At 33.4% G+C, this 144,179-nt stretch overlaps 1 pseudogene; it reads right to left on the bottom strand.

Moving 5' to 3' along the window:
* Nucleotides 1–31,082: 31,082 nt before the first annotated feature.
* On the bottom strand, nucleotides 31,083–141,814 carry LOC105073247 (ubiquitin-conjugating enzyme E2 J2-like; annotated as a pseudogene).
* Nucleotides 141,815–144,179: the final 2,365 nt, after the last annotated feature.

Below are 144,179 nucleotides of genomic sequence, written 5' to 3'. Positions count from 1 at the left end.
CATCTCCAGTACCCAGTGTCTTCTAATGATCTCTATATACCAGACTAGCCCTTATATACAAGCTACATTTGATTCAAAGTCTGCAGCTCTGAAAGATGCAGAAAATTCAATGCAGATGACAATATTCTAGAGTATAGAAAAGAATAAATATTTAAAAAAATATATTATAAATCATGTATGACTAATACCAAAATTACTTAAAAGTAAAAAACTTTGCAAATCAATCACATTAATAAATGTTAACACAAAATTCTAAACAAAACATTAGAAATCTGAAGGTAGCAAAGTAAATATTTATTTTCCATGTCATAATCATTATGATACAAATATAAGAATTAATTTAAAAAATCTATAATTTAATCAAACTAATAAGCTAAATAAAATCATATTGCAAAACTAAAAAATTAAATATATATGTGTTAAATTATTTTACATAAAATCATACAAATATATTCTATAAAGTATCTATTTTATTTATGGCAAGATATTCACAATGAAATGTTAGGATGAAATGCAGTTCAAAAGCATGGATAAGATTAATGAATAATACTCTGGAAATTTGAGCCAGTGGCAAAAGACAAGCAACACAAATACACATAATTGAATGGAAGTGTCAGGGTTTTGTTTGTATAAATTCTATGACTATCTATTTACAAAATATAAGAAATGCAACTGTAGGCAATTAGTTCTAGAAATTATGTTCAATAAGGTGATCAGGCAAGTTATATATACATATATGTACACACACACACAATCTTTTACATATATGCAGAAAACTTTACCTTATGAGTAGTTATAGTAAATGTGCAGGAGTCATTTGAAGAGTATTATAAAAATTTACTTATGGAAAAAAAAATTAGATAAGCGGATACAGTGGTATACAATGAGTGGTATTGCCAAACAATCTATCGTAATTCAGACAATTTCAACCGAAATACCAATGTGACCGTTCATTTGTAGTAACCTAACAAAATTACTGTAACAATCATCTGAAGTAACAAAACCAAGAGAATAGCCAAAAAAGGTTTTCAAGAATAAAAACACTGATTGAGGTTGATCATAACCAAACATAAAAAATACTAAAAATCTACAGAATGTAAAATCACATGGTGCAGGAGTGAAATATCTTTATTTCATTATCTATTTTATTTCTTACCACTATCTTTATCTTTGTTTTATGTTTTTTAACATTTTCAAATCTGTTAATTATGGTTCTGTATCTATAAAAGGCCACAGTGCTTTGTCTTTATTTGTTGTAAATTTGAAGCCAATGTACTCCTCTAATATTAATTATGTAAATATTCTTTATGGAAGGATCAAATTATTAAGTCCATTTTCTTTATTATTGATAAAATAGCATGAATTCTGGGACTCTGACAGAATGTTCACAGTTTAAAGGTTACCTTGATATTTTTCCTTCTTCTTTTTTTATCTAACACACTTCACTCTGAAAATCCTGCCATATTTTTGTTTGCTTTGAATATGGATTAACATTTTCTTTTATGCCATTCTGTCTGTATGTGTCGGTGCATCTGTGTGGGCGTAGGTGATGTTTCTAAATTAACTTTGTTGTTTAAAAAAAAATGATTTGCCCTATTTTCACACTTACACGGATTTACAGGTAATGTAGCATATGTTTAGCAGTATCCTGATTTCCTTCCTATAGACATCTCTCCTAGTGTCCTCTGTCTTCTGCCTCTAAACTGAACTATTTACTCGCCAGGGCTGAATTGAAGCTACTGCTCTGGAATCACCCTCTTCACTGTTTTTGACATGGAAGCCACTATCTCCTGTTTCTCAGATAATTTCCCTTGATGTCTTTGACTTATTTATTTCATTTTCATAGATTTTAATAAATCTACATGGAGACCATTTCTGTCTCAAAGTCTGAAGGGTCGTTCCACTGCTTTCTAGCAAAAGGACTTGCGGATACAAGATTGATGCCAAAATGACAGGTATTTCCTTGCAAGTGATATGAATCACTTGGGCTCTCTTCATTTTTCTAGATGTGAGATTCCATAGCATGTTTCCAGGGTCAGATTATCTGACAGAGTACTCAGTGGACCCTTTGTCTCAGAAAGAAAGCTATTCTTCAAGTGTTCTTTGAGATGTTATTTTATTATTTGGTTGACAATTTCTGTTCTTAAAAGTTCTTAGATTCTTATTTTCAGGTACTGTACTTTCAGAGCAATCTCTATCTCTTATCATTTCTCACATATTTCCTTATTTTAATCTTTGCTTCTAATTTTATGAGAGTTTACCTGAATATAGTTTTCTGTCCTTTTGAATCTTTGGTTTTCTTGTCAATCATAGTTTTTATTTTAATTAACTCTACATTCATCTAATTTTTTTTGTAATATCCTTTTATCCTATATTTCTCTATTTCTTATATTATTATATATCTATATACTAAAGAGTATACAGCATATCCCTTATATATAGTTTAATCTCTCTCTTAGGAAGCTTTTCTCATGTATTTTTATCTATAAATTATATTTTTCCATATCTATAACCAGTCTTTATTTTAATTTGTTCTTTGTTTAGCTGCTTACCTATCCTTCTATCTTCCTGTCTTCAATTTTGTCTGGTTGGTTGTCCTTTCATATTTAGGAATGGAGTACTAGATTATTTACTTTAAAATAGTAAAGTGTCTTTCTTCTGCTTTAGTCTATAAAAGTCTGTTTCCTTAAGGGCATCTTAAAAAAAAAAATCTAACTGGTGCCACCTCCCCCATACACTGTATTTCATAAATGTTTACCATGAATGACCCACAGATATCATAAAAACCTTTGCTCTCCTTTGAAGCTTGTATAATTTCTCTAGAGAATTGCCTTATACCTTTTTGATTCCCCTGGAGTTAAATTCCTCACTTGATGTTTTAATCTTTACATTTATAGACCACCCATCAACCTTACCTGCCAAATTACTGCGAGTCGCCTCTGGTATTTCAACCTGGACAGTGATATCACATTTCCTTTTAGTGTTATCTAAGCTGTAGCTGCTTCTGTTCTGCTTATATTTAAACAATATTTATCAATATTTTATATTCATGAATATAATTAAACTCATTTATCAATGTTGAAGGGTCATTCTCTCCCAAACCCTTATAACCTCTTTACTGTTACGCTATTCTTACTTAAGTCATTTGGCATTGTTATTTAAATCGGGGTATTGGGAAAAACGGGCATTCATATGATCTTTTTTAAATTTATTTTATTTTTTACTTTTATTATTTAATTTTTGGAGAAGAGGGAGGTAATTAGGTTTATTTATTTTTGGAGGAGGTACTGGGGATTGAACCCAGGACCTTGTGTATGCTAAGTATGCTCTCTACCACTTGAACCTATCTTCCCTGCCAATATGATCTTTAACTCATTGGTTGAATTGTCTTAGATTTCAGTGTGTCTAACATATAAAATTAATTTCATGTGAGCTGTATATATACATTCCAAACTTATGGTTTACTTATATAGCTGTGGAGTTCAATCTTAATTAATTATATTAATATAAATATTTTGCTTACCAACAATATATAAAATATATTTTGTACTTTAAAGGATTTTGTGAAGATTAAATGTTCTCAATAAACATTAGTCCTAAACATTGGTAACTATTTTATTGCTATTCAATTGATCTGAATTCAACATAAACAAACTATTGCTAATTATATTTTAATCTGACTCTTGGGGTTAAAAAGCGTTCACTTTTCTGAAAATCTAATCTAAGAAACTATAATCAAGTCTTTAATAATGTATGGTGATATATCTGATATGAGCTATTTACATAGTTGAACAGTAAAAACAACAACAACAACAACAAAAACACCATCAAACTAAGCAGTAAGAACAAAACTTCGGTAGGTTAGTTAGTAAAAAGACATGTCCTAAAGAAGTAACCCATTTTAGCACGTATTTGTGTAACTGTTATACACTAGACATATATAGATTTTTTCTTCTTCAAAGTCACTAACAGTTTATTTGTAATAAATTAGACCAGTTATACCAAGTTACACTTAGACTAAGTAACAAATGTTTCCATTATTCTCTTTTCTATATATTTTATATTTAAAATGTTTATTTTTACTGTTAAATACATATTTATATCCATTTTTGATATTTTGACCCATTTGGTTGACCCACTGTGACTTCTGGTTAAGTAAATTTCTGTTTTATTTTGTAATAAATGGCAGCATTTTTGAATAAACAAAATTAGTCAAACTTTGAATTTCTTAATACTTTGCTTGGCTTTTATATTTTTTTCCATCCTATGACAATGTTCTCACATAATAAGAAAAAGAAAAGTTGTTTTTTCCTATTTACCACAGAAAGAGGTTGACCACAACTGGATTGAATCTAGAAATTCTAATATATTCTCAACTCTTAGAAATAAATTTTGTTTCAAGCATTTTATTTCAAAATAAAATTCACTTTGAAATCATGAAGATTAAAGATATTTTAAAATAATATATTTCATGAATCTCTCCTATTCAGTGATTGATTTTTAATATATTTTTGGAAATATATTTAGTTTTTTTAATAAATATTGTCAATTATGATCAACATTATACACTGGACAAGAACGCATGTAAAATTAACATTACGTTATGTAGCAGAAAGCTTCAAATGAATTAAATAAACAATATCTTACATCTCATATGTCTTTAAGCTCATTGTTATATTAAACTCACTGTACCTTTGGAGGGGCATATAAAGAAGTGATAGAAGATCCATGTGTTCATTTATAAAACACAGTGCAAGTAACTTTTGCTTTTATAAACTAGGTTAATTAGCCTTGGACACAACATATTGCTATCCATAAGAAATAAATAAAAAGTTACACAGTTAATAACTCTATTTCTAATAATCTATTTTCTGGTTGTATAACTCCCATTATAATTTATGTTTATCACAGCAATGTAAACTTTGATACTTACAAAACAGTTCTCCCAAATGCAGGTCTGAACCATAAACCTCTCAGAAGAAAACATAGGCAGAAAACTCTTAAACATAAATCAGAGCAATATTTTTTTGGATCTGTTTCCTCAGGCAAAGGAAATAAAAGCCAAAATAAACAAATGGGACCTAATTAAACTTAAAAGCTTTTACACAGCAAAGGAAACAATCAACAAAATAAAAAAACAGCCTACTGAATGGAGAAAATATTTGCAAATGATATGCCTGATAATGGGTTAATACCTAAAGCACATAAATAGCCCATATAACTCAACACCAAAAATAAACCCAATTAAAAAAATGGCAAGAAGACCTAAATAGACATTGTTCCAAAGAAGACATACAGATGGATAACAGGCACATGAAAAGATGCTCAACATCTTTAATAGTCAGAGAAATCCAAATCAAAACCACAATATCACCTTACACCAGTAAGAAAGGCAATCATCAAAAGGATCACAAATAACCAATGCAGGTAAGGATATGGAGAAAAGGGAACCCTAGTACACTTCTGATGGGAATGTAAATTTGTGTAGCCAATGTGGAAAACAGTATGGAGGTTCCTTATGCAGTAAAAACTGAACTACCATATGATCCAGCAATTCTGCTCCTGGGCATATGCCTGAAGAAAACAAAAATACGAGACAGAAAAGATACATGCACCCCACTATTCACAGTGGCCTTATCTATAATAGCCAAGATATGGAAGCAGCCTAATGCCCATCAAAAGATGAATGGATAAATAAAATGTGGTATATATACGACAGAGTACTACTCAGCCATAAAAAAATAATGAAATTTTGCAATCTGCAACAACACGGAAGGACTTGAAGGGTATTGCACTTAGTAAAACAAGTCAGAGAGAGAAATACAGATACTGTATGGTATCACATATATGTGGAATCTAAAAAATAAAACAAACGTGAATATAACAAAAAAGAAGCATTTACAGTAACAGAGAACAAACTAGTGGTTACCAGTGGGGAGAGGGAAATAGAGAGGGGCAAGAGGTGGGTAGGGGATTAAAAGGTACAAACTACTGTGTAAAAAATAAATAAGCTATAAGGATATATTGTCCAGCACATAGAATATAGCCAACATTTTATAATAACAATAAATGGAGTATAAAGTTTAAAAATTCTTAATCACTATGTTCCACACCTGAAACTTATATAATACTGTATATCTAATATATCTCAATTAAAAAAATTAAAATAAAATAAACTTTCATTTTTGACAAATGCAATGGTTACAGACTGGATCCATATAGTAAATATAAACTGAAGCCTGGGGCTATGCAAATTTCTCCCTAAATTAAAGAACGCTAAAATCTTTTTCTCTGTCACTCATTTTTTTTTTCCTTCAGCTTCCTTAGTTTCTTTATTTACTGTATTTCTCAAGTTGTCCAATTTATGTTTATGGTGAAAATCTAAAAAAAAAAAATCAACTACTGTGACTGATGTCACCACTCACACATTTTAAATGACATATACTGAAAGGACGACAAGCTGAAGAGTATCATCTGTGCAGCAACATGATTTTTGTTGGTGCGTAAACATCTCTCTCCCAACTGTAACAGACACTACACTTACCCAAATTCCAGCTGGCACCTCCGAAAGGGCATAAAGACATATTTACAGAGTGATATAGAATCACACTTAACACTGCTGGTAGAAAGGTTCTGTTAGTATAAAGGTTCTGCTGGTAGAAAGACTCTGTTATTTGTATTTCCTACAAATTATATTTTATTTAAGGGCTTCAAGGTACTCTATGCTGTGGAATCTAGAGGAATCTTTGAAAGGATGCTTAAGTAATTTTTCAATATTTACCTTATTTCATCTTTGGCATTTTACAGTCAAAATAATTGCATTAGAAAACCTCATTTTTCTTATCTTTTTTTTTTTTTTACACTATCCTAGTCACTTGATCATTTTTTAATCTAAAGATTCAGGATACATTTTAGCTCTTAGAGTTGGTATTTTATATATATATATACACACACACATATAATATAATATAATATAATATATATTGCTCTCTACTCTCTAGTTTTCTTCTGCGGAATTCTACTTATATACGTGCCTTTATGTATTTCTTCCACAAGTTTTTTTTTCGGTCACATGTTCTGTTCTCACCCCCTTCATTTAGAAACATCTCAGGATATTTACACACCAGTTGTTCTATATAATGTTTATTTTCACCAGTCATATATACATATACATATGCATACATAGAATCCTTTTTTCTTTAATTTTCATTGCTCAGAATATCCTATTTGTTATTTGAATGTATTAAACTCTCAGTACTTTTTTTACTAATATTAATCAACAGTATGATGGTGATTTGAGAGTTTTTTTTTAATTGCTGTTGTTTTGTTTTTGCTTCCTGAATTCTATGTCCTTCTGCTGTTTTTTATCAGATATTTGAAGGTCCCACCACATTCATGCTTCTACTGTCTTTTCTTGTATCCTTCCAATTCTATTTCGCTTCTCTCCTCCAAAATTTTAAGTCACCTCTGTTTTATGCCTCACTTCCTCCTAAATTCTGCACTTTTCTAAAAATACCTTTTATTGTTTGCACTTCTGCACAGTGCTAGTTTCTTATGAAAGATACAGGGAATACATGTGAGCCTTGACTGTCATCTTAATTTAAATGTTCTACGTCTAGAAAACAGATAAAGGGCAATACAATCCTCGTCTATCTATCAAATTAAAGCTAATAATTTATGGAAGATGAATATGCAGTTACCCTAGTATAAATTTTATATGGTTTATGTAAGTATACTTACCTAGTTACTTAGTCTATAAAGAAATGTCAACATTTTAGAAGACCCCAAATATGGGGGAATATAAGTTGTAAGATACTGTTAAAAAGTAAATAGTAAAATAAATAAAATATACATTAACAAACAAAAAGAAAAAATTTTGTTTGATACCAATGATCAATTCTACGCCATTAAAAGATGCCTCTTTTGTGGGCTGAATTGTGTACACCCACAAATTCATATACTCCAGTTATCTTAAAATGTGATTTTAATTAGAAATGAGGTCCTTGGAGACATAATTAGTTAAGATGAGGCTGTTAGAGAGGGCCTTAATCCAGTATGACTGGTGTCCTTATAAAAGGGGAAAATTAGAACACACACACACACACAGGGAAAATACCATGTGAAGACTAGAGCTCTCCTGTCACAAGCCAAGGAATTATGAACTTCGGAGACAGGTCTGGAACAGATCCTGCCCTAGAACTTTCCAAGGGAGCAAAGCCCTGCCAACACTCTAATTTCAGACTTTTGGCTTCCAAACTGTGAGATAATACATTTCTGTTGTTCTAAGAACAGTTTGTGGTGCTTTATTGTAGCAGCCCTAGGAAACTAATACATCTTCCTTGTCTTCATGGAATATTGCCCTTGTGTTTGTTAATTCATATTTGCTAGTTTTTATCTCATTGCTGTTAAGATAAAAATATTATTGATAAATGCGAAGTGGTACATGTTCTGGCATCGGCCACCACCTCCAGCTTTATCTTATAATCTTCTAGGACTTAACGCTACCCTCTGCTCGCTCCAGCCACACTGGCTGCTGGTGCTATTAGTGATTCTGCATCTTCCTGTCATGGTCACCATCATCGTCTGCTCCTTGAATGGGCCTTTCTTTTTCCTGTTAGAGAGTCTTTTCATATTTTTTTTTAATTGCAGTATAGTCAGTTTACAATGTTGTTTTTCTCTGCTTAGAAAAATGTCTTCTCTTCCCACTCGTTTCACATAGTTAACTACTACTTATTAATTTATTGGCTGAATTCTTGGTCAACATCTACAAACTTTTCAAGAGCAGAGAGCTGTGTCTGTTTTCACTCATCACTGCATTCTCACCTATCAAATGCGTTCTCACTATCAAATGCGTTCACATAAATAAATGAATCAAAGAGAAACATTAACTGTGGTAGCTGAGATCATAGGAGTAGATGCAATCAAATTACTTCATTTTGGTTACATGGACTTTGAATTCTTTATGTGTGAACATAAACATACTCTAGCTCAAAGGAATAATACCTGATAAATTCACATCATACTTTTTATGACCCTCACTATTTCAATACATGCTCTTTAAATCTTAAGAATAAGCTGTGAGATATGTATAACATCCCTCCCCACAAATACATTTTTTTTCTGATGAAGAAACTGAGCATCATTAAAATAAACTGCTATGATCTTACTGACAGCTATCCTATTATAATATTGTGTCATGGGCTACAATTTTAGTAAATATACGATAAGGCTTTGTATTCACAGTAGTAGGAGAAAGTTTCATATTTGAACAATGTTTGAGGAAAGAAATTATTTTTCAGGAAGTGATTTAAGAGTAGTTGGAGATAATCCTAAAAACAAGAGTGGAGTTAGTATTCAAAATTGGCACTTCCTTTTGAATCATCCTCACCAGCGAGCTTCCAAGAGTGAACATTTCTCATTTCAGTGATTGCCAGATATATTCCATGTTTATGTCAATGAAGTCAACACATGAAAAGTACTTTAATCAACAGCCTACATTATTGAATTAAAAAGAGCGTCTCTTATGAGGACCTTCTAGTCTCTTAAATTCACTTCTACCTGAAATTTTACTTACTTTGTATTTCTAAATCAATCACTCAGAAACTGCAAGTGCACATCATCTTTCATGTTCCTTTCTGGTCTAGCCATTTTTCTAGATGGTGATTTCATGCTTCCATATTTTGCTGTCACATATGCTTTTAGGGGTAAAAATAATATCAGCAGCAGATCTGGGGTCATGTAAGATCAAGACAGAATAAAGATAGCACATATTTTTGAGGATATGGATGGGAGGTATCAGAAATTCCTAACTTATTTGATTCCTCTAAATATTTATGCTTCAATATCCAGGCTTCTTGTGTTTATAACCAGAGGAGCCTAAGGCAGAAGAGAATTCAAGTTGGGCAGCAGTTAAGCAACATATGAGAGCACTATTTGGACCAAGTTATCAGCAGACTCAGAGCTCTGGCTACACCAGGAAATATTTCAGCAGCAACAACAGTATTTGCCAATTTTGTGTGCTTATTATACATCAGGCCATGTTTAAAATTTTCACATGTATAAATTGTTTAATTTAAATCATATTTTCTTATCTACTTATAGATACAATATAAAACTAAACAGGCTTGACTCCTGCTGCAAATTATTTAGTGAAATTTAAAACTCTTATTCTTATTTTTTCCATAAAGTGCTCTAAATCTTCAGCCAAAAAGGAGTTTGGTTATCTCGATCCCAACTGATGAACAGCAAAAACTTTATTAAGTGCATTATCAACACAAACTATGGACCACCAGCCTGTCCTGGCTCTGGGAGTCCCTACAGTCTGCTGCTCAGGGCTATGCCTCAACCACCTCAATATGCCCTGTTTGTAGCCTTGTTCTGGAATCCCTTTTTGGGTAACTTTTGCTTTTCTGACTCTGAGGAACAAAGAGAAACAGAGATCATTTTACAGAAAGTGAAAAGCCATTGTTACCTTAAGTTTGGGTGTTAACTGGAGTCAGAAAACTACAAGGGATCGAGTTATTAGGACCAGCTTTGTTATCTATTCACCTTTATCAATTGGAAATGTGCTTCATTCTGCACGTTTCCTAACACTTTACTTGTTAGCCCCTTCATAATTCTTGGTAAAAATCCCAGAAATACTAAGTGCAAACTTCTGAACCTTGATTAGGCTATTATAACCTGGGTGATTTCAGTTAGGTGGGAAGCTGGGAATAGTTACAGCAGTGATGTACTTGTCCATAAAATTAACATATGATTTGCATGATTCTATTAGTGTCATTGCTCTTCTTTAAGAGATAAAATCCAACTTTAAGATGTCATCCTTACTGTGAAATTAGCGATAATTATTCTCTATTTCCAAAATTACATTTCAAAAGTAGTGAAACTGTTAACATTTAAATGAATTTTACACATATCACCAAGTATCAACTAAGGGTGAATACTGTGCTAGCCATATAGGATACCAAAATAATTAAAATACAGATATTATCCACGTGATACATGTGATAAGTGTTTGTAGTCTAGAAACATTTATAATGCTATCTGAGGTTATTCACCATTATAAGCTTTTGTCCCCCTTGTGTTACTGCCACCTACAGAAGAATAATGAGACAGAGTACTGCACAATAAGTGATGGAAAAGAGATGTGGTTCATAAAGCAGTAGCTGGAAGATGCAGAGAGGGAGAGAGAGAGAGGGAGGGAGAGACAGGGAGAGAGACAGGGAGAGACGGGGGGGGAGAGAGAGAGAGAGAGAGAGAGAGAGAGAGGGAGAGAGGGAGAGAGGGAGAGAGGGAGAGAGGGAGAGAGGGAGAGAGGGAGAGAGAGAGAGAGGCTTTTGTTTTGGTAATGTTCACAAATGATCTGAGTTAAAAGTAAAGAAAACAAAACTAATCAGAATGGAAATGGGGAATTAGAAACAGATCCATGTGACAAAATGCCTTTGTTCATTCAAGCTGCTATAACAAAAATAACACAGACTGAGTGACTTAAAAAACAAACAAATATTTCTGACATCTGAGAGGTCCAAGATGAAGGAAGCTTCAGATTTGATGTCTGGTAAGAACCTGCTTCCTGGTTCTTAGGCTGCTGCCTCCTTGCTGTCCCCTCACTTGGGAGGGAAGGTCTGTGGGGTCTCTTTTGTAAGGACCTTAATCCCATTCATGAGGGTTGTATTCTCATAATCTAATCACTTCCAAAAGTTCTACCTTCAAAACCATTACGCTGAGAATTAAGTTTTAATATATGAATTTGGGGGACGTAAACATTCAGCCTAAAATGCACAAGATACAAAGATAAGCAAAGATCAGTATGAACACACACGAATATTTGTGAGTTGAGGAGAACAGCAGGTTAGTAAATATTGTGGGAGGTAAGGATTTTATATCCAACTCAGTTACCCTTCTAACACCAAGAACACTAGAGGACAGCAACAAGTTGTAAAATGCTACACTCAGGGAATACACACTGGGCCACAATTCTTTCTTGAGACTCTACAAAAGGATGCCCTTCATCAAAAAAAGAGATAATGGAGGAATCAGTGGCAAAAGGAATGATGGCTAACATTTCGTATAGTTAAAAGTAGTTCTAAGTGTTTTAAAGTGTATACATATATGGAAGAAAAGTACATAATATTATATGTTCTGAAAAATAAAAATTAATGTAACAAAGGGAGATGAGAGAAAGAAAAACTAAAGTAGTTTAAGCACACTATCTGATCCATAGGAAATAGGTGGGAGTCAAAAATACTCAACAATGCAGTGTTACCAACTATAATTACCATGGTATGCATTAGATCTTCAGACCTTACTTTATAATTGAAATTTGTACCTTTTTACCAAACTCTCCCTATTTCTTCCAACCACTAGCCCCTGGCAACCACTTTTCTACTTTTTGTTTTAATATTTCAACATTGTTTTTCACCTATAATTGGTATAATACAGTTTTTATCTTCCTCTGTCTGGCATTAAACTTGACTAACCAGACATTCAAAGGCTAAACAAGATAACAGGAGCCTAAAGACAATTTTAAAAGGTATAAGAACAGTGGTAACTACTAGAGCAAAAATAGGAATTTTCTTAAATATCAAAAGTATTTAAAAAAACATGTAAGAAGTCACACTGTATAGAGAAAGAAAAAAAAAATTATTGTATAATAAGCATAGTAAGTATAACACAAAGTAATGTAAAACTTGAGACCCAATATACTACCTTACCCTTGAGTGTTAATGGGCTCAACCCACCTACTGAAAGAAAAATAAATCTAACTGTAAAACAGATAGATAGATATATGTAAATTTAAAAGGACATGAAGCATTCAAATCATGGATAAATTCCTTTCTAATCTGAGTTATGGGAAAGAATCTCTAAATTTGACTCAAAACCTAGTTGCAATAGAAAATTCATTTATCTGATGTGAAAATTAAAAAAAAAAAACTTGCATGTCTTGAGTAGCATGAACACAGAAAACAAGTAACAAAAAGAAGAAATTTGCAACATATATCAGAGATAAAGGGTTAATGTATGTTTTAAGTGTATAAAACATTCTTATAATTGAAGGAATCAAGACTAACAACCATGCAGGAAATGTGCAAAACATATCAAAAGAGATTCACAAAATGATATAATGACCTTTAATCATATGAGATGTTCTCAATCACTCATTATAAACACATGCAAATCAAGCCTATACTCAGATACCATTTCTCATCTATCAGATTATGAAAAATGAAAATCTTGATATTGGTGAGGCTGTGAGAAATGAGCATTCTCACAGGTTCATACAGCATGAAAGGAAATTTGATTATGTTGATTAAACCATGTATACATTTACATTTTGACCCAGAAACATCACTGAAGGTAGCCTAATAATATGAAAATATGTATTACAGCATTTTTTATAATTACAACATTTTGGAAACAAAGTAGATGTCCATATATAGGAAGATTAAGTAAACTGTGGTAACTCCTCAGATGGGAGTCATATGCAGCTGCAAAAAGGAATATACAGCATTTCCGTTAACTAAGTGAGTGCTTTCTAGGATATATTGTTACATAAGAAAAGCAAACTGCAAAAGAGGGTATATATTTTCCTTTTTCTTCCAGAAGAAAGGGAAAATTAAATATTCATGTATCTGCTTAGTCTTGCAAAAAGAAATCCAATAAAAACAAGCCAGACAAAATTGTAATTATTTATAGTGAGTAGGTGAAAATAACTTGGAAGTGCTGGATCTCATGGTTTAAAACTTCTCTAAATATATCTTTTGTATAGTTTTACTTTTGGAACTCACTGTAAAAAATTAAACAAAATCAATAAGGATGGAAAAAAGGTGAAAAGAATTACAAACAGAAAAAAAAGAACAACCTTATTTTGAATGACTAACATTTAAGAGGAGAAAAGAACTAACCAAAGTAACTTTAAAATGCAGAATTTTCATGATAATGTATACAATCTAGAAATAAAAATCTCTAGACAAAATCTAAGTCATAATTAACATGTGTGAGTCTGGGTCAGTATGAAAAATAATAAAACTAATTTTTTTTTTTATTTTTAGTTTGAGCAAAATAATTTTATTGAGGATAAATGGAGCCAGCTTTCTCATTGTTGAATACTACATACAAATAGAGAGAGAATAAAATAACACCTGTGATGTTCTATTGTAATTGGAGGTATCAGTGTGAAAACTTGATCTAAGGCTCTCTGAGTAACTGGCTCATTACAGAACTACACAAGTAAAGTATAAAATAAGCCTGGAACTTTTTTTTTCCCCCAGAAAGTAACAATTAAGAAATTTAAGAAAAGAAAATTACGGTATGTGAAAAAAAAAAAAAAAAAGGACACTGGATCCAGTTTGAAGGTGCTCCCACTGGAGAAATCTGGGACAACTTGACTATCAAAATAAATAATAATATCTATACATTATAACCAATAAATAAAATGAGAAACCATGTGTTTATATTTAAATAATTTAATAAACAATTATGTAAAGAGGGAGAAAGTAAACTTATTCATTTAGTGTTGAATTCCACCTAATAAATGTAAAGGAATGATAGAATGATGGAGATTCTCAAAAAATGTCATTTAGTGATCATGATATTTATAATTGTTTCAGGTAAGATTCAGGAGTGGATGCCAAGTCTCATTAGAAAAAGACTGATGAGAACCAGGGTATAAAATAAGTATATATACCTATATACTATTCTCTTTCTCTTTTTTTATATATGTATACACATAATATATTTTATATATTATATATAACCCTTGGGCCACTTAAGTATGTATATTATATATACACCCCAATGAGTATATTATATAGATAGAGAGAGAGAGAGGAACCAAGTATGACAAAATTTTAAAATTGGGAAACCTGGGTGAAGAGTATAAATTTTTAAGTACTCTTGCAACTTCAATATAAGTATTAAAACATATGAAAATAAAAGCTGCAAAAATGGAAAATTCTTTAACACTTGTGACCACAATTTTTTCATTACAAAATGGGAAACAGAGTATAGGTTTAATAATAAAAACAATATACGTAAGTAATGTAGTACATAAGTGAACCATTAGAGTGTAGATTCTAAGCATATAACAGTTTCCCCTCTTCTTCAAAGATGTCAATATGGCTAAAAGGTGTCAGCTCATGAACAACACATCATTTTACGTCTACAGTGGATGCTATTACAACACTAACTTCAAATATAACAAAGTTTATCTGTTTAAAAGTGGGAGTTGTCTGAAATACTTTTCTACAATGACAGAAGGTATATGGCATGAAAAGAACTAGGTTCTGGAAGCAGATAACCATTGGTTCAGATTCCAGCTCAGCTACTTTGAGCTCCCTGATATTGTAAAAGCTATGTAGGACCTCTAAGGTTTTGTTTCCTCATCAACAGCAAGAGGATAATTAGTAATAGTCACTTCATGGAAATGTCATGGGGCCCAAGGAGAATATATAAAACACGTAGCAGAATGCCTGCACCACAGTTAGTTTTTTACACATGTTAGCTAATATAATTAGTAAGGATTACACATAATAAATAGAGGTAGTTAAGAATTGCTTCTCCTCAGCTCACGACAGGGGAAACATTTCCATGGATAGAAACACAGACTTCTTTTTCAGTACTCTCGTTGCGGAAGTAAAAGAAAAAAGAAAAAACTATATCCAAACTAAGTTTCTCCACGTGACACTCCAGAGATTTCCCTTGCTATCTGTTCCTATTTTCATTAGACATGGTCAGACAAAATTTCACTGCGTCAACAACCAACCTCTTGAGAATTTTATGAGCATTTGTTTTCTATTTTTTGCAGGACAGAGACATATTGTGCAATGGGAAATTTCAAGTGCATCTTACATTTCTTTAACTTGCCACTTTGCAATTTATCAAATGTCCATTTTAAAACATTTTTATTATTATGTATTGGACTTTAATCTGAAGGTTCAAATGCTTTATTTTATTATTGTTGCACTTTGCTAAATAAAGCCAGTAATGCAAGAGGAGCAGAGAAAATCAGTTTTCTTCAAAATTTTTCAGGTTTACACGATTGGACTGCTTCTCCGCCTCTGGACACTGCACACTTTGATGAATACTGACTTCAAGAGTTTTAGGACAAAAATAAGTTTAGTCAAAAATAAGTCTGGGAAAGAAACACCATTTTAGAAATGTCGAAATTACACAAAATGAAGAGATAACAGAGGTTTTATTAAGTTAGCAGCTATGAAAGTAACAAACTGCTATGGCGCTTACTGAATCTTGCTGATTTAATTATTTAAGACCCAATTATAGAGGACAATGCTATTTCAAGCAGTTTAAAAAATGAAGGTACCATCTAATATATTATCATTTTTAATAAAGATAATGAATATCTTTATTGTTTTAATTACTTTATGATCACTATTTACTAGTGACACACATTTGAAAATATACAAATCCAGCTTTAAATGAAGTTACAAGTTACATTACAAAAGCTAAGCTTCTTTAAAAAATAAAATGTCTATTTCTTTGAAAGATAAAGGAATCATAGACTCTAAGGATCTACCTTTTTCTTAAGTACAGCTGTAAGCACAGATTTATCAATATCAAGATAATTTATATTAATTTATAAATACAACAAAATACCACAGGTATTTAAAGAAGCTTCCAGCATGCAGCCCCCTTTATTTACCTATGAAGCATTGTCCGAATTTGAACAACTGGTGACAGTTTTAAGTCTGCAATGTTCCACTTCTTTGATTTTTATAGATAGGTATAGAAATCTTTATCCTAGAAAATTAGCCATTGACTTCATCTGGGGCAGCATGTGCCCCGAGAAATGCATCATCAGGCCTGTGCTTAACAATAATTTAAAACAAAAGGGTGAAGGAGTATCAACAGTTAAGCTCTTAAAACGTGGCTTTTAATTAGAAAAGGATGTTAAAATAGGGCAACACTTTGGAGAACTAAAACGAAACCCATTTGTAACATATTGGCAATTAAACTTATTCCTTTTTTATTATTCCTTAGAAACTCGACGTTGCACTTATAGGGTAATCCTAATTCTTTAACACTGGTTTTGAATCACAAGTTTAAGCTGACAGTTACTAGGGTTCTTATTTCAGGTTTTTAAGTTCCTACGTGCTGCTTTTAAAAAAAGCTTTTCACCATTTCTTTCTTTAGGTCGTACGCATTTCTTGGAAAAAAAGTTTTTCTGGATTATAACAATCCATTTTCTAGACTGAATAGTAAAATAAAGTGTTAAGTAAACTTAGTGTTCAGGAGTCTGGTGCTCTTAATGAGGGTTTGAGGATTTTTATACATTTAATACATTTAAATGAACAAGGGATTTTTCTAGAGGCAGAATGTGTAATCTAAACATTGTTGACAAAATGATGATTTTAACCACTTCACTGAGGTTTATTTTCATATATTTAATGAGTGCCTACTATTTGGCAGCTTTGAGAACTGAGGTAAGATCACATTATTCTTTTGAATCAAAAAATACTCTGCAGGGGAAAACTATTTTGCTTATATTGTATTTTTAGAAAACACATCAACACTTCCATTTTAAAAAGGTAAATGGGATTTGTAATTTAAACCAACTGTGCTACTAATAAAGTGATCTGACCATAATTATAGTCTTAAAGTAGTACTGGACTTTTATCCAGAATGTCTGCTATATAACAAAATATATTCTGTGTTTAGCAGAAGAATGATTTTGATCTAATGAAGCCCACTGCCCCCAAGAGTAGCAGAAGTGAATATTCTGTAGAAGGCATAGTAGTCTTTCTCCAACTCATAAGCTAATATGGATTAGAGTTCTACCCTAAATAACTCAGTCTTCATCTATATTCTGATATCTTTCATAATTTATCAAAGCCATCCTTAAGGCTATTCATATACAGGGGTGATTACTATGGGATTAACAAATGTCAAGGATTTATAATTCTATCATTTCTTTATTTGACTAATATTTAATGGGATCAATTATGCCCCCAGCATTTAGCTACATTTGCATGTACCCTCCTCATGTTTCAGATTTACTTTCATACCTCTGGGCCTTCACATGTGCCACTCCTCTTATCTGTAATGACCTTTTCCTTATTCTTTACTTGGATTATTAATTTGCCTTCAGGTTTTAGGCAAAGTTTGACCTCATGGAAGCCTTCTAAATTCTCCATCCAGTACAGTACAATTCAAAATGCTCCTCTTCTCTGCTCATACAAGATTCTTTGCTTTATCTATGAATGTACACATTACAATACATTATGATCATCATTTTACTTATCTTTTCTATAGTCAGATTCTCTACAATAGTTAAAATTTTTACTTGCTATTCATTTAAAAGAATTCACTCCATATTTCGGGTAGTTCTCAAAAGTACTCATAGATTGAGAATTTTGCCTGGTTCTCATTTACATGTAGTTTTAAGGGGTTATGTTACTAAAGTGGCTTGTACAATGCTTAATTAAATTAATATTTATTGAAGAGGTATGTGTGTCAACACTGTGTTGGGTACTAGAAGGAAAGTTAGGATGGCATATAAAGAGATGATCACAAAATTCTGTTTCTGGACAAGATGGAGAAGCAGCAGATACTAACTAAATCTTCTCATTGAGAGAAAAATCAGTAAAAAATTATCCCAAATATCCCCACTCAAAAAAATTACTCTCTTGATTGTAGAGAGCAATTAAATCAGCCAAGAGTCTGTAGGGAGAAGAGTAATATAAAAGAGAACAGAGGCCAAGTGGGAAGCAGCAGCCAGGGGACTCCATTTGTAACTGAATTGGAGAGACCCCTGTTTAAGTTTAGACTTTCAAAACTGCTATGAGTTGAGTGGCCCAAGATCCCAGAGAGAGAATTATAAATAACTGAGTTTGAACTGAGCATGTACTTTCCCTGGAGATATCTGCCTACCCCTAAGTGAGATACATACACACACACACACACACATTTAAAAAGTGTGAGCAGAGACACTGTCAATCTGACTGGTGATGTTGAGGCTCCTGAAGCTGCAGTTCTGGGCCTGTGGAAACGCAGGTCCTAGTAACCATTCACTACTTTTTTGTCAAGACCCCTTAGAAGAAGGGGTAAACAGGAAATCTGTCAAGGCCTACAAACAAATCAAAGACCCAAATGGGTCAGAATCATCTATATACAAAGACGTTTGCCCCCAAAAAAAAAGAAAAAAAAAAAGGTGTCAGTTAAAGCCAAAAGACAACAGACGACACCTTTAAATACTGAAAGAAAAAAAAAAAGTTCAACAAGAATTCTACTCCCAGAAAATGTATCTTTGCTCACTTAAGAGAAATAAAGGTATCTTCTTAATTAAAACACACATTCACACACATACACACATGCATACATACACACACACACACAACATGGAGAGAAATTAGTCAGACTATAGCCCTAAAATAATGCCTAAAAACATTCTTCATGCCAAAGTGTACAGATTCTATGTGTAATGATGTGGAAACCTGGTCATGCAGAAAGAAATTAACATTTCAATAGAATAAGTAGGTTGGTAAATGAAAGTAAATATTTACTATCAAAACTATAAAAAAAAGTCTTTCTGCATTTAAAACATATATGAATTAAAATATTCACCAGCAGAATATGCAAATAGAAGGGAGCAAATGGAATTTCAGAATTGTTTGCCTTAAAAACTTCTTAGGTCTTTTTTTAGCCTTAAAAATATAAAAGTATTAATTTTGGATGCACTATAATGATTCAAAGATACATAATGTAATCATTACAATGACCACCAAAATGATTAAATTATAATTACAATACTAAAAAGTGAAAAATAGAAGAATAATAAGCATTTGATTAATCCAAAAGAAGGTAGACAGAAAAAGAAAAAAGAACACATGGAAAAATAGCAGAGTATGGTGTTAGACCTAATCTCAAAATATAAGTATACCTTTAAGTATATATAAAAGAAATATTCCAATTAGAAATGTTATAAAATAAATTGTCAGCCATCTATATACTATAAATATACTACAAGTATACTACATCATTAATTATATGCTGCTTATAAACTATTCATTTTAACTATAAACATACACAACATTCAAAGTAAAAAATGATAAAAAAAATATATATACCATGCTGGCACAAACCAAAAAAAAAAAAAAATGTGAGTATACAAACAAAATTAATAAGCCTTGAGCCAAGCTCATTAAGAAAAAAAGACAGAGGACACAAATAAAATATGAAATGAAAGAGGAGAAATTACAAGTGGTATAACAGAAAGACAAGAGAATACTATGAACAGTTAAGTGCCAACAAGTTGGACAACCCAGAAGAAATGGATAAAATTCTAGAAACATACAACCTTCCAAGACTAAATCAGAAAGAAATAGATAATCTTAATAGACCAATTACTAGTATTGAAATTGAATCAGTTATCAAAAAATACCATCAGACAAAAGTTCTGGACCTGATAGCTTCACAGGGGAACTACAAACGTATAATGAAGTGTTAACAGTTATCCTTCTCAAAATATTCTAAAAAATTGAAGAGGAGGGAATACTCCTAAATTCATTCTATGAGGCCATCATTACTCTGACACCAAAACCAGACAGACACTTCAGAAAAAAAAAAAAAGTTACAGGCCAATATCTGTGATGAATATATATGCAAAAATCTCAACAAAATATTATGAAACCAAAGTAAACAATATACAATAAGGATCATATACCCCGATCAAGTGGGATTTATTCCAGGAATGGAAGAATGGTTCAATTTCTGCAAATCAGTCAATCAACATTACATTAACAAAACGAAGGATAAAAATCAATAGATGCAGGAAAAGCATTTGGCAAAATTCAACACCTATTCATGATAAAGATGCTCAACAAACTTGGTAAAAAGGGAACATATCTCAATAATAAAGGCCATTTGTGACAAATCCACACTAACGTTATACTTAATGGTGAAAAACAGAAAGCTTTTCCTCTAAAATCAGGAACAAAACAGGGATGCCAATGATTACCATTTCTATGCCAAATAGTATTGGAAGTCTTAGGCACAGCAATTAGACTAGAAAAATAAATTTAAAAAAATCAAAATTGTGAGGAAACAAGTAAAACTGTCTCTATTTGCAGATGACATGATACTTTATATAGAAAACCCTTAAGTCTCTATCAAAAACTATTATAACCAATAAATAAATTCAGTAAGTTCACAGGCTGTAAGATTAATACACAGTAACACATTGCTTTTCTATACACTAATAATAAACTATCAGAGAGAGAAAAGAAGAGAACAATCTCACTTTTTTGCATCAAAAAGAATAAAATACTTACGGATCAACATAACCAAGGAGGTGATACTCTGAAAACTACAGAGCACTGATGAAGGAAATTGAGGATAACACAAACAAATGGAAAGATATCTAGTGTTCATGGATTGAAAGAATTAGTTATCATTAAAATGCCCATACTACCCAAAACAATCTACAGTTTTAATGCAATCCCTATCAAAATACCCATGACATTTTTCACAGAACTAAAACAAATAATTCTAAAATTTGCATGGAACCACAGAAGACCCCAAATAGCCAAACAAAGCTTGAGAAAAAAGAACAAGGCTGGAAGCATCACTCTCCTTGAGTTCAGATATAATAAAAAGCTACAGTAATCAAAATGGTACGATACTGTCACAGAAACAGACACACAGATCAGTGGAATAGAATAAAAAGCCGAGGAATAAACCCACATACTTATGGTCATTTACTCTATGACAAAAGAGGCAAAAAAATACAATAGGTAAAAGACAGTATCTTCAATCAGCTGTTCTGGGAAAACTGTCCAGCTACATGTGAAAGAATGAAATTAGAACATTTTCTCACATCATAACAACAATAAACAAAAATGGACTAAAGACCTAAATGTAAGACCAGAAACCATAAAACTCCCAGAAGAAAAGATAGGCAATACACCGTTTGACATGTCTTAGCAATATTTTTGGATCTGTCTTCTCCGGCAAGGGAAACAAAAGCAAAAATTAACAAATGAGACCTATCTAAATTTAAAAAGTTTTACACAGCAAAGGAAACCATCAACAAAACAAAAAGACAACCTACTGGATTGGAGAAGATATTTTTAAATGATATGTCTGATAATGGGTTAATACCCAAAATATATAAAGAGCTCCTACAACTCAATATATATTTAAAAAAAAAAAACAAAAAACAATTAAAACACAGGAAAAAGATCTGAATTAGATACTTTTCCAAAAAAGATATACCAATGGCCAACAGACATATGAAAAGATGCTCAGCATCACTAAGCATATATGAAACAAAATCACAATGACATATCACCTCACACCTGTCAGAATGGCTATCATCAAAAAGACAATGAATAACAGATTTTGGGAAGGACGTGGAGCAAGGGGACCCCTACTTTACTGTCAGTGGGAAAGTAAACTGGTGCTATCACTATGGAAAACAGTATGGAGTTTCTGCTAAAAATAAAAATAAAACTACTATATGATCGTGCAATTCCACTCCTGAGCATATACCCGAAGAAAACAAAAATACTAATTCAAAAAGATAAATGCACCCAAATATTCACAGCTGCATTATTTACCACAGTCAAGATATGGAAGCAATCTAAGTGTCATCAACAGACAAATGAATAAAGAAGGTGTGGGGTATATAGATACACTATTACCCAGCCATAAAAAAGAGTAAAATTTTACCACTGACAACAATATGGATGGACCTAGAGGGTATTATGCTTAGTGAAATAAATGAGACAAAGACAAATCCTGTATATTATGACTTATATGTGGAATCTAAAAAACAAAAGAAAGGAATGAATGTAACAAAACAGAAACGGACCCACAGATACAGAGAAAAAATTAGTGTTTATCAGTAGGGAGACAAGTGATGGAGGGGCAAAATAGGAGGAGGGGATTAAGAGATACAAATTACTATGTATAAAATAAAAATAATAATAGTAATAATAAAATAAATAAGATACAAGGATATAATGTGCTGCACAGAGACTTTAAACAGTATTTTATAATTTTAAATGGAGTATGATTTATAAAATATTGAATCACTATTGATTGCACACCTGAAGCTCATATAACAATTTCAATTAAAAATACACTTCAATTAAAAATAAAGAATGTGATTATGGACATACCAGCCTTGCATAAAATAAGATGTTAGGCCAGATGTGCTACTAGAGATAAAAAATGATATTTATACTGATAAGGGCTAAATTCCAGGAAGAAAAAACACTATATTTTTATTTATTCTATATAAAACAGTGACTACTGTAATAGAAAGACAAATCCTTAATCATACTGCAGATTTTAAATACACCTCTATCAGTAAATTACAAAGAAATCAGATGATAGTATCAGTAAGTAAATTAGAAATGTCATAATATAATTGACAAGCTGAATCTTATTTTCATTTATAAAGCATTATACGAACAGAACAGTTTATTTTCAAGTTCATATGGCGCATTCACCAAAATAGAACACACACAGCCCAAATTTAGACCACAATAGTCCATAAATCAAGTGTTAAAATTTTGAATAATTAAAGTATTTAGAATGTTTTATATCAGCACAGCAGAATCAAAGTAGAACTTAGTAATAATAACATAACCTAAACATTCACATATTTAGAAAGTAAGAAATAGACATTCACAAATAAGTAACATAACTTGTAAGTTAAAGAGTAAATCTACAAATAAATTTGCATATAGTTTGACGTATATATGATGAAAATATGACATAAAATTTGTGGATGCAGCAAAACCAATTGTTACAGGGAAGTTTACAGTTAAAATTCATTTAATAGAAATAGAGGCTGCAAAATCAGTATTTTAAGTATCCATCACAAGAAGTAGGTAAATAGCTCCTCTGTCCCCACAACACATAGGAAAAAGCAGAAAGGACATGATAAACATGAGAACAAAACATAGTTATTTAGAAATCATTCATATGAAAGAGGACTCTCACAAAGCCAAAGCAGATTTTTGGAAAACATTAATAAAATGTCCATATCTGCAGGAAGACTGCCTAAAAATTAAATCAAAGCTATAATTTATACTTAGGTGGAAAGATAAAAAATGAATTCTTTCTATCTAAAAGTTACTAGAGAATAGCAATTTAATATCAGTAATTTCTTAAATTAAATGAAGTAGAGAAATTTCTTGAAAAAAAGATTTTCTAATTGAAGAAAAATTATCAATATAAATAGTTCTATAGTTATGACATACTTGAATCAATTTTTTACAGCATTGCCAAAATTTCATTAGTGAACTCTTACAGTATTGTGAAGAAGTATTAATGTTAACTTCATAGAAATTCTTTTAGAAAATAGAAAAAAGGGGAATATTTCCAAGATATTATATGTGGCTAGCATATCATTAATATTTAAACTTTGTAACAATCATACAAAAAGAGAAACTTTCAGCTTGCATATTAACACTAAAACCTTACAGACTGTACAAGAAAGAAAACTTACATCAAATCTCTGGTACAAATAAAAATCCAAATATTTTAAGCCAAATTAACAAACTGAGTTGAACAGTACATAAGAAGATAATATATAATAACCAAGTTTATATTAGTGCAAGATTGAATAAATGTTAAAAAAAGAAATCACACTCACATGTTTACAGCAGTTTTCTTCATAACTGCCAAAAGTCAGAAGCAACAGAGGTGTAAGTGAATGGAAAAATAAAGCACAGTACATCCAGACGATGGAATACCATTGAGCAATTAAAAGAAATTCATGGAGGAATCTTACATGTGTTTCACTAAGTGAAAGAAGCTAACTGAAAAGGCCACATACGATATGTTTCCAACTACATGACATTCTGGAAAAGGCAAAACTATGGAGACATGAAAAGGATCACTGGTAGCCAGGGGTTGGGGAAAGGAAGGAATGAATAGGTGGAGCAGAGGACTTCAAGGGCAGCAAAACTACTCTGCATGATACTACAGTGAGATGGCATGGAGACGTGCCATCTTACATTTGTCAAAACCTACAGAACAGTTCTGATGTACACTTTGAACTTTGGGTGTTAATTTTGTATCATGTAGGTTCATCAGTTGTATCAAAAGTAACACTACAGTGTGGGATATTGACAGTGGGATGCTGTGCATGTGTGGGAGCAGTGGGTACAAGGGAATTCTTTATGCTTTCAGCTTAATTTTGTGTGAACCTCAAAAATCACATGCCTATCACTAGATACAACAAAATAGATGTAATAGCTCCACACAGAAAAATATGCAATAGTACTTAGAGAAAAATATAAAATATAAACAAATGAAAGGACAGATCATGCACACAGGAATAGGGAACTCAATACTTTAAATATGCTGGTTTTCCCCCAAATTGATCTATACATTCAAAATGAAACTGATTTAAATTAATTGCTGCAGAGTGTGTGTGTTAACCAACTGATTATAAATTGTAAACAAAAATGTTAAAGCCAGAAATAGAAACAATATCCTTAAAGAAGAACAAAGCTGGTGACTCGCATTCTCAGATATAAAGACTGACTCTAAGGATATATTTCTCACTATTATTTGCAAAATATTTCTTTAGAACTATGGTGATATGAATGGTTGAAGCAGGATACTTTTTTTTCTTTTTTAGTTTTGGAGCATTTGCATAGATCAAAGGGATGATTCATTAAAAAGTAGAAGGTATGCTTGTCATAAACTTCTACAATAAAAAGAAAATATGTCCTTTCATTTGTCTCTTAAAAATTCTACTCCTAAAGGTTTTTTTTTTTAAATTTCAGGTTTTTATTCATATTAGAAGACTTCTCTAAGTGTAACACTTTCCACTGTTCTCAATCATCTCTGTCTCTCCTCCTGTCATGCACAGAGTAAAATTCAGAGGAGGCTATGTTAAGGTTGATGCCAAGATTCCTTTAACCTAAACTCTGATTTTATGATATATCCTAAATGTATGTGAGGCACAGTTTCATAAAGGTAGTGGGGAGCACTGCATAATGATGGCTTTATCTGTCCGCATTTACAGACTTCCAGGAAAATGGGGCTCTGTGTGGTAGATGTTTCTGTTTTCCTGCATTCCAACTCTAGGCCAACCTCTGTCTACAGCAGGCTAACTCCAGTGCACAGTATACAGTTGTGTCCTTTCTGCCACAGGCTGTTTACCAAAACTACAGACAAGCGCAGTTGGGAAGTATGCTAAGTGCCTCTCCTCTCTCCCAAGATCCGCTGGAAGAGAGGAGCCCAACGATAATTGTCCCAGACAACCTTTCTTTAAACAGACAATTCTGGGAGGCAACTATGATTCTCAGAAGTCCTGGATGAATGGAGTCCTTACAACCTGCAGGAGAAAAGTCCCTTGCTGACCTCTTTTCCTCTTCTGTCTCTCTGACTTTTCCTTCCCTCACTCCTATTCACCCATCACTTACATGCTACCTATGCCCTAGTCCTGTTTCATGCTGTGCTTTTAAGGTAACATAAAATAAAAACTACGCTATGGAACAAAGCAAGAAGTGGCCTTTGATTTAATATGTAAAAGGCAGAGGAAAGCTGAAAGTCACTCCGAGGTTTATGTTTTAGGACAGCATAGAAATAACTGGCACTACCACAAGGAATGGAAGCACGCCCATCCTCTTTCCTTCAAAACATTAATGAAAATATAGGGCATATCCTTTGCCATTTTGCAGATAATGAAATGCAAGTTGGAGAGTAGAATTCTTTCAGAGATGTATGTAGAATTTAGAAATTCTTAATCCTTGCCTGGTCTGACAGAAATACTTCTTTTCTGTGAACCACATTGTTCAAACCTCTGATAAATGCCATCATTTAATTGTAAGATAAAACAATAATTTTACAACAGAATTCAAAGTTGTAGTTCCCTTTACAATAAATGTCACAATCTTAAACTCACTCTGATTTGTAGGCAGTCCTCAAGTTTGATTTTTAAATAAGTTCCTTCCATTTATTCATCTCTCCTAGTCCCCTATAATATTGCTATGCAATTTACATGCACAGACCCATGACTTTAAAAATAAAATCTTCTTAGTGAAAACATGAAAATTTCCCACAAAATACTTTTCAATGTATTACTACCCCAAGTGCTTATTTATGTGATACTTTTGTTTTATTCCTGCTGCATAAAGCAGAAAATATTACACAGAAATCAATGGACCATCATTTATATTTTCCTCCAAATTACAATATTTAGAGACCCTTACAAACTTTTATTGTTCTGCCTACCTAATGTGCTCATAGTAATCATTTTATTACAGTGTTACTTAAGCTACTGCTGCTTTAGGTGTTAACAGCCATATTGTTTAATCAATGACATCAAACTGTGGTGTTGAGAGTATAACTATACTTCTTCATAAACTGGTAGGTTGCAGTGCTGTGTTAAGTAAAACAAAATACAATTTATGCCTGTTGTTACCACGTATTTTTACTGCTAATTTTCTCTTGAAATCTTTTCTGTTAAATCAATGGCAAGAGAGTATTTTATACTAATTTTTGTTTTCAGTTTTTAAGTTACATTAATGACATCTCCTGGTTTCCCTACTGAGTCTCCTGAAATGGAAATCTGACAGCTAAGTGTAATATATAGCTCATTTAGTTTAAAAATAAAGTGAATATCTGTATATTTATAGTAGTACAATAATGGATTTATTCTGATAATTGCTAAGGTGTTTTGAGCCAAAGCATTTAAAATATTGAGAAAAGTTGAAAATATACTGGCATAAATATTTGGGTTTTTTTAGCATGGTGGAAATTCTTAACCAAAATGAGCCTTTGATATGAGAGCAAAGTGAGTCAGATGAGTAAAGGTCTCTGGAGATGAGCAATTTCCTCCTGTAAGGTAAATGTAAACATTTCAGGAGATCAGGGTACTGTGTACAAAGGAAGAAAAGATGATTAACTAAACTACTTGCTGTCCTAGAGAAATCAATTTGCTTCATTGGGAAAGCCATTTATTCTCAGAGTATTTTACTTATTCAGATTCATGACTGGGTCACATGCTTACTTCCTGCTCATGAGTCAACCTTTATTTATGAAAGATAAAAATAAATTCATTATCATTTGTTTTTCTTGTTCTTTTGAAGGTAGCAAATATGTTAAACTGAGAACATGGAAGGGTTTAGGCATCAGACAGAAAATGTTATATGCTTGTTAATATCTAAATGTGTAATTTTAATCAAAACCTTTATTCAATTTAATGACATTTCCAATTTTAGGTATTTTAATGGCTGGCATCAAAAATAAGCATGTAATATTTCTGTCTTCCTAGCACAAATACTGAAGCTTATAGTTCTATTATCGTTTTTAATGTTCTAATATACCATGTACTGAGTTATGCAGTGCAGTATTTAATTAAAAATGAGAAATAAACACACAGACAGGTCTAGTGGGGGCAAAGTGTCCACATGGACTACAGTCACCATTCAGTCTGACACTGATATGTGGATGGAAACAGAAAAGAACCAGAGTAGCCAGTGGGCTAACCTCAGAACGGTTTGGCTAGTGACAACGCAGGAGCCCATGTCATAATTCTAAAAGGATTAACCCCATGGCTTGGACAATGGGAAGCAAGGGGTGGATGATGATGAGTAATGAGTGACTTACTTCACACTCCTTGGTGAGAGGGAACTACTTAATCCCCTCTGAGATTCCACTGTCCTGCTGCAAGCTGGACCTGTTTAAACATACACCATGGAGAAAGGGGACCAGGTCGAGGTCCTGGTCTGGCATCAGGTTCCATCCCCTGTCTATTTCATTTCCTTACAGTGTTGCCTCTCCAGGTCAACACGCATGGTATGTACAACCAGGTCTATTTCCTAAAGCAGCAACCACATTAATATCTAAGGATCAAGCCACAGTGTAGTTCTTACAGAAAGGGAAGACCTTCCCATCAAAGTTCCTACTAAATATATGCATTTTTAACCTTAAGTCTTCTACTGTGGTTTCCAGTCACAGAAGGGGCATCTGATGGAAACAACTTTCACCAGTGGGCCCATTCATATGACCAGCAAGGGAATCTATCCAACTGTTGGGTATGTGCGCTGCCTGTATCAGCTTGTCAGGATTTCCATGGTGCTATCACCACTCCAGGGAAAGGCCTGGAGGAGCTTAAAGCAGTACATTAAGGAAGAACAAGCCAGGACTAGTACTCCTAATTCATCTTACACTACCAATACTAATCCAGACACCTGGTCTGCAGCACACCCTACCAATAACACTGGGCATGGGTACTCTTTTTCTTTTTTTTTTGGTCAATCAAACTACTCAGGCAGCGTGCCAAACAGCTGACCAGAAGGGTCCTAAAATTGCCAGCATCAGAGCCACTTGTGGTTACACTCAGACTGGGGATGGATTCCTGTGACCTACCCCAGGTTACAGACATTTGAGCACTTGTGCACCCTTAAGTTGGGAACAGAAAAATCACTCTAAACAGAACCAACCGAACTGTACCAGGAATATGGGGTGGGTGTCACCAGAACCAGGTGGTCGTTCTGCTACATCGAAGGAAAGCAACTGGCCTGGCACTGACTCATTAAGCAGCCCAGGTAGTTACTGGGTAGCACCGAATGGGACACAGTGGTTGTGCGGCACAAATCTTTGGCCATGGCTTCCACCTGGGTGGTTGGGCTGCTACACCCTAGGTTTTCTCCGGACAGAGGGGAGAATCTGCCCCACGTTAATGAAATTTGCCAACCTCCCCTCTCCTCAAAGCCAGATAGACACTTTCTGTTTTCCACTGGTACAATCATTTGGCCATTGTTTTTGGTCCCTCCATTGGCCTAGAGAATGTTATAGCACATATAGAAGCCCTTACTCACTTACCCAGCAGCAAGCCTAAAACGCTAAAGCTTTTCCTTCAGGAATACTGAAAGACTCTAATGAGAAAAGGCACCTGCCAAAATAGGATAGACTTGGACATTACTCCTGTCTCACCATGAGACACCTGTGCCAATATCCAAATAGAATGTTGTGTTCCTACCTGAAGAGTCTGCTAATGCACCCTCTTTATTAAGACGCCTGAGGACACACGTGAACTCGGTAAATGATCTGCCCCAACCCAGGAGATTTAAATCAGTGTTTCAGCTCATGAGGCTCCAGGTGGAAAAAATGGCTACCTATTTTGGGAATCATTATCTTAACAGTTCTTTCTCTTACATGCGCCTATATTGTTGCTGTGGCATCTGCCACCAATGCAGCCAGCATCTCTGTGCTAATAAAAAGCCTTGCTGACGGCTCAGGGCAGAAGAGGGTGGACTGTAATACTGTAAGAGCCGGTCAGGACAGGTGGAGTGTTGAAGGACGTCATGGAGAGCATTTGAAGGCAAATGAGCTCAATTCAGGCAATTAGAGGCTCCTTACCCCTCCTCTGTCCTTGGAATGTATGCCCTGCCCACTTTTCCTGCACCAGGAGTCCCTTCCAGGACTGAACCATAAGAAAGTAATGTGTTGTCGAGGCCACTTTGACTATGCATGTGGCTTAACTCCGTTAAGGCCTCATATAAACTCCTTAGATTCTGGCAGGTGGGGAGGGACAACTACTCATTTCGAACCACCCCAGACAAGCCTCGTAAGCAAGGCCTTTACTTATCAAAACCGCCACTTACCAATCTGGAGTGGAGTGTCTCTTTCTTCAGTCTCTCCTTGCCCTTCGAGCTCGGATGCCAGGTTCAGACTTCACCCCAGGAAACTGACGATGTTTCAGACCAATATCCAGGGAGAAGACCGGCTGGGCGGCGCTGAGCAACGGCGGCAGCGCAGAGAATTGCTGAAACAGGCCGAGACGCCAGAGAGTCCGCCAACCTCCCAGAAGAAGCGGGATCTCGCGGGATCTCGCGGGATCTCCGGGATCCTACGGTGGCCTGCAGGGCAGAGCGGGGATGGGAAACACCTGTGGTCTGGGCGCCAGAGGCTGCTCGCGCCAGGTTTGTTAGTAAGAGGTGTGGCTCCTGTCGTCTACCGGGAATACCCCAGTTCTTGTGGACACCTCTGAGCTGCCCCCAACGCAGTCACAGCGCGGTGGAGCCTGCGTGAGACCTGCCAGGTACTGGGGGGCGGGCGCCGGCACGGGCTGTGTGGGGGTGGGAGTGAAGTGCTCATGGTGGGGCTGCAAACCTGAGAACCTTCCAGGAGCCCACAGGGCCTGAGGCAGCGAAGCAGGTTTCCAGTACAGAAGCCTGGGGCTCTCTCTGATGTCTGCCAAGGTCCAGGGCCTCATTGACCCAGACATGAGTTCCGTTGCACATTCTTGGGGCGAGTTGTTTCTCCCGGCGGCTTAGGGGTGTCTAAAATTCACCCCAAGAGACCACTGCTACCCGTTCATGGCGCCTTTTCCGTGGAGAGCAATCTTAGAGCATTATTTTCTTTTTCTGACGTATCGCAGCCATCTGTATTTATATTTATCAATAGATCTATCCTTATTTATAGGTAGAGACAGGTATATTGATACAGACACACGAGAAAGGAGAGATTTATTTTAAAGAATTGACTCATTTGATTGAAGAGGTTGGCAAGGCTAAAATCAGCAGGGTCAGCCAGCAGGTTGGAGATTTAAAGAGGTGATGTTGCAGCTAGAATCTGAAGACAGTATGGTGGTAGAATTCCTGCCCCTCTCGCTCTGAACCTGTCTCTTTTCTTAAGGTCTTCAACTGATTAGGTGGGACCCAACCACTTAATGGACGATAATCTACTTTATTCTAAGTCTACTGAATGAAATGTTAATCTAATCTCATCTGAAAAATACCTTCATAGACACATTCAGACTGATACTTAATCAAGTATGGGTTCTGTTGCCTAGCTAAGTTAACACATAATATCAACCATCACAGTTACCTACTATCTGACAGAAAATGCATGTCTGTACGTGTGTGTTTTCAGTATTGCTGTCCACATTGCTTCACTTTATCGGTTTCATTTGTCTACCTCGAACTATGTCTGGTCATATTTTCACAAATTGTAAAGTAATTCTCTGTCGTCTAATGTAATCTTAGTGTATCTCTTCTGTATCTGCCAGTTTTTACTGAAATTGGCTTCCCTTTATGATAGTTCTCTTTGACTTTCAGAACTTTGCCTTTTTTCTTTTCTGTACATTTTCTTACTTGCCTGTACCTGTGAGAGGTCCTTTATGGTTCAACTGGCTTTTGGATGAAGAAAGCCTGTCAGTGCTACTTGATAAAAATCTCCCTCATTCTGCAGATTACAGGGTTTTATTTGGTGAAGTATCAACATTTATATATTCCTCAAATCCAACATTAATTTTTAATCCTTTTTCTAGTTTTTATATACTTCAGTATGGCCAGTGCCAATTTTGTATTGATGCCAACAAAATATAAGTTAAAAATCTAAAATAAAGCCAACTTAACATGCATTTTTCACTAAGCATAGAATTTAATAGGCACAGAATTTTTCAAGTACAGGAATACCTCAGAGATATTGCAGGTTTAGTTCCAGACCACTGCAAAAAAGTGAGTCATGCTTTTTTTTTTTTTTTTTTTTTGGTTTTTCAGTGCACATGAAATTAATGTTTCCACTTGACTGTAGTCTATTACGTATGCAATAGCATTATGTTTAAAAAACAATGTACATAACTTAAAAATAATGCTTTTGGAAAAATGGGGCTGATAGACTTGCTAGACACAGGGTTGACACAAACTTTCAATTTATTAAAAAAACACAATATTTGTGAAGTGCAATAAAGCAAAGTGTAATAAAATTAGAATCACCTGAATGGTCCCATACATCACCAAATTAATAAGCTGCTACTTGCTGTTAGGAACCTGAATAGAGCTTCATGAGCCAAATGTATTGAATACTCAATACAGTATCTGGTGCTTAGTAGGTAGGCAATGAATAACATTAAAATAAATATTATTAAATGAGGTTGCTATATTGACTTGCCAAAATGCTTTTCATTATGGGAAGTACCATGTGGTTTAAATGAAATACGAAATATGGCTCATGCCCACAAGCAATTTTTAAATTACACTGATAACTTCAATCTTTAATACATAAAACACTAATAAGCATCATGAATAGTATAGCTTAAAGACACTGTAAGTCCCTATATTATATTATACTATTCAAATTAAGGTGATACGTAATGGTGTGACTTTGTAAAACAAAAAGGCATCGTTTTCAAAAGGTATGTGGAATAATTGACAAATTTTCTAAGGCTACGTGTAGGGTCCTCTAAGAGTTGGAATTAGTGATGCCATGTTGGGCAGACTTCAAAGAATTTGTTGTAGTAATGAACAGTTTGAAATTTGGCAATCTCTATGCAAAATAGAATGATGGGGGATTATGGAAAAGGCAATATGATAGCTTTATAAATATCAGATATTACAGAAAACCTTACAAAACATTTGGCCACAGCAATATATTTACAAGAAATTTCTTTCACCTGTAAAGCAAAACTAAACCAGTGAGCAAGAAAATAAGAGCGAGAGAGAGAGCTTGGAAATGTTTTTCAGGAATGTACAACTTTGTGTCTACTAAAATAAGGAGAAACACCTGACACAAACTCTTTTCTAAGAATAGCACACCCAATAAACCAGCTATAAAATTAATATTAAAAGCCAATTCTCAGTATTAAAAAAAAATCACTGTCTTTGCAGAGTATACGACTTAAGCTAATTTGCTTCTCTGACTAATACCTATAACAAAATCTCACTGGTATAGTCATCAGTGACTTATTGGCAATATAAAATAATTGAAATTATCAACAGATAAAATTAAAGGAGAAGGTTTAAATGATAGAATTATAGTACATGCCAGCAATTTCTCAAAGTGAATTACCCAAATATAATTGCAGATCTCTGCTGTGTTTTAAAGTTCAACAGCCTGAAATGTTATTGAATTATGCATGCATTAATAAGACACTGCATACCAAAAGGGGGAAAATAACAGAAATGGTTTAAAATCTATATGAGCTCGAAATCTATTAATGGTGTCTACGAATTATGTGCTCCATTTTCTGTTACATTCACTTCAGATGCAGCAACCAAGAAGTATGAGGCTAATAGAAATGATCCATTTATGTATTATCATATTAATCTTTTCACTAAAATCTTAAGACCTAGAACTCATGCTTTTTATATTATTTTGCTTCAAAAAGTTGACTTTTTATGTATCTGCCTTCATAGAGGTTTTGTATTTTAACATAAATTTCAACTTCTTAACATGGTCTTTCATATAGACACTCAGATGACATGGTTTATTAACCTATTCCCTTTTTGAAGGGTTAAGTTCCTATAAAGAAGATAGAGCATAGATGGTATAAAATGATGTTTATGGTCCCTCTTTTTGCATTTCTAATGAAACCAGTATTACTTAATTGAGGGTCATTTCCATTGGCAAACTTACAAATATTATGTTTACTGATTAGAAACATATAGTGATGTCTTACATAATACTGATTAAGGCATTTAATAGTGGGAGTTAAAGTCTAGCATAATTTAAAGGAGAACATTTTATCTGCAATGTATTCATAGGATTTGGGCATAATTGAAGAGATACTCTAAAATGCTAAGAAACGTGAAGGAAGAATAACAACTGAAATTGAAAAACAGTCCAATTCTAAGCGATTAGAGATACAGTTTTCTGATGGGTATAGGTTTTTCTCTCAAATTCTTAGACATGAGAGATTCATTCCAAACTACTTGAGAATACACATACGCACCTAGAACTGTCTGCAAACTGAATAGCTAAGACATATGCATTCTTACAGACGTGCTTATCTTTAAACATTCTCAAATCTTTATGAAATAAAATGCACATCTGACCAATATTCTGTTGGATTTATGATGCTTTTATCTCAATTGATATATACAGAGAATGTAGCTGCTAGTTAAAGAAAGATGTGAAAAATAGGAGAGTATTTTGAAAGAAGAGAGTTGGACAAATCTTTTGTATGTGATTTGTAGGGAGGGGGATACACATTATAGAATGTAACTCTTGATTTATAAAGTAAAGTTCATATTTGAAAATAGAGCTGCTTGCTTAAGACATATATTTTAATTAATCAGAAAAATACATTACACAATAGAAAATTAAACTTAAAAATTTTTTTTCATTAGTGCAGTATATCCTTATTGTTTTAAAAATATGCCTATGAGTCTTACAATGAAAACCTTTACTCACTTTCTCTATCTCTTTTCTATGTTCATACACTTTCAAAGCAGCCATTCTCAATTCATGCACTACCTTTTCACAGAACTTATCTCTCTCTTTCTAGATTCCCCGATTGAAAGGCTGTTTCATGATTTATGTATTTTATGCATAATCTCATGAGTGCTACAAGGAAGATGAAATATTCCCACCAATATTTTCATTATCATCGTCCCTCATAGTTAAACCAAAGTATTTGATTAAATAATCTTTACAGTGTATGTAAACACTAATCAATACTGAGTTTAAGTAATATAATACAATATTTTTTCTTTTACATCTCTTTATTTTTCTTTGTTTAACTATTGTCTCATTATTTTCCCTCATGTGATTTTCTACTTAGTTATTTTTAATTGTACACGGTAAACAATTCTGCCACTTACTTTTCAACAATGTAATTAAATGTTCAAACACCAGTTCTGTTTGCTTTTCTTCTAAAGACCTCTACCTGGAATCCGCAGCCCTCTGACTGCTATTTGGGATGTGTGTTTTTTAGGTCTGCAATGTGGAAATCCAACTGTAGGATTTTTATATAATCATTTTAGGACTTCCAATCACATATCTCCTGCATAGATCCACTGTCACAAGAATTCCTTCTTTTTTATATTTGATTCATAGTCTACTTTTCTGGAGCACATCTTTCCTTCGTTTCATTAGCTTCTTAATATACACAGTAAGTTAATCACTACATATTGTTAAATTTAGCAAAAATGCTTCTCACATAGTTTTTGAAGTTTTGGGGGAAATACATTTAATATCTATAGACATTATACATTTAATATTATCTAGAAATAATACATGGTTGCCACTTTAAAGATAACTTGAAATATCTTACTAACAAAACCTAAACATTTTATTAGGTTTTCTGTCATCACATTTTATACATTATCTATTGTATATTATTAGCTCTATCCTAGTTCATATCATTATTATTCAATTCAATAAAATATTTGCTAACTCTTTGCTAAAGAAGTGATAAGTGACTTATGAAGGACACTGTGAGGCTTGTTTCCCTCATCTGTAATATAATGAAAGGAATGCATATTTTCGAGGGTTGTATACATCTTGAAAAAGTACACATGCAAATATAAACAGAGTTTACTGAGTGTTTCCTCAGTGGCAGACACCATTCTATGTAGTTAATCTCAATTAAATAATCTAACCTTGCAATAACCCTGATACATTGATACTAAAAAATACAAATTGTAGATGAGGAACAAGCTTAGGCACAGAGAAATTTAGTGGTTTGATCAGGGTCACAAATTCACAACCATGCCCATATACTTAATAGTTATTAGATAAATGATCATTTGTTAGTGTGGTACCAAAACAACTACTTAGCTGTAACATACATATAAATTTGGTGTATGTGCCATAATTTCTCACCATGGTCATATTTATTAAAATATGCATTGCTTTCAAAAAGTAAAATCTACATTATTCTTACCTACAGATTGTGGTTTTTTCTAGAGTGATGCAGACAATAATATGTTTTATTTAAATTTGTATTACCTTAGTGTGAATATAAATTTTGTTAAGAGAATCATTCTGTCATTCTTTGGATCAAACATTCTGACCAATGGAACAATTATTTGGTAATATAAACTAGAGTTTAGTCTTGATTTGAATATGCTATTAAATAAATACCAAATTTAATCTAACTTGTAAGGTAACTGTATCTTGTGTTTTCTTAAAAGCTGGCATAGTTTCTCATAGTTACTTTCAGTCTCTTATAAGGGGAAAGAAATAGAAATTGTATTATTGATAATATAGAGAACTTTTAAGGAAATAAGAAAAATAATATTTATATCCTATTTGTATAAAGATATGATATGTTTAATAATTAAATTACTGAAAATACATGTGTATTTGTGGAAACGAACATTATTCAGATAAACGAGATGGCAGTCTGTTCTTTGGCTTGCAACACTATATTGTGAAACCAAGTTTATATTAAGAGAGGGATTAAAACATTTTAATAAAGGGATAACTGGATTTTTGCCAGAGATTTGCAGTTTTCTCGCTCAACCCATTTATTCATCTTCCTGGATGTATACTTAGGCCACACTTAGCAGATTCCCTTGTATTTAGTGTAGCCATGTGATTGAGTTCTGGTTAACTGGATGAATAAGCTAATGACATTTCCAGACTAGTCACAAAAAAAATTTCCCCATATATAATTCTATTTTTTGTTTCTTCTTTATTCACCTCAGTGGTTAAGACCTCAAGATCATAAGGAAGGATAGAACCAAACATGGATGGAATCTTGGTCTCTAAGTGGATTAAATATGAATAAAAATGACAAATAATCATGATATTAAGCCAATGAGATTTTTTTGTTGTTGATTGTAACCACATATATTTTACTCTGACTAAAGAAGTTCAAAGAAATCAAGCCTTCCTCACTAAAATACTCTCATGAATTCTTAAAACATCAATTAAGTCTATGCTTAAACTTTTCAGTATGTCCGCTAGACATTGACTATTCTAATTTAACAAAGAGAATTTTGAAGTGTTAAGTTTTATTGAAATTTTCCAATTCTAGATATTTATTTCATTAAATAAATAATAATATGTTGAAGTGTTTTACATTAAGTTGAAATTGATGAAATCAAATCAGATCAATCTTCTATACAAAATACATCACCTATTTTTAAACTATGAAATATAGTTTATCAGAAAGGGATTTTTTTTGTTTTTGAAAAAAATGAAGCCTGCATATGAGATATGTATTGACTATATCAAATAGATACTCTCAAGAAAGTTATAATTTCTATATTTCTCCTGTTTGATTTACTTATCTCCAAATAAACTTGTTTGTTTTTTTTTTAATGGGAAGTAGTGTTCTGATAATCACAAAACTCCAGCTAGAAAATAAGTATCTCTTATATCGTCTATCATTCTAGTGGGGAGAACAAGATAATGTGTTTTAGTAGAATTCCATTCTGTGTTCACTTGTTCCTTTCATTTACTTCCCTTTATATGTAAAGTTTAAATGATGCAAAATTGTTGATATTTGAAGATGTTGTCTTGTTTTTCCTCCTCAATTTGCATTATATAATAGCTTTGTTTCAGCAGAAAAAAAATAACTAATAGATTTATCTATCACTTCTACTTATCTGGCTTGATAATTTTCGATTATGTTTATCTAGGTGAATCAAGTGCACTTTTTAATAACAGAGCAAATTTTGTTTAAAAACATAATTCATCGTAGATACATCATGAATGTGAAAGGACAGGTTTGTGTGCATCCTTGTCTTTATGGTCAGAAAATCCTGACTCATCTTGATTTTTGTGTAACAATCTTGAATTGTATATGCTTTCTGTGTAGTTACTATTCACCTGGCTGCTCTTAATGGTTAGTTGTAGAAACAATAACAAACCTTGCAAGAAAAACAGTTTAAAAGCCTCAGGGTACTTCCTTGGCTGGGCTGGAAATAAGCTTCAAAAGGAATTTGCTACTGAATCATAGTATTTAAGCAGGTTAAAATAAATTAGCAAATGACATTAAATTCTGGTGGCTTTTACTGAGAGACAAGAAATATATTTTAAAGTTATAGTAACAATTTAAACAATATGCTATTTAGTTTTTTAAACTATGCATACTGATAGGAGCCCAATGATCATACTTCAGTTCAATGGATAGGTAGTAAAAGAAGTGTGTGTGTGTGTGTGTGTGTGTGTGTGTGTCTGTTATGTGTATATGAAAATCAAAAAATTGGAAGGTTAGTTTTTGACATCAAATAATACATCAGGGCCATGTGTATAGCATCATGGGCATATAGTATTGAACAAAATAGAGCCCCTTTCAGATAAGACAGAGTTGAAATGAATATTATTTAAATTCATTTAAGTAACATAAATATATAAAAATGCTTAGAAATGAAAATCAAGGCTCTTATAACAAGAAGGCCCAAACTAATCATGTGGACTATTTAAGGGATATAAAACATAATTAAGGTTTAAAGGTACAAAATGTTAAAGGATTTAAAGCAATTAAAGAATCAAGGAGCTAAGAAAAGTTCATGGATCAGCAGAATTATAAACACAATATGCTGAGAGTCAGGAGATGTGGCTAGAGAGAAATATAGGGGCCAGATTATACTAACCTTGGTGTCTATTTGAAGGATGACAGAATTTTTTCCAAGAGCAATAGATTACATTTATTTAATGAGTGGAGAAAAATATATTTGTTAGATGTGCAATGTCAAGTCTATTCTATCATATTTCTGTCTTGTTTCACTAATATTTTTGACTGATACTTTGTCATCTTTGTTGATGGTGCATTATTTCCTGATCCCAATGAAGTGTTTTGTATGTTTTATTTAACATTGAAATTGTATTAGTTGGTTGCCAGAATGAGAATACAGAACCAGAAAATTTCTCAGTCCATTCATACTACTACAGCCATATATTTACTGAAATATGAATTCAGCTGAAAATGAGAGTAAAATACAACAGAAGTAAATTTATAAACCTCTTAAAATAATTAGTCCCAACTGCCACAAATTTTGGAATTCTAAAGTAAAATTACTTTTGATTAAGTGTTTTATACCTGACAACATTAGTCAATCATTATGGTAAATAAGGCATTTTTATATATTCAAGGGCACAGCAACTTTAGCTTTCAAGAACTATTTTTGAGAAAGCTGTAAGAAAATAATCTTCACCAGAAAGGTGGGAAAACAAAGAGAAAGAAATTTGTAGGATCTGTTGGCAAATAATGACACCAATTTAAAATAAAGAGATGCAAGAGAATTGTCATTAAGGAAAAAACATAGAACTAGTAAATCCTTTAGTGTGTTTTTTCTTGAAGGAGAGAAGTGTTTAAATTTTATAATTTTCAAATTAATGAATGTTTATATGCAAGGAAAACAATCTAATAGAACATATAAATCATTAATTCTGAGTAAAAGAGAATACAAGTTACAAAATATAAATAATGTCATTATTATTATTTGCCTAATAAAAATAAAAACACTGAACATTGTTTCAAATAGAGTATTTAGGTTAAGGATATTGGAAGGATAGAAAAAGACAGTATCTATCACAGGGAGGTGATATTATAAGACACCTAAGTCTCCTTCTTTTATAAGATTTAGGCAGTAGATAGCATTAAAAAGTTAAGAATTAAGAGATAACATGATAGTTACATTAAATAGACAAAAGCAAGTAAATAGCACAAGAGAAATTTGAATTAAAATTTGTTAGAGCTATGATTCATGTACATGCAGAAGAAACTCTGAATAAACCTTATGGTATCTTTTGACTAAACAGTGTACACTTAACCATTTGATTTTCATATTTAAATTAAAAAAAATTTTATGAATTCTTCGTTTGTTGAAGAGGTGAAGTAAACTACTACCTCTACCTATGCACAAAATAGGAAATAGAGACAATTTACATGACTGTTTTCCAGGTTAAATTAATCTTGGTTGATAGAAAAATAAAATGAGAACAAAGAAAAAGAAAATTCCCAGGCCTTGAGTGTCTTATTTCATTTATTCTCTGATTTTTTACAGAAGTATTAATTGTTAAAACTGGATTAAAACGAAGGTTGCTGGATTTTTTTCCCCTTAAGATAGCATAGAATTATGGATTGTTAATGTAATAACATTTAGGCACATACATGCATATGCATACTCATACACATACATATGTATCTTCTATTCCTATTGACTTTGAATTGTATACTTTTTTTTGAGGCAGGAGGTAATTAGGTTTTTATTTATTTATTTATTTAATGGCGGTACTGAGGATTGAACCCAGGACCTCGTGCATGCTAAGCATTCAGTCTACACCTGAGCTATATACCCTTCTCCTGTTCTGTTGATTTTGAATACATCGTAATAGAAAATAGCTGCTAAAACGCTTATTGAAAATTTGTTTTTCTATTGCTTTGCACCAATTACCTTCATAACATTATGTGGGAATTAGTTTCATTAGTTTGATGAAATGTTCTGATTGAGACACCTCAGGTATAAATCAAAATTGACTTAATTTAATTTCCATTTGTGATTTGATTAGAATCATATTGCAGCTAAACATATGCAGATGGCCTAGAATTGACACTTTTTTTTTTACTGCTTGAATTTCATTTTTGGAAAACCTAATCACTGAAAAGTATTAAGTGACATTTAAAGAGCATCATTTTCATAAACCTACTGATTTAACTCCTTGATTTATTTGGAGAATATTTTCTAATGCTCTTATTTTTTAGATTTAGTTTTTAGTGTTACAGCTGTACAATATTGTAAGAATTTGTAATTTTTTTGTTTCATAGTTTTCTAAGTCTTTGGCTTCCAATGTCGAATACTAAAATATTTAACTCCAAGAACTTTAAATGGAGATGTGATCACTAAAATAAATTACTCATATAAGTATTAGGTTCGTGAGGAAACTTTCCCTAAACTGTGAGGGTAATATGTAATTAGATGTTTCTGACAAATCCTCCTATATTAGTTTTCCGTGTTACTATAGCTAATAACCAGAAGCCTGGTGGCTTAAAACAGTACAGCTTTTTCTCACAGGTCTGGAGGACACAGTCTGAAATCAGTATCCCCGGGATGGTATCAGTATGTCAGCAAGGCCTTGCTCTCTTTGGAGCCTTTATGGGAGACTCCTTCTTTGTGTCTTCCTGCTCCTGGTGTCTCTTGGAATTCCTTGGCTTGCTACTGTATCACTCTAACCATCAAGGTCAATATCTTTATACCTCTTCCTGCTCCATCTTTACATAGAATTCTCCTATGTGTATGTAAAGTCTCCCTCAGCCTTTCTCTTATGAAGATACATATGATTTAGGTCTGATCAGGATAATCCAGGACAACCTTTCCATCTCAAAATCCTTAACTTCATCGTATCTCCAAAGACTCCCTTTATGATATATAAAGTAACAGTTACAGTTTGCAGGGTTTATATGTGAAGTTTTTTGGGGGGCATTTTTCAGCCTCTTCTACTCACTTGGCTCCTCAGGATTATGGTGTCTCTAAATTGTCTAGAACAAGTAGAGAGTCATGCAGAGTTACAAATGATTTGAAGTTGGATGTTCCCTCTTTCTGACCAAAAGCTATTCTGCCCTGGTAACATCTTGAATCTTGCTATTCAACATGTTATCTCTAGATTAGACTAGTAACATCAACATCATGGGAGACAAGGTTGGAAATCCAGAATTGAGTGGCCCCATCACAGACCTGCTGCATCAGAGTCTGCCTGTGAACAGGATGGTTCATATGTACAGAATATTCACGTGCACTTTGGAGTTTGAGAAACACTGTATGTGTATGAAATTGTGTGTCTATCTAGATATGATCTAAGAAAAAAAATCACAAACTTTTCAAAAAGTTAGAAGTGATATGACTTACGGAAAGACAGACAGGAATGACTCAAGGTTATATTTCCTGTCTCAACAATTTTTAGAAAAAATGGAGTCATAGATCATAATACAAATAACTGGTAAAGTTATTTTAAATAAAAATAGTTTTAACTGCCATTTCAGAATAAGTAATTTTCTAAAACATAAGTGTAAAATGGATTTTACTTGTATTTCAGATAATCTGTTGTCCTTCATATTATTTCTGTTGTGAAATTTTTACCATAATTAGTTTTTGTTCAGAATATGATGTGTTAGTTTCTATCAGCGTATCAAAAACTAAGGTCACTATCTATTGAAAGCATTGAGCAAAAAACCTGGCACACAATGGGTACCAAATAAGAGTATGTTGATTTGAACTATGTGAGTAATCTCTATTGTGTCCATATGTTTGCCTTTACAATTAAGTAGAAGGACATATATTCTAAATTAAGATATACATTTCAAATTGCATTTATTCATTACTGTTTAGCATATGCAGTTGTTCAAAAGCATAAAGCAGTTTAATTGTTCATCATATTTATTCTAGTGTTCTGAAACAAGATTTAATAGAATTTTATCATGCAGTGTCTTATATATTATGATTAGAATGTGGTTAGAGCATGTGGTGTGAAAAAAAATTCTGAGTATCGTATGTGTTCCTTTTAAGATATGATTATTGTCTCTTTGGGATTATGGGAAAGGAAGTATTATGTCATTCTTCTTACTTGGGTTTTTGTTTTCCTCAGAACTTCATAAGAGTTAACAGATTGTTAGGCCAAGAGAAATAAAACACAAGTAATTTGTGTTTAAACGTGTTTTCTGTTTTTCTGCCTCCACTGCAGAGCGTTTCACAAAGTCTTAAGACGAACAGTTGCTTGCCTGTGTTTGCACTTGTAATAGGTCTCTCCACTAAGCACATTTCCACATGTCATATGTCTTATCCTGCCCAGGTCGACAGATAACAGAACCACCAAAAATTAGTTATTTGTTGTATTTCAAATGAGAATTTCTGAAACCTAGATATTTACTGAGGTGGTTTCAGCTTTTTTATTTTATATGAAATTTCAGTATTTTTTGTCTTTAACACTTTGAATATTCATTTGCACACTTTTCCTTGCTGTTTTCTTATTTTTTGATAAATCTGACATACTAGAATGTATGTGACCAAGATTTTTCAGATCAAGGTATGTGCAAACTGCATCAGGATGTGAATGTGTTTTGAATTGATTTTTGAAACAATTTTGAGATGTTGAACAACTGTTCTTTACAACATTATGGAACTTATTCTGAACTTTTCATTTGATGTCATAGATGGATCCCATATTTTATCCATTTATATTTTCCTTAAAGTGTATATGGATTATTGAAGGATATTCTCTAGTATATAATCAGTTTTCTTGGCATTAACTTCTTGATTTTCCCATGAAATAAAGACTTCTGCTTTATCAAGAACATCAGTAAAGTAATAGAATAAAATAATTACCTTGTGTTTATTCCAAACAGAAAATAATGAATTGGCCCTTTGAGAATTTCATGCTCATTAAAACCTATCTCCATATAAATCCAGAATGCTCTCAGTAGCATACCGTAGTCATCAACAAAACTCTATCCATTCTTTGCATGGCTCTTTCAACGCTTTCATAAATACCGTATTAACTTTCTACATGTTTTCACAGCTAACATAAATGTTCTTGTATTTTGATTCAATTTTATATAAACAATTCAATTTGTTTAATTTATAATTATATTTGTAACTTTTATCTCTTTATTAAAGTAATTTTGTGTTAAAAAATATCCTTGTAACATTTCTTCACACATGATATCATGTATAACACTATTAATAACATGGATGATTATTTTGTGACTCTGCTCTAATAATTATCCTCAATCCTTCATGGGGACTGTAGAAAAATTAGGAAAAGGTGATTTTGTTTTTGGTGAGGCTTAGAAAAATAAAAGTGATTTTTAGTATACTGATGCATCTAAGTTTGGCTCAGAGGCTATCAATTTTCCCGGAATTTTCAATGTACCAAAAAAGATAGAATGGTGTTTTGTATAATAGCACAGAGGAGTTTTGCTAAAAGATGAATGATAATAATTATAATCTGTATATACTGTAAATACTACCTGTTGTATACTGTGTATTCTTGTCTCCCCCAAATTTGCATATTGAAACCCTAATCCCCAATATGATGGTATTAGGAGGTTGAAGATTTGTGGGAAGTAATTAGTTCATGAGGGTGGAGCCTTCATGATGGAACTGGTATACTCACAAGAAGAAACAGGAGAGGGTTGTTTCTTTCTGTTCTCTGCCATAAGAGCATATAAGGCAGCCATCTGCAAGCCAGAAAGAGGGTCTTCCCCAAATATCAGATCTGCCTGCACACTGCATTTGAACTTCTCAGCCTCCAGAACTATGAGAAATAACTGTTTGTTGTTTAAGCCACCCAGAATATGGCACTTTATTGTAGTGGCCCAAGCAGACTAAGATACCACCAGAGACTCAGAACTGAGTACTTTTTAGGAGCTACAGACTAAAAAGCTATAAAAAAAGGGTTTGAATGGTGGAAGAGCAACATTTTTCTTATTATATCCTTGAGTGTTATGGGAGAGTTATTGATTCTCTACAATAGATTATATCATCTGTATTAAATATTAGTGAGTGATGAGTAATAGAGTTGAATTTTATTTACCATAAGACTCACCAATAAGCTGGGAATGCAGTATCTATTGGTGGATGTGAGCATTCCAAGGGAGGGGCATGACTGATAGCTCAGAAGTCATGATTTACAGAACCATCTCCACTTGGGAATGGAGAATCACATCAGAGCTCAGGAAAAAAAAAAAAAAGATTTGGAACTATAGAGATTTGTAGAAAGGAACATGTGGTACTTCTAGTAAGAAAAGGTGGTTTCTCCACAGGTATGACTGCTTTGCTGTATATAGAGAAGTGAGGGTTCATTAATGGGGTCTTGTTCAGAGAAACACACTGCTTCATAACCGTGCTGTGTAAGCAGTTGATCCTGTTGAGGGTGATTTGTGAAACTTGGGACTTTTGGTAACGGTCTTAAGCTATTTAGTGAACAGGTAACCTAGTACCCAAATTAGTACACTTTGGGAGTAAAATGGGGAATTGCTACTATTAATGAATATGCTAGGATAACCAGCTAAAACTAGAACTATCCTTAGCAAGGTGTAATCTATATGCATTCTAAATTTAGAATATGGTTTCTTTGCTCCAAGATGACAATATTTAAGCAAAGGTAGAAAAATAATCTCAATGAATTCAGTGAAAATAATGTTCAACAAACAAGGGCAGGAGTCTCTTACAGAGGATACATTTATTTCTGTGTCTAGAATCATATAGCCCCACATCAGATAACATACCCATGTCTATCAAATAATGTACTGTGCATATCCTGTGCAAAATCAGGCTTCTTATATGGAATATATTAATTTTTTTATAAATTGCCTGTTTACATCTATTATGATCCAGGCACTATAGAATTTATTATAAAATAGTGATTCAACTGATGAAAATTTGAAAGATTGAGAGTCCTACTTAATTTAACAAAAGTTAAGATAATTCTCAGCATGACCCTTTAACTGTGAGATTAAACAACATTTTATTGAAATGCCAGGAACTCTTTGCTTAGAAACGAAAACATAGATAGCCTACTCCACACTTTGAAGGCAATAAATTAATTCTTCATATCTTGATATACAGGAAAGAACCATGGTTCTGTTCTCTATTGGGTTTGGAAACAGAAGAGCAGGTTGAAATAACCTCCCTAAAACAGAAGGCCATTTCATTTGGGCTTGTTGGTTGGCTATGGTTGTAGTTCACATGTGTAGGAAAATAAATACTCTGCTACCCAGACAGTGGATAGAAATTGAGGCTGGTATTCAAACCTTGGTATGAAACCAGGAGCACTTGTGCTAGCAGGCAATGGGAAGACACCCTAACATTTGTTAATAGATAATAGCTTCCAGTTTAGAAACTGCTGTGTGGAGATACTCAAGCTACAAGGTAGAACATCAAGCCAACGTTCTAAGCCCCTGAAAAACTGGAATGGAGTATTCCCTCAAAGCCGAGTATTGAGTGTTATAACATGATCGCAGGAGTGTGCCTTGCTTTCTTTCTCAGTAGAGAGCTGCTATTATCATCATCATCATCATCTTGCCTGACGAGGGATAAAAATCACATAGACTTATAGGATACAATTTGGTAAAGAAATAACCAGAAGTGTCAATAATCCTTTTGTATCATTGGCTGGCATGCACATGGTCTCTATTAACTAATTCTAAGATGCTCCTGGTAATGAAGTATACCTTCCACTTTTATGTGTTAAGGGCTTATACAGCAAAAATGTGACACCCAGACAGTCACACATAAAACTTTATTTTTAATATATTTTTTGAACATTCATGCTGGTAAACAACATGAACATGAAGTTTGGGGGGATCACATTACAGACATGGTTTGAGTGCTTGAGTGCTAAATACAGTGGGAATGCTGGATCAGCCGTTAGGTGTTTAAGAAGATATTTAATGTATGCCAGCTGTTAAAATTCTAAAGTTTCACATTCCAAACTCAGCAAATATTTTTCTGTAATGAATTTTAATACTCTTAGGTTTCTCACCTTCCTTAATTCAGTTGTCTAGGGAGGTCGTAATCTGCTTATAAATCCAGAGCATCTTGTGCCTGTTCAAAATCATCACTGCATAAGGAAAAGTAAAAATGGAAACAGTTTGTCAACTACACTTTTTTTCACAACCCATGAATATTGAAAGATAAATTTAATCTTATTTTAAAATAAATGAGGGGGAGGGTATAGCTCAGTGGTAGAGTGCATGCCTAGCATGCATGAGGTCCTGGGTTCAATTCCCAGTACCTCTACTAAATAAATAAACCTAATTACCTCCTTCCATTAAAGGAATAAAATAAAATAAAGTAGCTGCAATTAATGTCCTATTGTTTCAGTATTCTTAATTGGACATTTAATTAGGTGTATTCTGTACAATTACATTTAAAATTTGACTCAGGAAAGTGTTTTCAAGTATAAGTTAGATATTGTAATAAATTAAGAACCCATGGCATTCTGGAAAACTGCAAAACTAGCCAAATGATGTTAACTTTCAATTTATCCTTCTATAGAAAGAACTATCTTATATTCCATATTGTGATTTTTTATATTTCAAAGTTAAATTTATTCTTTATAGTTTAACTTAGAAATTTTTTATTGTAGTTAAGATCTAGTTCCAAAAGACTTTTATTAATAGTAACCTTAAACTTCTTATTTTATTATTAAAATATCGCTGGTTTAATCTTAATATGAAAATACTTATTTTCAATGTATTCTGTTAGGAAATCTTCAGTGATGGCTTGGATATTGTTGAAATGGATTAAATGAAAGCAAAAATAAACAAATGAGACTTAATTAAACATATAAGCTTTTGCACAGCAAAGGAAACCATAAGCAAAACAAAAAGACAGCATATGGAATGGGAAAAAATATTTGCAAATGATGCAGCTGACAAGGGCTTAATTTCCAGAATATATAAACAACTCATACAACTTAATAACAAAAAACCAAACAACTCAATTCAAAAATGGGCAGAGAACTTAAACATACAACTCTCCAGTGAAGACATACAAATGGCCAATAGGCACATGAAAAAATGCTTAATATCACTAGTTATCAGATAAATGCAAATCAAAACTACAATGAGGTATCACCTCACACCAGTCAGAATGGCCATCATTAAAAAATCCACGAACGATGAATACTGGAAGGGGTGTGGAGAAAAGGGAACCCTCCTACACTGCTGGTGGGAATGTAGTTTGGTGCAGCCATTATGGAAAACAGTATGCAGATTCCTCAAAAAACTAAAAATAAACTTAACCATATGATCCAGCAATCCCAATCCTGGGCATATATCCAAAGAGAACTCCTAATTTGAAAAGATACATGCACCCCAATGTTCATAGCAGCACTATTTACAACAGCCAAGACATGGAAGCAACCTAAATATCCATTGACAAATGACTTGATAAAGAAGATGTGGTATATTTATACAATGGACTGCTACTCAGCCATTAAAAAGAATAAAATAATGCCATTTGCAGCAACATGGATGGACCTGGAGATCGTCATTCTAAGTGAAGTAAGCCAGAAAGAGAAAGAAAAACATCATATGATATCATTCATATGTGAAATATAAAAACAAAAACAAAAACAAAACCCCACAAGTGAACTTATTTACAAAACAGAAACAGACTCACAGACATAGAAAACAAACTTATGGTTTCTGGTAGGAGAAGAGGAAGGGGAAGGAAAGGGATAAATTGGGTTTTGAGATTTTCAGATACTAACTACTATATATAAAATAGATAAACAACAAGTTTCTTCTGTATAGCACAGGAAACTATATTCAATATCTTATAGTAACATAATGAAAAAAATGTGAAAATGAATATATGTATGTGTATGTATGACTATAACATTAGGCTGTACACCAGAAATTGACACAACATAGTAAACTGATTATTCTTCAATAAATTAAAAAAATAATTAAAAACCTTTATGTTTGAAACTTAATTATTGTATGTAATTTGTTATGTGTAATTTAAATATATCTTTAAAGACTTAGCATTTACCACATTTATTTTTTTTTAACTGAAGTTCATTTTATATGAAGATTAGAGCTAACTATTTTCATACTGTAGACCTTGAAATATCTACAAATGAACTACTTCTCAAGTTCCTTTAAGTGAACTTGTTTGGATCACAAACATCTTTGTTGCACTGTTAAAATATGATGTTTGTAATATACCTCTAGAATCATTGCAAATGATTTCCCGTTTAAACTACTTACCTTTTCTTTCTTAAAGCTTCCTCTTCTCTCGGGCCCTCTATCCTCTCATTTCAGCTGCATGAACTTTTAAAAATACACTGTACCCTGTCTCCTTGGATTGTCTTAGGTTAGAATTTTTCCTGTTGTTCAGATTTCATATCTGACCTCATATGTAACTTTCTGTATCTATTTTTAAAGTGCCCTTATAATTAGCTTTAAAAAAACCTTCTCCTGCCCTTATTTGCCAAATTATCTATTTGTGTCATGCATGCTTCTTTCTTTCATTCATCTGAGAAGAATGGGACACTTACAAGTATCCATGTGTGATGAGAAGGTAATATATTACTCATTTATGGAATATTTAAAATCATTAAGTTAGTTAGGACATGAGGTACAATCAGGTCAGTCCTACTTTACATGCTTGAAATTACATTTGAGTAGCTTTCCAGTAAGTATGGCTATCAGTAACTTGACTTGAGGTCTAGAAATCAAAAGTGTTTACTCTTTATTAATCTACTTTCTGTTAGTTTGGACTCTTATTCTAAAGACATGTTTTTATGTTCTTTGAGAAAAGCCCACAGTCTGAATGTGTTTAAAATAGTAGAAGATAAGAAATATTTAAACTGTAGCCAACTGTAAAGTTCTCACTATTTTTTTTGAAATGACTGCTATTTGAGGTATTTTTCTAAATCATTTTGTAATAACAGAGCTGTGTATTATGGAATTCATTTTTTTCCTACATTCTACAGTATAATGATTATGACAATATTTCTAAGTTTTGGACAAATGAGTCTTAAGTATGTTCTTTGTAAATCCGTTTGACTGTATGACTCAGAAATACAATATTTCAGTGTGCCTTTAACAAAATCAATAATTGTATGGCTACCTAGAGAATAATTTATCAAGGCTGTTGCATTTTTACCTACGTGAAAAACTTGCACAGGAGTTCGATCCATTATATTATGCTAAAATACTCTATAAATGTATAGTAAATTAGGTATTTATATTTTATTTTAATATGGCATTAATTCTTAACATTATTCCTATAGGCAATAAAAAACATTTTTTTTAAGATTCAGAATACTACTTTTAAGATAACAAATTAAATTTTAGCTTACTATGTAGCTTGTTTATTTAGTATATATAGGTCAGTCACTAAATTTTATTTCTATGTCCAACAATTTAGTCAATCATTTCAATAGGAAATGAGGTTAAATTGTTGAATGATTTCCCTTTAAGTAAAACTGATCAATTATATAGTTATATTTATACAAAAAAGTGGTTTGGCAATGGTAAATTTAATTTTTCACATAATTAGTAATTGTGACAATATCCCATTATATTTATATGCATATATATATGAGTTTTCTATTTCTAATGTAAGGAATTTTACACTTATGATGATTACATATGTGGAAATTCCTTTATGTATTAAATTATTTTACTTTTAAGAATTCCCTCTTGACAATCACATATTATCTCATATGTTGAATAAGAGCAGCTCAATAAAGAGCAGTTTAATCTCTCTTCCATAAGAATATCTAGCCTAAGACCAATTTCAAGATCCCCAAGTCCATCTTCCATTTGATGACATGCACAGGTGGTGAATGAAGATGACCAGTCATTTCTGAAACCACAGATCAATATTAACTTGTCTAGGGCCTTTGACACCCAGATTTTCCCACCAGGTGTACGATGACTGCACAACCATCATTTAGTTGGCAAGGAATCCTTGACAAAGCTGTAAATCTCAAGATTTTCCTCCTGGTCATTGCTGGTGCCAGAGTCACAGCTACATAACCTTCTGTCTGATAGTTTGTAATCTGATGCAGTCCTCAGCTTTTGAAAGTATATGGTTCCCAGACAAATAAAGCCTTGTTTTATTATTATCTGTTCACTTACTCAGGCAAATATTAGTTATTATAAGGTCCTATCTCCTTTCCCTAAAACATATCAGTAAAAATATTTGGCAGTGCTTCGGGAGGTGATACAAAGTCAGCTTTGACATATTGCTGCAAAGTGCTGGCCTGAGATTAAAATTGACTGACCCAGCATCATGACTACATCATCTGTAGCTATTGTCAAATTCTTAAAACTCACTTGAGCGTATCTGAACTAGTTTCTTCCCTTTTCTTTTCTCTTCTAATCTTTTCCTTCTGTAGGTACTAGAATATTTGGAAAGTCTTTAAACTTTAAATTGAACAAACAACTGTATTTTCTGAAGAAAGACAGTGATTTGGCACCATTTTAAATCAAAGTTAAATTTTTTTATTGCAGATATATGCTCAAATAAGAATGACTAAATTTTCCATCATATAAATGAAGATTTGTATCATGTGAGAAGAAAAATGTATAGATAACATTTCACAGGAAAAATTTTTAAGTATTTTGTTCATTTATACTGCTTGATGTTAAAAGCTCAAGTTCTAATTTACGTGTTTTCAATGTGAACTGATTTCCTGTTAATTATGTTGAGCCCTATTTTTTATTTGCAGCTCTTTATAAAATCCTGTATGTTTAATTAAAAAGAAAAGTATTATCCTTAGATATACAGAGAATGACAGATTTTATACTGGTGTAACTGGACTACCAGTTGAACCTCTGAAGAAATCCAAAATGACCTACTAAAATGTTTTTTATGCCATATTTCAACCTCAGATATGTGGTTTCATGGAAGTCATATTAAACAGCTTCAACCTTAAACACAGTATCACACTTTTTACTTGAGATATTATAAAATAAATGCATCAAATTTTAACATCATATTTTTGTTTTAAGGGCATCAGTCATTGTTTTAAAAATAATTTATGACAAAGTATTCCAAAGAGTGAATGAGTTAAGAATGGATCACTGCTACTGAAAGTTTGGGATTTGTTTTATGTTGACTGTCTTACCTCTTTAACCTCAATTTCAACATATTTATCATTGTTTGGGTAATAATATGCAACAACTATTTCTTATTTTACCTTGTGTTGATTATAGATTTCTTTCACTGTTTTCATTTTAATTCAACTTAAAAATAGAATTTTAAAGGATTTTTATCCTGAAACTGGTTGGTCAATAGTGAAAAATAATAGCATTGTGTGTTATAGTAAATTTATAAGCATTATGCTATTCATTTCTCTACACTAGGTAGTTTGATGTAGCATCCTGTTATATAAGAGCTGACGTGACAAGAATGCAGCTCAGAAAAAGGCTAATTAGCTTGTTCATGGTCAAGCTCTTACAAGTTACAAAATTGCTATTTATATTCACATCTGTTTTACTCTGCGTCTCTGATAGTGCCATGTCCTTCCGTAATTTCACGGACTTATACCATCGGACATACCTTGAAAAATCTGATCTGCTAATACACTGTTTGTGGATTCTACTCAATAATGGAAACTTTAATAACCAACTCTTTTCACTACTGTAGCCTATACACACATGTACATCCCATTGAAACTACTGGTGGGAGAGATAAACGGAAATTTTATATGTTTTAGAAATTTTAGAAGAATTTAAATAGCAAGTATAGCAAAAGTTTGCATAGTTTCATAAAATAACTATGTTACCGAAACCTTGTCACTCTCTCAGTTTAACATCTGGGATTTCTAATCATTTTATAACTCCAAAATGATGCATTTGCTTTTATAATTCTTTCATATTCTATTTAAAGAATGGTGTTATAAAATTTAATTTAAAATAAGTGAATTATTTAATAAAGTCTTAGTAATAGAGGAATTTTAGGATAATACAAACAGGTGATAGAGACTTACACTGTTGCCAAATTTCCATTTATTTCCTCTCCTCTGATTCTCCACTCCTTTTAGATTTAGAGTCATGTGATGAGTTCTGTCCAGTGGACACTGATAATAAGTGTGTTATTCCTAGACAAAAGCACTTAAGACCTAGTGTGTGACCCTCCAGCTTTCTTTTCCTCTTTGAAGAGCTGTGAAATTGTATGTTGACACACAAGACTTATGGATACACCCTGAAAATGAGCAAGAAATATGTATGGAGATTTCAGAGTTAATATTTTACTGCTGCTTAACTTAGCTTGTTGACTAATAACAGATTTTTGTAAATTTTTGTTTTTGTAGATTATATTGCTGTGTTTGTAGGAGAAGAAAATTTATTTTTCCTCTACCCATCTTAGGTTCATTGGCTGGGGCCTTGGTAAGTGAAAAAGATTGATAAAAGGCAGATTAACAAGAGAGAAGAAAAAATGAAGATGCACATGGGAGTACCCAGTGATGAGTAACTCAAAGGGGTGTTTACAACTTGGCTTCCTTAGCATCTCAACATAAGAATAATATGTCTTTAGAGAAATGACAAGAGAAAGGAAAAGGATTTTGAGTTTCTCACAAAACAAATTGTGGGAAGGCAAATACAGCAGGAAGTAAGGGAAGGTAAGAGCTAGTTAGTAAACTTTGTTTTGTAGATTCCTCTAGTGCTGTCTAGAGTTGTTTCTGGAGATTAAAAATCATCCCTCCCTTCCTGGTAGAGAAAGGGGATAAGGAGGAACAGAAAGTTTTCTGTGTCTGCTATGTTTTCAGTTGCCTTCAACTCAAAATAATCTTTATGCCAAAGTGGAATTTTGAGATGATGTGTTCTGCTACCCTGAACATTCCTTTTATGTGTATCTTATTTTACACTAGAAATGACTTGCTTTTTATATCCAGCCATCAGGTTCTATACTAAAATTTTATTTGTTTTCCTCTGCCTGTCTGAATTACTTCAAATTTTACTTATGGAGTAACTAAAATTAGACACTCTATAATAAGTTTAAAAGTATTATGATAAGGCATTTTGGCAACGCAGATGGTAAATTGGCTTAACTTTTTCTACCAAGGTCGCTAATTGTTCCCTGGAGTGGATAACATTTGGGTGTGGTCTTAGATATTAATGATAATTTTCCAGTAGTAATAGAACATGACTTAGTTCATGCCCTGCTGGAAACCAAGAAGCAAAAGAACTTGAAAATATAAAGAGCTAAGAAAATATGAGAAGCTCTAAACATTTTTTGTCATTGAATTTGAGGGAACAAAACACATATTTCTATTGCCAATCAGTGTATACCATTAATTAACTTTATCTTGGAGTTGCAATGAGTTTGGGTACTGAGGAGTATGTCTCCAAGTTAAAAACTTGTTTGTGATGCTTCAGGCCTGACCATAGGTTTTGTAAGTCAGGCCTCAAGGAGAAGAGTTGCCTTCCCCATACGCATCTTGATACCCAACCTGTGCACTGCTGTCTTTGGAAGGAGTTGCAGTCGAGGACTCCCGTCGCCCTGGCTGGCCATGCTTTTACACATATCTGCATTCCTAGGCCTGCACCTTCCTTCCAGGGTCGCTTTATTTGATATTTGATAGAGACTTAAGAAGTCCTGGTCAGTTTCAGAATCTGTGTACTCGCTTATTACTTTCTCTCAAGTTTAAAGATCTTGTTCTTGAACAGAGGGAAGTTACATTGCCACAAGAGAGAACAGATCTCCCTCCATTCCATTGCACAATCATGATTTTTATTTTAAATGTGTTGATCATATTCAGTTAAATTGGTCATGAGCTTTTAAGGCAAGAAATAACTGGAATATCCTAAGTATAAAGGACTTTTTTACTTGACTACTTTTTGTCCAACTAATTTTTTCATCCAATCAGTGGATTTTTTTTTAACAGTTGATTGAAGATGTATGTCACTGCATTGTATGAAGTATACTCAAGTAAATGTTAACTCAGCTCTTTGGAAGTAAATAAAGACCTTGATTTATTTTTCTGGGAAACTTGAGGAAGTTGACAGACTATTCAGTTACTTGTAATCCGTGCAGTTTTCTTAATAAAATAAAATACATATCAACTAAATAACTTTATTATAGAGCTCATCCTTTAATGTGACACAAAGATGATTGGAAGAAAAAGGATATGTTTATGAGAGCTACCAAAGGTGAGATTAGACTAAAGCTGAACCATGCTTACAGCTCTTTTAAAAACTAACCCAGGCTAAAACTTTCATGTAGCTCCACTTAGAAAATTATTTTACCAATTATTTTATAAAATTCATTTCATACAATGATCTAATCAAATATTAATTTTTATGGCATCAAATACTCCCTTTTCTTAGAATGAGACAAAAGAGATGTTTTCACAGAAAAGTAGTTATAATCCCAGGAAAACTGAAACTGAGAAAGAATGTTAAATTACTTGAGCTTAACTCTATATAGTCATACTTTGCCTTATTAGAATTAATTATTAGTACTATTCATATTCTACTTATATTCAACTAAACTGTTATTCTTAAATTACTTGTTATATTTTACAAGACATTAATAACCAGATCTACTTCTTAAATATTGTGCTTTTTTGTTTTCTGTATAATTTTGTAAGATTTGTATATCCATCTTTTGAATAAAGTAGCAAAGCCCTTCCCTTTATGCCATTTCGCCTTGTGTTAATATTTCACCATGAGGTTGCAATCAGTTATGTCTCTGCATATTGCTGCAATCTTTCCTTGGATAATATTTATACCTAATATGTATTAGTATTAATATGAGCCTTTGCCCTATTACACTGAATAGTATTTCTGGTTTTCTTAAGTGATCAATTGCAGACTAGGCTATTCTCCAAAACCACCATGACTTAGCCTTATAATTCTTTTGAGTTATCAGTCTTCCAGGAATGAACTCCCTGAATAAAAGTTCACTGCACCTTTGATACCATGCACTTATTCTTTTGGAAAAGGTATTAATACTCTCAAGTCACTTGGGCACCATTTGTTCTTTATAGCCACAAAGTGGTTGCACATCTTAATGCAAGGATTATCATGTAACATTTGGGTGGAATGAGGTAATAAATAAGTGAAGGATGAGTTTTTTATGAGCTTTTGAGTTCTATATATAAATGTCTTTTGTCTCTGCCCTCCTAGGTGTCAAGTTATTCCTTGAGACTAAAATATTGCCCCTTATAGACCTTATTCCCTGAACCTTAGTCAGGACTTCTTAATTTCTCTAGACCAGTAAGCCAGTGCTGCATACTTGAATCCTCAATTAATTTGCCTGAGAGTGATTACTGTACTTCCAACAGTGCATGCAAGTTTGCATTCTACTGCAGAAGTAGATATGCTTTTAGAGTAAATATACCTCCCCTGTTTTGAATATTACAAGAATTAGTAATCACAAACAGGAATGGAATCAGCTAAAGCTGTGAGAAACTGAAGATTCTGTACACAAATATGTAATTTTTAAACATTAAGGAACACTTTCCAACTGTTTATTGATTTTCTTACATAGTTGAATTTCCTTAATGGAACAAAGTATGGAATGGATTAATAAGAGGATATTTTAAAATGTGAATATTAAACTATCACTCAAAACCTCTGAAATATAAAGAAAACGTGGCCTAAACCAGAACAGGAATGTTTCTCTCAGCTTTTCTACCCTATATGTATAAACAAATTCCTACTGTAAATTAATTTGGCTTAGAATTAAAACCAAAACCAAAACCCACTGGTTAAAAACCATAGTGTTTTAACAATGATAATATTTTTCATGGCTATCTAATCTTCAAAACAGTTTGAAAAATTATCATGCACACTACAGTAGAATTATAGAATAAAGGTCTATTGTTTAAAATTTTCTTACTTCATGTTACTGCTAAAGAAGACACTAGGAGTAAATGTATCTCCTTATTTTCTGAATCATCAAAGAGTTGCATCCAGTATTGTGATCATAAATGTTTCATAACCTAGTTTATAATGTACAGTTTATTGAATTTTATGCTTTTCGATTTTATGTATGTAATTCTCTCCCATGACCAATTTCATGCTACCAACTTGACATCTCTGCAAAGTTGTGGCAAGATACCCCAAATGGTCTCTCATGAGATGAGAAGCATCTGGTACAGCCCAACACTGTATTTAATTATGATGCAAATTCATTAGAATGTTCTTGTTGTGATGGCTAAAGTTGTAATTAGAAGATCTATGTTTACTCTTTTCGAGTTGTTTACATTTTCTAAACCACCATGGCTACATTTATTTGAAATCTCCTCCATACTTCCCTCTGTTCTTCTTCTACCTGTAACATATGTTTATATATGACAGTCTGTCCTATTGGGAAATAATAGTACTATTGCAACTGCTAAAATTGCATGGAATGAAAAATGGCTTTCCATTAGAATTAGCAAATTTAAATGAATCAATCCATAATTTTGCACTGTTCCATCCTTGTTAACAGTGCATATTTATTTCCAAATACTGATAACCTTTTTTTTTTTTGTATGATCAGTCAGACACAGGTAATCCCATTATATTCTCTTCATCTCTATAAACATATTAGGAGCACCATTCCTTACTGTTCTGTACTCTTCTACTCACTACTATTTTGATTTCCATGAACTGTGGAAAAGGATGCTTCAGCTGTCCTCTGAGTCATGAGACTTAAATATGTTAATATAGTAAAGTATTTAGAAAAATGTCTAGTTGTAATTTTACTATATATTTCTTTACTATTATAGTATTTAGATTATAAGCTTTGTCTTTAGTAATGGAGCTAAAATATGATAATGATGATAATACAGGTATATTGACTGCTAAGTATATACAAGCAATTTTTCTAATCATTTTGCAGGTATTAATTTATTTTCTATTCCCCCAAAATCTATTATTTGGCTTATATTATTTTCTCTTTTATATAAGTAAGAAGGCTGAGATGCACAAAATTTAGAAAGTAAGTTTTCTGAGGTTATAGAAGTGCTAAATTCCTAGTAAGAATCTGAAAACGGAAATGCCTAACCACTTTACGGCATGTCTTCACAGACCATCAAATAAGAGGTCAAATGAGTCTGAGAGGTGGGAATGTTGGAGTGTATTCGTTATCTAAACCCCACTGATGACCAGGTTCAAGTAGGGGGACTAAGGCATACTTCCTCCATAAAATAATAAGAAAGTCATTAGAGAAGGATTGACCAGTGTCTCTGAGAATCTTTGCCTTTGTGGAGTTGCTCTGAAGAACTTGTTTTACTCCTTGTTGATAAGTAGTCCAGGGGAATTATGTTCCTGTTGTTCACGGTTGTAACTTGCACTTACACTCTTTTCTGTAGATTCATTTTTTTTTCCCCTCTTTGTACTTCTACTGGTTATCTTCTGCTGATTCAACTTTCAGTACAATGAAATTCTTGTCTAATGTGACCATTATTATGTTAGATGTATCTTCATTTATTTTACTATATTTTTCTCTTCTATAATTTCCATTTTTTTCCTATTGATTTCTGACCACTGATGAAATTCTCAAGTTATGCCATTTAGAATAACTTAATTACTGTTGTGTTTAAATCTGCTCTTTAGAAGACCAGTATCTTGAGCAGGTTTGAGTCTGGTTGTATTGTGTGTTTCATATCTTGGTCCTCCCTGTGGCATGCCTAGTAAATCCTGAGATTCTTAAATGAATGCAAGCTATTCTTATGACAAATATGTGTATGTATGTATGTGTGTTTGTGTGTATATACATATATAATATATATATATGTATTTGTTTATTTATAAAACTTAGGTTGAATTATTCTCCCAGTCTGATCTTCTTCCAAGCATCAGAAGAGTGGATCACCTTGTTCTAATGACTTCTTTCTGGAGTAGTCTTCATAAAGTTTGGCCTATCTCTGATTCATTGTACTTCTTAAGTATTGTGGTGCCAACTAAGTTTTGATTTTTGTGTTTTATTTTTCTATTTATTGATTGATTTGTTTGTTTATATTCAAGACTACCCTCCTTTCAGAGTCCTGAACTTTAATTTTTTGCTCCTTAGGAAAATACGACTGCTGAAAATTTTGCTGCACCTTTTTTACTTTCACTTTTTACTTGACTTTTTTCCTCTTGTCCTTCAAAGCTTAGTAATCAGCAAATGTCTTTATGGGAAATCCAAATACCTGGCTCCCTTCTCTGCTTCTTTCTTATATTCAAGACCATGGATCTTTACATCCTAGCACCCTAGAAAGTCTGGAGTGCCGCTTTTAATTTTCATGTGATTGTGGTTAACCATGTGGTCTACTATGCATAATAGCAGCTGTCTTCTTCATGGCTTGTAAGACAAGAGTTGGCAGACTCTCCAAGAGGAAAAACAGTGCGGAATGCTGGTCTCAATTCAATGAGTTATTCCTCTCTGTTGGATCTTATTTTAAAATACTTTGTGAACACATTACAAGGATCCACCAAAAGATTCCACTACAAGGAAGGAATCTTGAAATCTAAGGTTTATTAACTTGATAAACCCAGCTGTGATTAAAATAAAGATTTTAGTAAATTTCCCAATGCTCCGTAAACACTGATATATTACACAAAATGCTATGGGAAAGGGTAGTTATCCAAATTTAGACTGTGCTAGAACAGATTGGTAAAGGTTTTCTAGTAGAGGTCATATAGATGTTAAAAATCATTAACAGAGTGTTAAAGAAGTTTGAGAAAATGATCAAGTCTGAGGGAAATAGCAGCATATGTAAGCCAGCAAGTGTATGAAGCAGTATGACGAGTTGCTCAGCACAGCTGGAGAATAGAATATGACTGGGAAAGGGTGGGAATGATAAACGGTAAAGATGGACAGTGAGCCTAGAAAACAGATCAAAGATGGACAGTGAGCCTCGAAAACAGATCACAAAGAGCTTAGCACATCATGATAAAATACATTGCTAGATGTTGTTCTTAATAGTACTAGTACTGCTACTACTACTAGTTATTACTGTTACAATGATAATTAAAATTTTTAAGGATGGCTTAAACAAGTGAATTTATTGTTTTAAAAAAGAAGAGTGAGATGAAATGACAAAGAACATGGATAGTACAGTTGATTCTTTTGTTTTTAGTCATTTGAAATAGGCAAACTGTTTAATATCAAAACATTGTTCCTTATCGAGGATAGTGTTATTTTTTTCTTACCTATGTATCTCATTGGTATATTCCATAATGACTTATTAGGGACTAAAAGAAATTAAAATATGTCTAAGGAACTGCATAAATGCAAAACAGTAGAGAGATATACTGGACTGAGAGCATGGTATTTGATTCTTTTTTATTAGGGGCTAGACTCTCACTAAAAGACAGTAAGTTTATGGTCAGTGTTACTACATTAGATTAATTGCAGAGGAACTCAATTCAAAATCACATATACATGAGTGCAGTATGCATTCAGCAGTCAGAAATCACAGGATGTTTACATATTTAGCAAAGATAATGTCCAAATTCATTTAAAATGCCCTGTCAGTTCTCAGATGCAATAATCCCTCATGCACATTGTAGGGAAGGTCATTGAGAAGAGTAGCTCCAAATGCCTTATTAAAATGGCAATGAAACTAGTCAGTATTGCCAGACAAATGAAAATTTGAAGAAGTGTTTAAATTTTCATTGGAGCATGCCCAGATGTTATGTGCCTGGATCAAATAGTTTGTGTTCTGATTTCATTTCATTGGCCCTGGGAAATATGTTCACTTCACCACAGCTCTTACATTTCAAATGACACAATGTTAATTTGTACTTGACTCCAGTTAGTTAGGAGGTCTCTCTTAAATCATTCTCTCTGTTATCTCTAATTCCTTCTTATATCACTATCATTTTGTCCTTACTACTTTTGATTCAGTTGATTATTTCTTCTCCAATAGTTTTTCAGGAAAGTTTTCAGGTAGTTTTTCAGGAAAGACATGCCACTTTGTGAAAAAATATATTGTTCTTCATATATATGGAAGAAGATACTTTCCTTTGCTAATTGCTCTTTAAAAATTAAGTTCTTGTGGCTTTTTTCCTCTAATGAAGCTTACCTTGTTAATTTCTATATTTAATTTTCTGTTTTTACAAGTAAGATAATCTAGGCAAAATGGTTTGCCAGGAAATCTTCTTAATGGGCTAAGAATAAATAGGTTAATTGAACATATATTAGATTTCAGAATACTGAAGAATAAATGGAGCTTAAAACAAAATTTAAAATATGTATTGATAATCATACAATATAAATGTTTTAAGAGTATTATATATATTTAGTAAACTACTATAACATGTAAAATCATTTTCATAATTGTATCATAAAATTATAGAAATAAATAATTAGTAATTAATATTGGGTCTGTAATAAACGAGGAGAGACAATAAATTGTCAAGAACATAAGAAAAGATAATTGCAAAACAAATATGAGAAAGGGGGAAAAGTGGCTAATTGTCTTCTGAGAACATATTTAACCTAACTAATAATTTAAAAACTAAAGTTAAAACAACAGTGTGATATTACTTTTTAGTCCCAGTCTCCCACATTTTAGTCCCAATCTCCCAAACTTAGAGCCCTTTTGAAAATGATAACCCTCCACTTGACTTTTTTACAGTAAAAAGAGCCATTTGTATGAAGCTAGTGGGATGTTAGATTTGCATAATCTACCTGGAATGATTATTTGGCAAAGTCATGAAATAATTTATGGTACATCTATTGGCTGCAATGTAATTTAGTCATAAATATTATCCTCTGAAAAATGTCTGATTGACACAGGGAAGTTATTACCACATAAAGCTTATTAAAAGAGCAGCTACAACATATTAAGAATAACATGATCATAAATATATAAGAAGCCTGGCTATTCAGCCATCCATCCATTCATCCATTTTTCCTCCATCTGCCTGTCATTAAGAGAAAAGAATTAACCCGAAAACACTGTGTTTTCCCCAGTGGTCATGTTGCATTCCTTTTGTTACATTTATTTTTTCTAGAAAGGCGTGCAGTTTTATAGGTATGTTTTCAATTTAATTTTATTGTGGTAAAAACACTTAACATGAGATCTACCCTCTTAACATTTTAAGTATCGTGAGCTATGTTCAGTGATGTTCAGCATATCTATAGAACTCATTCATTTGCGTGATTAAAACTTTGTGCTTTGGTTAGCAATTTTCCATTTCCCTCTCCCCACAAGCCCCCAAATGATCATTCTATTTTCTGATTATATGAGTTTGACTATTTTAGATACCTCATATAAGTGGAATCATATACTGTCTCTTTGTGACTGGCTTATTTTGCTTAGCATAATGTGTTCAAGGTTCATCCACGTCATATTTTGCAGGGTTTTCTTCTATTTATAAGACTGAATTTTACACACATACACACAAGCACGCACGTGCATGCACACACACATTTATCCATTGATAGCATAGATGGGCATTACGTTCTTTCCACATCTTGGCTATTATGCATAGTGCTTCACTGAACATTGAGATACTGATATCTCTTTAAGATCCTGATTTCAATTCTTTTTGGATAAATACCAAAAAGTGGGGTTGCTAGATAATGTTTGAACTTTTAAAAAATATTTAGTAGGTCATTTTAATTCAAAAAAGAGATAACTGTGCCCTAAACATGTTTAAAAGTTAAGCAGTAAAAATAAATCTAATAATCTTCCTCCAAAGCTAAAAATGCTAAAAGTGAAGTTTGTGGAAAAAAAAAGAGGTATTACAGTTTTAATTTAGAAAAATATTGTTGATTTGCTGTCCAGTGAAGCTTCACTAATTTAAACTTGCACAGTGTGCGTCTGTATCTACCTCTTCTCACCCATGCTGACATTATTATTAAACTTTTGAACTTTTCTACTGTGATAAGCAAAATTTCTTAAATTAAATTCATGTGTCTTTAATTACGTATGAGGTTAAGCACTTCATTTTGTAAGGCTTTAAATATACTTTTCTAACATGATGCCTATTCCTGTCTTTTACCACTTTCGAGTTGGCTGTTAGTCTTTAAAAAATTGATTTGTAAGAATTGATTACTCAAGGACTTCTTTCCAGCATGTGTTTTATCTCTTCTCAATCACTAATTTCCCCTTCTCTACTGAATTAATGCCACTGGCATCTAACAGACTTTGGTATTTCTCTTAAAAATATATTTTCTCAACTTCATGTTCCATCAAATTTACTTTTCCTTCAGCCACCAAGTTTATGCTGACATTTATAATAGGCATTTGTAAAACCTGTCTTTGCCTTCCCATCGCCTATTCTGTGCATACATTGTTCTATACTGTCTTTCATCCCCTTCAGTTGACTGAAATATCTTCTGTCAGTCAAACCAACTTTATCATGGAATCTTTCTGTGTATCTTATTCCGGTTTCCGACAGCCTACTTCTTAGGGGATGACTCCTTCCTAAACACTTTCTTCCTTTATTTTCAATAATACCGTATTTTGTTGGTTTGCTTCCTATTCCAAAACCTTTCTGTCTCCTTTACTGGATCTTCCCTTTCAGACTAATATCTAAATATTTCTTGATTGAGACTCAATTCTTTTTTCTTCTATTCTCTGTCTAGGTGATCCCTTCTACTGCTATGAGTTTAGTCTCCATCAGTGTATTGATAATATCTAGGTCCTCTCTCCATTGCTGAATTGATATCCCCCCTAAGATGTCTAAAAAGCGCCAGAAATTTAGCATGTCTGAAATAAAACTTACCCTGCATCCAAACATACCCTGGTCTTCCCCTACGGAGGTAATTGAAGTACCACATATTTGCTTGCTTAAATCCCAAAGACAAATATATATCCTTGAATACTCTATGCATCTTATAAGCCAAAATTATTACAATAGCCTAGCAGCCTAGCAGTATTTTTTACAAACCATGATGTGACTTCAAGCCAAGCAACTACCACTGCAGATTAGTATTCCTGTGTCTTAACCTGCTTGGCTGCTTGAACAAAATGCCATAGATTGGGTCACTTACACAACAGCTTTAAAAAAAAAAAAAATTCACAGTTCTGGAGGTTGAAAAGTCCAAGATTGAAGTGCCAGCAGATTAGGATGTTGGTGAGGGCTTGCTTTCTTCTTCATTGACACCTGCCTTCTCACTGTAACCTCACATGGCCAAAGAAGAGAGATCATCTTTCTCATATCTTTTCTTATAAGGGCACTAATCCCTTTAAAGGGGTTCTATACTCAAGATTTAATTACCTCTCAAGAGTCCCACCTCCAAATACCATCACACTGAGGACTGGGGCTTCAGTCTATCATATGAATTTGGGGCGAGGGGAACACAGATATTCAGCCCATAGCACCTTGCTTCTGCTTCTACATCCCTGTAATAAACTCGTGTTCATACAGCCTTTACATGCCCTTTGTAAAACTTAAAAGAAGGCAGCACAGCACTGCCACTCTACATACAGGATTTGGGTATAGACTGAAGTCCATACCCTCGCCATTTACAAAATGCTCAACTTACAGGGACATTTCGTAACCTTTTAGAACCTCTATTTCTGCACTGAGAAATAATAGTACCTTTTAATAGGAATTTTTAATGAATACTTTAATATGGATAAAACCCTTGGAACCGTGTGTGCTAAGTGATGCAGACTTAATGGAAATTAACTTTGGGGGCTTTTTGAAATATTTTTACTCTAGCTGAAATCCTCCCACAACTGCTCATCAATAATTTCCTGCACTAGCCACATCCTATACCAGCCAAGGTCATACATATTTTCTTTGTGTTCCACAAACACTTCAGTAGTCTTCCTCCCTGAGTGCATTGCCCCTTCTATTCCCACTGCCTGAGACATTCTTCCAGTAGATCTTTGCACGACCCTGCTTCTCTCCTTTCATTCAGGCCTCAGCTCACACTCAGCTCACATGCCGTTTCCTCAAGCAGTTAAGTCTTGACCTCCGTGTCTGATAGTCATATCCTATGAGATACTGTTATGTTCCCAGTTTCATTTTTAACATAAATCTTACTACCATCTACAATTAATGCTTATTAATTTGGTGATCATTTTTTGTCTGTATCCTTTATAAGTCTAAACTCCACAGACAGCAGGTTCTTGTCTGCTGTCTTCATCATCTGTTCCCTGGATGAGAGCAGTACATGTCATATTGTAGAACCACGCGGATATTTGCTGAACGAATTGATGTATGAATGAATAGCTTGATGAATATACAGATGAATTTCATCCACTAAGACCTTGAAATGAGCCTTTATGGCCACGTTGGTCAGTTCTCTGAGATCATATTCCTTTATTCAGGGATTCTGCCCCACCTCCACAGTTTCCCTTTTTCAACTCTTTAAAGCCATGTCCACTTCTAAAGATGATTTACTGGGTATGTGAGAAATTTTACCACTTTTGGGAACTTCCATGTTAGAAATATATCCATAAAATTATGCTGTATGAACTTTGGGAAAGTATTATTGATAAAATAGTTTCGCAATCTATTTTCTGAATCAGAAGTGTTTTGAATAATGGAAATAATTTTTAGATAAATTCTTTCTCCAATTACTAATTTTTTGCCTATAGAAAAGAAAGCCATCTATTTACCAAGAGGAGAAAATAAAAATTCCAAGATTTTGCTGTTGTAAATTAATTTGTTATGGTTTATTTGTATAAAAAGTCAAGTTTTGTCCTGAGAGACAATGTACTTTTGTATAAAAAACACTTTGATTTTCTACTTTCCAAAATGTATGGGAATATTAACTTTTCCTTCCATAGGAGTAGAAGTCTAAATTTTTCTACTGGTTATGATACTTGTTTAACTGATAGGCTATTAGAATATCTGTGTTTATTTATATACATTTGTACAATAATTTCCTGTACATTTTTGCCTTTTAGGGTGCTGGGGGTGTCTTATGTGCTTTACAGAAAATATTTCAGCATAACTAGGAGTTTCAAAGAGTGTGAAAGAAGAAAGAGAAAACATGTTTTCCCTAAGGAAGTTAAAATTCCCATAATCAAGTAACTTCAGAAAGAGACGTGAGTTTTATGCCCCTTACTATGAGATTGCTTTGCCAGGAATTCAAAAGACATGTGTCACTTTGCATAATAACTTAAGTTCAGAAGTACCAGAGAAAAGGTAGCATATTAGCAAACTTCTGTGTTTATCTTTCTATAATCCTTTTCCATTTCTGACAGCAACTACTTCTGGGTCCCTGTCATACACTTTTCAATAGAAATAATCCCCTGTAACTATGGTCTTTTCTGTTGTTCTTTTCACCATATAATCCACTTACTTTATTAAGAAAAGTAAGAGTAAATTATTTTAAAAGTATAACGTATTCTTAAATATCTGGATGTGAAAGTAAAAATGGTTATATAATCTGTCAATATTTTTTATTATCAATACACTTAATAAGTTTCCTATTATAAAAGAAATACAAAGGAATCACTGGTTTGCCAGAACAGTATATTGAAGGTGTTGTTTAGAACTTTGAATTGCTGAAATAATGGGATGAGTTTTAAAATGACAAATTCTGCTCTTATGTTCATTGAATGTAGATATTCTATTAAATTATTTTCTTTGTGTTTTAGGAATTTAAAAATCAATAAAAGAAGTGTATTCAGGTTACTTTTTGGGGATACTATAAGGTTATTCTATGCTATTAAATCATATAGAACAAAAGGTTCATTTTTATATGTTTATGATTTTTAATGTTTGACTTTGACTCACACTTTGAGAAATCATGAAATATCTTTAAAGACAACTAATTGTCCAAAATATCTGTATTACTGTACTGTGACTACTTTTTAAATAACAAACCAAATATACCCTAGTGTTTTTTCTAAAGTGCTTAGTTGGAAAGGAAATCAATGGCAAAAATCACTCATTCTATACAAAATTAACTCATATCAGTCATGGTAATTTCACAACAGCTTTGTGAGTTATGTACCATTATTATACCCATATGTAAATGAGGAAACTGAGGTAGCATGGTTACTTAATTTGTCCAAGATGTTGGAACTTGAGTTTAAATAGGGTTGGAATCCGTGTGCAGTCGTCAATGTATATCTAGTATTAAGATATGATGTAGAATATACTTTTATTTTATATATAGAGAGAGAGAGTTCTCTAAAATGTGATGATGCACTTTGATTTTCTGAGAGATACAGATATACATGCACAGATAATTTTGAAGTTCTGTGTGCATATTTAAAAACAAGGCAAAAATAATTATATTTGACAAAGTTTACAAGATTTTATTTAGTTATTAATCTACAATAGAAGAGAATATTATGACTATAAACTTCAATTTTAGTTTTCAAATAAACTAAAATTTACATCAGTTATTCAACAAGCTAATGATTAGCTTGTCAAATATATTTAAATTGTAACTATCTATGATACTGCTTTCTATCCTAGAGTAATGGCTTCTCAAATTACTCTATGAATCAGAGGCTAGTTGGCACAGATCATTTGATAAGACATTATAACTGCTGTTTTTATTTTTCTTTCTTCCTTTTTTTTTTTTAAACTAAAAGGATTGTTCAGCAAATCTGTGTGCACTGAATATGCTGGATGTAAAACTGAAATTTTTTCTTCATATATGTATTATTTTTATTGCATAAGTCAGCAATAATTATTAGTGATGGCAAGTAGAGTCTAACAGATATTTCTTATTTTTTAAATTCTTCACAGCCACATATGTTCTTTTAATTTTTCTATTTCTGTGTTTAGATTTGTTGATGTTTCCTCTCAGTCCCTTCTTCCCTCTCTTCTTTCTTTTCTTCCTTCCTTTCTAAAATTTGTTTTGTTGTTTCTGCATATTTTTGCACCTTTGATTATAGTTCTTTGTTATAAGTTTTAATTAAAAAAGAAGTACATATCCTCTAATGTTTTAGGTTTTGAAAGCACTGAAGCTGAAGGGTTAGTAATATACAGGAAAAAAGAAAGATACTGGAAGTCATTTACTACATACATAGAGAATTAAAAAACAAACAAACAAACAACACAAAACAAAACAAAACCTCTCTGGAATCAGATATAATTCCAGTGAGTTTTAAAAAAAAATAACAAACATAATTTTAAAAAAATATACACGATAAAATGTTACTTTTGAAGACTGATGATTTAGAAAATCCTTATATAAATGTTAATCATGTGGATACCAATTTAAATGTACAGATTATTCACAATTTTATACAATTATCTGTAAAAGTACATTGAATTCACACTCACACACATGTATTTTTTATTAACCACCTTAATGGTTCTTCATAGTGCAGTCACAATTACACAATAGAATCTTCTATAATAACTCTCCTTCGGGGCTGCTGTGAGCTTGTATGTTACCTCTGGAGCAAATCATCCTAAGACAGCCAGAGAGACTCTGGGTTGTAGAGGCACCTGTATTATTTAAGGAAGAAGTCACAGCTCCATGCCATGCCCAGACGCAGGCTGCACTTCAGGCTTCAAAAGCCCACCCCACCAGGGGCAGTTGAGCAGACGCAAGTGGCAGGAGCACGTGCTTGCTGCCCTGCTTCCTAACTGTGCTCGTGATAGGCTGTTGCTCAGTACTTCCAGGACCTACTGATTCTAATACTTTGTGAGGTTACTAACTGTGTTGATAAAAATATAATTTTACTTTCAAAGAATTGTTTTCAAAATTTTTGCTTTGCTAATATAGAAATATGTATGGATGCAACTACATCATTTGGATAAAATGGTGTAACTACAGTGTTTAACTTAGAAACACCAAAAAAGCTTCATTATTCTGTTAATATGATTTAAACATGGAAGGGATAATTTAAAAAGAAAAAAAAAATAACTGTTTCACAATCCCATTTCCTAGATTGTTTTTAATCAGAATTTTGAAGGATATTGGTTACAGTGAATGCTTATGTCCAGTAAGATTTGCACTAGTATTTTTTCTGATTATACCTGAGGTTTTCTGTCATATCCTGAGCTTTCTCAGAGGAGAAAATTAGCAACTGTCTTCTGGAATAGAAATATACTGAGAATAATTGTATTTTCTTAAACAATCTTTAGGGAAAATCCTAGCAATATTTGGAGGGAATGGTAAACAGAACTCCCCAATTAGCATTGTCACTGTCACTATTTAATTAATTAATAGTCTGGAAATTTCTTTGGTCTTATGATAAATATGCCTTATTAAAAATTAGAAAACTGTGGACAAATAAGGAAAAGCCTCGTTCTTTCTTACCAAAATATCACCAATTTATTTTTCATGTTGGATATTGTACTGTGTTCTGTGAAGTTTTTATAGGCTTAACGTTATTTAGACATAGTATATGAATTTAACTTTAATTTATTATATGTTATTTGGACCTTACAAGGAATTTTAATTTAAAGTTTATTCATGGATCAAAGAAAGAAGTCAGTCTGTTTAAAGACTCACATATTAAGTTGCTGATTGACCTTTATATCATTTTTTAGAAATACATAATTTTTTAGAAATATCCATTTCAAAATTTCCTTTGAAAATATTTGTTAATTGTCAGACTTGATTTACTGTAAAGAAGATGCCTGTAGATTAGCATTGTCTGATTGAAGAGACATAGGAATAACTTTAGATGTTGCTTAAGGTAGTGATATAATTTCCAGACTCCCTCAAGATAACCGGATATGTTTGTGAAAATGAATAATGTTATCTCTCCACTTTCATTATTAAGAAAGGAATTGCTGGAATGGTCTAGTATGTTGGCTTTTTTTTTTAGCATGTTTAAGTTGTTTTTAGCATGTTTAAGTGCTGGAATAATTTCACCACGATGTCACCTTTCCTTCTTGGAAAGGAAAATCATATTTTAAAGCTCAAGTGACAATCAGACTATAAAAATGGTTACTTGACTTAGAAAGCAAGGGCTTAATGAAGGGGTAAATTCTACTTTTGAATATGGAAACAAAATGCAATATTAGGCAGCAGACATCTGTGAAACAAAATTTACTTTCATGTATTCTTACAAATGTACTATGCAGAAAAAAAATAAAATTAGTTTGCCAGAACTGTGCTGTCTACCTTCTGCCACTAACTCAGGCCCTATGAAGGCATGTTCAGTGTTGGACCAACAGCTGCTGTCTTGACCTTTTTGTACAGTTGGCCTTCTAGCAAGACTCCTTCCCAACAACCCCTCTGCCCCCGCTGTGCTCCTTCAGCACCACCCACTCCTCAGAAGTGCGTGTGCGTGATGTGCCAACCTGTTATCTAAGCAGGCGGGGAGCCCTAGTTCTCTTGGCAGGAGGTAGTTGAGTGAGGAGGTGTATGTGTCGTTTTCTTGGGTAGTTAGCTGTTGTTCTACCAATGTTTTTGGTGGGTGTGTTTTTCTTTTCAAATGCAAATCATCATTTTACAAGTATATCCAATTTCCCCTGATATGAAGATGTGTGAGTAAAAAAATGGATCAAAATGAAATAGTAAACAAAATCCAGATGGGAGATGGAGATTTAATTGTGAGGTATTTGTCATCTTGTAATCTCTTAGCTGTGCTGCTGTCTGGACCTTTGTGTCCCTGCAGTCACAAAGATTTCACAGGTCTTTGATATCAGACTGAATAAATACTCCCAGGTAATCAGCATATGATCTTGAAACACTATCTCTGGTAGATTATAAATTGTTAGCATTTTGACACAAAAGGTACTTGATATTTCAGTCAATGACCAGTTCACTGAAAACTATTTTTTCCATCCTCTCATCAAGGCTAGCTCAGACAGGCAACGATTGATCTCAGTAATGTGACTATACACTTAACCATTGAGCAGCCACCAGAAGTGAGCATATATTTATACTAAAACACTTGAGTATTGCCTGTGGGGAAGTGAGTCTAATGTCAGTTCCAACCTTGATGTAACAAGTGCTCTTTGGTAAGCGGAACTCTTTTAATGAGATTATCTGTAAGCATAATGGGGAGTATGGAAATGTGCCAGTTGAGGAGTCAGTGGGAGGGGGATAATAGGGATAATGAGTAACAGGGAGAGAGAAACAGGCCAAGGAAATCAGGCACATTGAAGACTCTGGAAAATCAAGTGAGTGAATTATAGCTGCAAGAGGATGTCTAATGGTAATTATTGATGTGTTTTATACTCAAGAGTGTGAAAGTCACTTTATGCATTCTATTTTTGATAATTAAGAGTAATTTACAGGTTTGCCACCTTTCCTCTTGCAAGAGGCAAGCCTCCAGACCCTTTCTGTACTCTCACGCTGTAGAGGGAAGTGGCAACAGGACAAGTAAGCACACTAAAATCCCTGTTATTGCTATCAGATAAATATTTTGTAAAATGTCTTTGTTATATTTTAATCCAAATTAAAATATTTCTTTTAGCAGAGATACTGAGGTTACATTTTAGCAGAGTTGAAAGTGGTGCATGAGTGAATCTTATGGCTCTCCAGGCCTAGGGAACAGCAGGTACAAAAGCCCAGAGTGGAAGAGTGATGAGCAAGCTTTAGGAAATCAAGGAGACCAGTGTGGCCAGAGTGAATCCTGAGCAAGGGGAAAAGCAGAGGAAAGTGAGAAGTAGGAAGGGGACACAAGGTCGGGGTCTTCCAGGTCATCATAAGAACTTTGGCTTATACCCTAAGTACATTGTGAAGCCATGTTTCTTTATTGAAATATAAAGAAATCTAATTTTGAGAGAATTGGAGAATAGATATCTGAAATAATTTTGTAATATACGTATTTCTCTCCCTGTCTCCTGGATGTCTATGCAGATAGATCATTGAGAAACATTTTATTGGCATGTCTCTTTAGCATTTGTATCTCGTCTAGACAATTTTTATTTAATCATTGTCAAACAATGGTGGCTTTCCCTTTCTACAATTCCAAATTATGACATGTTTTAAGCTGTTGATAATTAGTATAGTTTTATGTTTTAAACAGTGGACAGAGGAGGAGGTTAGATTGACAACAAAAATCAGGAATAAAGCATACTGGTTGACTGCTATCAAGAAAATATGGAAAATGTTTCTAGGGTAGAGAAGCAATACCAGTATGAAGAGGGGTTTTGCTACTGCTTCTGTCATTTTTAAACTTCTCTAAGTATTTGATTAGTTTCAATGGACTTAGATGTTAAAAGTTAAAATCCTGCTTCTGAGATTACGCTAGAACTTCAAATGAATGGCTTAATCTTCATGAACTTTGGTTTCCTTTTCTTTAAAATGAAAATTATATCTATTTTATAGATTTGATTTTTGCACATGAAGTGAGGTATGGACATTTTTGACTACCAACCCTCTTCATATACTTGGTTCTGTTTTGCTCTGCTTCCTCTCTGACCCATCATGCTATTATCCTAAAGCAAATTGCCTATAACAATTTGACGGATGTTATCATCATTACTTGTGTCCCATGCTCTTGTTGAGCTTGATTCTCAATTTATAACAACATACTACTATCAACATGTAAAATAGCACATTATAAAGGGATCAGCTGACATAGACACACACACACACACACACACACACACACACACACACACACACACACACACATTCTCTTCTGCATGTCTTTATCAGAAAAAAAAAATGTTTCTCTTAAGGTAAGTGTTTCACCCGATATCTTAAAGGCATAAGGATATGATAATAAAAGGGGAACATATAGAATATGTGGACTGAATCTCACTCTAGGTTTCACAAGAGCGCTCTTGAAGTTGTGTGAGTCCACATATGCAGGTAACTCTTATTTTATTACTTGGGCCCAGTACATTCGTTGTTGCTGTTTTTTTTTAATATTTATTTATTTAGAGTTATAGTCAGTTAACAGTGTTATGTCATTTCTGGTGTACAGCACAATTTTTCACTCATACATTAATATACGTATATTCATTTTCATATTCTTTTTCACTGTGAGCTTCTACAAGATCTTGAATATATTTCCCTGTGCTATATAGTATAAACTTGTTTATCTATTATATAATATTACTGTTATTTAAATCAAGTATAAAGGCAAAACTTCTCAATTTTAGTTACAATTTTCATTCGAAAACCAATTACATCTTGACTTCCATTTCTTAAGTTAATATTTGCAAATTGGAAGCTACAGGCACCTGGGAAAACTGCATTTATATTTAGGGAACTTCAGAAATATGTCTCTTTAAAATATCCAGTATCATTAAAATAATATTATTCATGTTTGAAATATGATTCTCTAATTGGTTATTTTGAATAATCCCATTGAATGTATACTTCAATTTCATCATAAATCTCAATAATCTGTATATATCACCTTAAATAAAGTTAGTCTGTCTTATTACTGCTAAATTTGGATCAAAGTTGTACTGTATTTTTGTTTTCCTCATCTCTTTTAATATTCAACCCCCTGAAAGGATGAATGTATGTCTGTTTTTAAATTGCCGTAGACATTTATTTTCTTTCAAGATAGAGATCAGATAGCCCATCAGTATTTTAGCACAACAACTTAAGAAGTTCTTTTAGTTAATAAAGTTGGGAAGAGCACACATCTTTATACATATAATATTCCCCATATTCAAAGATTAATTTTACATGCTTTTATCACAAATATAGCACTTTAAAAATATTATTTGCATTGTAAATTAAAAATAGATAGAGTTGAAGTTTTAACTTTTGAAATAATACAGAATACTACTGAGAATGAAATGCAATGATAGTATTTTTCTAACTATCTACACAACATCTAATCTTCAAAAGTACTTGAAATCTGAATGCAGTAGTTTTAATTCATAGGGATAAAGCATATTATTAAGTCTGGCGGACTGATGGATCATATGCAGTTACAACAAGTACATCAGATCATTTCATTCTTTCAGCCTGTCCAGAATCAACATTTGCTGTAAGTTTACTATGCTTCCTTCCTTATTATTTTTCTGAACAGCCAGTATTAGCTTAAATCTTGGAAAACAAACAAACAAAAGAATGAGGTGTCACAAAATGATGAAGGAAATTTGAACTGTATCAGCGAAATTATTTAAAAAGTTTTAATTAAAATCTTTTCTCTACTTTTACAAATTTATCATTCTGAGCTTAAATTAATTTAAAATATGAGATCTTAATATTAAAAATTCTTTATCATATAAAAATACCCTTTAAAATTTTTTAAGTGACATCAAGAGCCTTAGGTATTTTCTGAGGACTAAAAAGATCAGAGCACCTGTCTCTTTTCTTCCATTTACATGTACTGCTATAAACTTTCCAATTAAGTGAATCACTTTTTAAAAATTGCACATAAAGTCCTTTATCTGAATTGTGGAAGAAAATAAAATTTTATTAGGATTGGCAAGGTTGCAATGACTGGATATGATAATGAATGAGACCATCAGAATAATTTGTCATGAAATGTCATCATCCACCTTCATGTTCCTATTTATTCTCTTACCAGTGCCTCTTGGTAAATGTAGGAGGACAGTCCCTACATGTGCAAAATGCCAGTGTAGGTGGGCAGTGGCTGCTTCACAATTACACAGAATCATTTCATCAAATAAAATGATACAAGCATTGTTTTTAAGTATAGTTAAATGTAATATCTAAAACACTTCTGTTTTTGTTCTTTTCATTCATTTAAACAGGTAAGTTTTTCAAAATTATTATTTTCCTGAGCTCTCTGATACTTGACATATGATCAGAAAAATGAGGCAAAATACCCATTTACATGGAACATCTGGTTGGCTACTGTCCACATGTATGTTCACTCTATCATGTTAGAAGCAGGAAAATCAGTAAAATAAGTCTTTTCTGACTTCTTTATAATAATAATATAGCTTTTAATGAAAATTAAATGAATCCTTTCATTCCTTTCTTGGTACATATTAACTGTTAAAACAAGTCTTTTATGTCATAATTACTCATCAAAGATTTGTTAATGAAGGTAATGAATGATCTGAAAACTCTTGTTTGATAATCTGTTAATTTGATTTATTTCTACTGTATTTCTGCTTTGCATTTTCAAAAAGCAATTGGTTACCCAAGTTAGTCTAATAGTCACCCTTAACATCACTCTTACTGTAGGCCTTTTTTTTTTTCCTGAAAAGACTCTTTTTTATCGCAAAGAGAAGAGCTAGGAGTTTCAGATTCCCATAGAGAAAATTGGATAATAAAAAATTACATCTACTCCAAAATATTTAATCTTGAAACATTTATCCTTTGAACCTGAACCAAAATTCAAGGCAAACTGTGCCAAATATTTATTTTCTTAAATGATTTGCTAAATATTTTTTCAGTTGATGTTTTCAAACTATTCAAAACTGAACAAATAAATCATAAATAATATTAAAAAATAAACAAACTCCAGCCACTGCAGCAATATCTTCACACACACACGGGCACACACAAGGATTTGAACATAGATATTCTATAATTGAATAACTTTATAGACATACAGTATCAATGCTAGGAAATAATAAAACCTATTCTTCATTCCTCATACAGTATGTATCTTAAAAAATGAAAAGGAAAACTGAGTATTTAGTTAAGCTGTTTTATCAATAGCTTTAGCCTGCATAGATGACTCAGACTCTAAAGCCCTCTCTTCAGTAACAGATGGCCAGTTACAGTCTGGGTGAAACAGTTAGATTCCCCAAGCAGTGCTCTTGGCTTAGCCAGTGTATAAACTGTTTCAGTTTCTTTGGAATAGAAATGTACCCAATGCAATTTTCAAGTCTACAGATAAAGCAGACTTCCCAAGAGCACTGCATGTCCCTGATTGGATCCAGAGGAAAGAAATCAAATATACCTATAGAGATGTTGCATATATAATCCTAGTCCTTTATACATCGGTTATCAATCAGGAGTTTTGTGACTTTATTTGGTGAGTCAGTTTAAAAACTGGCCAAATTTGGCAGCCTTCTGAGAACTTCTCTGTGGATTTCTACATGACAGCAAAAGAAGGGAATTATTGGAATCAATTTATAAAGTTATGATTTTTCCCTAAACAATGTTATTTAAAAGTAAGTGTAATTCTCCCTGGAGCCCTCACAAACCACTTATGGATAGGAAGGAGTTCAAATGAGAGCTAAGCAAAAATGTACAAACCAAGGTAAAGAAAAATTACCTGGGTCTTAAAGGCCAAGAGTTAAGTTATGGGATGTTTAACATTTAAGAACAACCATTGGAATGTTCAGAAGCCATCTTCTGACTTTAAATATAACACTTAATCTAAATACAATGCATGATAAATTTTAGCTTTGTCTTTAAGATTGATAATGACTAATACAGATTTTTTTCTGTTAAATAACCTTTAAGATTTAAATTATGAGTACTAGAAAGTATGATAGTATAGTTCATTTCATTCTATATAAAAGTTTCAGATAGGTGGGAAAGGTCAGGAAAGTTGATTTATGAAGTGAAATGCCTGGGAGAACAGGTGGAAGGATGCCCAGATACATCTGTACAATATAAATTTTAGTCTTTTATGATATGTTTTGCAAAACAAGCTATTAATATTTTATTTAGTTTGTATACTAATCAAATACTATTGCTGAATTGTAGATGTCTACCAAAGCCCTACTTAAATTTTTTTTAAAGACCTAATCACTTCAGTTATTTTTTATCTTGGAAAAGGAATTAAAAGAACCTTGCAGAGATTTTTTTTTTTTTTAGCTTAATTCCTCTAAATGGGTATATGCAAGAGCACTGAATAACACTGTGTTAGAATCACATATGGCATCTCAATATCACATTCACAGATATCTTTCTGCCTCCAACAAGACTATTGTTCTTCCCTAGGCATTGATTCATCAAACTGTATGTGTATGTGTATGTGTATGTGTGTGTATATATTTATGGATCAAGGAGTTAAAAAGTTCTTTTGCTAAGGACAGATTTGAGTTTATCTTATTTTCTGTATACTTTATCTCATTATACCAAAGAATATGGCCTTGGGAGACATGTGAAGATTTCTGATGATCTCACTATGGAATCTGTAGTGCCTTGATTTTCCCTCAACACTATTTCAATCTTAGGCTCCTGTATATTTCCTGGAAATGCAGTCACCTTCTGTCTGAATCAATATTTCAACAATAAACAAATTCTATGATTCTAAATGTAACCATATAAAATTTTAAAAATGATTATTTAAAGATTTAATAACAATAATAATTCAATAATCCATAGATACAAATAAATAATTAAATTTAATAATAAATAGTGCGTGTATAATAAGCACACACATGTGTGCATATATATAATTAGATTAATGAAGCAAAATGTCCATTTATATGGGACATCTAGTTGCCTACTGTCCACATGTATACTCACTCTCTCATCTTAGAAGTAGAGAAATGAGTAACAAGTATTTTTTCCTGACTTAATAATAATAATAATGTAATTTTGGGTATATATAATCTGCATTCCATTGTCTGTATCTGGTTTCTAGATTATGAAGGAAAAAGACATTCAATATTTAGATCACTAATGATATAATCATTATATCTGTGTTAGAACAGATATTCTTGTTTGTCAGCATGACCTTTGCAATGATACGACCTTTTCAATGATCTTGGTAATATTATCACACTGTGTGTGGGAAGAGATTCAGGTGGCTTAGAACCTACTCCTAGTCCAGACATTTTCTAATCAGGAATAAACATATCACTTGATCTCTTTAAGTATCAGGCTTAATTCTCATTATCAAGCAAAGTATAAGGAAAACAAATGATGTGGAATAAAAGATCAGGGAGTAAGACCAATGGCAGAGATTAAATGGGGAGGCATGAAACAGTATGCCTATGCTGACACCTGATAATGTCTGAGAATAGTTGAGGGCAAGATGAGTTAAACTGTTTGGGGGGTGGTAGAGGGCAGTCAGTTCTGTTCTTTTAACTGAATTAACCAATTGTGATGGTTAACTCTATGTGTCAGTTTTACTGGCTGAGCTGCCCGGGTAGCTGATAACATTATTTCTGGACGTGTTTGTAAAGGTGTTTCTGGAAGAGATTAGCATTTGAATCAGTAGAGCAAGTAAAGGTGATAACTCCACCAAGGAGGTGAGCATCATCTAATTAACAGAACGTTTGAATTGAGTAAAAAGGTGAAGGAAGGGTGAATTCTCTCTTTCTCTTCTTGAGCTGCAACATCCATCTTCTCATGCCCTTGGACGTTGGAGCTCCTGGTTCTCAGACGTTTGGGCTCAGACTGAATTATACCACCAGCTTTTCTGGTTTCCCAGCTTGCAGATGGTGTGTTGTGGCATATCTCTGCCTCCATAATTGCTTGAGCCAATTCCCATAATAAGTCTCTTCTGTGGACATCCTAATTGTCCTGTTACTGCAAAACCTTGACTAATACAGATACTAGTACTGAGAAGTGGGGGTGCTGCTGTAACAAATATCTAAAAATGTGGGAGTGGTTTTGAAACTAGGTAATGAGTAAGAGGCTGGAAGAGTTTTGAAGTGCATGCTAGAAAAAGCCCATATTGCCATAAGTGGACCAATTGAACAGTTCTGGTGGGAGCTCAGGAGGAAATTTGTAGAGAAAACCTCAGTTTTAAAGAACGCCTAAGTGGTGTGAATAGGATGTTGGTAGAAGTATGAACTATAGAAGCCATCCTGATGAGATCTCAGACAGAAGTGAGGAACATTTTAATGGTAACTGGGGGAAAGGTGATCCTTTGCTATGAAGTGTCAAAGAGCTTGGCTGAATCGTATTCATGACCTAGTATTTTGTAAAAGGTAGAACTTGTTAGAGATGAAACTGGATATGTCGCTGAAGAAATGTCTAAGCAAAATGTTGAAGGAGAGGCTGGTTTCTTCTGAAGACTTATAGTAAAATGTAAGAAGAGAAAATTTTAAGATGAAATTGTTAATCAGAAAGGAAGCAGAACTTAAAATTTGGAAAATTCTTAGCCTATCCATAGTGAAAAGGATTAAAAAAAATAAAAAACTTGTTAAGGAGTGAGCATGAAAAGTGTGGCAAAATTTTATAAGAATCTGGATTGGCCATTTTAACAGCTGCCAGGAGCTCCCTCAATAGAGTGAGGCAGATCAGTCAGCCATGTAAAACAGAAGCCAGGACCTATTGTCCAAGACAATGGAAGCTTGACCCCAAAGGCATTTCAGAGATCACCAGTCTGCTCCTCCTGTCCCAGGCCCAGAGTGCGAGGGCTTGTGGGACATAGGTTTGGAAGGAGGGGCTGCCTCACACTGTGGACTCCACTCCCTGCATTCTACCACCACACTCCTCGGCCACTGCAGGGGGAGCTCCAGTGAGACCTGGTGTAGCTTGTGCTGCATCCAGCAAAGCATGGGGGACCTGGCTACCTCCACCTAGATTTCAAAGGATGGAGCCACCTGGAACCACTGGCACACCACTGGAGCAGAGGGCTGCTGTAGGAGTGGGGCCACCACAGAAAGTCTCCACTAGAGTAATACTAACGGAACCTTGGGAATGGGGCCAACCCCTCAACCTCAGACCAGTAGAGCCACCAGGTTGTGATTCCATCCTGGGAAAGCTTCTCAAATGCGACTCCAACCATATATTCCAAACCCACAGATACAGAGGACCTATATACATTTTTTAATATAAGAACTTAAGTATCTATGAATTTTGGTGTCCATGGAGGTTCAGGAACCAATCCTCCCCCTCCCCTCCCCCCGCAGATACTGAGAGACAGATATCCTACATTATTTACCTATAATAAAGGGCCAGAATATCTCAACTTACTTTTAGGATGAAAAGTCAACACTATACCTAAGGTCATCTAGATTTTCTCCTAAGTTATCCATAAAAGAATTTGCTGGGATTTTGATTAGGATTGTATTGTAACTATAGATCAAGTTGGGAAGAACTGACATCTTGACTGTATTGAGCCTTCCTGTCCATGGACATGGAATATCCTCCCATTTGTTTAATTCTTCTTTGATTTAGTTCGTGAGAGTTTTGTATTTTATACAGCATCTTTTAAGAAAGTCCTGAAAGTCACCAGTTTTATTTCATATCATGCAGTGGTCAATTGAAAACGTAATACCAATATACTGTTTGGTGTTTTCTTGTTCTTCTTTTCTCTCTCCCCTTTCCCTCAACTCTTGCCAGTGTGCTTTGCCTAATAAAGTACTAGCACGTACACATTTTTGTCAGGCTCTGCTTTCTGGAGAACCCAAGGTAAGACATTCGATACTAGGTATGACCCTAGAAAGCAGACCCTCAGGATAAAAGCAAGGAGCTTACATACTCATAGTTCTGATGAAGATCCCATTGCTGATAGTAAATACAGTGAGTGTAACTCCTGGCTTGCAGTAGCACCAAAATATCAATAATGATGTGAATGAGTTACAGGTGGAATCTAGATCATTAGGCTCTGTGGTATTAGAATTGTATGGGGTATAACAATTACATGAATTCAGTCACTCTGAACAGCCAACTCCTCCATTTACCTGGGCGTCAAAAAATGTCTCATGGCATACTGTGAGTAGCTTCTATGAAGTTTTTCAGAAGCAGCAATCTCAGGGCAGAACCTAATTGTAAGGGTGTCAGACTGTATAATATAATTAAGTGTGAAACCTCAGCAAGTCTCATTTGTCAATGTTAGGACTTCATAGAAAAGTAGAACTCTGAAATTTGTGATGAGGAGTGTGGATGGACAAATCTGATAAATTTTAATTCCTGAATTCTGTTGAATTCATTATTTCTGCAAAAGTCTGCCCCCGTCCTTCTGTTAGAGGAAAACAGCCTCCTCTTGAATAGTGAACTCAGAATGACCTCTTTTGAATCAAATGCTTACAGAGATGAAACTTGTCTCCACAAAATGTTTTCCTGCCTCCCCTCATTGCCTCTAAGATAATTACAAACATCAGTCCAAACAGGGAAGTAAAATCTGTCTTCCAGAATGAAATAGCATACACATTAAAGGAAGTATTGAACCTAGCTAATTTTTGCTGGCAGGAACTATTGGACAATATTTAGGCATAGAACTTGAGTATATTCATCCAAGGGTTGGAAAATATGATTTTATAGGAGATAACTTAATTACTTTTAAGAGTTTATTTCCATTATAAGGATGCCTAAATTATCCTAATAACCTATTAACCTGGCTACTTAAATCTTACATACACTCAACTACAATAAGTTAGGAATGAATGTTGTTACTTCCTTGACATAATACTGTAGATGAAATCAGAAGTCTCAGAGAATATGGGAAAGTAAAATGGATTTAATACTTAAAAGCAAAAAAAAAAAAAACAAAAAAACAAACTTAAAAGCTAAGAACCCAAAATAGCCCAGACGATACTGTCTTCCATAAAGCAGTAAGGATTAATTTAGAGGGGGTGCTATGGTCCTAGTAAGGATTAATTTTTTGCCGGGGGAGTAGGCACAAAGCATATGGATCTTTATTTTCCATAAATAGAGTTGTCTATTTTGAGGTGTTTTATCATATTCATTTTTGCATGTCAGGCAGAATAGGAAGGATTTATTGTGAAATGGAACATCACAGTAGAGATTTTTCTCAAGCAGATCAAATACATATTTAAATTACATGAACAGGTAACCCTGATGCCCATGTCACCTGTCTCTTTGTACAAATGAATTTCCTTCAACTCATACTGTAAGTTAATGGGGGTTCCCTATGACCAACTGCTGGAGCAGGATGAATCTCAGCCTATTCACAGATGGATTATTGCAATATGCTTGGATTAGGTGAAAAGGGACTATTGCCTCATTACAGCTCTGTATTACAGAGCGCTGGTACTTAAAGTACAGTTACAAGGGACATTATTCCAGTGGGCACAGCTGTGTGGGTACCTCATGACACCCTTCTGTGGATAAGAAGTGACCAGAAGTATGGGTATACATGAAATCTAGGACAGAGGCAAAAGTTCTGATTAGTTGATCCCGATGTGGAAGTTAAAGAAGAAAGAAAACTGGAAGGTAGCCATTCAGAGTTCTGGGGACTAGACATATGGACAGACCTATGGGAGTGGGCTCGAAGCAGGTGGATCTTTGTCTTCCGTGTTAGTGCATACCAGAAGACTAATACTATGATTTTTCAGGAAGCCTGTCTTCTTGTCCTACCCAAGTTTGGGCAATGGTCTGTGAATGATGAAACCAATGCATGGGAGTCATAATATATGCATTAGCACTTGTAGGCTGACCTAGCTAATTGCTACTGATGAATAACCACCCTGCCATTAGCAGAGACCAGTGATGTGTCTCAGGATGACATCATTCCTCAAAAAGACTAGTTATATACTTAGTGTCATGTCACCTGTCTTAAATATGTTCTCTTTGAAAAAGGCAGCAATACATACTCACTGAAATCTGTACTTACTCTGCGTATCAGTTTATCTTCCTATCTCATAGTCTGTCTGTCAGCAGCACCACACAACCTGATTATTAACATATGCTCTTACTGGCTCTTTCTTTCCCTCCTATCTTCCTCTTTTTTTCCCCTTTAGCCCAGAATCCTAGGACTGCACTACCTGTCAAGTAGTAGCACATAGCTTTTACTCAGGCTCTGTGTTCTGGCAAAGCTAGAGTAAGACAGTGAGCACATAACAATTTTAATCATTTCATCTAATATCCATATCAAGATCTTTTATTTCAAGCCACCATTTTTCTCTTTCCAGGTATTTTGGTAACCCTTCTCTATAGTCTTTATTTTACATTCAAATTTATCTTCCTATAACTCAAATATGATGGTTACCCCACTCAAAAAAACTTTAAATCATTATATGATTGCTTATTACTGCAGGTTAAAATCCAAGGTTCACAGCAGGGCATACACAACCATCCATCTTTCAGGAGGTCAGATTAGCCTCACAGACTTTTTTCCCCTGACAGTGACTCTGAGGCTTACTCTCAGTTTTAAGCCTTGTCAGTGATACTACTTCCTTTTTCTAAAAAATGCCTTTATACTTACAATTCCTGGTTATCTACTCTGATCTTCACAACTCATCTTAGATACAAGAAAATAAAAAGGAGTGCTGAAAATACCAAGTAACAAAATGTGACATAGACAAAGATTATAACTGAGAAATAACCCAGGAAATTGAGAAGTATACTACTTACTGCTTCACAGATATTTCAAGATAAGCCCCAGGAGTGGAAGTACTTTAAATTAAGTATATTAAGGCTTATACTGGGGGTAAGTAAAATTTATCTGTATAGACCCCAGAGTGTTTAGTTCCAGTCTGATATGTAAAATGCTTTTCAAATATCAAGATTTTAGTCAACTCAGTTTACAAAATAAAACTCAGTGATAGTTATGTAAACTATATATATATATATAAAAGTTCACAGAATCCTATATATATATAATTTAGAAATATATATAGTATATAAATATATATAGAAAGAGAGAGAGAGAGAGGTAGATAGTGGAGAGAGAGAGAAAATGGAATATGATAGGAGGTTCTGCAAAGAGAAAACCAAGAAAAATACGCATGCTGCTCCTGACAGCTGCTCTAGGAGACCCAATAACCCCTACCTTCTGTCATGATTTGTTTATGGCAAGAACAAGAGAGTTCTCTTTCAGACATAGCTCCTTAAGCGGTCTAACAAACAGTCCCACAGGTCATGTGTCCCAACCACTGTTCACTCTCAAAGAGGGAAACTGACAATACTCATTACTAGAAACATTCACATCTTTCCTTTTAAAACCAAAATAAAACCAAAAGCAAAACCAATGAACTGTTAACCAAAATTTCAGAAATGAAGACCTGATTGAGTAGAAAATTCTGGGGGTTTTGTTTTAGGACTGCATCCATGGAGACAGATTCACGAAGTGCTGGGATTGTATTCTGCTGGACTGCAAAGTGGAGAGAGCCTGTAAAAGCAAAAACTGCAAGGCCACAATTAGTTACAAAAGTTGTTTGTCAAGAATTATAATTGGAGCTGGCAAGAAGTAAGGTACTCGATAAGCAAGGATTGGTTGGGGTCTGAAATGGCTGCATGGTTACAAGGGGAGACCTTGAGATCATAAAGTTGCAGCTGGCAGGTGTTGTTCGAAAACACCTGGTGGTATCCCTGGGTTTGATACAGTTCAGAGAAAATTTGAGTTCTCAGTGGTACAGGGTCTGAGACCACATTCTCAATGGCTGCCAACTTTATATGCCTGAATTATGATGACTTCATTATAATTTCAGTGTGTCATCAAAGCAAACATCTGTCTGAGCAATTCCATTTCTTCACTCAGAAAATAAAACAGCAACAAGAACAACAACAGTAATAGTAGTAGAAAGTCTCAGGAGCAGAGCAGGAATATTCATAGTAAATGTGTAATAGTGACATAAATTACTTAACATGTGAAATAAATTGTAGGTCTCTTGTAAAATAGGAGATAATGTTTCTTTGTGACCTGCAGCAGTCACCCATTTAGTGACTGAGTGGGAGGAAAGTAATGATTATTTCTATGGGAGACATTTATTACAGAAGTTAATTGTCACAAATTACTTCACACAACATATTAATGGATAAGTCCAAGAAATAAAAAGTCTCACAAATTGTTAAGTCAGATGCTTTGAGAATCTTTTTCTCTGTAGAATGAGTAGTTACTGCTACAGTTAAAAACAATAAAAAGGAGAATGATTAATCAGATTATTAAGTGGAGAATTTGGCTCTGTTCATTTTATTCTGAACAGTCTGCGCTACATTAATACCTTAATCTTTGTCACTAGTTACCCCTGTTCCTGATTCTCCAAGCGCCCTATACATCCATCAGTCAAAGTCATCAAGATTGCAAGTGAAATTAAACTAGTAAATGTATTCAGTAGCTTCTTCCAACTAATATTCAAATTAACTTCATAACATGAAGAAACAATACACTGAGGTTTCACTTTAATTTTAAGATTGAAAGGAGCTTGGCTAACTTCTCTTTCTGTATGCATAATCCATTCAGTACTGTCATGTTGCAGTGGAGAAATATTTATTTGTTTGCTTCTTTACTTGTATACTGTTTCCTAAGCTTTTTCGCCATGCTTCAGTTCTCAACACAGTGATTAGGACACTATGGGCATGAAATAAAGTAATTGTCTATAAATGACCAGGTCTGTGAGATGTCCATTCCTATCTGCTTGGCACTATGACACAGGAACTCTTCAGAGGCTTACACTGAGCATCCCCCAACTGCCTGTGACTCAGTCGGAGACCGGATCTCTTTTACTGGAAGCACGATTCTTTTTTTTCCAACTCAGAGTACTGTTTCTCCAAACCACTCTAGGGTTTTTCAAAATCCCTTTTCATCCTTTTTTATGTTGTCTTAGAGAAGCAAATTTCTTACAGTCTCTACTCTTAAACCATACGATTTTCCTTTTGAATGGTCCTGTCACTTCCCATATTCAGGCTATGGAGTTAAATTATTCTATGAACCAGCTGTACCAAGGAGTGACATCTAAGCTATTGGAAATTTTGAATGATTTAGTAGGACAATTTTAGTGGTCTAAGGCCAGTTCACTGACAGTTAATTGTGTTGTTAGGTGGAGGAAGATGGTAAAGAGGTGAAGGGGTCAAAATTCAATTCTTAGATTCTCTCAAGGGCTAAGATATAGCTCTCATCCTCCCATTCTGGCAATTGTCGAAATAACTATCTGGAAGCATTTCTGGAGAGAGGAGAGTAATTTGTCTCCTAGTCCCAAAGCACTAGAGAAAGCAAGTTCTGTTTGCAGTTCTTCAAGGTGTTTATGAAAGGTGCACTTAAGAATAGCTTTAAGTTATCCAGGTGTGCTTATATGAGATACGGTCGCTAACTCTGAATCACAGGATGGGGTGACTAGAAGAAATGACAGGGGGTGGATAAGGGTGTTAGTAAGAGTAAGACCAAGAACAGTGTAGAATGCAGAAGCAGCCAAATGTTTTTCATGCCCTTGCTCCATGTTAATCCTTCTTATCACAATAAAACCCTAGTAATGATGACTTATTAAAAATGTTTCATCCTTTTTTGAAAACTATACATGAAGTTCATTTAACTAAATGTCCATGTTCTTTCGTAAAGAGATTATTGGGTAGCTGTAGTATAACTAGCTCAGCTAAGCCTTTCAACAGATTTCTCATCTTCATTTGTGCTGTAAGTGAACATGGAACCTAGTGATACTCCTCTGGAAAAGTGATGGAGATATGCTCATTCCCTCTCCCAGCCAAGTTTCAAATTTCAAATTTCAACAATGGTTTAAAATAGCACTTCCATGCAATGATTTAGCAAACGTTGCTGAAATGTTTCATGGTTGACTAAAAATTTGAATCTGAAATGGAAATCAAGTTCATTCATGAAATCCTTTTACAGTAATAGTATATCATTTTAATAGCAAAGTGTCTAGACACCTAATGTCAGACGATACACGATAATTTCAGTGCTTTGTATCTATCATATTCATCAGTATAATTATACTTTTCTGGCCATAATTGAGTATGTTAAACAAGAAATTTGATGACTTAACCAAGAAAATATTAGAAAGGAGCTCAGGTAAAAAAAAAAACAGTTTACAAACTCTATTTTAAGGAAAATTTTTTAAAATCTGGAATAATACATAAAATATTTTAATATATACTGATCTACCTAATATAATGTAGTTTTAACAAGTGTTAGTTCACTTGCCATACTTTCTTCAGAGTTTATTTCCTAGTAAATAAAATAAAATCAACATAGTTGGAAATTTTCCTTCCCTTTGCCTTAGAGTAACCAGTATTCAGATGTTGCTCTTGGTCTTTTCAGACCGTTTGTTTAAATTTCACTATGTATGTGTGCATATCAATCAGAAGATCAGAATCACCAACAGGTGTTATGCAAGTGGAGTTTAATACAGGAAATCGGACAGCAGTGTGGGAAGAACTGAAGCCAGGGATTCAGTGAAATGATCATTCTCTGTACCTTCCTCTTGATTTTGCTGTGAACCTAAAACTTCTCTGAAAAAAAAATGGTCTTCTTAAAATGAATTATGAACAAGGTAGCCTGAAGCACTGGAGTGAGACTGGTGGTGAAGAGGTTGCTGGTCATGAGAAGACCTAGAAGAAGGGCAGCCTGAGATGCTGTCGGTCCTGGGGTAGTCACTGGGAATTGATTTTTTGACAATCTGAAATTACTGGTCACTTCACTTCCAGATTCTAAGTCAGTGAGCTCCTTTCGTTAGTAGATTTTAACAGGACACATTAAAAAGGTGACTCTGGGAAATGTAGTCCCCAGGTTTCAATAAAGTGATGGTGGTGCCAAGTTGCCAAAGTTCAGCACAAAGTACATCCGCAAAATAAATGCAACATGGTATATTTTAAAATTTTACATAATTGGTCTCTTAATGTTTACATCTTACTTTAAATATTTTCTGTAGAGGCTCCAGAATTTTCCTGTATCCATTCTAACATTTGCTGAGAAGAATGATTTTGCTTCATTCCTTTTAATTATTCTGCTTTTTATTACTTTTCTTTTGTACCACCTAGGGACTATGATATACTTTTGAATAAGTACTTTATGGTAGCCATTTTTCATACATACTTATAAAGAATATGCTTCTAACATTTTTCTACTGATTTTTGTAGAGTTTATTCCATACCCATTATAAAATTTTAAAAAATAATTTAAAGTGATATAATAGTATTTCATTATAGATTAGAGTAGAATAATATCAAATGTGTTTTTGTGTGTATTGAGATCATAATTACTCTCCTCTGTAGTTTATTCATGAATTATGTTAACAGATGTTCTGATAAAATGTCATTGTTTTTTTGGATAATCCTGATGATAAGGAGAAATATGGCACATGCACACGCACATAGACATACATGCACACATGTTGAATTTCTGTCACACACACACATACACACACACAAATAATTTAATCATCTGGACTTAGTGGGTATTTTATCTAAGACATATACATTTTAATGAGATAGGTTTAAATTATAAGTCCATATATGTTGGTCATATGGATGCTCTCGTAGATTGCCTTCCTTTTCCATTTGGTGAGATAGACAGTATAAGATAGAGAACATACACTTTGACCATAGATTAGCTAGATCCTTGGGGATTAGAACTGAGTTGCTAAAACTCAAAGCTTAATTTGGCTTGGGGTGCTGCCTTTACTGTGGAAAAATTATGAACTTGGGTTTAATTTTCCTTAAAATTTTCAGGTGTATGTATATATAAAACAGTCAATTTAGGAAATTCATATTTTACACAAAATTGAGAATTTAATATTTTTTAGAGTACTGGAAAGAGGTTAGTGTCTTACTTTAATTTCTTCCTGATTGACAGTTCATCTCCTTTTTTAATTTCATACATGATTTCAATGTGTTTTCAATTTTATGTTGAATACTCTTCCCTGAGGTTTTCTCCTGGTATTAATTTTTTTCAAAAAAAAAACTATTTCATATTTTCTTCAGTATTGCTTATTTCTTGTTCTTCTGTTTTTTGTCCCGTTTTTGCTGTGTTGTTTGGTTTTCTCACTTTTCTATTTTTTTAAACTGAAATGCCTTTTCTCAGGCAACTCAGAAAATATCTGACCCCAAATTGTGTATTGAAGTTATTATACATTTACGTCTATGTAGTACATTAACTCCAAATTATGTTTAAAGAATGCAGTATTTTGTCTGCTATTTAGTTTTAAATATTTTATAATATGCAAAGCGATTCTCTCTTTGACCATAGATTAGCTAGAACTGTATTTTCTAATTTTTGAAAAAAGATAAATCTCTTGCAGTCTTGTTGATTTTGTTTTCCAGTAAGTATTTTAATATGTTCAGAGAAATATGACCATCTATTATCATTCTGTATTTTCCTCTTACATTCTACAAATATATTTCTTTAGTATAGTTAGTGATTATGTTTTTTAAAATATATTATGTCTGCTGGAAAAAGTATGCTTATAAGTAACTACTTGATTAAGCCTATACCATGTTGTTTAAATTATTTGTCCTTTCTCTCTCTTTCTCATTTTCTGCTTAATACATCAGTCTAGAGGCTAGATAAAATGTATAAATATTTATGGTATTATCTTCTTAGTAATTTTTGTTCTTTTTATAATTAAACAATGACTAGATCTCATAAAACATTTTTATCTTATATTCTGTTTTGTCTGATATTAATATTTTGACACAATCTTTTTGTCACTTTGGAGTTTGGTTGGTACTTTTATGCATTCATATCCAGTTATACTACATCATTATGTTTTACAAGATGTTTATAGCTGCCTTTTAAAAAACCTAAACCAAGTCTTTACATTTATTACAGTTATTTATTTTTAGTTTAATTACTGCATGAGTCTGTTCTAATTTTTTTTTCCAACTTTTACTTTCAGTCTTTCCTCGGTTTTGGGGAAGTGAATGTGCTTATGGTGATCTCTACCCAATTTTTTCTTTCTCTCTGGTTTACATTTTATTTCTGTATTTTTAAATTGATGCTTTGAAACATTTAACTTGTATAATCAAATTAAATTATATACATTTTTGCAAGGAATTTTTCTCCTCAAAATCAGTGTACAATTTTAGAAAGATTTTACACAGATTTCCACCCTCCTGCCATCTGGTAACAGAAGTTATCATTTTACTTCCACCTATAAATTATTAAAGCTTTCAATTATTTTCTACACTTAAATAGTGCATATCATTTTCAATGCTCAACACTTTTTTTAATATGTATCACCCAGTTTAGCAGTATCTTTGTTTACCATTGCATCTTGCATCTCACTTTATTTTCTCAGCTCAGTATTCTTTTCACTGATAAATAAACTTTTAGTTCTTTCAGTAAGTATCTGAATTCCAGATCCTTTCATGATTTGTCTAATTAATGTGTTCTTATTTCACCTTCCTGGTTTGTTTAGGTAAATTTTATGAATAGGACAATTTACTGAGGCACTTGGCTCTGTGTATAATCTCTTTTCCAATTCACAGCCTCTCCTAAATCAGAGGTTTTATCTTGTTTCTGTGGAGATATTAAATCCCCACCTCCTTCTTTTAGAGTTCTTATTGTAATCTCATACCTTCACTGAAAAACTGAGGTTTGAATTCCTACTTGATATTTCTTTTTATTTACATTATGTTCTTGAAATGTAGCAAATTCCCACATTTTAAGATTTAATATTAAATTTTGAAACTGTAGTAGGTATTCCAGAGTTTCTAGTTGTTTGAGACATAGGGAATCCGAACATAAGTTCATATTCACCAGAGGTTTCACTTACTCAGTCCTTCACCACTCTTTTTATTCTTCCACTCAGTTCTCATATTAATTTTAGGATTTTCCATTTTAATTAATAAAGCAGCAGTCCTTACCTTGAATCAACTTGGGAAATGAATACATTATTTTTATCTGATTATCAGAAAGAAGCCAAACCTACCTTTTCTTTGTAGATCGTTGTTAATTAGGAATGATGCACATTTTATCTAGTGTTAGCTTCTGTTTCATCTTCATCTTAAATTTTAATGTCAGCATAGAAGATAACGTAAAAATGAAATTAGTGTATTATTTGAATTTATTTTTTGTTAACTTTGGTTGGTTTTTTTTTAATTATGTAAAGAGATATAAACCCAGCCTAAACCACACATATTAGAACAATGATTAAGCTCATATTTACTATTTTTTGATGTAGTAAATACAGGAACTCAAATTGTAAACTTAGGGTCTGATTTCTCTCTAATTCTTTGTTCTACTCTTGTCCAAGGTGGTTTATTCTCAGGTACATACAGTGGCCCAACAGCTGCCAGCAGACTCAGCCCCATATCTTCTACCAGTCAAATCCAGTGGGGGGGAAAAAAAATGTTACCTACCGAAAAATATACCTTTGCTGACCCAATATTTTTATCCTCATTTCATTCTTTACGTAGATTTTTTTTCCCTAAATAGCTTAGATGAACTACTAAAGCACATTCCAAGCAGTAGAAGTAGAAAGTACCAAGGATGTGAGGAATGAGTTTCCCTTGACTGTCAAGAGGCTGGAGCAGAGGAAAGAGTAGGCAGTTGGAAAACAGGGCAGTGAGGTAGGGGAGGTCTAGAATATGTATGGCTTTGGGAACCATGTCAGTGGCGTTGGTTTTTATTCAGAGTGAATTGCGAAGCTTCTGGAGGGATTTAAGTAATATTGATGATAATATTCTCAAAGCATTTCACTCTGGGTGCTCTGTTGAGTATAGGCCATTAGAAAGGGGAGGATCAGGTTAATCCATTAGGAGGCTTTGGCTTTGCTCCAGGCAGGAGAGGATGGTGTCTGTAGTTGGAGAAGTTCTTAAATTCTGGATATTGTTTAGGACTAATATCACTTTGTGAAATATTGGATGTGGGATGTAGGAGAAAAAAAAGGAAAATAATTTTAGGATAATTTCAGGACGTTTTGAGTGGGTTGGAATTACCATTAGTGGAGATGGGAAAGACTGTCCACAAGCAAATTTTAAAGGAAGATATTTTGGATATACTAGGTACTAGATTCCTACTGGAAACCGGATGAGGATGTGGATTAGGAATCTGCATGCATCAGTCTGTAGTTCAGGGGAGATTTATTTTTTAGAGACATAAATTTGAGAATTATTAATATAAAGATAGTATTTAAATCTATATGACTGTGTTAGATCCAGGGTCTGAGTCTTGACACACACTTAAGACACTTAATCAAAAAATATTACAGAAACAACTTTAAAAGAATTAGATCATGTAGAAGCATGGTATTATTTTAATAATAAAAGGATTAGATTAAAAAATGGAAATGGAAATGAAAATTGAAAAAGAGATCTAGGAGGGATAGTCAGTAAAGTCAGAAGAATGACAGGGGAGTATGTGTCCTGTAAGCCAAGTGAGGACAGGATTTCAGAGATGAGCAGTGCCAGAAATTATTGAGACGCCAAGTAATATGAAGATAAGAACTGACCATATAATTAAACATTGTGGAAGGTACAGTTAATCTAGACCAGAATAATTTCCCTAGGGTGGCTGTGGAATGAGAAGGAAGAAGTCTTAATGGAATGAGTTTAAAAGAAAATAGTAGAAAAGAATTGAGATCAGCAATTATTTAAGGAGTTTAATTTCATAGGGAAAATAGAAATGGAAGAAAACACTGGAGGGTTAAGAGGCAAGAGGATTTTATTAGAGACTGACTATGAGTTCCAGAGCTCACTTTTAAGGTATTGAACCAGCCCAGAGGTTAAAATATATGTATATATTTATATATTTACATTTTAAAAATACATATGTAACTCATAGTATAGACAACTATGTGTTGGCAATCTGTCTATCCAGCTCTCTCTGTATAAACTTGTACACTTCTCATGACCACAAGAAGCAGGAATTGAGAGAATATTGCAGACATTCCTGATGGTGCTAGAGTAGTGGTGCTCGAGGAAGAGTCTTTGAGAATAAGAAGTGGAGGAAGGGGCTTGTCCAGAAGCAGACTGAGTTCCAGAGCCTTCTCTGTTCCCACTGGGAAGAGCGTGGAGGAGAGAGTTTGGTCTGAGAACAGCTCACTAACAGCCTCCTGACTCCTGCACATGAAGGTGGGCAGGTTAGAGGAGGGTCACCTCTAGCTCCCTTGAATCCTGCTGAACACAATATGAAGCCCAGAGGTAGGTACTGGGGAAACATGTGGGCCTTCTTATCTCCTGTGAAGGAAGCATGGGGGAATAAAGTGTTTCCAAAATTTCTTATAACGTAATAGCATAATATTTGAATCTAGATCCTTTTTGAGGATTTCAGAAACATAGTAATGTTGGGGCCTGGGGTAGGCTGCCCCCAGAATATGCCTCAATGGCATATTGATTATTTTGAATTAAAGTTACTTGAGAAACTGCCAATGTAAAAAGACCCTGACCCTCCTTTCTGTCTCCCTGAAGGCAGGAAATCAGTCTCTCATGTGAAAGGCACTCCCTGCACCTGGAGGTAGGCACCCTTATTGCCAGAGGTAGGGAATTAGGGACCAGGCAGCCTATTTAAACAAAGCTATTACTTCTTTAATTTACTACCTCAAGCCCAAATTCTGTTTAGATTCATCACTCATTGCACTGAGTCCCTGAAATTTCTTTGTCATGTCAATTTCTCACACATTTATTGTTTCTTTGTGTAGAAAGGATAAAAGCTGCCTGCTTTGGCCACTTCTTAGGTCCCATTTCTCAGACACCTCCATGCCTATGAATTTAAATTGGTTTCTTTTTCTTCCTGTTAGTCTTTCTTGTGTCAATTTTCTTATTAGTCCAGTCACAGGAACTCAAGAAAGGTAGAAGTTGAAATTTCCCTACCCCAGTGGTGAGTCGTTGATAATTTCTTCATCCTGAAAGACAGTAGTATATTCACTGGTTAATAACTTAGATTAGGAGCCAGCCTGTAGGCTTAAATATCAGTGCCACCATCTACCAGCTGGGTACGTCTGAACAAGTCATTGAAACAAGCTGTATCTAATTTTCCTTATCCACACAAGGAGGATATTAATAGTAGCTATCTTATGAAGTTGCAGTCCTAAATAAATTATTTAATGCATAGGAAGTGTTTAGAACAATACACTGCCTAACAAATATTAAATGCCCAATAACCATTAGCTATTAGATGAATCATTCTACAAGGTCTCACCTGGCCTTTATCTCTGGATAATTCATAAAAATGACTCTGGGGAAACAAATTCAATCTGGCCCTTGCCTCATAGCTGCCTCTTTAGAACAGAAAAGTGTTACTTTTTCAGCATAGACAGTGAGTTTGAAAGAGAAGCTTCAGATCACAAAAAAAGGAAAAATGTCTTCTTGTTTCCATCTATCTCTAGTTTTATTTCTCTGTTACAATTTACGCTAAACTCCATCTAGAAAATCATTCTCTCATCCATTTTAAGTTGCAGGTGGTAGGTAGAAAGGGCTTCATACCAAACTCATCTATTTCTAAGTAGGGTAGCTTAAGTCTAATATGGTATCTTTCTAATATAATGTAACTGAAACTGAAAGTAAAAAACATTATAGCCAAAGTCTTTTTTTTTTTCCTAGTAAGTACTTTAATGTTCCAGATATTATGGAGCTCAGACATTCATTCCCTGTTCCTCGCTAGGGGATCATACACGCCACCACCTACAAAAGGCTTGCTGGGCTTTTGGTGAATAATTACGCTCCACTGACCAACTGGTGACATCTCATTCTTGATGACTGAGCCCATGAGATTTGAGCCATTAAGCTTTATACCATAGTTATGTTATATGCCACATCAGAGCAGATTTCACTAGGACTGCATAGTTCAACTCATCCTCTCAGCCTCTTTCCCTTTGCTACAAAGAGAGGGCATGTTCCTCATAAGGGCTGCTTCTTCAGCTTGAATCTTGGAATGGAGATGATCTGAGATAATTTGAGCTAAGCAGAGCTGAAGCTCATTTTTGATCATCAATCTGTAATATGAAGAAATAAGTGTCATTGTAAACCAAATAGGTTTTGCTACGTTAATGATAAATGATATAAGGGCTAAAATATAAATCAAGAAGTTAAGTATGTTTCACTTTTCCAGACCAGGGTACAGAGGTTTTTATTTCCATTCACCCTGCTTTTACTCAGTTTATTCTGAATTGTAAGAAGGGTTATTTTTATTTTGTGCCTCAGTAATAATTTTTTTTTTTTTGGATTCAAGTAACAGAAAATCTAAGCCAAAAGTACTTTGGAAAAAAATAGGTGGAATTTATTGGTATACATAACTCACAATCCATGAGCTTCAAGCAAAAGTGAAATTTGAGATTTACATAATTTCTCCAGGACAAATTCTTCTCTAATTCTATTCTATTTCGGATTCATTATCAAGATCCATGTGGTATCATGGTGGCAGCCAACTACTCTTGGCTTATATTCTCAGAAGTACAATTACATTTGTAATATTCAATCTTTGAATGCTTTCAGCGTGCCAGGAAATCTTGTAAGGAATTTACATGAATTAACTCATTTAATCTTTGCAGTTATTCCATGAAGTAGAAACTAATATTATCCTTATTTTATAGCTAAAGGAATAGATGCACAGGAGATTAAGATGTCTCATAATAGTCACAATTAATAAAGATCTAATAGAAACAATTATATACTTGCAAAAGTATTTGAACAAAAGTTGTAAAACTCATTTTCAATAGTTCAAATTATGTCATAATTCTTCCATTAATTTAACCTCTATGTTAAATAAAATCCAATACCCGAAATACAGCTGAAATATAGTTTCTCTGTTTAGCTGGGTAGAATATTTTCACTTGAAGAATGTTTTAGACAAAATGATAGAGTGTTCCTCAGAGAAAAATGAAAGCATTTGTATTAAATGAAATGGATGTATGCAATGTCAAGAAATTTTAAGCATCTGACATCTTCTGCTACAAGTTAGCCGGCCAAGACTCAATGGATTTGGAGAAAAGACATGAGATTCCTGGTTCAGCAGCAAAGAACTTTGTTATGACATAAAAGCAGCATGTACTTTGTATTCTCAGCAGTTGCATTTGTTCAGAGGGGATGAGACAGAATAGTCCAAGTGGATGACAGGAATTTAGGCTTAAAATGGATGGGCCATTCATTGGCTTATAAAAACCATATAGTTAGTCATTCTGCACTGTTAGACCTAGCAGTAAATCAAAACAGAAGACATATTTAACAAGTTGCTAGTTTAAGTTCACATTGATAATTGACTGGTTAACTGTCTATAAGGGTATTATCTTCATCATCATTTTCTATGAGAGATTTTGTAAGTAGAAATTATACAAAATCTTTTAGAAAATTTTGTGTCTGGCTTAGGCATGCATTACATGCCAGTAAATATGATAAAGGGTTATTTTATAAAATTAAGACACAAGATAATTCTATTCCAAATATTCAAAATCAAACCTAGAAAAAATAAACAGGCTGTTGCATTTATTGGCACTTAAACCCAATTTCCTAATTTAAATTTATTTTCTTAAGTAGGAGAAAAAGAACATTCTTTTGTTGTGGTCTGAATCCACAGATCTTCTTCACCGTTATTTTTCTTCTTACTCTAAGACTCTTCTCTTTTCAGTACTGTAGTGCCTCTTACAAAGATGCTGTTCCTGATTAGTTACAAACTTGCTAAACTCAATTAACTGTGCCTCCATGAACAGATTGAGCTATTGTCAGAATGGCATAATACTTAGGCTTATACAACTTAAATAAATGATACAAATAACATAGTTTCAAGTTTACTTAGAAGAAGCAGATTAATTTACTTGTATAATAGGAAAAACCTTAGTCCTAAAGCCTAGAGAATAAGAAGCATAATTTTCTTTGTCTTTAAAAAAAAGTTATTACTATTTCAAGTCCTCATTTTACTGGAGTAATGAAATTTTAATTTGCCTAACATCACTCATCCTATTTTTCAAAAAAGAGCCCAGAGCTCTTTTTTAGGGTCAGCATAGCCTTGGACTCCATTGCATTACTTTTTTAATCTGATAGGTTTTCAGTTGTCCCTGCCCCTCTGGAGGACATGGGGTTTATTTATTCTGATCACTCAGGTCAGGATGTGGTTCAGGAAACTCCCATCTCTGTAAGGCCACATGTCTACATATCATCTCTGTCCATCTTCCCCAATCCACTACTCTGAATCACCCTTTTCCCCTGAGGTGTGGAGGTGCTGGTGAGGTGGAGGAGGAGATACACAGGGAGACCTTGCTCTTATGGGTCACACCTTTCTACATCTTTGGTAAAGGTTTTTGTTGTTATTCTGAAAGAATCTAGACCTGGAGAGTAAAATCCTAGCTGTACCTGGTTTTTTTCTCTCTCTAATTTCTGCTGTCATATTTCTCTGAGAAAGGATGCTCAGAATAGCCTAACAAAGATCAAACAAGACAACTAAATTCTGGAGAAGGATAACTGTTAATGTTTCAGGATATACTCTCCTGCCACACACATTTGTTACAGTTTTAAAATCAAAGCAACTGATTAAAGAAAAAACAAACAAAACAAAGCTGAATTGGCCTGTCTGAAAAAAAAAAAATGGAAATGCATATTTAGGGGAAAAAAACCTTGAATTCACTGAGTGCAACTTGTATGATTACTTTCGACATGGTGTAGGGAATAAACTGTTTAAAATCACTACAAATTATTCCCTTATTAGAGTAGGTGTGGGGTAAAGATCAGAAAACTAGAAATGTTATGTAAAATCTGTATGTACCAACATGAGGAAGTTTCCATAAGTATAAAAAAACAAAAGTTGAAAAACAATATTAATTTATCTCGTATTTATGTAAGCAAAGTAAGAATTTTTATTGTATAATCCATGAATTTTATTTTTAAAAATGAAGTATTAACAATGTGAGTTTTATAACTTTATAAAAACACTTGCTAATGAGGTAAAAAGAGTTAACACATCAAATCTGGTATAAATATCAGACCCTGATAACTTTGAGGTTATTAGGCTTTCTTAAATAATGTCTTTGTATGCATTTAATAAATATAAACTATTTTAGTACCTGTAAAACTCTGTTAATCGCTCCTGGCTAGACACAGTTATCTTAGAGAATAGAGTAGGAATAGTTACATCAGTTTTATAGTCTTTTACTTTAGGTACCTCCTGTGCATTTAATTTTTTATTAGTCTTTTACAAATAATCATTCAGTGAAGCTATTTTGGATTCTTGAAGCCTTCTGGAGGCTTCTGCATGCCAATTAAAATAGGTATCCCGTTCTGTTTGTTTGATTTGGAAGCCCTTGCTTTTAAGTGTACTTCTTAAATGAAACTTTTGTCTAATTGGAACATTCCCATAATGGATATTGAAATTCTAGGTTGTTTTAGTAAGATTTTGCCGTTTTTATAGATATTTACAGCTTTTATACCATAGTTTTTAAACATAAGCAAGTGTTCCAGAAGGTGGTGCACTCAGTTCTTTGAAACATGAGGATTCCATTTCTTTAGCTAAGCTTTGGGTTTCTTGGAGTCAAGTGAATACCTAAGAGGAATATAGCACTGGGTTGGGGACTTTGTGGTGTTTCACATTGTACCTCATTGCATGTACGCTTTCTTGAGTTTGGCAGGAAACTGAAAGTGAAACTAACCTGCTCCTTGACCAACTTATTCCAGCATGGGAGTCTTAGCATTAGGTGGCAAGAGCTCTAACAGCTTTTAAGTGCTTGATCCCTGCCCTTCAATATGGCTCTGGCTTCCAAGATTCCCATTAACAATAGATGTGTTATTCCTTTCATGAGAAGATTTCTTCTTAGTGGTGGATGTCCTCATGGCATTTCAAGTCCCCTAGTGGCTTATGCTATGGACTTACCTTAAGGCTTTGTGAGTTCCCTAATGGCTGCCACTCATTGCATCCTCCCAATATAACTATCCTGGAACTTCTCTGGGATCCTAGAACCCTTCTAGGGAAATAAATATACAAATAAATAAATTTGCTTATTTATTTATATTTGTATATTTAAATGTATTGATTGATTGATTGATTGATGGGTTGATTTCAAGTAAAGTTTGTTTCGATTAGAGAGTTACATGCAAGTAAGCAGAGGTCAGGTCTCAGAGTGACCTACCCACAGCCCTCGGTAATGTGAGAGGAACAGTGAGCCCAAAGGATGAACAGATGCCTCACCTGTGCATCTCGTCGTCCCACAAGCTGCTAGTCAGCTTTGGGTCTCATCCTCATCACCGAAAGTGATTAAAAAATGATTAAAGAAGACAATTCAGGTGATACGAATACATTTTAACACTATATGACGTGGACAGTCTCCTTTCAGAAAACTGCAAAGTGAGGCAGAAGACAGGAAGCTTTTATAGGATAAAGAATAAAGAGCAAGGAAGAGACAAGCTGAAAATATCTGATTGGCTGGGGCCACATAGTCAACCTTGTTTGGGATGAAAAGGCTCAGAGCTGACTTGTTTGTTTGGGGACTGGCTGGCTGTATATACTGCATTTTTGGGCAAATGGAGCTTTTGCAGGGATGGGGAAGTTGTCTAAGTTTTAGTTTGCTGATGTGGCATGCTGGGCAGGAGTGGCTCCATCTGGAGCCTAAGAAGTTATTTCAACACATATTATGTAAGATTGTTTTAGTTATACCAGAGCATGCTTAAAGTTCTGTTAAGTATGGGGCTTTGTGTCCCCCATACTTGATGAGACATAAATTTCACTTTTGGGAGATCATTTAGGTAAATTACTGTTGACTTTAATATATTTAATACTGAAATAATCATGTTTGTGTTTATAGCAAATGTACACTAATTTAATAATAATTCACTTATTTATAAATGATTACAGTGACTAAATTTATTAAGTGATACATGCACACATGCACATATACATTTTTTAATTAACATTTTACAACAGTTCTGTGAGTTTCATAATGTTATCATTCCCGTCTTCCCGCATTGAAAACCTCTGGCACAGAGAAAGTTTCCATATGCCCAAGTCGTGAGAGAACAGTGTAAAGTTTGCGGATGGAATCCTTCAACTTTTAACAAGTCTATCACTTTGCTTTAAAAAAAGACATTATGCTTCAAATAGTGTTTTCATTATTGAAAAGCCACTTTAGGATATCTTCTCAGGTTCTCCAGGTATGTGTTCTCTTCTTTTTAGTGCTATAACGTGCAGTCAAAAACAAGTTCCCTTTAGGTGCAAATTTGTGTCATCCCAGTTAAGAAAGCAACAAGAGCGATACGTTGAGATTATAAGGAATATAAAGTGGTTGGGAGTGGTGGAATTAGTTTATTCTAGTAGGTAAAAATATTTTTAAGTGAAATTCAAAGAAAATGAAACACTGGAATTGAGTACTTCTGTTTCAAATGTGTATGCTCTTCTATTAAGTTACATTGAATCAAGGTACTGTAAGCTTTGGGGGTTATTTGTTTCCACAGTATAATTTAGCTACTATAACAGAGAACACAGTGGACTCTAGAGAAGTAAAAGTCTAACGAATTATATCAAAGGTTAGAATGATACTTTCTAAAGTTCTTTAAGCTTTTTATGATTTTTAGCATTTCATAGTACTTCTGTGAGCATAGCATGTAACAGACCCTCATTTAAATGTGACCAGTTTAAAAGAATTAGAAAAAAGACTTACTCTGGTTTCCATTTCAGTAATGGAACCTGGAATAGATACGAGGCTATGTGTCTGCTACATCTGTGCAGGAGGATTATTTGTTATTATTGTCGGTAGGTCGCCTTCAGAGGTGTCTTGATATTGGAATTTAAAGACAAATCGTCCACAAATATAGGAAAGCACATTTTTTCATAGGAAGTTTATAGTTTCATCATTCTCACATTGAATATATATACCGCAAAACATTAAGAATTACTGCTTCATGGCTTGAAATTTGGTGTATTTCCCATTACTTATATGACAGTCTACGTTAAAAACTATTAGTAATTTAGTTGATTGGTCAGTTGCACGTTTAGCAAGGCACACCTATCATCTGGTGATTTTTATTGAAACTACAGATAGTGGTGAATCCACATCTCTGCTAGACTAGTGCTGGGGCTTCCAGACTAAGAAAATCATTTCCAAGAGGGACTTGCGAAGTCCATTCAGGCATGAAGAAATCTAATAGCTGTGTATTTGTAATTTATTCCATGAGAAATGAACATATTTGCACATTTGTATCTAATATCTCTCTGAAAAAAAAGTTATTTGTCTATATTGTGCATGTAAGAATCAGCACCTCACAGAAGTAAAAAGCAGTTTCCAAAGTCTGATAGTGACATCAGAGAGTAACATTTACCCTATACTCCACCGATAAACTGGGGATTCAAACACAATAGCTGGAGGGCAAATCTGATAAGTTAAGAGAATATTATTTTTATTCCTTTGTGGTAATGTTTGTTACTATTAAAAGGTAAGTTTATACTGAATGCAAGTTTTCTTTATTTTCCTAGTTCTACTGTCTATCGCTATGTTTCTTCCTAGAATAATTGATAGTCTCTGGGGGAACTATGCACCTAGTTATCCAGGTCATATTTTTAGAAACATTCTAAGAAAAGAGGAAAAAAAAAAAAAAAAGAATGTCTCAGGTGGGAAACATACTCCTTTCTCATTGGAAGTGCCCAGCTCTTTTTATCATATTAGATAAGGAATAATTCTTTGCTATTTTTAAGAAATAGCTTAGTGCAGTTCTGCTAAGACCTGTATTTATGCAGGGCTTGGATTTCAGACAGCTTTCTTTAGAATCTCACGCTCACAGTCTGGCTGGCACTGTCTACCTCTGCCATAAACGAGGATTCTCAAGACTCCTGTTTTGTCCCAATCAACCTTCTGAGCAATTGTCAGTGGCCGTAGAAAAGAGCTTGCAGGAGATACAAACAGCCTTTAATTATGAAACTTCCAGAGATTTTTAAGCTGCTATGTCTGCCTACAAATGGTTTATTTGAATTCATTAAAATTCCAACTGAAAAGAAAAGGGAATGTAGAAACACAGAGAACCTTCACAACTTAAGACAAAACCATGTGTTGATTTTAAATTAATATAATAAAATAGAATAGAATTAATTCATGTGATTTGCCTAAAATTATTAAGCCTTTCTACATGTCTTCACAATATCTGTGGTATAAACTTGCTACTTGTGAAAATATATTTGGTCGTATCTTCTAAGACAAAATATGACTTTGAAATGTGTAAGTCTCTAAGAAACCAAACACGAGTTACCAGTTTTGTAGCTAACAGGTTTGTTTTATGTATTACTGTTCATATTGTACTGTTTGTTGATTCTGTTCTCTTAAGCAAACTTTATAAATTCTGTGAGATTTATCTCAAGAAAAATAATTTATTTTGTCAATGTTTAAAAATATTATTAGAGTTGCTCTTTTCTTTTCATTTCCTTGTGTAAATAGGTGAGAGATGTGACACAAAACTGTTGTATAATAAAACAGTCATCCTACTCATTCTTGAGAAAGGCACAACTCTCTGCAGGGTTTCCATTGGCATGTCTTTAAATCTTTAACATTACCCCTTTCAAATGTTGCTAATCAATTTTAGGATGCATAAAAAATTATTGGTCCAAATATCAGGTATTGGTAGATTTATATTAAATCAGTAGGAACTTTGAAAATCTAAGTAGCTTGTCCTAGATTGGCAAATACGCCTCTCTTTCACCTTCAGCCTTCTGTGGATTATTAGTGGTGGTATTAGTATTATTGCTAAGAATGAGTATTAGATGCTATTCGTGGTAATTTGTATATTTATGTGCTTATATTATTCTCTTAAATTGCAGTGCTGTTGATATCAGAATGTAGAGGTAAGAGTGGCATCTCAATTACTGCAGAGTTGTGTCTGAATATGGATAATAAAGTACAGTATAGTATAAATAGATTGCTATTCTGCAACGTGTTTAAAACATTAGTTAATAAACATAAATATTTAAATGCAGTTCAGTTCCTTATTATGAGTACTCCTCTGAAGTAAACAATAGCAAACAGTTACATAGATGGCAAATGACAACAGTAGTTATAATATTACTAATGTTTAGAACATTACAGTTAAAATTCCTATCACATTCATGATGTTATTTACTACATATTGGATAATAAGTTCAGTTGATTGAGAGTTATACTGTGAAAGTAAACAATGCTAGTTTTTCCATAATTGGAATTAACATTGTCTTGATATCTCTTTGAAAAGACGAGACAAGAAATTAAAATCATTGTGTACAAGAAAGAGTGGGATAAACGTGAGGAGACCAGTTTCCTCTACCTTTAGCATCTTAGTTTAGAAAAGTCATACTGTGGTTTTCCTTCACTGTATTTGCTCCGTGTTTGTCTCGCACTGTCTTTGCTCTGCCTATTCTGTGGTGACTGGTTTGCTCTTTATTGGTGGACTGGTATAGTAACTTGACTTTGTCTAGCCATTGTAGAAAGCTCTGGGTGACATGATCAGTGGCATAGCTGGGTATTATTGATAGTTGAGTGTCCTTCAAAATGTGTCCAGGATGCCTCAGTGAGGATTCCTGAGCCCCACACCACATTTTCTGAATAAGCATTCGTATTGATCTGTTTTTAACAAGAAAGAAGAAAATTATTATAGATATACATGTCTAATACCAGGCTGCCTGGAACTTACCCTGGTGCAAAGAGAAACTAAGAGCGATGAATCAAGATGATAACTAGACATGAATAAGCTAACAAGGGACCTGTGACTGTGATCTTATTTCTTTGAGAGTCAAGTAAATCTACGTAGATATGGGGCTATCTCACTGTCGAGGGCGCTTCAGACAAAAGGCTGTGGCAGTTTTATGAACTCTGAGGTCAGGGAAAGCAAGGGAGTAAGTCTAGAAGTAGAAAAGTACTGTGTCCCTGAAAAGTAAGTCTTCAAGAGTTTTCCCTCCTTCCCTTTTCTCTCCCGCAACCCCAGGAGCCCTTGGGAAAGACACCTAAAGAGGACCTCAGATAAAGAGACTAGGAATGAAGGTGATTGGGTTAGGAATGCAGATTTGTGAAGTGCATCACTGTAATTAGCCAGGGGGTCTGAGTCCTAGACTGCAACTTCCTTCGAAGACTGTTAGGCATTGGCTGTGAATCGAGTCACTAGGCGGAGGGCAGCTTGCCCCAACTGGGGCCTGCCAGGAAAAGACCTTTTGTAATTGCCTGTGGCCAGGCCTGAAAAATTACATAGTGATTTTTAACCAGGAGCCCATCCTCCTTGAGAGTAGACACAAGCCTACAGGAACAGCAAATGTGTATTGATAGTTCAAGAAACAGAGACAGAAATTATAGCTCTTAGCAGTGCCTTGCACCCATCTGGAGGGGAGAGAACCTGGATCTGTCAAACACTGTGCACACATTATCTCATTTAATCCTCGCACAAACTGGTGAGATTGATGTTATCAGATTCACTTTGGTAATAAGGAAGCTAGAACTGAGAGATTAAGGAATCTTACCAATTCTGTAGTACTTGCTACTACATAATGAAAAGGGAGAAGCTTTTTTCTATGGAAAAATGTTATTAATTTTCAAAGGATTATAGTGTTACATGATTCCTTCCCATCGTTTCTTTTCGATATATGTGATTTTTTAATAAAACCAATGTTGAAAATTGTATTGAGTTTTAAATTTTCAGGTGATCACATTGAGCAGTATTTGTGTTGTTTTCATTTCCACAAATTGTCTAATAAATTATTTTCAAATACAAATGCAGAAATGTTGTATTGTTTAATTTTCTTACTTTTTAAACTTCCAATAGTTTTAAAGTTTTGTTTTTGAATATATGATTATAATGCAGTTTGAATTAATGACTGTTAGATAGTAGAATCCCAGAAGTTGGATCATTGTCCCAATGTGATTTAACATAGAGTCCATTTTTCTCCCACTTATTTGGAAGATCTACTATATCATATACCAAATTTTCTGAATCTACTGTGCCTGAATCTACTTATAAGCACTTTGTAATTAGATATAAAAACAAGGCCTGAATGGCTATATGTAAAATCATTAATAGCAATTGTTTCTTATAAGCAAAGGATGTACAATTTGAGGGATTCAAGCAAAATGGACATACATTTTACCAGTAAAGATGGATTGTGCTGTTAATATTTGAAGAGAGAGAATGGAAACATTGTGAGTTAACACTGGATGGTTGTTTCACAGTTTGAAACATTCTCTAGGCATTTGTGCCACTTTTTTTTTTCAATATAAAAGACTTTTTAATAGAAACTTAGTATTCATTTTTCCTTTGTGTCAAATGGGAAAATTATTTGGCTATTTACTAAGAAGGTTTTAGACAATCATAATTGCATTAGTAGATTGGACTGAAGAATGGTTTCTATTAAATACACCCCTGAAAATGACTTCCAACTGCCAGCAACTGCTTTTGCTAACTTATGATCCGTGCTTCATCTTATTATTAGGAATGACCTTAATAAGTAGGCAGGACTCAGAAACCATCTATATGGTGCTAGTTTATGGGCACCAGGAAGGCCAGCTACCCAAAATTTATACCCTGCAGCCTGTTACGGTTTCTGAACTCAATTATTTGAGATTTATTCCTTTATTTCTCAGACCCTTTTCAGTCTTCTGAAACACTTACAGAATGCAAATAGTTCTCAGATTGTAAACTCTGAAACCATAGCATTTACTTTAAAGAAAAATGATTCATTCAGAGTTCTTACTTTTCTAATAATGATAATTGAGTGTAAGTGATGTAAGTAGTGATTAAGGCTAGATTCAAACCCAGGATTCCTGATTCTCAGTCTCGACCTGTTGTTTTACAATAAATCAATTTTACCTAGTAGCCAAAGTTTTATACATTTTTCTGTAAGAATATCTCTTTTACAGGATTCTTTCACTAAAATCCACAAATCAACTCTCCTTGAATAGAAATAAAATAATGGAAATAGAAGACAAATTTATCTTACATGTATTTTGCATTCTTCTGCATGCTCTCACACAAGCATCCCTTTGACTTCTCAACCATCTTCTATTTTCTTTCAACAAAACCTACAAAACAAGAAAACAATCGTTTATTAAAAAGTATTAAAATAACAGAAAACTGATGAAGTAATTATGCACTATCATTAATTTGCTAAGAAACAGCAAATAAATTTAGCTCTAAAATGTGGTACATGTTTCAGTTTCTCTTTACTCCTAATTCCCTATTTATTTAGTAATCTTATATAATAAAAATAAAATATAGATTATATAACAACAGTCTTTACATATGTTTAGCAGTTACTTCAGAATGAATAGAAATTTCTTATATTTTCAAAAGCCTGTTTTTCTTTTGCTACATCATGCTGGCCTTAAGCTTCATTCAGCCTCTGAGTGTGGTCATCTAATACGGTTCCTGATAACACCTCATCCCACTGCCTCATTCTAAAACTATCTCATGTTGTATTGCTTATTAGACATTACCATTGATATTTATTTTCTCCTTTATATGAGTCATCCAATAATATATTTTACAATTGAGTTTCCAAGTAATGTTCTTAAGTCTTCCCCATCACCAACTTAAATACTTGTGTAATGACTGGTACAGTGAACCTTCAGTTACTATGGCATCTTGGTGCTTTCAATCCACATTCCTCATGCTTCTCACTCTACAGGTGACAACAAAGTCACATCTTGCGTGTCAAATTCATTTGTGGGGAGAATGTGTTGGGACCTGGTCCGAGATAACTTCTGAGGCAGCAGAGTGGACACTAGAAAGAGAAGAGATGTCACAAAGTTGTGATTTTGCTGTCTCAGGTTGAATCTCATTTCAGCCTTCACTATTAGTCCTTCTACATTAAGACTCAGTTCTTTACTTGTATCCATTATACTTTGTGTTTATCTCTGATTCAAAATTTATGATATTGTATCACAATTCACAGCTAGGGTATCTATTCTATTAAACATTTAGCCTAATAAGTGAAGAGTTTTATTAATTTGTGTATTTTCAGTGCCCAAGAAGGTGTTTAGCATAAAATGTAGGCCCAATATTTTGAAAGAAGGAATGAAAAAAACATGGAATCATATTAAGTTAATGTTGGTATAGTTTGTGTAGTGAGAAATAATTACTTTAAATGATAGAGCTAAAATGCAGCATGCATCTGAGGATCAGCAAATCTTAGTGTGTTCAGTTTGAGAATGTCTAGAAAATGTAAGTATGTTTACAAATTAAAACTATGAGTCAAACACACACTAAAAATATGTGTACGTTACATACTTTTTAAGTAGGAATGTTGTTCAAGTGACAGTTTCTGTGCGAAGAATCAAAACCAATAAAAATGGGTGGCTGAATTAATATGTGAACCTTTGAGATTATTTATGTCAGGAATGGAAGGGAAAATAAGCTTTATAAGAGTACCCTAGTTTGCAGTTTTTAGTGAATTCTTCATGCTAAGTGAATTTAACAATACAATTGGATATGTTGTATTATTAATGATCCTAGAAAATAACATTTTGGCTTTAAAAAGTTAACGGTGTAGAAAGCACAGTATCAACTACAGACATAATATATAGTGACAGTCTATTTTCCAAAAGTCAGCTTTTTGCTTTGAAATCAAGACTATGAATTTTAAAATATAAATGAATCCAAAATGCATTAAGTATAATTTTTGTTTGAGGGCACAATTCTATACATTTAAATATTAAACACTCTTGATTTTTATCCATCTGTTGTTGCTTTATTTTTATTTCTTCACTCAGCTTTCTAGTTAGATTGTTGTGAGTATTTTGATAAACAGTGAACTGAGCATAATCTTTCTTAAAGTAAATATGATACTACTTCTGCTCCAATAAGAATGCTCAAAACTGAATAGGCATATCTAAATCCTTTAAAGGAACTCATTCAATGTGAAATTGAAGAGATGTTCTGATAACCAACAAAACATATCCTCTCAGAAACTAAATTCAATATGCCCAAACTTGAACCTCTCCTCCAAATCTTCATCCCTGTCAATGTCAATAGCATTTATCTGATAACATATAGACACTGTTCTAGAAAATTTTTGTACTCCCTCTTTTCTTTTTCTTTGTGCTCTTGCATATCTGAGCCTTAGTTTTCTTCTATGAAGAAATAATATACTGGAAATAAAGCATCATATGAAACCAACTAACATCACTTGCGTTTGGTAGATATTGATAAGTTTTAGTTTTTAATATCAATATCACTCTCACCATTGCCAGCAACAAGTCTACCCAAACCTTCGTACTCAACACATGTCCATTTGCAAAGACCAGGGTATTGTCCAGGTTATTTTAATTTCCTTTCTGGATTTTTGTTACTGCATATGTGTTAATAAACTCTCAGGGCTATCTTTTTCATTGTAATTGTGCACTACATTTACAAAACAATATATCTCTCATTTTTGTATTCCTTGTGTTTATATAAGAAACCTAGCAGCAAAATTGAAATTTTAAAACCTCATATTAAACACCATCCATTAATTCACTCCATACATTACCTTTTTTATTCACAAAATTATTTTGCCTTATTTTAATTGGAATTTACTTAGAAACTACTCTTAGACTGTTAAACCCTGACATGATTTATATTGAAATTGGAAATGAAAATATTACATCTATTCTAGAAAGAGGTGTGCCAGTGCTTAGTAAAACTGAAAATTTGAATATCTACATTTTACCCAAACCACTTCTAGGAATACACTCAATGGAAATTTTGGCTACTCTATACAATGAAATGTATTCTTGGCTATTAATTAGAGAATTGTATGTAGTAGGGAAAAAATAAAATGGATACATTCATACAATTGCTAGTAGAAGTAGATATTACCATGTTATGATAATAATGCAGCATTGTTCTGAGAAGTGCCTTGGAAGTTTCAATGCACTGAATATTTGTATCCTCCCAAAATTAATATATTGAAACCCTAACAGTATTGTGATGGTATTTGGAGGTGGGACCTTTGGGAAGTAATTAGGTCATGAAGGTGGAGTTTTCATAAATAGTATTAGTGCCCTTATAAGAAGAGGCCAGAGAGCTAGCTCATTCTCTCCACCATGTGAGATATAAGTCAGCTGTCTGCAACCCAGAAGAGGGCTCTCATCAGAACCTGACCATGCTGGCACTCTAATCTTAGACTTTCAGCCACTAGAGCTGTAAAAAAATAAATTTCTTTATATAAGCTACTCAGAATATAGTTATTTTATTTTAGCAATTGAAACTGACTAAGTGAAGGTTATAAGGAAACATGTATAGAATCATCTACTCTGTATATCTGACTTTAGGATTATTGGAATGGATAGGGAGAATTCCCACAATGGGCTAGAGTAGATTGGGAATTAGCAGAAACTGGGTGATCTTGATGGCAGCATGGAAATTGAAGAGTTCATGACAGTTCATGAGTAAATTTTCTGGGCACCAGGGAAAGCAATAGGCATACAGATACATCAAGAGAAGTTAGGGTACCTTGAATCAAATGCAAAAGTAAGATAAAGTACCAATTTTTAGACACTAAAGGATTTTTTTCTTCAATACTACAACTTGCCATGACAATGGTGCTACTTATTTTTCTAGTCCTACTGTACATCAGACATTATCATGGGAGAAACCTGTTGATATATGGCAATATATCATATATAGTTGATATCATGCCATAATGAATGAGAACAGAATATATTATATAATAGTATGATATGAAAGTAATTACCAAATTTATAGATGATAATGATATCACACATTGCTAACATTGATTGAGAGTCGTTGCAGACCAAATATTTGTGTTGCCCCAAATTTGTATGTTGAAATGTAATGACCAGTGTGATGTTATTAGAAGGTGGGGCTTCTGGGAAGTCATTAGGTTATGAAAACAGAGCTCTTATGAAGATGTAAGTGTCCTTATAAAAAAGACCCCTGAGAGATCTCTTGCCCCTTCTGCCATGTGAGGTGAAGGTGAAAAGATGGACGGATGGGAAGCAGGTTCTCACCAGACACCAGATCTGCCCACACATTGTTCTTGGACATCTTAGCCTCCATAACTGTGAGAAATAAGTTTATATAAGTTGTTTATAAGTTACTGAGTTTATTATATTTTGTTGTAGCAACCCAAACTGACTAAGATGAGGGTTTACTATGTGTCAAACACTTTTCTGGTTTCATTTATTGAAATCAATACATTCAACCCTCAAAACAACTGTAAGAAAAATGTATTCTAAAAGTTACTGTATTACAGATGAGATCATGGAGGTTTAGAGAAATTGAACAATTTTTCTAAGATATAATGTAACTAATTGATAGTGGATTTGACCTGTATTATCAAGTCTGTTTGCCTTGAGACCACAGGTTTTAAATATAACTCAAATTGAGTTTCTATGTAATTCTACTCTCAGAAGCTACATATATTTACACATATTTACTTATATGTATTTTATATACATATGTGTATGTTTTGTGTCACTTAAATTCAAAGTTATGGTAACAATGCTATTGGATTGAGTTTCATTAACAGTGAAGTGGTGGAGGTTAAACATCAAATTAGAGAAGACAGGAGGGGATATCATCAGAAGAGCTTAATACCGTCAAGATGTCTAAAGAAAAATTGAATGTCAGGACTCTCCTTGCTTCTAACTTTCTAGTCACATCAGATTTTTTCTATATGTTAATGAGATGTACTTTAATTTCACATGTGGATATTTGAAACAGAAGAGAAAAACTGTTTGATGTACTTCCTGATTTTTAGATATCTGATTTTACTACATCTTATATATAACTTAAAGATTTTTAAAGCTTCATGACGTTGGTTATTTAGTTATTTTAGTTAGTTAGTTAGTTAGTTTTCCTGCTAAATTAACTGTGAGTGAATTATCCCTTCCACCTAAAACATATTTTCTTATATGTACAGGTCTACTGTGACTCCATTGTTTCTGGGGCAATGAGCACTTTTGTCTTATGTAAAACCTGCCTGCATATTGTCCTCAGCTTGTTCAGACTTACCTGAAAGTCTCAATCAGTCCTCATCCCTAGTTTGTAAATGTCTTCTTTGTTTTTGTTTTTGTTTATTTACTTCCTATTCTAAGCATGTGAACCCAACAATATAATCTATTTGTCTGTGTTTCATCCCGTTAAACTGCCTTTTAAGGGCAAGGAGCAAATAAAAACTGTAAATCTCAAACCACTTACTGCAGTGTCAGGCACCTGGGAATGCACGATAAATATGAGTGGATGACAAATCTTGGGGAGTTGAGAGGCATAAATAAAGACAAGGAGACTGGAAATCTAGTACCACACAACTCAGGCAACTTGCTTTGCCTTCAGAAACCTTTACAGAGTTAACGTCAAAACATCACCAAGTTTTGCGGTGATTAGCTCTATCCTGTCTGCTCTCCCTTTTACAGTGCAGGGAGCATAATGCTTAGTATTGATTTTACTCTGATGATTGCTTAACAAGCATAGTTATGCCTAAGTGACTGATGAGACAAGTGACCTGCCAAAGTGGCAAAGGAAGAAAGAAATGTATCCACCGCAGAGGTAAAACAATTAGAATGAAATATACTGACCAGGCCTTGCCAGTGTTGACTTGCTGAGTCAAACTTTAAGTATGTCTTTTCTTAATAGGAGGAGGAAGATAAATTGCATAGGGATACAGGCATAGCTTTGCAGAGTTTCTGTGTGATTTCTGAATTTGTTTCCACAATAGTTATGCTGACTATTCTTACATAGTGAAATTGAGATCATTCACCTTATATGGCTTGATCATTATTAAATGTTATTAAATGTTCTACCTTACTGAAACATTTTTAAAAATTAAGGAAAAGTTCTCTGTGTTAGACAGAAGAACAGTTATGCTTTTGCCCCAAAGTGATATTTGAACATTTTTTAAAAAATTTTTTATTGAGGTATAGTCAGTGTACAATGTTGTGTCAATTTCTGATGTACAGCACAATACTTCAGTCATGCATGAATATACATATATTCATTTTCATATTCTTTTTCAATATAAGCTGCTATAAGATATTAAATATATTTCCCTGTGCTATATAGTACAGACTTGTTTATCTATTTTATATACACCAGTCAGTATCTGCAAATTTCGAACTCCCAGGTTATCCCTTCCCACCACCCTCCTTCCCGGGAACCACACGTCTGTATTCTATGTCTGTGAATCTGTTTCTGTTTTATATATAAGTTTATTTGTCTTTTTTTTTTAAGATTCTATATATGAGAGATATCATATGGTATTTTTCTTTCTCTTTCTGTCTTACTTCACTTAGAATAACAATCTTCAGGGACATCCATGTTGCTGCAAATGGCATTATGTGGTCATTTTTTATAGCTGAGTAGTATTTCATTGTATAAATATACTACAACTTCTTTAAATCTGTTTTTTTCTTAACAAATCAAAATAGGTATTATTTTACTTCAAGGGTAATTTACGTAAGAAGGTGATTTTATTTTCTTTCCCTATGCAGATGAGCAATATCAATTCTTTGGAATTAAGTTATTAATATGTGTATCTTTTTAAAAACATATAGTTGAGTATTCCCTGTAAATAATTTGATCTTTCAGGAATGTTTTCTTTCAATATTTCTTTCAGTATACATTTTCTTATATTTGTAATTATTTCTTCTTCAAGGACAACACTCCTCTTTTCCAAATCTTTCATCTTCTCTCAAGTCAGTTTTTATTTATATTTTTCTCTATTTTGACATATACAATTTTCTTGTAATTGTACAATTTACTTATTTTGTTACCAGTAATTTTTGTTTCATCTTTTTGTTGCTTCTAATTAAAATTGGTTTCTGTAATGGAAATGAGTTGTCTTATATATATATATTTTTTCTTTCTGTAGTTCTGTCACTTGTTTTTTACTATCTCTACACTTTTCTGGAATGTTCTTTATTTTTAATATCATTTGACCACATAAAAGATAGCTAATATTTACTGAACACATACACTATTTCTTCAAATCTAAATGAAACCATTTAACTATTCTTGGACAACTTCTGATTCATAAGTATTACGAGTATGTATGAGATTTAATAAGAAGCAAAATTATATACTAGATAGTCTGTTACATAGTTTATTTATCTCATTTAATTCCTAACACTGCTCTGAAATATTCATCTTAAATATATAGATTGGAGACTGAGAATTATATAGGTGAAAAAAATAATAAATATCATAGTAAAGACATGAAAGATGAAGTGCTAGATGCTAAAGCAGATGATGGCTAGCCCTCTTAGGTGGGAGAGATGGTAACTCTCCCTCTCCAGCCTATCTAGAAGCTGGTGTAATTATGTGCTAAAGGAAGTCAAGTCTCACTTTTATAGATCTGTGGGATACTTATATCTACTAACAAAAGTCAATTCCAAGTTCAAAAACATGTTGAAGAATAGTAAAGATATTTTTAGTATTTCAAAAATGCTAAGGACCCAGGTGTATAACTCCTATGTGCCTCTGCTAGGAACTGTGAAGACTGGAACCAAGTAGGAAAAACTATTCTAGACTTGAGTAACATTAGAAAAAAATACATTTCTGGATGATTGACAACTCATGAGACTGAGGAAAGAGAGAAGCTGACTTACATGCATAAAAATGAAAACTGAATTTAGGAGGGTTTAGTGACATAAGCGATCTTAGCATTAATGAGAAATTAGTTTCCTGTAAATGAAGTGATTTTCAGTGATGTAAATTGATTCTGAATTCTTCATAGAACGAATGCAAGGTTTTAAACCAACTGTTAGATTGAGATCACCACCAGAAAGAGGACATTTACAGCTTTACTTCCTGTTGTTCATACGAGCTAGATATGATGTATGTGCTATTTCAACTATTTGTCTTTGATCCAATATGGTATCTCCATATCCTTCTCACTGTTGGATATGGCATTACAGTTTGATTTACCACAAAAAGATCTTGTTTTCTGTACTTAATTACTTTACAGTTAATTCAGAGTTTTTGTACATTTATTTTAGTTAAAATGATACTGTTTTAAGAGACAATAAGATTAATGAATACATTGATCTTTCAATCGGTCCTGTGTAATGAGTAATATAAGAAAGAAAAGGCTAGTTCTGCAAAAAAAAAAAAAAATTTAAGTAAAAGCATGGAATTGTTGAATTTATGAATCAGGAAGAATTAACTATCACTGTTTTTGCTGTGCTCAAAATTGAAGTGATATGAATTGAATTTATGGTCTTTGCTAGTATCTGTCCATTCAAAGTCTTGCGGAATTGAAAGGAGGTAGTTTAGCAAAGAGTGACAGAGGAAGGGCTTTGAAAGCAAGTGGGACCAGGTATAGACACTGCAATTCATATCTGAGAGTACCTTTGATAAACAACTTGACTTATATAAACTATAAATCATTATACATCATTTAAATATTATACATCACTTAAAGTTTTTTGTCAAAATTGAGACAGCAAATGAAAAATATTTAGGCTGTCACATAGTGTTCAGTATATATTAGCTTCCTTTTGATTATTTGCATACATTTCTGTTATTTCATATTAATATTATATGGCTCATCATATTGACAAACATTTAAAAAGAAGATACTAAGGTTTTCTTTTTATTTTCAATCACGGGCAAGCTTGTTATACAAAAGAAAATATCTCTTGCATCATTTTTAAAAAGTTGATTTTTTGAGTATTTAATGTGATTGTTTTGGAAGATACTTTCATTGCAATAGACTCATGCAGTTTTCTGTTGCTAGATTATGTATTGCAAATTGCCTCCACATTTACTATCTAATATAGAGATCTGATAGTGCCACTCCATTACTCCAAACACTTACCCTAGTTTCTTAGAGCATATAATTTGAAGTTTAAACCTTTTAAAATAGAATTTAATTATATTCCCAACTTGGCCCCAATTTAGCTTGCCTTAGATTCTGCTACAGTACTCCTTCCCATCTCTTCATAATATGAAATATATTTCTTCTCTTAACATATGGACAGTTATTTAAGAAGATTTAATTTGTTCAGAAGTAGAGCCTATGAAGAAATACTGCTGATTATTTAGAAAAGTGTAGTATATGTAAATATTTTGTAAGCTGTAGAAATAGCAATAAAATGTTAACAATTTTTATCATCAGTATCCTCTGAAATTATGAAAATCAATGCACTTAGTCATTAAATGTTTCTTAAGACAACTCAGGATCCTCCTATATTTATAATTTAATGCTGGGTTATAACTGAAAAAAATGGATTTAATGTGTGGTTTAATATATGTAAAATTTCTTCAAAATATTAATATTTAAACCTAAATAATAATTAGAAACTTTGTTTCCTAAGATAGAGCCAATTTTATTATTCCTTAAGGTCCTTAGTTGTTTAATTTTGTCAACCAACAAAAGGAAATTGATGGTGTCCTATAATTTAAAGTAGGAATCTGAGCTTGATATTTACATAACAACCTCTCACTACCTCATCTTCTATAAATTATGGAAATGCCTAAAGATCTGGACACTATATACTTTCTGGAAATTATGAAAATTTCTGATATGTCACAAAATTATGTTTATTCACATAAAAGATTCTACAACTAGAGCAGGATTATGAAAATAAATATCCAAATGTTAAATTTAATTGATGTTAAAACAAACATGAACAGTACAACACAACCTGCTTGTTGAAAAATAATTAAATTAATTAGAATTTAAATAAAACTCTCTGCTGCTGTATAGAAAGGGACTGAAGACAGCAGTGGGAGAGAGAGCAAGTGATGGAGCAAAATATCCATTAGGTGGTAGCTCATGGAATTTGCACACCCAGATAGATTTTATGCTATGGGAATACATTGTGGAGCCAGTGGGCTGACCCTAGAGACTATGTGCTAAAAAAAATGAAAGCATAATAGATGGGGCTTCCATAGATGATAATTATGCAAATAGATAGGAGCCTCTACTCAAATAATTCTCACTATCACAGTAAGTCTAGAGAATAAATGTGTCAGTGGATAAGTGAGATATATCACAGCTATGCCTTACAAGTGCATAAATAATAATTATTTACATCTACATACTCTCCCTACTAGATATAAATGTCAAGTAATTTTAACTGAAATATATTTTAAATAATACTATACATAGTTCACAAAAATTAAAAATCTCTAAATCATCTTATAGCAAAGATATTAAAATTTTAATATTTAATTTATGTGTTAATTTATAAGCTGGCAGTTCGGATGTGTAATATATACATACAAATATACAAATAAGTACATATTTAATATCTAACATCACAAACATCTTTTTTCTTTCTTTCAAAATCAAAATGTAAAAATGTACTTGTTCTATAAATGAAAATATCCAGAAATGTATTATAATACTGTAAAAATCAGTGAAAAAATTTGGAGCTAAACTTTATAAATAATCTATTTTATAGAAGTTATTTCTTCCAGAAGTAACTGGAATGTTTCATCACAGAAAAGCTCTGAGTCAAATGTGTAGGCACAACTAGAAAACTTTGTAAATAAATAAAGCAGCACGGTCTGTAAAGATGTACTTCATTCTCTAAGGAGGAAATTTCTAAAATTTTAAGATCTCATTGCTTGGTATCCTTTTAAAAAAAAAGTGTTTGACATTTTTAAAATAGCTTAACAATGATTTTTCTTTTTTGTTTTTAAAATTATGAATGTATTTTCTGTTAAATGGTATTTTCACCGTTCAATATATGCTGAAAACAGTTCAACAAAATGGGGATTGCCAGGGTAAGGGAAGAGAGGGCCTTCTCAACATTTCATCAAAGGCAAAAGAAAGAGAGGGTGCTTTAGTTTAACAAAACCTGTTGTGATTGAAACCAACACAGTCATCCTTTTTTATTAGGTCTTGAACTGATAACAATTTTCAAGTGTCAATAAACACAGACATGAAGCCTTCTATAGCCCTTTCAGGTGTTTACAGGTACGATAGAATCTTACGGACTCCTTAACTGTGCCTAAGGCTATTACTTCTTCCATTATGATTTTTTTTTCTTTTTTTAATTATGTTTGTGCTTTGACCAAGTTTTCGTCAAAGGTCAAAGTATAAATTTATTGCCTGAAGGCTTGTTTTTTGAGTCCAAAGAAACTATCAGCTAAAATAAAGGATCTTCCAGTAACATATCCTATTCTAGCATCTAGTTCACCAAGAGATTTACAATGAAACTAAAGATAAATAAATTCCTTAGATGGAAAGTGTCAGGTACAGAGCTAAATTAGTTATTCCTATATTTACAATGATAAGCCAGTGAGATAGCTTAGATACCGTCAGTTTGGGTAACATAGAGAGGCTGTGTTGATGATCATCAAAGTTTCAGGCTGGGGGGTGGAGGTGGAACGATGGTGGTAAACATATCCCATAGACTTGTGAGCATTATCATGAGGAAGAGTATGAACAACAAAAACAGTAGCAACAAAAGCAACAACAACCATAAGCAATCCACGCCACCCAAATTCCTGGAGATTCAGAGAAAACGCAGAACTGAAATGAAACAGACCTAAACTAGCAATCTTGCTCCATCTCTTAGTAGCAGTGTCTCGTGGAGCATAACTCTGTAACAGTTATACTTGTTATACGCTCCTATGGCTAGTAGTCTGTAGTTTGCTAAGTCTTGTTTTAGAAGATAGTAAACAAGAGGAAAACTATTAGGAGACGATGTTGGGAAGACATGGTAATAGACTCTTTATCAAATACTTCAGACTCATTTATAGCCTACCACCTCCCCTGCATTTCCATTTGGATATATGATAGGCAGACAAATCAACTATAACATCCAAACTGGAGCTTCAGAACTCCTCCCAAAAACCTGATCTCCAACAGACTTTCTCAACTCAAGTTATCAGTAACCCCACATGTTCAGGTGCTCAGGTCAAAAACCCTGCGATCTAGGTTGCATAAATACATGTCCTTTAAAAGATTTAAGGTGATGGAAGACACCTTTTACTTGAAAGTGAAATATTGCAAGATCTCTTAAAAACTAGGCTGAGAACTGGCAGGCTGTCAGACCTGTCTCATTTTAATGGCCCAAACAAGTCACAGGCTGCATACCAAGTTGAACGGCCCTTTTTGTAGGAGGGTTTACGTAGTCTCATGGCAAAAAGTAAACAAGTGAGGACAGTAATGCAGTCCACTGATAGAATAATTTCACTTGCCCCTTGTGTACTTGTATTTATTCATGGAACAAGATATACCACCAAATGTTCACTCGCTAGGTCATGAATAGTTAGTGGCAAGATATCCTTCCTCCCTCCTTTTTTAAAGATACATTTAGGTAGAAGTGTTAAAATTATTAAATAAGGATAATAAGAAATGTACAGCTTATGATGAGTATTGTGAGTAAACAAGAAGGATATTGTGATTTTGTTTAGCCAGTTAGGTGACATTTAAGTTGAGATGTATAAAGGGAGAACATATAAGAAAAACCCAAAGATAATTTGAGGTAGAACAGTGCAAGTGTATGTATACTTGTATACATGGATGGCTGTGTATGTGTTGATGAAAGCATAGACTATGGCATCAAAAGTACTGAATTCAGCTTCTAACCGCAGCTCACCAAGTGCGTGATGTGGGGAAGTTATTTCATCTCTCTTGCTGCAGTTACAGATACATAATAAAATAAAGCAACACTGAGAGCAGACACCTACATGGGCAGTAAAGGGACAACTTCAAAATGAGTGTTTTAAATGATGGACTTAAACATTCAGAACTATACTTTATACATTACAGTAATGCTAACTTCTTGAATACGTATTTAAACAAAAATTTACTTTATACATTATAAATAGCAATAACTAACATTTTTGAATACTTGTACTAGATCCTTTCAATGATTTACTTATTTAATATCCAAGCCATCTGTGTGAGAAAAAAATATGATTATTATCCTTATTTTATAGTTGAGAAAACAAAGATTTAAAGATGCTGTTTGCCTGCAAAAACAAATCTAAGACAGTTGAAACTGGAATTTGTGCCCATTCAGTCTGAGTCTAAAGCTGTATGCTTAGCTACTAGACTGGATTTCATTGGGCAGTGCTTTAGAACGTTTTAAATCCCTTTTGTATTTATGTAATTAGTGTTACACAAGTAACGGGTACATTTAAAAAGGAAAACATACAGAATAAGTACTTTTATTTTTGTTTCTCCACATTTAAAATGTGCCCTTAAACACCCCCACCTCTATTTTCCTACTTAGAGGTAATCATTCATAACAGTTCAGTGTATACCTTTAAATTTTTTTTTAATTTTAAGACCTTATTTTTTAAAATAGTTTTAGGTTTACAATAAAATCGAGAGGGAGGTACACATATTTACCATTATACCTCCTTCCCCCACACGTGCATAGCTTCCCCTGTTATCAGCATCACTCACCAAAATGGTACTTTTTTTTTACCAAAGATTAATCCTAAATTGATACATCATGATTACTGAAGTCTTATTGCCCCAAAGTTGGGGTTCTCCCTTGGTGTTGCACAGTCTAAGGGTTTAGACAAATATGTAATGATGTATTTCCATCATTATAATATCAGACAGGATATTTTCACTGCCCTGAAGATCCTCTGTGCTCTGCCTGTTCATCCAGCCAGCCAACCCCTGGCAACCACTGATGGTTTTATTGTCTCCTTCATAGTTTTACCTTTCCCCGCTGATGATCTACAGTAATCTCAACAAGACTAACAGAATGCTAATCTTCCCTTTTCCTACTAGAAACTGTTCTTTATTCCCAATTTTCTGTCCAGTGAAAAATATTAGTGCTAATCCTAGTATCCAGTTTTGGAGTTATAGACTCACAATTATTCTTTTCAGTTAATAATGCCATTTTCTGCCTGACAATGTCCTACTGATAGCAATTTAACATTTATTATTGTGAACATTTAGTAATATTGCCATTTTAGAGACCATCAGTTTTTTTCTGACTCCTGTGTCTTCTACAGACATGATCATTTTATTTCTGTATTTAATGTTTTTTCAATGATACTCACTTTTAAATGCTTACTGGTCAGTAAACAAATAAAAAATACGTAAAACATCCTAAAGTATGACTGTATATTTTACTCTCAAACTCTCTTGCCTGATACTCCATACCGTGCATTTTCCAGTTTAACACTATAATCAATCGCTATTAATTGTCCTAGTGAATTATTACACACATCAAATTACTTTATTCTTCCAACCATTTATACACCTTGTTAGAAATTAACCTTTGAAAAATGAGTGTTTGTTTGATTTTATTAACTAGATGCCAAGATTCTCCTATCAATTAAGTATTTTTGTGCAACAGACTTGATTGAGCTTTTCCTTAATAATATTATTTAAAATCTTCAATAGAGTCTTCAAAATCCTGACTCACATTTCAAGTTTTGTTTAGATTTTTTTCATTTGTATGAATGTTTTCTCAATTTTACTATGCTTTGCATTCTATTATTCAGTAAAAAATGTAGCTATCTAAGGGGATGATTTACAACATTTATTTAAGAGTTAGTGTCATGGCACTAACTAAATAATACCTTCTTGAAACTCTCTTTGAATGGCTATGTTAATATTGACATGTTTATATTCATACATTTTAGTTGTTTCTGTGCACACATAAATTGTGCTTGTGTGTGTGTGTGTGTGTGTCTGATAGTTGATCATTATGTTTTATGTATGAGGCATCAGTCTAATGGTAAATGTTCTGGTACAAGTCCTTTGCTGGCCAATTTTACTTTAACTTTTATGTATCAGCATGAATATTCATAATACATAGCAATTTTACAAATGTGCTTGAGTAGACAGCAATAATTGCTGCAATGTGTTGAGAGTTAAATTAACTGAAGAAAACAAAAGTGGCAGAACTAATTAAAAATCTGGAACAAGAATGAATGGTGATTTTTTTTTCTAGTGGCTTATAAAATGTTTAGTAGCCAATTCATTTGTGAGAGAAAAACATAGTATAATTAAGAGATTATTTTTGTTCAGGATGATTGAATATTTGTTATATTTTTACTAATTATTTTATCATTAAAACATACAAAAATAATTAGCTGAAACAAAGATCTCATATATGCCTGAAAAAAATTCTGTTTTTAGGGAAAATAATTCATAATTAATTAATCAATTCAATAAGCAATTCCATTCTATAACTACCGTATGTAAGTAAATATACTAAATGATGTATGGGATTAACTACTGACTAAAATACAGTACTTGACCTAAAGACTAATCCAACTTACATAAAAATAAATTTTAAATTAACCTGTTAGAATCAAGTTTTATGCAAGTGAAGAGATTGCATTTTGAATCATAGTAAGAGAATATCAGGGGAAGATTTAGGAAGAAGAGCATTTTATGGAGAGAAAATATGAACTTGGCATTGTGGTACAAAGGCAGTGTGTTCACAGAAATAGCGTTCTTATTCTTCCTTGGTACCCAGTAAGAGTAACCTACATTTCAGCCTCCTTGGCAGTTGAGTGTGTCCATGTTACTGAGGTTCAGCCTGGAGAATGTTTCCAGACCCTTGCATAATACTATCCTCTTCCTTTCTTCCTCCATGTTCTTGCTGGAAGCAAAAGACTCAAAGCCATTAAACGTGGAACCCCATAATGGAAAGATCCTGACTGCGTGATGCTTATGTTGGGTGAATACCATTTAGTGAATATCCATGACAGACAGTTACATGAGTGAGACATAGTCTGTGTGGGTGTTAAACCTTTGATATTTGAGAGTTAACCCGTTACAGCATCAGATATTGTCCAACCAGTTCACAAATATCATAGGTAACATGGAGGAGCATAGGGAAATGTAAAAATAGGAAAATGGGAAAGCAGATTGGAAGCTGATTATGAAGGGAGCCATATTCAAGAAAAGTGAATTTTTTGAATTTATTTTCCAGATGACAAGATGAGATGAGATAGGTGAGATAAAGAGAACTGGCATAAGTAAGAATACTCTGGCAACAAAATGAATGATAGAGGATGATGGGGGAGGAGGTCAGCAAGTAGATCATTTTTAGAAGAACCAAAGTACTTTGATTCCACAAAATGGAAGTATGTGGGTAAAATAATTTTAAGGGTAAAATTAACAGGCTTTTATAAAGGAACTTTGTAAGTGAGACAAAAAGAAAATCAGAGTCTGGAAATGACTCAAGACAGTTCTTTAGAGAAGTAGAGAAACTTGATGAAATAAACCACAGAAAGAAACGGTAGAGAATCTTGATTGAATAAACCACACACAGGGTTGAAATCTGGTTTTGCTGAGGAATGGCCTACTGAAGATTCTCTCAGGCTCACAGTAGATTCTCAGAAATGTGTTAGGGTCATTTTGTGCCAATTACTTGTGTATAATGAGTAGGGAATATGTGGTCAGGATCTCAAGTGCAGGGCAACTAAAAGAATGACCCTGGCTCGTATCATACATGGGCCATCTTTATTTTGAAAATGATCTCTTTTCTGACAGGAATGATTAAATCTGAATAGCATGAAATGATTGAATTCTGATTATCTAAAATCTGCTTTGACTCAGAATCTTTGAATATTCATATAACTTAGCATTAAAAATATATCATGTGTTTTTTGACAACTCCCTATCAATCTTATTATCATCAGTGTGGGAAATCTCCAGAGAGAAAAGAGTAAACAGAAAATTACAAGAAAAAAGATGTTTGTAAGAAACAATGGAAAATTTATTAGTTCTGTTATTAGTTCTGTTTTCTGGTTTATTTGAAGATACAACTGGGACAGACAAGTTTTGTCTTTTAACTGGAATATTTAATTCATTGAAATACATTGTTATCTTTCTTATATTTGGATTTATGTCTACTGTCTTACATTTTCCGTTTATCTCAACTTTTTACATTCTTTCTCTTCTATAGTAGCTCCTTTGGGATTAGTCAAGATTTTGTTTTAAATTTTGATTTCCCCTCTGTTAGTACTGATGTACACACTTTACTCTTTGAGTTTTACCCTCTCAATGTGAATTTAGATGAGAAATTTTACCACTTTTCAGATAATATTATCACTCTCTCATCATTATGTGATTGTTTTAATTAATTCTATTCCTCTATATAATTAAACTGTTATAAAACATTATTTTAATCTTAAGTAAATATTAATTTAATTGAATTGTATAGTTAGCATCCCTGTTGCTTTTCATTTATTTCTACATTTCTGTGTTTGCCTCTGGGACCATGTTTCTTCTGCCTAAAGCACTACTTTAATATATTTTTAAAACAAGTCTGAAAGAACACTGCTCAGCATTGTACTTTTCTATGCTACAAGATTTATGAAGGTGCAAGGTCCTTTCTTTTATGGGGAGAGACCAACATTTAACAGATTGCAGGGAAATGTTAAAAATTAAACAGGAAACATGATTGCTGGTAGCTTACCTTTTTTCCCTCAATATTCTTTGCTGTCATCAAACAACCAAGAGCTCCTCTCTTATCCCACTCTTGGTTGATAAACTACTTTTTTTATTTACTGATGAGAAGTTAGGCAACAAGAGGAGAAACCATAGGGATAATGCAATCACAGCTCACCATCTACTAAGCATCTACCTATAAAGAACAAAATTCAACATAAAGGTGTTACACTTTGACTTTGGGTGTTCTTAGAAGACTCTTTACCCTGCTTTGGATTGCTGTCCTGTAGAGAGGTGACTGAGCTTTGGCATACTATGGATCTTGATCTTGGTCTGCTGTAGAAAAGGGACCTGCTCCCCAGGTCATGGAGGCTTTGGCAATGACTTGAAGGCCAGATGGATGGCTCTGCAGAGTATGTGAAGCTGACATTCCTTGATGTACTTTTATTCTTGGGAGCAAGCTATTTGCAGAGAAAATACATTCTGCTGATCCTTTCAGGAAAATTCTCCTTCTGAGATGTTGGGAATTGAAGAGTAGAGAGGTTGAAGTCCATCTGGGTCCAGTGTTGTCTTTCCTAGGGAAAAAAAAATCTTTATTTTATAATGAACTACATAGACAAATTAGATAATACTTAACAGTAATAAAGGTAATACCTTAGATTATTTCTGCAACTTAGGCTGCAGGGGAATGGAGAGTCAACCAATTTTTTTAATTTTGCTTTATTTCTCAATTAGTTTAGAACCTGGACAGTTACATTTACTAAAATGTATGCATATGTTGGTAAAGAGGGAAACAGACAGAGAAAGGGAGAATGAATAAGAGGTGAGATTCATTTTATTTGAAGAGTTGAGAATATGGGGGAAATTTTTTCAGAGGAAAGTGTGTCTCATTGCTATTTTATAAAATAAATAGGAATTTTTGTTTTAGAAGGAAAAGCTGGAAAAGAGTAAATGCAGAGGATTTTATGCCCAAAGAAATAAAAATATGAAACAAACCTAGATGACCTAGATTGGTTTTATGTATATCTCAAGGCAGCCAGCCTTTCTCCCTGGAAGAATGTCCATTTTTTACCCTCATCCTCAACTCAAAAAGTGTGTACTTTTTCAAAAAAATATATTTAATGATTTTATTTTTTAAAAATTATGACGCTTCTTGTCATCTTTTATATATACCTGAAGCACTTTCTCTTTCTGTTTCTAACAGGACCTTCCTCCAAATGTCAGTCCACATCCATCTGTGTCTTGAACTTCATTCTCTATCTGGACACTTTAGTCATATAAATATGCAAGAGTATCACTTTTCAAAATACATACATCCAAACAGATAAGCTGCTCTCTCTTTAGTCTGGCACCCTGTCTGCCTCCCTGTTTATCCTCACATGCACACTTCTAGAAAGACTACTTTATACTTGACCCTCTACTTCCTCTCTATACAGCAATCTGACAGTTGCTGAACAGTTACAGCGACTGTTCAGTACATTGGTTTTTTTGCCTTTTTTTTCTGTTAAACTGCTCTTGCAAATATATCCAATATCATACCAATAGCAACATAAAAATAGAGATTTTCCTGTCTTTATATAATTGTACTTTTCTGAGAATTTAAAAAATACTATTAGCCATTTTTTTTAACTTTCTTTAAAGTGTCTACTTCCTTTCCAGGTATCCTAACCTCCCTTCACTTGATATGTGTAATACATTTTTGATACATTATTCTCTTTTACACTTTTTTCAAATGCTGTAGTTTTCAAGTTTCCATCATTAGTCAATTGATATCCACAATACCCATCCTACTTCACTTTCCTGATGGTAACTACAACATAATTCTTACGAATCAAAAATCAACTTTTGGATCTTTTATCTTTTGTGAATTTTGTATCCATGAAGTTAATTCAAATTCATATGTGTATTTACACTTGTTTTTGGTGTACATATACAAAATTAAACTTGTTGTCTCCCAGACGTGCCTTGCTTTTCCTACTTCTATATCTGTAAATGGCACACATTTCTTAGTTCTTCTCACAAGTTCTTTCAAATATTTTACATGCCTCTGACTATATCTATATCTACATCTTACATACTGGAGCAAGTCTCAAATTATCTAGATAGGTAGATGATAGATGAAGAGATATATATAAAATGGACATTTGCACTTCTAAAAAAACTATTTTGGGCATATGCAACACTGTGATGTAATTACAGATGAAGCCAATTGTGGTAGATATTCACTTTACTAACTTCATTTACACCGTGGCAATGGTTTGTCAAACAGATATACTCAGTCCAGATTTTGAATAAAAACAGAATGATTTCAAGGAGCCAGGGTCATGCAGATGAATTCTGTGTCCAGAGCCAAGTCTCATTTGCAGAATTGAAGCTGGTAGTTAGTCTAGTGTCAACATTCAATGTCCAGTGTCTGTTGGGAGTGCTGGCTTTGAGTTCTAAGTAGTGGAAGTTAGGTATTTTGTGGACCGTGAATCCTTTGGACCAAAATAAAAGATTAATTAGTTTCAACTTTTTTTGGAGTAAAATTTGATTATATTTATGCAAATTATATACTCTGATGCCTTTGACCTAGAAAATTCACTTATTTGTTTGCATTGTAGATATACATGCTTATTAGCCTGAAACTAGAATGATTTGTGCTTATGTATTCAGCAGAATTCTGAAAATATCAAAAATTTTGATCAATTGGTAACTATTTTCATAATACAGAATACAATTATGTTGTTTAAAAGAATGAGATAGACCTATATGTGGACATGGAAAAATTTTATGTATGTGTATTGTATAAATATGTATGGTATGTATATGTATATAGATATTTGAACATATGTATTTTTATATGTATTTGTTTATATATGTCTTTATACAGACACATATATTGAAGTGAAAAAACAAGATGTAAACTAGTGTGCATATTATGATCCCATTTTGTAAATATATTTTAATAATGTATGGTCTTCTATACACACATACACCTTTATACACTTTTATGAAATAAAGCTTTTCCCAGTCATAAAGTCACATTCATAAAATGTGCTAATATATATTGTAATATTGTATTGAACAAATCTATATCTCCAAGTAAAAATATTAAGGAGATAAAAAACATTAAAATGGCACTGGATATATTTTAAGCATATTAAATAAATGCTTAAAAAACCATTTACTTCTAAACCAAACCCTATGTTTATAAACTTAATACTTTCAAAATTTACCATCAATTCTGAGAGCTCTAAATGTCTTCTGAACAGTTCTATGAATTTGTCACCTATAAGAAAGCATTTTTCTTTTAATTTTAAAGTTATATATCCTGGCTTGAACTTTTAGTACTTCAGTTATTATACACTTGAAGTTTTTCTTATGTGTTTGCAAAATCATGTGAAACAAGCTGTCTTTACAGTTTATTATATAGCAAAAGCATTTTGTCTTTTATATCATGTAACTGATGGAGTATAAAAATGAACTAACTCTAACTGAAAGTTAGTCTTTAATTTTTTTCACCTTAGACTAATGTACTTGGTATAATCTTACTTGTAAGAAAAGCAATAATTTACTTATACTCTTTTTGTAAGATAGTTACAGTTCTTAACATCAAACTCATAGAAATGGATGATCTGATCCTCTGAAAATTGTATGCTCATTACCTTATGCATGTGTTTCCTATTAGGGATATAAATCATATGAAAACAAACAAGATACATGCAAAAGTGAGAAACATTTGTTTTAAGGGACAAAAATGAATATTAATATATTGACACTTAAATTGAAAATATGTGAGAAAGTTTTATCATAAATAAAATTATTAACAAGTTGGAAAATATCACTGTATTTGTAATACTTTTTGAGATCTTTAAAGAGGAGGAGTATGATTTTATTACCAGTATCTAGCACCAGCTGTGGAATTTTATGGGTAATACAAATTTTATTGAATTCTCATAGTAAGTTAAATATTATAGGGATTTCAAAAAATAGTTTTTGTTTACATTAGGAAAAATCAACAAAGACTTAATGTAGACTGTATTATTTGATTTAGATTTTTGACTTGTATAGATCAGACAGAACAGTAACATAGTGGGATCAGCATAAATAATGTAATGTAAGGAAATGTATAAATAACATGTTTTATGACAAATAAGACAAATTTAGTGACTTGAAAGAGCACAAATTTAATCTCCATTTCTGTGCTTTAGGAATCTGGACAGGGCATTAACTCAGTCCTTTGTTCACAGTCTCAGAATCTGCAATCAAGGGTTCATCCTGGCTGTGTCCTCATTATGAGGTCCACTAGGGAATAAACCAATTCCAAGCTCGTAGACTGTTGACAGGTTTTGTTTTCTTGACTATAGGCCTGGGATCCATGCAGGCTGTCAAATGGAGGCTGACCTCAGCAAATTGCTGCCTTTTGAAGTTCCCTGCCATATGGCCTTCTCCGCAGGCCATTTACAACGTGGTACTTTGCTTCTTAAATTCCAGCAAGGGAGTGAGAATCTTATACAATGAAATACAATCGCAGGAGTGACATTCTGTCACCTTTGCTGTATCATATTGGTCAGAAGCAAGTCACAGATCTAGAACGTGCTCTAGAGAAGTGGTCTACACAAAGATTTGAATATCAGTAGGTGGGAAACATATGGAATGGTCTTATATTCTGTCCACCACAGAGGAAAACTCAAGTACTGTATTAAGAAAGAGAAAAATTCCATTTAAATATAGCACAAAATACCTGAAGAAGGTAAATAATATGACTGGAGGTACCTCTAAATTAGTATGCAAAAATCCCTAGATATTTTATTATATTTTTAAGGGAAGCATAAATAACAAGAACCATCTGAAGGCTAAGCCCTAATGAAAATATCTTCCTTTACAATGTGGTGCAACTCTGTGCCAGTAATGAAATACTCATTTACATTGACTAATTCATTATTTATGTTTATAATAAATTAAAAATATGTATTTTCAAACTAGCAATATGAGTGAAGATTGTGATTATTTTTAGGGTTGCTGATCTACTTTGTACATTTTAAATGAGGAGCTAATCCTACTATTTACATTATAGCATCAATTTCAGTTACTAATTATTGAGTGACATTATTTGTATAGCATGAGATTGTCATTACTGAACTCTTCTGATGAATGTGATTAAGTGCTGATATTTCAACTTTGTATAAAAAAGTCTTATTGTCTCTAGATAATGGCAATGTGGGTAACCTGAAGTATCTTAAAGCCTCACAGCAGTGAGAAGAGAGATCAAGCACTATTAGGATATACTGGTTCATTTTCACTCTATTCTTTCCTACCTTCCACAAACTCCATTCAAACATATGCATGTCATATAGAAAAGATTCTTAATATAGACAGGGACAAGGAAATAGGAAAAGAATAATCCCATTACATTAAAATACTCTCTGGCAATAGTGTTTTATTAAAGTTTATCTGAGGTTGAATATAGAATGCCACGCAGTGAAATAGCGAAATTCTCCTGTTTCACAGTCACGCTGTCTCATACAGTATAGTATCTTTAACTGATGCTCTTGAGACTGGAAAACCAATACCGCCTTTTAAAAGTAACTCAGATAATTCAGTTGTGTTTGCAAGTGAATTTTCTGTTGTTTTGATCATTTGAAATGGTCCATTAGAAAAAGAACTTCCAGTTGATGAAAGGAATGTGTGCATTGTCCGTTGGAATACAGTTGTTTTTTTCAGCCAACTCTAGGCATAAAATGCTGGGAAGTGAAGATGTAAGAACCTCATAGATATAACACATATCACCTTGTAGCATACTGTAAAATTTAGTGAATCACCATGTTTAATATTATTTTATGTCCTCCTGCAATAATGTAAACTCTGTGAGTTTGAGAATCTCTCTTTTGTTCTCTGATGTAAACCTGTTTTCTAGAACAGTGGTGGACACATACTGTATATATAACTTTTTCAAAACTTATTAAGTTTTGCAAACTGTACTTTTTCAACAGTTTGTAAAAAGGATGATTTACAAAGTAGACATACATGTTTCTTAAATATATTTTAGGCTTTTCTATTTGCAGTGATTTAATGTTTAGTTTTATACTGATAATCTAATTATAAATCTTCCATTTTATCATCTAAACAGAAATTTACAGGTGTGAAATGAGCCATGTGTGTATTGGTCCATGCTTCATTTTTATCTATCTATCTATCTATCTATCTATCTATCTCTCTCTCTCTCTCTCTCTCTCTCTCTCTCTCTCTCTCTCTCTCTCTCTCTATGTATTTATTACTAATTCAAAAAGCTAAAACCATTGTAGTATTACATGAAAATAAGAATTCTATTACTACAGCAGCCTGAAGTCCATTGTTTTAAAAATATGAGTTTTCAAGATGCATTTTACCTTCAAAATCGGGAGGATCTTTCTTTTATCTCAAGCAGAACATCATGGAGAAAAGATATTACAGAAAGACAAATGCATTAGATGAATATTTTACTGTTTACTTTGAAGACTTCAACAACAAAAAAGTTTAGAGTTTGGTTAGAACTTACACAGAAGGGTTATTTGAAACTATAAAATAACAAATTCCTTTATAATTAGACAGACTGAAATATATCAATATATAGCTAACTGCTTTAGTTACAAAAACTAGACAACAAAATTATTATTAGCTATAAACCATATATAAGAAAAATAACTGTCATAATGGTACCTACAAATTTCAAAACTTTAATTTTGAATATACCTAAATATGTGTGTGTACATACACATGCATGTGTATTTTTTCTTCCTTTAAAATAGACTCCAATTTTAGAGAAGTTTTAGGTTCACAGAAAATCTGAGCAGAATGTACAGAGAATTCTCATATACTTTCTGTTTCCCTCTTCACATACACATGCAGCCTCCCCCACTGTCAACATTTTGCACCAGAGTGGTACATTTGTTACAATACACGAACCTACACTAACACATCTTCATCACCTAAAGTCAGTAGTTTACATTAGGGTTCACCTTTGGTGTTGTGTATTCTGTGGGTTTTGATAAATGAATAATGGCATGTTTCCATTATTACAGTATCATACAGAACAGTTTCACAGCCTTAAATGCTCTGTGCTCTGTCTATTAATCTCTCTCTCCCCCCACCCCTTGGCAACCACTGATCTTTTTATTGTCTTCATAGTTTTGCCATTTTCAGAATGCCAGAGTTAGACTCACACAATATGTAGACTTTTCAAATTTGCTTCTTTCACTTAGTAACATACAGTTAAGTTTCTAACTGTGTCTTTGTGTGTCTTGATAACTAATTTATTTTTAGCACTGAATAATAATCTGGTGTCTAGATGTGCCACAGTTCATTTCTCCAGTCACCATTGAAGAATATCTCCCTTACTTCTAAGTTTTAGCAATTACGAGTAAGGCTGCCACACTCATCTGTGTGTAGATTTTTGTGTGTTTCAAGTTTCAACTCCTTTGTGTAAATATTACAGAATGCAGTTGCTGGACTATATAGTTAAAAGCATATTTAGTTTTACAAGACTTCCAAACTGTCTGACTGTACCACTTTAAATCCTCACCAGCAGTGAATGAGAGTTTTTGTTGCTCCATATCCTTACCAGCTTTTGATGTTGTCAACGTTCTGGATTTTGGCTATTTTAATAGGTGTGTAGTGGTATCTCATTGTTTAAAATTTGCATATCTCAGTGACATGATGTGAGATATATTTTCATATGTTTAGTTGTCATATATGTATGGCATATGTATGCATATCATCCCTGATGAACTGTCTGTTCATGTCTTTGCCCAGTTTTTAATAAGGTTGTTTTTTAAAGAATTCTTTGTATATTTTGGGTAACAGTCCTTTACTATATATGTCTTTGAATACATTTTCTTGCTGTATGTGGTTTGTCTTCTAATTCTCTTTGCATTGTCTTCCCCGGATCAGAAAATTTTCATTTTAAATGAAGTCCAACTTATCAATTCTTTAATTCATGGACAATGCTTTTGAGGTTGTAACTAAAAGTCATCATCACGCCCAAAAATTTTCACGTTTTTTTCCTATGTTATTTTCTAGGAGTGTTGTAGTTTTGTGTTTTACAGTTAGGTCTATCTATAATCTATTTTCAGTTTATTTTTGTGGAGGGTATAAAGTCTGTTTAGGTTCTGTTTGCTTAAATTGACCATTTCTCTATGGAAAATAAATACATGAGTTAACAGATTTTAAGTATACTTTAAGACAATAACTGCTTAATTTAGGGGAAAAATAAAAGGGTTTTAGTCAAGAAAAGTCCTGGCATGTAGGTTGGCTATAATAGAAAAATAAATGAAACATTTAGTTTAATTCTTTTGCTACATGTTATATTTATACACGATGATCTACAATATTGAAAATGAGCATTTGGGACAGATGTTTAATAAACTAACACACTGTTAAAATAAAAATGATGAGGTTAGTTGATTAAATTCTGATCTTTAAAATGACATTTCTGTAAGTGACTAAATAGAAAGATGGTATCTGTTAAGTGATTGTAAGGCATAGTTATTGTATTACTTTGTTAGGGCTGCCATATCAAAGTATTGCAAAATGAGTGACTTAAGTAACAGAAATTTATTTTCTCACTATTGTAGAGATAAAAATCTGAGATCAAGATGTTGCCAGGGTTAGTTCCTTCTGAAGGCTGTGAGGAAAAATTTGTTCCGTGCCTCTTAGCTTCAGGTGGTTTTCTGACAGTCTTTGATACTCTTACTTCTGCTACATCGAGTTGATCTCTGCCTTCATCTTCACATGGCAACTGTGTGAAGGCTGACTTCTCCTTTTTATAAGGACACCATGTATGCTGTATTGAAGCCCACTGTGCTCCTGTATGACCTCATCTTCACTTAACTAACCATATTTGCAACAGCCTTATTCCCAAATAAGGTCACATTCTGAAGTATAGGACTTCAACGACTGAATTTTTGAAGGACACAATTCAGCTCCTTATGGTGATAAAGAACTCTTCTCCCAACATAGTTTCAACCTCAATGTGAAAGAAGAAACTAACATTTAAATGAAAGTGACATTTTATCACGGATATCAACTGCTAAATGATGGCTCAGTTTTTGCAGAGAAAGAATACAAATCATCAAAACAGTTATCAAGAGTGGCTGGTGAACTAGAACTTAATAGAGTAAGAGGTTGGAAAAAGAAACTTAATATCTTAAAATTCTACAAAGTTAACATAATGACCATGACATAAGAGATTATTGTCACATTTAAATTCAACATTAAGAAATTTAATTTTCCATTTCAATTTAGTAATTTGCAGTTATGTGCCTTTTCTTAGTTTTTTTGAACTCACTACTTGTAAGTCTATCTAAAACCATTTCTGAAAACAAAATTAAACTTTAAAAAAGTTGTTTTTATTTTAAAATAATATTTCAATATATAAAAACATTTTATATGAATGTTTTATTGCTTATTTTGTTATTTGTATTTGCAATTTCTAGGTGAATTATTTGCTCTATATTCTCTCCATATCAAATATATTCAAACACAAGGCATTTAGTATTTCCATAAAAATAAAAATGCTGGTGAAAAATGTGTCCGTTTTTATAGTCTATTCACTCAGCATTATTGCTCATTCATATTCATTTATATGTTATTTTCCTGCATTTTCTGCAATGGTTATCATATCTCAAACCGACAGCTTCCCAAATTAATATTGAGTCCAATTCTTTTTTGTGGATGTAGGTGGGATTGATTACCATCCCCTTCAATACTGTTTTTTCCGCTGAATTGCTGCACAGAAGCAAAATATTTAATGCCTGTGCATATAGAGCTAAGTACAGAGTACAGAGTAGGCGCTTAAGAAGATTTTAAGATAAATGAATGTGTTATGGAATGAATTAAGAATTGAGAAATAAGAGAGCAAATGATAAAATGAATATAGGAATCAGTGAATAATGTATATAAAGCCACCTGCTAACCAAAAATTATGAATAATGTTTTCCTCATATGGACTTGCCAATTTTTATCAGTTGCAAAGCATTATCATTTCTACTACGGAGGCGATTTTTAATGTGTGTATTGTTTAATTCCTCATTATTTTACTCTTGTAGAAGTTAACAGGGGGAGGGTATAGCTCAAGTGGTAGAGCGCATGTTTAGCATGCATGAAGTCTTGGGTTCAATCCCCAGTACCTCCTCTAAAAATAAAGAAATGAACCTAATTACCTCCCCCACCAAAAAAAAAAAAAAAAAAAAAAAAAAAAGAAGAAGAAGAAGTTAACATAAAAGATACTATCAGGAAGGCGGGACCATTTCCAAATATGAAAGCTCAGAGATCATTGTGTACTATCCTCAACTCAAAATATAAAAAAGAAAATTACACAGGAGTTAGTTTATTTTTTTGAAAGATAAAACAAATTTCTATTTAATTAGTTTTTTGAATCACACCTAAGTAAATGTCTGGTTGTTGCCTAAAATCATCTCTTCAGTTTGTTAGGATGACTTCCTTAATATTTTCTGTTTTGTAAACTTTTCTACAAGTAGATATACATTATAAAATGTGTTGTAATTCAAATTCATTATAGCTTAATAGAGTCATCCTTTCTAAACTACTTCAAAGATGAATCATTAGAGATTAACATATTTCAGTGGTATCTGATGCAGGTTTTAGTAAAAATTATATGGCCCTTTCATTTTGTCTGATATATATATAACTGTTATTTTTGTGTCATGAATGATTTTTGGTTTATTTCCTGTTTGTTGTTATTTCTGCCTTACTTGTCCATTTTTCAAATTTTATCTTGATAACTTACCTGAAAAAAAATCACGTTTTATTCCTAACTTGGTAAATGAAATACAAAGTTTCTTAGTTTCCCTATGCAAAATAATGTTTACATTTTAACAGATTTCATAGTTTTCATTAAGAAACAATAGCCATTTTTCTTTTTTGGTTTATATCAACAGTATTACTTATAGTTAACGATTTTATGATGCGTGGGTTACAGTGCTTTCTTACTTCCTTAAATGCTGCCCTTTGTAGTATTTATTTATTTAAGTATTTACTACCCTTAAAAGAAATCACCCTCATCTTTGAGAGACAGCTCTATGGGGGGAAGAAAAGGAAACCTCAAGTTTTATCACGTGGCATTTTTTAATGTTTATTTTTTAATCTGGGAAATCAAGTTCAGTTGGAAAACATCAGTGACTAAAAGAAGAAACAGAAGCAGGAAAACACCAGAATGGTGAATTTTGTTATCTAATGTTAGAATAATTAAGGACACATGTAACAATGTTGTTTATGATTTTGAAGATTTTTTTAATGTTTTGAATCAAAATATAAAGCCATTGTCCATTATATACTGTTTGTTTTCTTAAATCATGATGGTGTTACTGATTTCATTTTAATTCTTCTTATAATTCACAGTATGTAAATAATACCCTTAAATGGTCAAAATGATATTATAATATTAAATCATTTAGAGATAATTTTTAAATCACCAAATTTTATATATGAGCTATATTAAATACTAATTTCCATAAACAAAATTACATTTACTTGCACAAAGTATGGAATGTCAGTGAATTAGAAAAGTTATTCTTATGAAAAATATAATGATGGTTTCAAGAAAAGAAGTATATTAATGGAAGTTCAAACATTTTATTTTTCACAACAGTTTTTGCAATATAATGACCCTAGGGCTCTCTTTCAAGTATGAGTATATTTATAATAGATTATTTGTATGAAAATCATTTTCCCTATTCTGATGTTTCTTGAACAGTAATTCAATGGCTTGCCTGTGTCAAATATAAAACTCAAAAATACTTATCTAGAGCTTTTCCTACTCATGTTTATTTTGCCTTAGGTTAGAATTTGTCAGTGTTGTTGTGAGTCATAGACAACTAGTTGAACTCCAATAAATGTGTTCCCCTCCTATATGGTAAGAGAACTCTTTTGCTGTTAATACAACCACCAAAGATTAAAAATATATAGTATTCAGTCTGTCTTCATGAGATCTGACCTGTGACTAAGTTCTTGCAGATGAGAAGTGATGGAAACTGTCACAAGAAAACTTCTAAGAACACCCTATGAAAGATAGTTCAAATGAAGACTTTTTCTTTGTTCCTATTGCCTGGAGCTATGGACACCATCTTTAATGGGGGATGGATTGTTGAACACAAAGGAACCTCAATCTCTGAAGACTTCTGGACGTAGACACTTTATCACCATTAGGCTTTATCACCATTAAGCTGTCTAGGTTTTGCCTACTATGAGGGAAAAATAACTCTACCTTGCTGAAGTCACATATTTTGGATATGTGCAACTGAGAAAAACCCTAACATTAGCTGCTACACATTTGGAGTACACAATCTGTGTTTATAGTTTACTATATTATATCTAACAAATATAGTATTAATCTCTCTTTTTAAATTTATACAAACAAATGTAGCAGTTAGAAAAGAATAATGCCTCTTAGATGAAGCAATCATTGTGGATACTAGATAGTGAATACTAGGTATTTTTAATAATGTTTCTCCTCTGTAGATAGCCCCAGGGTACTACATCATTCCTACCTATACTTTAATTAGCCATCTTTTCATTAAGGCATTTTAAATTACTCTTTCTGCATATACTACCTGTTTCTTATCAGATACTTGTTATAGCACACATGGATAACCTCTAATGCTAGAAGCAAGTAGAACATTATGATATCACTGATACAAATAGCATCGCTGCTGTTGGTATAGAATGGAACACAGGCAAAGGCAGGGGTTGAATGACCCAGTAGTTGTGGCAATTATAAACATTCTACATGGTTTAACTTATTTCAACTTTCCAATAGGGAGTGGAAGAGAATCAGTATAAAGGTCTTAAATATCAAATTTAGAACACACATGATAAATCAAAAATCTTGTTTAATGCGGCTATTAACCAAACCAAGAGACTTCTTTTCAGGGCTGCAGAGTTGAAATGCCAATTAAATACACACTTAAAAATAAATACACAGGAGGAAGAGTGGAATATTGAGATATTGTATCAAAACATTTGGGCAGACACAGATGAGGGTGATAATTTTGATCTCCAAAATAACTCAGATGTTCCTTGTCTTGGAAATTGGCTTTCTCTTCATAAAATTCTTCCAATGACTTCACCAGAGAGTTTCTTCATGAGGAGATGCTTATTCTAGTCAAAATTCACTGCTACAACTACTCATTCTGCCTTCAGTCTTTAAAAATTGGAACCCATCAAAGTCCAGATGGAAAAGTACAAGAAGTGATCTGGGACAAAGTAGACCACACACTAAAAGAATAACATGGCCTTGCCAATTTGTATCAGCAGGAGTTGAGGGAACATATATGGGAGTAGACTTAAGAGATGTTTGACCAAGGAGGACAAAATATGAAAGTAGGTAAATGTATTGATATGGATACACCAAATCAGGATTAGGGATTGGTTTAAGCACTGGGGAATTGTGTGGATTAAGTTGGTTAATTACATCCTGAACTCCAACATGACCTTTAGTCAGTGAGAAATTCTGAAATATTCCTGGAGTATTGAAGAAGAAGAAATCTAAAGATTCAGGGAGAATAGAAATTTTATACTGGTCAGTTGTGAGTTATTTGGACATATGTGTGTCCTTTCCCCCAGGCACCCTCATTTTTATAGTGTGGGTCCATGTACAAACTGACCATGGTGGAAAAGATAGAGGCAATTCATTAGCACTAAAACATGGATTTCTTCTCACCATGAATGATCTGTTTACTGTCACTAATAAGTGCCTAACCTACTGACATTCAGCCCTAAAGGACAATCTTTCCTCAGGGGTAATAACACTAACCTGCAGGAAAGTTGACTCTATTGGACTATTTTATCATGAGAGGGGCAGAGGTTTGCTCTCATGGATTTAAATATATTCGAAATATTAAATTCGCTTCCTGTCTGCAGTGCTTCTGCCATTATCACCACTCATGATCTTACAGAATGCCTTATCCTTCAACACGTAATCCCATAGAACATCTCTGCATACCTTAGGGTAAAGTGAGTGTAACACTGGGATCACACATACAGGATTCATTATTTTGAACACATGGTCAGAAAGAGCAGGTTTAATAGAATAATGGAATAATGTACTAAAGACTTAGTAATAGGACCCACGCCTGATAGGTTAGATGTGATGACATCTACTCCTTAGCCAAACAGCATGGGTCCAAGAATCAGGCGGAAGACAGGGATGTGGGCCTTCTCACTGTTACAACTAATTATCTACTTCAGATATTTTTTTATTCCAAATCCTGAATCTAATTGCTTGGAGTATTTGGATGCTTTGGTGCTCGATGATCAGATAAATCAGTTTCATATCTCCAATGGTTTGGAAACTGAGACTGACTTCTCACCCAGTCTCCAATGTTTTTGAAATTTCATGTCACTAATCCAACAGGCAGAAAAAGGGGTCATTGGATTTAGTGGCCAAGGTGAATAATTCTCATTACCAAGCATGAGCTGGGATGCTGCCTGTTTAAGGAGGTAATAAAAAATATGTGACCTCCAGTCTGACCTGTAAGCTGGACCAAGTATGTGGAGGCTGTTGGCACCACCATGCACCCCCCATCCCTTCAAATGTGTGCTCTGATTGTCTACCCCAAGCTAGGAGCTACCCAAAGACACAGCCTTGAGATAGTAAAATGATGCTGAGACCATCTGGACTGTGTACATGATTGAACCCAGTTAAAGCCTCTCTTGCAGCTGCCCAAGACAAGCTTTGAAAGTTCCCTTGTTGCTTTTTTTTTTTTTTTAATTTACATATAGTCAGTTTACAATGTGTCAATTTCTGGTGTACAGCATAATAGTTCAGTCATACACATACATACATATATTCGTTTTCATATTCTTTTTCATTATAGGTTACTACAAGATATTGAATATAGTTCTCTGTGCTATACAGTATAAACTTATTGTTTATCTATTATATATTTATTAGTTAGTATCTGCAAATCTTGAACTCCCAATTTATCCATCCCTCCTCCTCCCAATTCCAGTAGTCATAAGTTTGTTTTCTCTACCTGTGAGTTGGTTTCTGTTTTATAAATAAGTTCATTTGTCTTTTTATTTTTTTTTTTAAGATTCCACATCTAAGTGATATCATATGGTATTTTTCTTTCTCTTTCTGACTTCATTTAGAATATGGCAATCTCCATGTCCATCCATTTGCTGTAAATGGCATTATTTTATTATTTTTTATGGCTGAGTAATATCTGATGTAGAAATACACTACAACTTCTTTATCCAGTCATCTGTTGATGGACATTTAAGTTGTTTCCGTGTCTTGGCTATTGTAAATAGTGCTATTATGAACACTAGGGTGCATGTATCTTTTTGAACTGGATATATGCCCAGGAGTGGGATTGCTGGACAGTGTGAAGATTCCTCCCTTGCTTCTTAAAGCTGCCACCTACCAATCTGGAGTGGCTGCCTCTTTCTTAAAACTCCACGTACAGGGCAGGTTTCAGATTACACAAGGGAAGCTCCTGAGAAGGTTGTGAACTAACACTGCTACAAGCTGAAACTAACACTGCTGCAAACTGGGAGCAAAAAGAACCCCCCAGGGATTCACTAGCATTCTTAATACTCCTTTGCTCAGTAGATTTGGTCAATGGAGAATTACTTCTATTAAGGTGGTAATGAATTAGACCCAGATAATTCAGAAAAAAAGAGTTAGGTTACCCTTGCTCCAAGAAATAACCCATTTTATCAGGTTTCCAACAAAGAATTAAAAAAACGTGGAATAAATAGTTTAAAAAAATAAAACTATAGTTATCAAATTAAGTCAGGGTAAGCTACAGATGTGTGGGTCTGGGGATTGCAAGAGTTAAAAACCCCAGCTTTGTTTTAAGTTAATTGTCTTTGTTCTTCCTTTTTCTCAACCACCATACCCAGAGATTTAGAAGTCTTTGGGAACATGACAGAAGTGAATCCTCTCCACAAGGATACGTTAGCTGTGCTGCTTTATGCATCCTATTTTAGATATATACACATGTGCACTACATTATATATATTCCATATACAGATTACATGTAGTGCAAATGAATGTATCTGTATATTGCATGTATATTTATATTTTAGTTCAATGTTCAACCTAAACTCTAAAATAAAACATAAAATGAGGGCCCTGGATATCCAATCTTCTTTCTTCACTAAGAAATATTTTATAACATTCATTTTAGGTAAAAAATATAGGAGAGATTTTAACCACAAGAATATGTATACACTATTTTATCTCACTGAAATATACCTTACTTCTCTTTAGTTTGAATGAATAATGTTTTCATCTAAGGCCAATTCTGAATTTTTAATTTTTATTTCAATAGTATTGTGTTAAGAAAACTGTGAGATCACAGCTAGGCTCATGATCAAAATATGGAAATAAGTGTTAGTTATGGGCTATGGAGAAAGAAAAAATACATTTTTACAAGTATTTGATCCTGTCTTTAAGTTTATTTTTAATTATGCATAGTTACATATTTTTGACCCAAAACTGAATCTAAGTGTAAATATCCTAATGTACAAACAGATCTGAGTACACTTTCTGTTGTCTGAAATAGTGGGAGCAACAGAAATGGCTTCAACAACTTTAAATAAAACGTATTAAAGATACAGTAGGTGGTTAAAAGGTAAAAATGTTAAAAGGTAAAAAATTAATTAAATAAACAAACAACAACAAAACCTCATCAGTGAGTCCAGAAGCTGGATTTGAAACCTAAGCGTACTTCCCATAAACTAAGAGCCACAGGAGAACTTTTCACTGGGTATATAGAGAGAGTACTTGTGCTGAGTTCAAAAACATACTTTTAGTAAATGAATATATGTTAGTATCCCAGTATTTCAAAGCATTGTTTCTTTGTAATGAAACAGTGAATTCATTAGAAAATAATACAATAAGATAAAGTGAAAAATATTGAAGAACTCATGTGTGAAAATGTGTATTTTTTATTCCAGTGTTGCTTGCAACTAAAGCACAAAGATAATTTAAAAAGAAACATCATATTATGTTTTACATGTTTGTTCATCTTTTTTATTAAAAACAAATTCATTCATTTGAAACACAGATTTATTCTTCAGCTGAATATATAGAAAGATTTCATTTATTCTGTGAATCTTTTATAAGTGACTTTGGAAATTACAGTAGATAATAGCTTTCCATTATTTTAAATAATCCTTATTGAAGCATAATATTCTTTCAGAAGCTGTACAAAAATCATAATATACAGGTGGATGGGTTTTAACACAGTGAATTCTCTATATAACAAGCAGTTAGATAGTGAAATAAAGCATCATAAGCTCCCAGAAGCCACCCCCAGGTTCGCTAGGTTCTTCCCAGAATTGTTAGTTCTTCACCAATATAATAACCTCTCTGATGTTTAACACCATAAATGATTTGGTCTATTTTTATATGTTGTACTAATGGAATTTTACTATATGTATTCTTTTGTGTTTGGCATCTTTTACTCAAACTTTTTTGTGAGATGCATCCAAGCAGTAGTTATCTTATCTCCTTATATATGTTTCTTTTTATAAATTTGTAAAAACATATATACATATATGTATCTATACATATATGAATATATATACGTATATAAATGCTCAAACACACTGTTAATGGGCTTTTTTTTAAGCTTTTGTCTATTTCAAGCAGTGCTGCTACAACACATACTTGAGAATGAAATTGCTGAACACTTAGTTCTAGTACAGGATGCCAATGAGTTTTCCAAACCAGTTGTACTGACTTAACGCTACCATCACCAATGTGTAAGAGTTCCAGTTACTCCACATCCTGGACAACACCTACTATTACCATTCTTTTTCACTTGATCCATTTTAGTGGTGGTATATGGAAATTTAATTTCATCTTGCAGATTCCTGTTGAATAATGAAGTTGAGTACCTTTTCACACGTTTATAAGCTGATTCATTTTGTAAGGATCTCTTCCAGCATTTACATGTTTTATGTGTTTTAATCCATTGCATTTTCTGCTCCGCATAGAATTGTGTCTTGCAAAAATTCATAAGTTGAAGTCGTAACTCCTACTACCTCAGAATGTGTCCTTGTTTGGAAAACAGTGTTCTTGCAGATATAATTATGTGAGATGAGGGCCTATTGGTTATGGGTGGACCTTAATCAAATACACCTGGTGTCCTTATAAAAAGGGAGAAATTTGGACACAGACACACATACAAGGAAGAATTACCATGTGAAGATGAAGATAGAAGTTGATGTAGCAGAAACCAAGGAACACCAAAGATTGACAGCAAACCACCAGAATCTAGGAGATAGATAAAGACAGAATTTTCCCTTGCAGTCCTTAGAAAGAACAACCTTACTGACATCTTGATCTAGGATGTCTGGCCTCCAGAACTGAAGCCCCTTCTGGCCATGGTGAATCTCCCTCTCTGTCTGAACCAGGTCTGGGAAGGAGAAAGCCTGGGATTTGTTACCGAGTTGTCTTGTGCTTTATATTTTTGTTTAATTTCCTCCATGACTTCAAGCAATAATTCAGAAAAGACTTTGTCTTTTAAGATAAACATTAAACTTTGTGTTGCCAGTTGTCTCAAGTCTCTCTACTGCCCAGGGTGGGTACTTCTCCATCATGAAGCTAAGGATGTTGAGACAACATGGTGGCGATGGACCAGGCTAGGTTATCTGGGTGGAAATATGTGATGGAAAGACTCAGTATTGTATTGCACTTAAATCTTCCATTGGGAGTCACTGTATAAATACTAGAAGTTTTAAAAGGAAATTATCTGAGAAAAATTAGTCATCCATAATAACAGCCACCTTCAAAAAGGTTCATCCCAGGGCCTCAGAGCATATATAGTCATCCCTTGATAACTGCCAGGGATTGACTCCAAACCCCTGCAGAATTGGAGGATGCTCAAGTTCCTTATTTAAAATGGGTTAGTATTTGCAAATGGCCTTTGCACATCCTCCCCTAAACTTTAAGCCATCTCTAGATTACTTGTAATACCTAATACAGTAAAAATGCTATGTAAATAATTGTAAATAGTAAATAGTTGTAAATGCTATTTAAAGAGTTGCCTGTGGTGGTAAATTCAAGTTCTGTTTTTTTGGAGCTATATGGAATTTTTTTCCCAGATATTTTCCATCTGCAGTTGATTGAATCTGACACATGTTAAATACAGATGCATCTGGACCATAGTGCCATTCATGAATATTGGAAGGAAGGGGCTGAGCACATATGTAAGACACCAGTCTTTCTTAATTCGAAGATAGCTCTTTCCAGTGTCTGTGTTGCTACTGTTGGAGCTTTCTTAGTACTGAGGTTGCTCATCTCTCCCTGTTGCCACTGTGTTCAGATTGTCAGTGGTAGGGCCCCAGCTGGAGAGCCACACAGCACTGGGACCAAGGCCAATGCACAATTGTAGTGCTGCCACCTCAAGATTCATAGTTTTGCAAGTGGGTATCCAATTGACCCACTATCAAAACCAAATTTTTCTCCACTTTACATCAACTTTTTAATCTCAGATTTTTTAATTATATTTTCCTTGTCTATTTGTCTATTTCTGAGCTAATTGTATTAATGAACCAAACTTGGATCTGCTCACCCATACACAGTAAAGCCAATCTACGGACACCAGGTTGTGGTGAAGGAAAGTACAGCGTTTATTGCAGGGTGCCAAGCAGGGAGTCCAGGCAGTTAGTGCTTAAGTGCTTAAAAGACCTGAATTCCCCTGATGGCTTTCAGGGAAAGGTTTTTAAATACAGAGTGAGGGAAGGGGGTTGTGGGGTACATGATCAGCTTGTGGACATTCTTCTGATTGGTTGGCAGTGAGGCAGTCGGGATTCTACATCATCAAACTTCTGGCTCCAAACTTTCTGTGGTCTGCTTGCTTGTGGACAACATACGGTTAACTTCTCTAAACACTGGTGGGTGTTTTAGGATCTGCAAAACAGCTCAAAGGATATAGCTCAGAATATTATCCTTAGCCCTTGAGGAGGAACTATAGGTCCTTGACTGTGCAGTGGCTAAACTATTATTATTTTGTCTTGCTTGGCTCTTTTCCTTTGCTTCTGCATTTTCTCACTTATTTGATGAAGTTTAGTCTTGCAACTCGGGAAAGGCCTAAGACACTAAAGTTTTTCTAAAGAGAAGAGACAGGCAGAAGACATGGTGGTAGGGGTGGGAAGGTTTGTCCTCGGAAGGCCCCACAGGGTCCTGCTCCATTACAATTGTATACTGTCATTTTTATTATATATAATTCATCTTTATATCTGAGAATAAAAGTTCTTCGGATTTTTTTATACTTTTGCAAGATCACCCAAGCTCTCCTTGAGTCTTTTTTCATATAATTTTGAAAACAACTAATCGAGTTTTGCTAAGACACCTGCTGGAATTTTTATTGCGGTTGTTTGAATCAATATATTAATTAGCAGAGAATTTCCATGTTTACAATATTGATTTTTCCAAACCTTGAACGTGAAATACTGTATTTATTTAGGTCTTCTTTAATTAATGCTATTCACATTTTGTTGTTCTTAGGGGAGGGCTATTGTTCCTCTTCTGTTAGATTTATTACCATGCATTTTATTTTTCTTATGCTATCAGAAATATTATCTTTTATCTTTTATTTCCTAATTGTTTTGCCTCATATGTAAACTTGATCTTTGTAAATTGTCATTGCTAAATGCCGTTATTTTGATTTATCTAATTTACATATATGTATATGTGTTCATGTTATTTATAAAAGAAATGCGTTTTTACTTATTGCCTTCCAGTCCTTCTACCACATTAAAAATGTCTTTCTTTATTGCACTGGCTATGACCTCCAGTATGATAATGACAGGTCATAATATCATTTTTTAAATACCCATAACATATTCTCAGATTAAAAAATCCATATTATTAAGTTTAATAAACATTGTCTCATTTTCTTTCTTTCCTAGTGGAGTTGCTCAAAATAGTACTCTTTATACTTTGTTCTACACTTTTCAGTCGTTTTACAACTGAGCATATATTGACTTCCGCCAGCCTATTTCTATGACATTGGAAAAGCCACCCATCACTCCTTCAAATTATATAGTTTTCCCTTCACTCCTCTATTGTATCTGTAACTCTTTTGAGAGTCTTTATTGCCTTTGGTGAAGCCACACTTTCATAATGTTTACCAAGTTTAGTTTTTGAGAGAGGAATTTAAAAATCAGGAAGGGCTTATGTTTGTGTCTTTCTATCAAGAGTTACTTATTTTACCATTTTAAATTCTCTAGACTTAATTTTATCTTGATACAAAATAATATTGATTTACAAGAATTCTGTAGGAAATAAATATGTGTGAAAGGCCTAGTACAGGGCCAGGCACAAGATGAATGAGTATGTACTTCTGCTACTTCTTTGAAGTGTCTGCTTCTGTTCTTGAACTCTTTGAAATTAGGTTCTCCTATGGGTTTCATTTAGAGCTTGGTTCTTACTCCAATCATTGGTCTTGAAGGATGTGATCTTATCACTGTCTTTTAAAATTTAGTTTGAGTTTTACCTCCTTCACTTTTCCTAAGCAAATCTGACTTATATTTTCTTTCTTTGTGTTCTGGTGATACTCTCACATGTCACTTGCTATACTCTACTAACAAACACTTTCTAGAGTCTCTAGCTTGAATGTTTGTTTTTTGAAGGAAAATGGTGTTTCCTTTCTATATCTGAG

This window comes from Camelus bactrianus, chromosome 1 (assembly GCF_048773025.1).
Source record: "Camelus bactrianus isolate YW-2024 breed Bactrian camel chromosome 1, ASM4877302v1, whole genome shotgun sequence".
Classification (NCBI taxonomy): Eukaryota; Metazoa; Chordata; class Mammalia; order Artiodactyla; family Camelidae; genus Camelus; species Camelus bactrianus.
The sequence above is the reverse complement of the archived record's forward strand: the minus strand, read 5'-3'. Positions and strand labels throughout refer to the sequence as shown.